The following is a 140476-nucleotide window of genomic DNA, read 5'->3' on the forward strand; positions in this document are numbered from 1 at the left end:
TTCTTGTATTTTGTGGATTACCTGGGGTATCATCTATTCATTAGTAAGAAATAAAGTCAGAAAATTGAGAATTTGTCACTGCCCAAGTAATAATCTAATAATACTAAACAATACAGCTACAATATTATTTGTGTTTGAAATAGGGTATCATTTAATAGGAAAATCAAAAGAGCTGTTAACAACTGAACAATAATTTCCAATTTGAAAAAAAAAAAAGGTCATTGTAATGTTCAAGGACAAGTTTAATGCTGCTAAATTAGTTGAATAACAAAAGATTAAAAGAACCACACCTTAATACAAACATTTAATAACTTGTTAAAAAAAAAAGTACCAGTTCTTAACACTTAGTTTAAGGAGTTTATTTTATTGTAGCCATTAGACTTGAGATTTTACACATCAACCAATCAGTTAACTTGTGAATTAAAACTACAGAACAATCATAAACTACCACATTTTTTTACATTTGTAAATAATGCAATTAATACATATAAAATGCTTAAGAAATATCTACTTATCTGCAAGCTTTTTAAATTATTTGTTTCCTATAATAAACACATTATCTATTGTGGTCACTTTCTTTTTATCACAATTATTTTTTCCTGTTGCAAACATAATTAGACTATTTTCTTCCAGCTTCTACTTGTGAAAATATCTTCATTTCACTCTTCATCATTTACCTCTTTCTTCAAACTTCAATATTTTCTTGCTTTACACACAAAATCACATGAAACAGTAAACTAAATATCATTCATTTTAATTAATTATATCTACAGTTTTAAGATTTTTCCTTTGGAACCTGTTTTTCTTTCCATAAATTAAAGCTATGAAAATAATTTCAAATGGAAAATTTTCTATTTTACTCTTACTTTACCAAATGTAAATTCAACTGAAAATTAGTTAAGTACAAGGGTTTCACTGGTATTATTTTATATATTTATAGTAACAATAAGTATATTCATACAAACATGGCAGACATAAGTCAATACTCCAAATAGAGAGAAATGGATGACAGTTACAAACGTTGTAATTATGGGCTCTTCCAATAATAAACTGGAAATGTGAATATTTTTCTTTCTACACAGAAAACACTTCTTGTAGACAAAACTATCTTTATCTCTATGTATACATGTAACTGTGTGTATATAAACCCCCTATAATTGTAATTTTATGTCCAGCTTTTTTTTTGTTAAGCTCTACTTTTCTTTTTATCTACTTGACCAACCACAAATGAAAAAGGCTAATTAAAAGTGTCTTTCTATGTAACTGAACAGATAAAGTGGGTGCAAATATTTTTTTTTTTTTGCAAAGAATGATTTTTTTTTCAATTAGACATTAAAATGTTAGATTTAAAAGAAAGACAAAGATTCATCCTTATTATTAAAACCTTACCCATTATATTTTTTTAAATGCAATTCACAATGTGACCATAAAAATGAAATGCAAGTTTAATACCTACTACCCAACAAATTTTTTTTGTCTTTTACATTTTGCCAATAAATAAAAAAAGCTTAAAACTGTGATGAATGAAATTATAACACTACACCCTAAACACCCAAAAACAATTTTACAACCATTATTGTATAAAAAGCTTATTAAAGTAGACAAATTACTCTGACCTTTGGAAATGCGATGTAGTTTGTTGACTTTGCTTAAAGAAAGCAGTGTATATTCTTGTTTCTCCCTCCCTCTTATGATTCAGTTTTAGCAGCCTGAAGAATTTTCCTCAAACTTACTGTCATGAAAAAATCTTATAACAGTTTTAATATCACCAAAAATGGCTGATTTGTGTACAGAAAGTTTACTATTATCATTTTTTTGACATTACAATTCCTGTAAAAATAAACAACAGCTTCATAGTAAGCAGTTATCATAGAAAAGAATATCAAATAAATCAAATAACACAAAAAGTTAATGTGACAGTAATTGATACAGATTATGTCTAAAAAGGAAAATATATCTATTCAATGTTAATTGCTAAACCATCTGTCAATGTCTTAAATTCAGCTTTATTACATACAATTCTTGAAACTAATTTGAACGAAAAATAAACTGTCCTTGGATATATCATCTTGCACATTATTACATTAAGCTGCATGTTTATTTAAAAAGTGTAATCTTTACTACCTTTGTTTTTGACCAAGAGCACCTTTCATCACAGATAAGTATGTTTAAGAAACAAATTTTGTAATTTCTTTCTTCTCTGAACCAAGTTCTTTTGCTAATTATTTTTCTGTAATAAAATGTTTACAGTAGCCTCACACCAATATTTTTCAATCATCACAGTACAAAGCATATTTACCAATTCTCCCTTTGGAAATTGCATTTCTAAGACCTTAAATTTCATACAGATAAATTAGTAATTTTCTAATGTTTAGAACTTATCTTGTACTTTGTTTCAGACTTTGATGCTAGTCTTGAGTAAACGAACATTGGGTTAATGGTTGAAATAATTTTAATATTAATAAAAACACTGAAAACACTTCATGTTATTAACAGTAGCAACATATTACAATTCACATTTTATATTTTATCAACAGATTCCTATTAATGTTCATAAAGCTACTGAGAAAGTAACGTTCAAAGTTTTTTTTTGTTTTTTTTTAAATCAGACATTTAAACAACCATTTCTTCCATGTGGTTAACACAATCATAGCTGCATTTATGAAATAAGAGAAAAAAAAATATCACAATTTTCTGTATGTTAATTCTTGACAAAATGAAAATGTACCTCTCGTTTGTAATTTTAAAAATCATGCCTTACAAAATAAATCATCTTGCATCAGAACGAAGTGTCGTTAACAAACTAACATTTTACACTGTAAAGATATTTCTCACACTGTTATAATACTCCTTATACAAACCAATACTACAAAAACACACACACACACACATTTATAAGTTTAATTCTGATAATTGAGAGAAATGACATCTCAGTTTATTTATACTTTGTCAATCTTCTTAAAAGTTTAAGAAGATAATTACTGCACTATCTAATCTACCTTCTTTCTACTGTATGACCTAGTGTTGCCTAAGATGTTACAAATTACTCTATCTCCACTTTTCAGAAGTGATGAAAACATACCTCCAGTTTTCTCCATACGGCTTTGTATTAAAAGTTCATATCTTTAAATCATGAGACTTTCAGATAAAAAAATAGAAATATAAAACCTATAAAGAGATAAATATATTATTGGGTTGAGTAAAAATTCGTGAGCGTTTTTTCAAGTTAAAAAAATATATTCATAAATGAAACGCTTTTGCAAAATATTTCATGTCATTTGGTAGATAATTTTTTGCTCTAATAGATGGTGTGTTTGATTTTCATATGTCTTTAATTTTTGCTTTCATTTTCAGCTCATTAAATGGAATGTCAAGTGGACAAAATCGAGCATTTTCGACACCATCTGCTTTTCGCATTTAATTTCTTGCAATTTTGTTTACAACAATGCATACTATGTACCTAGGTATTACATGAAATAAAGTATCATAATAAATGTTTTGGGTGTAATGTGTTCATGCATTGAAGTATTGTATAGTCTTGCACGTAATGCTTGAATGAAATTATTTAAAAATGCTCATGAATTATTCCTCAACCTAATACTTTACACTTACCTCATTGAAAAAAAAAAAATGCTGTATTTAACATCTTTCTTACATACTTCAATAAGACTGTTAATGAACAGTTCATGTAACATAGCACTTGAAAGTAGTGGTTTTCATAGAAAAACATTGAAATGACTTATCAAAACTTCTTACAAAAACACCAACCTTGGAACTTTCTGTGTACTTTTATCGTCACAAACATCCAAGAAAATGAGTACCCATATCTTAAGTAACTTGGTTGGTTCTAAAAAATAATCTGAAAACTTTCTTCAAATAATAATTTTTTTCTTTTTACAGAAACTTAAGATTCTTTTCATTGTTATGGCATAGGTTTTTGTCAATATATCCGATACAACTGCATGTATATATGAGTACAAATAAAAAAGACAAACACGAAAACTTTCTCCAAATCATGGTTGCTAAATGATAGCTTATTATGGAGTTTATATAATGACTAAAGAATTTTTTTTTTAACTTTTTGATATACTGTTTAATCATATCTACTTGATGTTTGTTAATGAACTGTATCACATTAAAAACCAGTAAAATAATAATTTTTTATACCTGCTTCCAATTTTATAAGAACTTGAAATGAGCATTTACTGAAAAAGTTGTATACAAAACCCTTTTACACAGCTAGATTGCTTCAGAAATTAGAAACTGAAATCTTTGTATATTCTAAGTTTTTTAATAGGAAAAAAAAATTGAGAACATTTCTTTTTGTTATTTTAAATCATACTGTACAAACTACTGAAGTTTAACCACATTTTTACTTGTATATTCCATCATGATTTTTTCAAAACACTCATTCAAAAATTAAGTTTAAGAATTTTCTTCAACTTTACAAAGAGCTCTGTAAAATTAGATAAGAAAAAAAAGAAGAGATCACATGCTTTAGAAATTCAGGTAGTTATATTCTAATGTAATATACAGAAACAAATTTGATTAATTAACCTTTTCCAACAATCAAAACTAAATATTATGGTAATGAACAAATTTGACAAAATTTAAACATCTATTATTTCTTACTTCAGAAATGGACTTAACTGTATATTTGAGTTTGTTTTTTTTATGTTAACCATTTGAATGTGGCCACATCTAATATATGGTAATATTCCCTTTCTTTACACAAGTGAATTCTCTTATTTTCAAACCTACAAAATGTACCATGTTTTTACTTAATTGAACCTTTGTAAATGCTCTGCAACATAATAAGAAACTAATAATTGATTTGAAGAAGAACACGAGTTAGATAAAATAATTACACATCTCAGTAAAAACTATCTGGAAAGTAATTAAAGTAAGACACAAGAGTAACAGAGCTACATTAATATGTAAATGGTGGCAAATACTACAAAACATGGTAGTAAGTTTTAGTGTGATTATTCTTAACTGTGGTAAACACTATTACAAAGACAATAAAGGTTAGCTCTGACACTCTGCACAGCTTTACATCTGTGATGTCTTTAGTCAAAACTATAAAAAGAAACAAAGTGATCTTTATTAGTAACCACTGCCAGTACATAAACCACTCACACAATTTTTTATTCAAAACTGTACCCAGTAATTCATACATGTGTAATGACTTCTGTTCCCATAAACGCAAATATTGAATTTAGCCAAATATTTTTATCCTCTTTTGTGCGTACACATTGAATACATAAACACAATTCAGAAAATGCTTATGAGTTTTACTACCATATAACGTATAAGAATCAATTCCATGTTTGGAACATTTGCATGATATGTTGCTGAATTTTTAAAACTATTTATAATCATATGAAATGTGTATATAACAAGCTAAATACAAGTAAAAGAACTAGTATTAAACCAAATATACATGACGTAATTTGCAGTAAATCACATACATAGTGATATCAGGTGGACATCATTAATACTTGATATGATGTATTATTAAGTCACATAAAAGAAAGTAATCCTGTTTTTATCATAAGAAATTCTTAACTATACCACAAGCTGATAGAAACTAAAGTTACCTATGTGTGTTACTAAATAAATAAAAGTAGAAATTAATACTACAAACCTGGAATGTTCGATAACATGAAGAATATGCTAAAATAGTTCTACAAATAGATAAAAAAACTTCAAGATGAAATGTTACACATTAATATGAAGTTAACTGAAATTATTTATTAACTGGTAGAAAATGAAATAAAAATAAGTTTAAAGAAACAGGTACAAGTTAAATGATTTAGAAATAATTGCTCTTGGTGTTACTTCTGCAAGTGGTTTCATTGTTATATACTACACAAGAGAAAAATGTGAATAAAACAGTACAAACTTTAAATAGTTTTCATTCAGCGATCAAAATTAGTTCACTACAATGATACTTTCAACAGTAATAAATGTTTGTTATACAGTCTCGTTCATAAATACCATTCTTTTTATGCATGCAAAACAAATACTTTGAAAAATACTGATAAATAAGGTATATCAGGAAAAGCTTACATGAAAAGTTAAAGAATGGCTCTGAAAACAAAAATATAACAATCGTAACTAACATTCTATGTCAATCTTAACACTAGATACTGCAAATTTCATTCATTCACATACAAGAAGCATTTTATGCAAAATGAAAAACTGAAAGCAAAATAGACTCGACTTTTTAGTTTTGTACGAATAAGAATATATCAGAAAGAAGGAAAAACTACAATATTTAAGACCCTTTTGTTGTGGGCAGTCATTATGCCTGAATTAGTATTAGATTTTAACACCAAAATGTACAAAATATTACACAGATTTTAAGTAATATGAACTTCTTTCATCATTTAGTACAAAACAGGCTTCCAGCGCCACTTTTAAGCATTCATTCATCATATTTCTAACACACAAGGTATGATTAAAGTAGGATCTAGGGCTTCTGTTTCTCAGTATCTTAAGTTAACCTCTTTCAAATGAGAATATAATACATTCTCATATGAGTAACTCACATTCCTTACTGTTGGATCAAGAAAACAAACTATGTTAAAAGCTAAACTACAAGCTACCTACTAAGCTCAAACAGTATTTAAAATATTCACAAAGAAACCTAATTTAACACTACCAAAAGGAACTTGAACTGAAAGTTTTGAGAATTAAAAGTTTTTATTTTATTTTCTTTTTTTCTTCTTTTTTTTAAATTATAAAGCTCTAAAATCCTATAGCATTTGAATTGATTTAAAACAAAACTGGGAGCATACATTCTGTTGCTCACTGAAGTATATGGTAAACAGGCCAAGTAATCCTACAATCTACAATATTACATACTACTTTCTCAGCAGTGTTTCAGCCAAACCAAGCTGTCAACTACTAAGGTTATGTATACTAAACATCAATATCCTGCTCAGAAACAGTACAGGGAATCTTGTTTAGTTCTCTATAGTTACAGATCGCTGACTTGAAGGGAATGTTGTGCTGAAAGGGAAGAGCTGTGGCCCATAACATCCAATCTACGAAGGTGACAGTTATGACACAAAAGATGACCATCAAGTGGGTAGCATCTCTTGTCTGGCTCATCTGTCAGCTGCATGCAACAGTCCTGTGGACAGGAAAAAAAAAAAAAAATTACAATCATCAGTAGCTCAAATTTAAATAAGTAGTATGTAATATTTACACTAATGTATTTTAATGGAACAATAAAGACTTGGTTTCATTCTTAAATACTGTACAAGTATTTCACTTACCTGGATATTTGTCACAATGGATGTTCACATTTGAAATATTTTTCATTATGTTTACATTTTATTTATAATTGTTAATCCATATAATGAGCTACGAAACAGTATAAAATATAGAAAACTGTTTTCCTTCTATATGTACACAGCTAAGTAACAGCATTCTTCATACAGCAACAAAACTACCACCATTACCTGAGCAGTAGTTAACTAATTATTAAAAATTAGTATTTCCAATTATTAGTGGTTTCAATTATTTCAACTACCTAGCATCCAAGTAATTAAAATACTGCCATTATAATTTCATATTATTCTCTCTCTCTCTCTTTTTTTTATATATATATATATATATATATATAAAGTTTGTTTAGCTTTATGCTAGAATGGCAAAGAGATGAGGGAGGGTTGGCTCATGATTTCAAAGCCTCAGATTCAATACCAAACTCCACCAAACATGCCTACCTCTCCAATGATTTGGGGTTATAGCAAAATTCCCAGTTATTTGCCAAACTGTTGAGCAAGGGAAAGACAACTAGACAGCATCATCCTGACAACCTTAGTAGGTTTGCCATAACTAAAATCTTGCCAGTTCAGATATGTACTGACTGAACTCATACATGATCTGACAGACAATACTACTTTTCTTGGTACAATGTTAACATGCACTCTGCTTGTTTACAGCTTATGAATGTGAAGGGTGTAGCCAAATGGTTGCTGGTTAAATAATAAGTCACAATTATACCTGTTGTTTGTTTTTCATCTTCTCTGGGCTAAACAGTAACATAGCTATATTTTAATATAGTGGTTTTTATTACATGCAATAAATGCAACCAGTTTTATATTACTTAAAGTCATGCAGATTTGAGTCTTTCCTTTGGCCAGAAGCTTATAAAATTTGTACAAAACTATACAATAAGTCATATTCAGGTGGAAAAATACACATCTTTAACCTGAACAACCATAAATTAATGAGAAATGTTTTTTTTGTTGTTTGTCTAGTAACCATTGTAAATGTAAATGAAAACACTCACAGATCAGTTTCAATTTTTCAACTATTAGTACAGTTTATCTGGATTACAAAACAACCTACTAATATATTAAAAGCAATGACTGTTTTGCATATTGTTCCAGCTATAATGTAGAGCTCAATTATTTTTTACCCTCAATAAAATATTTTTCATAATAATGATCAAATCTTATTTAAAAGAAAATTTCTGTAGTTTACATGTCAAAAATGCAGTTTCTCCAAAAAATAAATTTTTTTTTGCTATTTTATATCCTTAATATTGATTTGGTAGAACACAACTCTTAGTATGGAACTTTTAATATTATTGCACATAATTTTTTTTCTTTGTGATATATATCACACACACACAAGCTGAAGTACCCATCTTTTGTCCAGGTTATCAACTTAAGAAAAATAAAAGTGGGGTTCAATATTATGACAAATAACACAAAAATCCTAAATTTCACACAACTTATTTATAACAGTATTCATTATTGCCTCACCAAACCTTTTGCACAAGCTTTAAAACCTCACTGTGTATATATTGAAAATATGATACACATTGTGTAATGGTCAAACTAGCTTTGTAGGAAGAAATATTAGCCACAGTAGTTCCATTACCCAATTTCAATACCCAACTCTTAATGAGTGTGTGTGGAAAGGATTGTGAACATCATTTAGTAAGACCCTTGTTCCAAACTATCATCCCACAAAGTTTGATTGAGATTGGACCAACAATTTAGTAGTAGTTAGGTAACAGAAAAGCAGACACTGAAAGACAAAATTTTGTGCTTTATATATACGTGTGTGCATGTGTGTGCGTGTGTTTATATCTAGGCTATATTTCATATAATAAAATTAACATTAATTTATACATAATGCACCACAAAGTGTTTGTTTATTTCATTACAACTAAGCACACTCAGCTGTCTGCTGTTCACACACCAGAGGATCAATGTTTTTATCAGATGCAATCTTATGGAAGTATAAATTATCACATACACATCTGATAAAATACACAATAATTTTACATGAAATATTTAAAAAAAAGAAAACCATTTTTTGTATATACTCTTATATGTAATTCAATTTTAGAAAATATGTCAATAAAATAATTATTCAGAACATGTTTTTCTGAAACAAAATAGATAAGAATTTACTGCCATATGAAATGATGAGCATTCAGCTTATTTATATGTAACATAAAATTAGATATTATTGACTTAAATTTATAACATTTTTTCACAGTTAGTAGTACTTTTGTAAGAGATGTGCATAATTTTGAAGATATCCATGAAGTTTTTCCATTTACACAATTTATATACATTCATGTCCAGTTTATAAGTAATTCTATATAAATGAAAAAATGTGAAATTAACATGCATAATTATAATATTAAGTAGACATTTGATCTAGAACAAATTATAAACTTACTTCAAATGTAAATAATTCTGCAAGAAAGGCACTTAAAAAAATCTTTCTCACAAAAACAAATTTTAGTACAACCCATTTAACACAAAAAGGCACAGAAAAGCTCACAAGAAAAAATCCAACAGTAAAATAGTAAATAAAGTAAACCCACCTCACAAACAAAACAATCTATATGGAAGTTTTTATCCATGGATACTACTCTGACTGTTTCGTCTGTGCCCTGTAAAATTGGCATGAATTACAAACTGAATGGTAATTTCTAAGAAATATTTTATATTTCTAGCAAACTCTGTATGCAATTAAACTTGGAAGTCATAAAACAAAATTTTATGCAATACAAACTACACAGAAAATAAATACACTTAATCTATACATTGATATAAGCTAATAGTGGTACTGCCCTTGTGAAGTTAGGTAGAACTATAAATTATGATGTAGGGTAAAAAAGAAAACTTCATTTTAAACTCACTCCCCCCACACCCCCAAATATTCATGAAAACCCACAAGCATCTGCAACAGTCAATCTTATTTTTGAGCACAGACAGACTAGAAGGAAGGCAACTACTTACAAGAGTCACCAACACCATCCACTCTAAGGCTAATTTAATCAAATAATGCAATTTTACCTTCACTCTTACCATGCATCCACAGCCCAAAGTGCAGAGTATGTGTGTATTTGCTATTTACCAAATTCTAAATTTTAGCAGGAAAACTGTCACATATATAGCTGCCAAAATCAATGTGCATCTTTGTAAGTAAACTTAATATTTTACTCTTATTTCTAATAATAACAAAATTAAACTTTAATGTTAGTTTACATATATGCAGATTTGGGCTTTAATAAAATAGCAGCAAATAGCAGGTTATAGATATACTGTGCCCTCTTAAACTTAACATACATATACTTTGTTAGCAAGCTTAAAAGGTGTATATATAGATTTTGGTGTTTGTGTAAAATCAAGTTAATTGTAAGCCTAGCATAAAAGAAGTTTATAATTAAGTAAATATGATTTAATATAAACAGCAATTAATCTTCAGAGCAGTGTATTTAAGCAGTTTTAAACTGAAAAAACAATTGCTGAAACACGTTTTTAAGATTATTTTCTTAGCTTAATATTTTGTAAGTGTTACTGTCTGTCATTTTTTTTCCTGATCTTTGGTTTGGTAAGTAAAATTTTGAGATGGGTAAAATTCAGTAAATAAACATGATTAACACCACGAATAATTTGGACAGATTTTATACGCTTTTGAATGAAATATTTCTCTGTCAGTGTTGGTTCTATTTTCTTTCTCTTCAAATACTAAAAGCCAGTATTACATCTTCTAAATAAAATGTAAAATCTTTTGAAAAGTGTTTCTGATTGATGCAATTAACATTCTTGTTTACATTGCTAAAAAAAACCTTCAAAAATAAATTAGATTACAGATCAGTTTTCAGATGTAATTGGTTGGTTGGTTTGGTGTTTTATGGTACAAAGCAACTAGGCTATCTGTGCCAAACATCTGGTAAAAAGTTAAAATTAAAGTTATTAAAATTCCTAAAAGGAAATACGGTAAAACAAAACAAAGTTTAATTTTTTAATTAAAAACATAAATAGTATTAACTCCAATTTCCACATTTAGTCTACAGCAGTAAGAAAAAAACTACAGCAATACAAGTTGTAAAGAACTTCCTGTAACATAAGTTTATTTATCATAACTCATCAGGATGGCTAACGTGCAAGTTCAATAACCACTGTTAGTCACCTGAAGTTGGCTTTTCCAGTCCTGGTTTCAAGTTATTTGATGTTATGGCCAATTACAGAAAGTAAAGTAATACAAGTTTTCAAAGACTTGCACCAAAATTTTAATAATTGTAACTTGCCAGGATGACTAATGGGTAGTTCAAACAGCAGTGTTAGTTAAAAAATTGTGACCAATGCATAGTCCAGTTAGAACAACTTCCTCTTTCTGATCCTTATAGAAGCAAGACGGCCAAAGTCCAATAGAGAGTTTTATTTGGAAAATTTTGTTTTCATGTTGCTCGCTCCAAGTCGACTGCCAACTGGCAAGGAGCCAAACCTTGAATACAGGACTGTAGTCCATGGTATGGAACAGACACAGCAGTGATAATGCCAGAGAAGATAGATTTAGCTGCAGTGTCGGTAAGCTTGTTCCCGCAAATACCAACATGGCCTGGTATCCAAAAAAACTGGATAGAAGTAGATGTTAAAGAAAAATGGACCAGTTGCCTTTGAATATCGGCAAGAACAAAGTGTGAACTAACGTGAAGCAATTACAAGGCCAGTAGAGAACAAAGCAAGTCAGTATAAATAGTGCAATTTGAGTATTGCTTAGCTTCTATGTGATCCAGGGCAAGAAAAATGGTGTAGTAGGGATTCTGTGTGGAACCAACCACTGAACCATACGAAACTATGGCAAAGCCCACACAGTTACCTAATTTTGAACTATCTGTATAAACAAAAATGAAATGATGGTTTGAAAAATGTTCAGCAAATAACAAACAGTATTTCAAATTGAGAGTGTCTGCTTTTCTCAGATGAATTAAAAATAGGTCACATTTGGAGACTGTAATAAACCATGTTCTGAAAATGCATGGCCCACCAAAAAAAACACAACCCCTGGTGGGATGCTTTGGTAAGGAAAGAAGTTTTGAAGCATATAGTAAAAACAGTTGCAAACAGCAAAAGTGCAAAGAAGGTTCATGAGACTGTGTATAAGCTCTGAACTGGAGAAGTGTGGATAGCCCTGGTGCAAAGATGAAGTAACTGTTGAAGAACGGGGTCCAGCATCTTTAAGGCAAAGGTACTGGCAAAGCCATAGACCAGTGATCCATAGTCTAGTTTTGATCAAATAAGAGCACGATATACTTTTAGCACAGAACATCGATCTGCTCCCCAAGTGGTGGAAGAGAGGACACAAAAGATGTTCAGTGCTCTTGTACATTTGACCTGTAGCTGCTTGATGTGTGGTATAAAGGTCAGCTTATGATCAAAGATAAGCCCCAAGAGATTTGTCTCAGGAACCACAGGCAGCACAACTTCTATACAGAGTTCAGGATCATGATGAATACCCCATTGGTGGCAAAAGTGCATGCAAACGGTTTTAAAGAGATAACCTAAAGCTGTTTGCTGTGGTTCATTTCAGTAAATGATTGAGGGCAGTCTGTAGCTGCTGCTCAAATATATCTCATGTTCGACGACTGACATGAGACGTGAAAGTCGTCAACATAGAGTTCATTTGCAACAGTAAAAGAGAGTTGTTCAATGATGGCATTAATCTTTATACTGAAAAGTGTGACACTCAAAACACAGCCATGAGGAACTCCAAGTTCCTGTAGAAAAGAATGGGAATGTTTCAAACTCATATTAACTTGGAATTGCCTGTCCATTAAAAAATTAATAAAAATGGGCAAATGGCCACATAGCCCATATAAATGGAGGTCTCGCAAAATGCCATACCTCCATGTTGTATCATAAGCCTTTTCAATGTCAAAGAATATTGATACAAGATGTTGTCGGTTGAGAAAGACTTCTCTGATTGATGTTTCAAGTTGAATAAGGTGGTTCATGGTGGAGCACTGTTGTTGGAACCCACACTGGATGGGCAAAAGAAGATTTTTTTGACTTGAGGAACCAAACAAGACAAGTATTTACCATCTTCTCCAAGATCTTACAGCTCGTCAAAGCAATTGGACGGTAGTTTGGAGGAATCTTGGGATCCTTCCCACACTTAGAGGAAGGTAGGACAATAGCCTGGTGCCAAGCATCAGGAAAAAAATTTTCCTGCCAGAACCGATTAAAAACAATCAGAAGAATAGCAAGAGAAGTAGGAGATAGATGGCACAGCATTTGATAGTGTATATCATCAGGCCCAACCTATAAAAGGTCAGTTTGAGTTCCACCAGTGCAAAAGGACAATTAAAGTCAGAGAGACAATCAGCTCAAAAGGAAAGAAGTGATCACTCTGCCCGAGTCTTGATGGATAAGAAGGTGGAGGAAGAAGCAGAAGTGCTAGATACCTGACAAAAGCTTTCACCTAATTTTGAATCAAATGATCCTTCCAGGTATCAGTTACTTCCTGACTATCTGAGAGCAAGATTGAGAGGGGGGACAGAATTATAGTGCCCGCTGAATCTTCGAATCTTGTCCCATATGACATTGTAACTGGTGGTAAAAGATATGCTGGTTGTGAACTTTATCCAAGAGTCCATCTGGCTTTGACGTCTTACCAACCGAGCATGTGTATGGGCCTGCTGGAAAGGAATACGTTATGAGGTTGGGATACCTATGAAAAGTATCCCAGGCCTGTTTTTGAGGCTTCCATGCCACGTGGCAGGCATGATTCCACCACAGACAAAAATATCATGGAAAACGTGGAGGTTTTAGGAATATACTGAGCAGCTACCTGTATAATAAAATCAGTTACTGCTGCCATGCAGTCGTCTATTGATGACTTACAGATGACTGCAGGATAAAATTCTGAGAGAGCAGTGAAAGAGGGCCAGTTGGCTTGATCCAGCTTCCACCAGGTCATGCGGCATTGACCACAACCAGTCTCTCTAAAAATTATACGAAAACGATCACTGCCTTGTGAATTATTGGTAACCCTCCATGAAAAGTGGGAGAATAGTGAAGGGGAACAAATTAAGAGATCAACAGCAATAAAGGACAAACTAGGTGCATGGAAATAAGTATAAGAACCAGTACTGAAAAGAGAAAGGTTGTGATCAGAGTGTATATGCTCTACAGAGCAACCCTTCCCATCAATATCAGCACTTTCCCAGAGGGGATGATGTCCATTAAAGTCCCTCAGGATTGAAAAGGGGGATGGCAACTGTTCATTAAGAGCATCAAAATCTGATTGATCACAGGTCTCTCCAGGCAACAGGCAGAGAAAACAAACAGCAATAATAAAACCCAAGGAAACATGGATGGCTACAACCTCCAAGGGTGTGCCAAATGGCAAAGACGAAGTGGGAACATATTGATCAACCAACAGTGCCATCCCTCCATGCTCTTGTCCATCACAGGTGACTGTATTAGCAGGTTTCAGAAATGTTTCCTCTAAGAAAAGATATACAGGATGGTAGGAAGCAATTAGTGCTTTGATGTCATCCAGATTAGAACGTAAACATCAACAGTTCTATTGTATCAAGGTGGCCATTTTTATTTATGTGTAAGTGAATTGGGTGGAGAGCCCTTCTGTTTAGGACCACGTCTTTTTTCTTTATTGTCTTTATTCAAGGGAGGTGTATTGACCTCAGTGGATCCTGCACGGGGACGACTGGACAGGTCTTTGCTGTTGGAAGAATATTCCAGTGACTGAGGACGTGAACAAATGATCGTTTTGCATCTTGGGATGGGGAAGATGTACCCAAGGAAATGCCTGTACCTGGAACCAAACAAAGTGGATCTTCGGGTTTGCTAGAATGTGTGTTAGGGACAAAGATGGATGTTTAAGTGATTCATCAACTTTTTTAACCTTGGAGGTCAAAAGATGTTTCATCAGGTTTGAGAACAATTCTTTTAGAGCCACAGAGATCCATCTGCACTCCAGCTATAGTAGTGGAACAAAGTGCAGCAGCATATATATGAGATGAAGTAGTGGACAGCAACTTTCAAGCCTCAGGGTAAGTAATGTTTTGAATCGTTTTCAAACAGTGCACCTCTTTTTCTTCCAACCATTTAAGGCAAGAACTAAAGTAGGATGGGTGAAGCCATTGCAATTGACGCAATGAGGGTCCATTTCACACTCACAGGTATCGCGGTCCTTGCCACCGCAACAAGCGCACATCAAGGAACCACGACATGAAGTCTTTGAGTAACTGAACTGCTGACACAGAAAACATCCGAAAGGGTTTGGAATGTATGGCCATACTCTGCAATTAAGATAACCTGCCTTGATGGTAGCAGGTGGACAAGGTGATGTAAATGTCAGAATTAGGACACTGGTTGGCATCATAATTCCATTTTTGCAATTGGAGATACGCCTCACTACAGAAACTCCTTGGGTGGAGAAACCAGCGACAATCTCTGACTCGGGGATGTTCTTCAAATCCCTCTCAACGATGACTCCTTGTGACGAATTTAAAGTAGCATGAGGTTTAACCTCAATAGGTATATCCCCAATCACCTTTGAATGCAAGAGGTGTTCACTGTGTTGAGATGTGGATGTTTCCACTAATATGTCACCAGAGAGAAGCTTATTTACTGACTTTGGAGATCCAGCAAGTCCCTCTCATCCCTTCTGAATGAAAAAGGGAGACATCTGCCCTAAAGGTTTGTCTGAAACAGGATGTAGTATAAGAAAATGAGGTACAGATTCTAAGCAACAATCTTCAACACGTGGTCAGTTACCTATGGACTGTTTTTTCACTATTTTATTTAAGTTTTTATTTGGGGATTCAAAATGAAAAAGAATACTTTGGTGCCCACTAGACCCACCCCACCATGGAGCCCTATGAGTGGACGTACTACAATGCCAAACAAGGACATTGTAGCAATGCCAGGGTTTCATGAGCATTGCATCCAAACACAACACCAGCATCAGATACAATGTCCACAATACCTGCTGAGAACATCCAATACTGGTACTTGGTTGACCCTAGCCCAAGTGGACCAGCCACCCAAAGTCACCCAAAGGCTGCCCATCTACAGGATTTCAAGGCCAAATTGGTGTGTTAGGGTTGGAGCCCTCAACCACCAGGATCCTCTCCTCCCCTTCACAAGTCACCCCACACAGCAAACACATGGGTGAATGTTTAGATCCCAGAGGAGGTAAACTGAAAGAACAGAACCTTCTGTGGGAGGTCCCATCACCACATACAGGAATCCACACTCAGAGGTTTTCAGATGTAAAGTAGCTATACCAATGCATAATCTTATCAACATACAAAGTAATTTCACATGAGCAGAAGATTTTGTAATAACTTTCTTATTAAGAAAGTCTTCATAATAATAATCTCTGATTAATTAATTAATTCAACATAGGTATACAAAATACAGAGTTATCTGTCTATCTCTCTCTGGTGTAATAAAATTGTTGCGAGAGATTGGCAGAGCTAATTTCAATAAAATTGGGTGTATCCCAAAAGACTCGAGTTTATATGCATAATGAAAAACAAATTGTTGGAGTTAATACCCATTTCCATTTTAATATTTCAATAATGCAAATGAAGGTTCAACCAAGAGAAAAGGTTGGTAGAAATATACAAGAAGCAAAATCCAGGTAAAAGTAGCATATAATCCTGCACTTAATCCAGGTATTCTAGAATTGGATGAACAGATAAGCTATTACTCAAAAATAATTGCAATTGTAATCATGTCCTTACTTATGGATTTACTTTTTAAAATCAAGTGTGTGTAGAAATGATAGAGAAAATGACCAATAAGTTTAGAGAAAGATACAGTTAAATCTCTTATCTTTTTGTTTAGTGAGATCTTTTTACTATAAGAACCATAACTTATCTCCATGGTGAAAATTTAATTATTTAAACAAACAAAAAGGATTTAAAAATGTGCATTCATGCTAAACAATGCAAGTTTAACTTTTAATATTTTTAACTGGGATATGAATATCTTAGTAATATGTAGAAAAATAACTTCAAACCACAAACTGAAGAAATGGAAATAAAATTAGTTTCAATGGAAAATTTACTTAATAAAAGTATACAAACAAATGTAAAAAAATAATAAAAAACCCAACATATATATGTACTATAATCATGTTAAAATTACTTACACAGAAATCAAGTGGTAGAAACATTATAGCACACAAACAAAATATAATGAAGGTTAATTAGAAACGAACAGACTAGAGAAAGATCTGTCAGTACCTCAACCGGGGTTATAGCCTTTCCACAGGCTGCACACTTTGGGGCAAAGATTCTGTAAAGGAAGAGAAAGCAAAAAAAGTGGGTTAGTCTAGAGCCTACAGAAGTTCCCTTGTTACAAATGTTAGAACATCACAAACTGATATGTTCATTAAAAATTTTGTTAAAATAAAAAAACATTTAAAACAGGACAGATTAGGAGTAGTTATAATTATATATCAAAAATATGTTTCTACTTTCACTTTGTTATTTAAGAATGTTACTAATATTCATGAATTGGAAAGCTGTGTTTAGTCTAGATTGTTGTTTGTACCTATTTTAATCAGTTTTAACCTGTTGCTCTTTATGTTCAGTTAACAGCTAATCAGAAAGAATATATTAAACAAATATTATTCACAATAAGTATGCTGGAATGGACTGCAGGTGTACAGCAGGTGGATATTCTGAAACATCAGCACCTACACTTTCTTTTTTAACAACAAGCAGCTGCAGTCTATTCCAGTATACTACACAACCTCATACTAGTCCAAAGAAACAGATGGACTAAAGTTGGAAGGTACATGATATTCATTTATTTTAGGTCTACTGTTATAAACAACCTCATGAGCAGATAAAAACACTCACATAATTCAAAATAAAAATGCCTAAACAGGAAAAAAAAAAAACAAAAAAAAAACACACCATTCCAACTTGGTCACTAGCTGCATCTGATGATGTTTAAGAAACTTCCTAAAATGTAATTTATTTTTATTTCTGCTCTGTGTCATTTAGCCATTTCTTATAAAAATGTTTTGCAAATAAAAAAAAGGATAAACATCTCATACAATCAGATTAAATACCTAAAAAGTATGTTCTGTTTGCACAAGAGCAATCTGATACAACATCATTTAGATTCTAAAAGAACAATGAATAACCATTACCAAAGACTGTCACAAGAATACTTGCACATAAATTTCAAACAAATTATTTAAATATTAAAAAAAACATTTATCATCTTGAACATGAACTCAGAACATACAGAAACTCTAAAGCTTCTCAAATATCACATCTTTGAAAGGAAGATAGCAGATAACATTTCTATAAAAATCATACCATTGATAAATTTCACATTATTCTAGTTAAAGAACAAGTTATCTAAATAATTACAATAGTTTTCTTTCATGTGTTGCAAAGTCACGTCACTTCAAGAGTGATCCATTCAATGAAGAATTTTTCACTGGATTTATGATTTTACTTACATAGATGAAAAGTAAAGCTTATATAACGTCTAAAACAGCTGTTAGTACAAATGTACTGAAACCAATTATTTTGGAGCAGGTATTGTTTATAGTGGAAAAGGAAGCTAAACAAATTACACATTAAAATTTACCAAAATACTTTATGAAAGAAAATTAGAGCAAACCTTGGGGATGTTTTCAAACATACTACACCTGTTAACCTTGTGAAACAAACTATTTACTCCATTTTAACTAATTTACAGAATTTTGAAAACTAACCAACTATAAATGATTAGAGAATACTAGAAAAAGAAGAGTAGATTCAAACTAAAACTTAACTTAAAAGAATGCTATCTGTGATAAATTAAGATCAGTTTTTAGTGTATTGTTCAGGATTATATAAACAACCAAAGTTAATGGAGCAAAAAAATTAATAGGAATCTACTAATAGTTGGTATTTTTGCTTTTGATCAAGTGTTTGAATAGTAATAAGAATACAAGACTATTGAATTTCTATATAACATTTATTAGTAACAACATGGTTGTCCTGTCATGTCAGGCCCTTTGGTTTTTATGAGCCTAGGCATTATTAGCCCTCAAAAGCAGAAAATCTAGGGCAGAACTCTAGAATCAGACTTAGAATAGTAATTTAAACTGAGTCTTGAAAGTGAAAAAAATCTTTTATTTTTTTTAAGTTCAGTACAAAGCTGTTCCTTTGGTGTTAACAGTAGTTCAAAATTACTTATAATGTATCAACAAACCCTGACCTCATACGTGTTTAGCAAAAAAATGGACCTTTTTACTGCTTCTATCATTCCCAAATTTTAATAAATTAACTGCTTGAGAGAAAAAAAATAATAAAAAGTTGAATAAATTAAAGTTTAACTTATCAATTCTTCTGATGTACATAATTTTTTATATATACAAAAACCTGATATTATTAAGGTCTAATAATCAAATTCTTGAGTACAAAAAAATTATGAAACAAACTTCAATCACTCATAAAATTCAAATGCTATATATCTAACTTTACTGCACTGGCTAAATTAGTAAAATATTTTTAGTACTTTAATCTAACTGGATGTTACTTCTCAGCATTTCCATTTTCAACACCTATAATCATTGGTTTATACCTCTAACTGCAAAAAAAAAAAAAAAAAAAAATGACTGTAACTTACCCTCTAGTCAATAGCAAAAATAAAAGACTTATCCACACAAAAAACAAATGCAAAATAAGAGTAGCATTTTTAGAGACAAAGCAAGTGCATACTTTTCTTACAACTTTTATTATGTTATGGTTTTTGTTTGTTTTCCTACAGAATATCATACAACACATACAATCCAGTTTACTGACTGATGTCCACACATTTATAATTACTTTCTTTAAAATCATCTTAATTCTTACTTTATCAATCGAGTTGACCAAACACAAAAAATAGCATCTCAAAATCCTACATAAATCAATGAAGTTAAACAATAATATCATTATTGATGCTTTCATGGTAGGCCAAAGTAGAAAAAAATGCAGCAGCACTGACACCAAATAGGTACAATGCTGCTAAGAAACTGAATCTTGGCCATTCATTGCTCAAGTACCGGCCCTTACATAGAACCTAGTTTTTATGAACTTCTTAAGTAAGGGATACTATATTTGTTGTTACTTTCCTCAATATCATTGTTTATACTGTTTAGAATAATTATTATTATTTTTTGTTTATTATCAAACAAACTGTCTTACAGTTAGTTTAATATATATTATTTAGGACTAACCGAAGCAAGCCAAACCCTTTGAAATTATTGAAATTACAGCCAAAAATACTGCTAAGTGTAATATTACCAAACTCAAACAATGCTTTTTAATCTTTATTACTATAAATATAATAAAAGTAGATTTACTTATCTTTACTCTTTGACAGCTTGATTGTTAATTGCACTCTAAGTACACAGTATGCTCTGAATAGGAGCTAATGTTAATTTTAAGATAAACATAATTAAGCACAGAAAACAAGGATTGCACACATATACATCTCTGCTGAATAATAAAAGGCTATTCCAAGGTATATGCAATAACCTTTTGTTATATGTTGTCTGTAGATGGTGGAAACATGCCAAGATTTCAGTAATCAGGATACACAGTAATACAAGGTAAATATATCTATAGAAGAGTACACACAAAAAAATGTACTCTAAAAATTACATGGTTACAAAACCATGAGAGAAAAGCAAATCAAGAAAGAAACAAGTCTTTATACTCACTTGTGATAGTCATTAACACAGTAAATTTTGTTATTAGGATCAATGGTGAATGGAACACCATCCAGACATTCATTGCAGACGCAACAACGAAAACAACCAGGATGGTACGACTTCCCCATAGCTTGTAGAATCTATGAAAAAAGTTTTATTTAAAACAATTTCTAATAATAACAAACATATTATGTCCATGTACATACAAATACTTTAAATACATTTTTGATTTAATTATTTTATCTGTTTGAAGTGCACAGTTTATAATAAATATTTTTAATGTTACCAAAACCAGAATGAGCTATATATTAAGTACTAACCTTTACTTCTAACAAAGCTATTTTTTCTTTAGAAAATTGCTACAATTAAAAGCAAGTAATATGGCTCAGAGTTCCATTGGATAGAAATTACATTATTTTATTGGATTATTTAACAACATAAAAGTTTACAAACCTTGTGTGAATTAAAGTTAGTGGAAATGATGCATTAGTTTCACACCAAAATGATCAAAAACACATTATATATATATCTTTAAAACAAAAACATGTTTTGATAGATTTCAAACTAAGCAACTATTTTTGAATAGCTAAATACTAATATATGACTCACCAGTTCCATTATAAGGTGATCACAAACTGCACATTTTTCAGCTGTCTGTTGAAAGCCTGAATACTACAAGTCAAAATGAAACTTGATTAGACTCATTTTTACCCAAACATCTACTATTCCTATAATTTTAACTTGTTAAATTATACACCTACTAATGTAAGATGTGATTCAGCAGATATACCAAAATTGCTCTGTATTAAGAATAAATAAGATAAAAATTAGGAGTAACAAATACTTTTTATTTCTTGCTTTTGAAGTCTGTATGTAATGCTGTGTTATAGTCTACAGAATGAACAATGTTTCTCATGATTTGAAGCATGCACACATTTTATTGCTGTCATGATAGAATAAACTGTTAGATTAAGCATCACTTATATGACAATATTTTAGCATCTACCTACTAGCTGATAGACAACACACCACTGTATAATGGTGCAAGTGGTTTAAAACAGCTAACCCCTTTAAGCAGCCTTCAGCTTTCTTTTTGGTTATAAATATATTCCTTCTGTTTTCTATTACTTATAAAATATAATCTACAGATAGTGTTTGTAATACTAACACTCACAGCCTGAAAAATAACTTTTGAAATGTATACGTAATAGGTATAGTACACACATTTTAAAGGATATGCAATTCTTTGCTAATTAGTGTGATATACTTATTATAAATATTTGTGGCTATCAACTAGTATCCATTAGATATCTCAACATTACAAGTAATATTGTTTTTTTTTAATTAAATATTTATGTGTACAATCAAGCTATATTCACAACACACAGGTTTTACTGTCAATATGCAAATGTTGTGCACTTACCAAGTAGTCCTCCTCACAGTAAACCTTGCCATGAACATTATAGAAAGCTTTGCCTCTTAAAGCTCGGCCTAGAAAATAAGATGCATTAACAATGACAAATTAATAAGAAATACATGTAGCTCAGTGTGTGTTACTACACAAGTGTTCAGAAACTGCAATACATTCTGGGAAGTGAATATCAGCAAAAATATGTACATGGCATGAATTTTAGCATTCTCTGGTTTTTAACATTTTTTACACTTTACATGTATTATGTTACTCAAATTTCAAATGTTCATACAAATTTAATATCCACTCTGTAAAACCAGAATAAAATAAAATCTCTAAATCTGTTTTAGCTGTTTATAAACAAATGTATTATAAAACTACAATTTGTTTATTTTATATCAAATTATATCACTAATTTTATTAGTATGCATGTGTCTTTTTCTTACTGATTAAAATTTTTCTTGATAACATTTTCCTTCAGACATTATTTAAAGTAATGGTAGGCTCAATACAAACTTCTTTATATTAGGTTTCATTACTTACTGAATCTTGCTACTTTAATATTTTAAAAGTCTTGTTTAACACAGAGAACAGCCACAACAAAAAGTGGCAGTGTGGTCAGGACCTCGTCTCTGTAATGCACACAACACAGAGCACAGCCACAACAAAAATTGGCAGTGTGGTCAGGGCCTTGTCTCTGTAATACACACAACACAGAGTACATCCACTATGAATGTCAAAATGGAGCATGGACACTAAACGTGTAGTTAGATGTGTTTCACTATAAAAAAAGGGATGTATACTGTACATTTGACATAGTTACCTAACCATAAAGAAAGCAGAACTGATCTACTAAAACAGAAAGTGAGAGTGAATAGGGGTGAAAACAGGTATGTATAAATGCACCTGTACAACACCTTTGACATACTTATCTAGCCACTAATTCTAGAAAATGAAATGCAGAGAAAAATAATATTACCACATAAACTTAAGTCATCTGACACAGTTATCTAATCACAAAACATGTAGGTTATAAAATTGCTGAACTACTTTTGAGAAACAAGCTTATTTAAACAGATTTGTTACACTACATGAGGGGAATAGTAAGCAAAAAGGTCATGATAATGAAGATTTTCTTGAAGATAATGCATTTTCACATAAAGTTAATTGTTCATAGCAATTACTTCAAGGTAAAATGTGAATGCAATTTTTATTTGAACCAGAAAAAAAATGTTCCTTCTATGTGAAAAGAAAATTTCAAATTAAGAATTTTTAGTTGTATTTTCTAATCTAAATAAGAAATAAAATTAGTAAATAAAAAAACAACAAAACATACTCTAATCAAATTTATGGGACAAGCCTAATACAGACATGTTTGTAAAGTACAAATAGCCAAATCCATATCTAGCTCATATTTCACACTGGAATTAAGGGACAATTGATAGGACTTACCACAAGAACAACATATGAAACAATTGGTGTGATATAAATTTCCCATTGCTTGACATGCCTGGCCAGCTCCTGTCACTTTCTCCCCACACGTGTGGCAATATCCTGCAAGCATAATAACACAATTATGTATACATGCACACCATGTTATTTACCAGCAGAAATACTAAAATTAATACATACATCAATGTTTCAGATTTGAAAATTACAATGCAGCAATGGCATACTCTCCTAAGTCTTGCCAAGAGATGTAATGGATATCATTCCAATGAAGTGTGTACAGGATGACATCAGAAGTCATACCTGATCACCAAATTACAGACTACAGTTTCATAACATGCCTATGAATCATTTATGTTGATGCTGAACAGAAAAATGATTATACAATAATAATTAAGTGGAAAATTTTGAATTCCTCCTTAGAACAAAGGTATTATAGAGGAATATAAATGTATACTTTATCTTTAGCAGCATCTTCAAAAAGGTGCATAATACTTCTAAACATATGCAAAATTGAAAACCATTCCCTTTTTGTCATCAACCAAGGTCAGTCTACCATCCAACTACAAAGTCCTTCCCAAAATAATTCTTAGGTACTAAGCCTCATGACTTAATCATTGTTAAAATGTTCACTTGAAACTTTTAATACACAAATATTTCTTTCCTTGTCAGATTGATATATGTTCATTATATGAACATGTTAAGTCTATTTTTTTCACAAAAAAGTGAAATTAGCAAATTCATTGTTTTGAAAAATGTAGTTAATCATACAGCACAAGACTCAAAATAAAAAAGTCTGATTTAGATATTATTAAAGTTGATACAGGTCAATAACATTACATTTTAAACACAACACTACAAAACATGGATCCTGAGGTCTTGTTTTAGTGGAGTTTCAAGCAGACTAAACAGTACTGAATTCCATTTTTCTGGACTGCAACTGCCTGAAGTGTAAGAATAGTGTTTCATTTTCTTTACTGAAATCATCTATTCCACATATGTTAAATAAAATTTTGAAATCCAGAACCGCTTAGAGTAAAATAATTTTTCCAGAGAAAAAGGCCAAAAAAAAAAGTTGTTTCACATAAAAAAGATTAAGTTAAATTAAACTAAGGAAGAAATTAGACTGGAAAGGTTAAATACATCTAACCTCAAATTAAAACTTCATATACAAAGATATATAACCCTTTATTATACAAACACTCAATCACACACAAGCATATTTAAACTAATAGAACAATATTATTACATTATGTTTAGTTTACGTGATTCATACTGTAGACAAAGTAAAATATTTTAAACACCATTCTACTCCATGCAGGATTCTTAGACAGTCAAGATGATAAAATTCAAGGACTTAAGACATACAGTGCTGTTTACCAAGAGCTCCTGATAACAAACATTCATGAAACTTAAAAACTTCCTACTATCTGAAGAGAAAAAAACTTTTCTCAACTAAGTCAAGATTTGTTCTCAAAATCATTCAAACTTGCACCATGTTTTTCGCTTCCCATACACAATCATAGTGAACTCTACATTGCACAGATCAATTACTTTGTTGTAAGTGATATAAAATGCCATACAATGAAATCTTTTGTTTACTCTGATACAATGTTTAAATTTATTTTGGTCTAAACATTTCCTAATCCTATTGAATACACATTTATTCATGATGAAATATAATATAGCTTTCAATTCATGAATATGAACATACAATAATTTAAATAATATACATTATAATATATATTACACACACACACACACACACATATATATATATATATATAACATAATAAATATACATTTATTGTTATTTACCCTTACTCACTGCTTTGCTTACAAATGACACTTGTTGCATTACTCTGATGCTGGAAAAAATATCAATGAAATGGTTGAGAAAATATTACAAAAACAAACCTTTTTTTGGAAACCACATAAGAGTTGAATAAATAGCTGCTCTGGCAAAGAAAACTAATGACAGAAAACAACTTAGCAATTTATTAGATTCATAAAGTTTCTTAAGTAGCTCAATTATAGCAAATCTAAAAGCCACATTATGACAGATGTGTTACAGAATCGCCTGATTTACAAATTTTGTTTATATACTTACATTTTAAATACATAAATAAAGTTAGTTTTTTTTCTTTTTTAGATTTTCATAAGGCATTTTTTAAGAGTTTTATTTAACAAGTATTTCACTTCTGATGTCATAGCATTTTATTTCTGTTAAAAATACAGAGGGAAAAACTGAGGTTATCAAAATGAACAAAAAGTATATACATTTGTTCATACCTGCACACTTCATGTTTGTTTATTACTCAAATACAAACATCCAAGTTCATCTACTTTGTATTGTAAAAAGATCTAACAGCTGGCAACAGTCAGAGAACTAGCAAAAATAAATCAACATTTCATAAATCATTTAGAAAAAAAACTATCTGGATGCAGTACAACTTTGATGTGTGTGCACACACAAAATAATGACAAATACAGATATTACAATAATCACTACAACTTTAAACTTATATGCATTATGCAAACAACTGAGTCTTTTTTTTTTTTTATTACACATTTTCTGTGTGGGAATCCCCAATGTTTTTTATACTTTCCACAGCTAAATAAAAGCAAAAATCCTGTGAAAGATATATTCTACTTCTTTATGCATTTTATGGGACAAAGATGGGGCAAGTAGATTTTAAAAACAAAAAAGTAAATTTCTCTTTTAAAACCAGCATTAACACTCAAGTATCAGAACTGTTACAAAGCTTTATTGAGGCTCAAAGTTAACATTTTCCTGAACTGAAAATGTAAATATTATTGAAAGTACATTTTCAGTTTAAGAAAATGTTAACTTTCAAAACATACTTACCACCCACTGACACTTATAGGTAGAATCCCACACTGATAAGGTGGAGGGGCTGGTGCAGGCATGATTCATACAGAAAGTATCTGCATAGAACAGGGGTGTACCAGGATGATAGTGGTACAAAAGTGAAAAACCACACTTCATCCAGAACAGGTATGCTCTTGTAACAAGTTTAATATTATTTTAATATCCGTGTTTGTTTCAGTTTAATATATATTTAGAAATGTATTTAACTCATATTGTCAATTGTGTATCATACACGTCCTACCTGTACTCTAAATTTGTAGGTAAATTGAGCAGAAGAATCAACAACAGATAAATTCCAGTACTATTGCCAGTTGAATTTCAGAACCTCTTCCAATGAGTATAAAAGACAGCCATCACAATACTCAGGGAGACAATATAATATTTTTGGATCTCTGCAGTCAGTACACTATAAATATCTGAAGCAATGTGATAAATGCTTATTAATTAGAAAAAACTACAGATATTTGGCCAGGTAGATTTAGAACATTATAAAGCATTTAACTTCAGATGTTAGTATTTTCACAAAGACGTGGTAAACTTCAGCTGTAAGAAACCTACGTGAGACTAGACAAGAAGAGAACTAGCTACCATTCCTGGCAATGAAGTGTACCTGTGTATCAGCACTGAATTACTTTGCTCTCCATGAATCATCAATAAGTGATTCAGTTCCAGACTAGATACAAGACTCAGTATTGTTTGTAAGTTGTAAAACTGTATGTGAATCATTATTTGTAATAACCATTATTATAAATGTTATTGTTGTTTGTATATTAAAATATATTTCTGTTAAGAGAGAAAATAGTGTATATCAATCTTGCTGGCAAACACCAAATTTGATACATATTAACATTCATTAACTTCTACTTTCAAATTAAAATTTCCAGATATTTGAAACTGTAAGACATGATGTAAGTAACATAAACTAACAACTTGTCAGAGATAAATTATAATATGTAACATAATAAATTGAGGACTCATCTGGGATAAATAATACATAACAATCTTCATCTGGAACCTTGTTCCTGTTTCAAGGGTGGAATAGTACAAGTAATCGTTATAAACCAATCCCAACCAAACAGCCAAGGCTCCACAACTTGGTGTTGGAATTAAGCAGTCTTGGTCCCTATATCCCACATTGGTGGCTAGGACTATAGGACTACACTGTTATATATAGGCATACTTTTGACTGGATCCCCATCTGTAGCCATATAGTGATGCATTTGAAATTCACGAGAATCATGATGGGAAAGTAGGCAATGACAAAGTGGACAAATTTTCCCCTCTACCTGAAGAACTCCAAAAAGCAATGCTCAGAATGATGGGATCATGTATGCCTTACTCAACCAAAGGAACAGAACTCACCTGTTCTGGAATTATTAACATTTATCCTCACTCCCCAACTAAGTGGACAAGGAGCATTCCACTTGTTTCTGGAATTATGGAAAGGATGTGAAACAGTATGCTCAAACAAGGACCTATGATGGGATCACTCTGCATTTGGAATTAATTATGAGGAGATATAGAACCTCTTTCCATGAACATTATATAAAACTGATATTGATTAAAAAGAAGAGGAATGCATACCCTAACCATATAGCATAGTATCAAAGCTGACCTGGTATTATGAGTAAACTGAAGGCTAGTGCCATTCCTACTGACATCTGGGTAGAATATCCAAGAATCCAGGAGGACCCCCCAACTTTGCCTTATCCATTAGTGGATAACACTGGAGCTAAAGCTTCTGTCCACCACCCTAGTGACTGGAAATTGGGCACGGTAAAGACCCCCTAGCTACAGTAGTAGAATCTGGGAGTAATGCAAATAGTAAAAAAAACAAAACAAAAACCAATCAGATATATACAGGAATACAGATAGTTCTACAATAAAATTAGCACTATCTGGAACTGTGCATCAGGTCCATGGTAAGAAATGCAATATACCTGCAGATTGCAACTTTCCTACTCTCAGCTAAGTGGTATTTATCACAAAGAGGACAGGCCTCACCTCCACAGCCCACAACTTCAGTGGGCAGCAACTGGTAAGTTGTAAGAACTCCTATACTCCACTAGAAAAAACAAGGAACAAAATCAAGTTGGAGAGTCTGGAGGACTACATTACCAGAAACATTGCAAAAGGTAGTCACAATACTCAACTTTTAAAAGCAGAGCTACCACACTGACAAAGTTGCATCTAGAAATTGTACACCAGGTCATTGTTAGGAAGAGTCAACACAACACACAGGCAGCAATCTCCATCTACTTTATTCACTCTAATCCATGAGTATACATCCCATTATTAACATTTTCTTTTTATTAGTTAAGAATGCTTGTTGTTATGCAGATGAGATTAAGAAAAGTTATAAAATATAAGTATGGGTTTTGTTGTTTGCAACAAAAATATCTACAAACATTTTTTAAAATTTATTTATAAAATGTATTATACTTTACAATAACATTTTTTTGAAATGTTTAAGCTAATTAACTGAGGAAGAAATAATTGTACATCATCAAGAAGTCACGAGCAAAAGTTCATTACATCATTATAACAAGCATGTGTACTTAAGTTCTATAGAAAAAAAAAATAGACATGGTCATTAAATTTATCCAAGTAAGATAAATGTCATATATATGCTACTTAAATATCTCAATAAAATGTGTTTCAAAGCTGAGTTAAAATCTATAATGTAGAATTCATAACATAAAAGCTAAATACTTGAAAGTGAAAATATAAACCTAAACAACTATATTTCCATTGAATAATAATAATAATTAAACTAATATTTTGCCAATTAGAAATGCATATTTTCATACTGATACCTACAAGTGACACAAAAAACAAATATTAGAAATAAATATCCAATTAAATGTGTCTTTGTACTCTTTAAACAACAACAAAAAATCCACTAGTACCCATTCTAGAAACAAATAATATCTAGTTAACTTCATGCAATAAACACTGCAGGTGTACACCCCTATATAAACAAAGAACATCATTTAAGTACCATACAAACTACTTGGGTCACACCTATTATTATCCTGAATACCAACTATGTTACTGGGATTTAGGTTTAACAAGCAATTTCACACTTACATTGACAAGTGTGGGTCAGTTTTTGAGTCGTATTTTTATTTTTTACATACCTCTACTTAAACTAGTTTTATATATGTTGTCTCATTGTTATCTAACTTTAAACAAAAATATAGGTATGAAGCAATTGTAGACCATAAAAACCCTTAAAAATATTAAATGATGTAAAAAACACAGAAATTGTGCATCAGAGAACATAATGATAATGCTGGAAAACCATTTATTTCTTAATAATAAGATGTTGAAACTGAATTAAGTGTATATAATTTCAATATATCATGTATGTACTTTTACCTGTTCTTAAATTGTAATGTGCTAATAAACATCCTTCTAAAGAAATGTATACTTTTTTATACACATATCCTGGTGCATTAGTAATTCCTTTTCAGTTGATCTCTAGTTGCCTTTCTTGCAATTATATTTTAACACTAATTGCATTATTTTGTTCAACCTGATCTAGTTAAAAGCTGTATTTGTATACAGCTGCATTTATACATTGATCTATACCTTGCTATTCACATGCCTTTGTAGCCATGAACTTTATTGTCTTATTCACATGTTCACCCCCTCTTGCACTATCTTGGGATTGACAACTAGATATCCAGTCTTATCTAACTAATAAATTATATTCTTTTGTATACATCTTCATTCTTACATGCTGCTACATGCACATTGTTCTCTGGAACATATGTATTTACTATTACAAATTTGTTATATCTTCAAGTTTTATACTTTGCATGTGTACATATAATACACATCATACTTACCTGTTTCATTCATATCTCATATACAACTCAATACTTATAAGCTAAGACTTGTACCTGGAAGCATATTTTCATTTTCTGTCTAATTATGAAATGCAAAAATAAAATAGTAATAAAATGGTTTCAGAGTTCAGCATGTTTAATAAAACTACAGCTGAGTGAAAACTGCAAGTGTTGAAACATTATCAATATATAATTAACAGAGCTTTCTACTCTATAAAAAAAAAAAAGTAACATGGAGTATAGTTTTATTACATCTGTATAATAAGCTAATTAACATAATAGTGAGATGTACCAAGCCTTCAACTTTATAATAACATTTCATCAATGTTAAAATTAATATTCAAAAATTCTCATGCTGACCCCATTCCTGTAGAACCTACATCATTTGTACATTGACCTTTTCAAATTCCCAAACATTCATTATCAGACTTTGGAATTGCACTCTGATATTTAGTTCAAGGTATAATGCTCCAGCATTACCATATGAACTTGACAATGAAAGCTGATCAATAATTTTTAAAGGACTGAAAAACTATAATGCTTATTTCAAGGAACTTTTGATGTCATAGTAAAACTCACTGTCAAAGTTATTTTAGTACTGCTCTGAATAAACTAAAATAATTATCTGTTGCATGTTACTTGAATTATATGTGAATAACATAAATGCTATTAACTGCAATAACCATAATTAATATCAATAAGTTAACCCTAATTCTGTAAAGTACATGCTACAAAACTGAAGTCATACACACATGTATATGCAACATACATGTAAAGTATGCATGTGCAAAAACTTGTTTTAGGTATATAAAGAACAATAGCATGTGCAGTCATGATTACTTGACACATAAAATCGTCAAAGAATTCAAAAGTGTTTACACGTGTACTGTACATTGAAATATTTATAAATTACAAGGTCTTGCAAACTCGCACCATTAGGAACTTAAACAAAATAATCACATTTTTATCACAAACTTCTGTTCCAACTAGCTTACAGGATATAAACACAATTTTTCAAAATTTTTTATAATAAGTGCTTTGAAAATTATATTGAAGAAAAATTAAGTCTTGTACACTTATAAAATAAGTGTATTTTAGAATATAGCCAAAATAATTAACCTGTTCAGTGCCATAGACGAGATAACTCATCCAAGCCGATCGATAAAACAGAAGAGATGTTTCATGTTTTGTACATATTTCTTCATTTTGTGTACTATTACAAGTTTGGCTTAGAGAAAAAAAAATAGTATTTGTTGCTTATTTCCTTTGTTTTAAAAAGTACTAAATTTTGCTGAAAAAAAAACCAGCATAGGAGCTGCCATAGCAGCTGAAATACTTGGTAGTTAACAGGTTAACAAATAATCTTTGTATACACAATTGTCAGATTTTTACAAATTTAAATAGCAAACACCTGGAACTGTACAATTATTATAGAATTTTATAAGCTTGTATATCTTTTAACATAACATGCAAGCAATAAGGAACAACTTTGCCTATGTATCCAACTTCATGCATCTTAAGAATGTACACAATTATTGTAAAGTTATGTAATTTTGAGTTTTATTTAACAAATTAATTGATAAATCCTTTTATAAGCCTACATTCCTCTATAATTAAAAATATGATTCTACACCACCAATACATTTGCAAGTGTCTCACCACCATTTGGCACTATTTAGTTATAAGGGCTTTCTATAGCTTTTATAAGTTAGCTAGAACAAGTGCCCTCGACAAAATGCACCAAACATATTAAAATAGGGTGTTTTTTTTTAAAGCAAAAACAGATCTTAATGGGACTCAAATTCATGACTACTCTAGCCAACTCGTCTAATACAAGTCTTGAGTGTTGCAAAACTCAATTTTGACTTCATTTATTATTAAAGATAGAATCTAAAATTCTTAGATAGTACAAGTATTTTTCTCTTAAGTATTATAGTTTGGTACACAAGAATACAATGTTTTTCACTCCCTTAGCTAATATGCACATTATTCAAAATCCCTTTATTTTCTTCTAGTTTAGTTTGGACATGAAGCCACTTAAGTAAACATATCTAACTTCTTTATTCTAGTACTTCCCCCCAATCCCTTGCACTTGAGTCATAGTAGAAAAATGTCACATGGTGGACAAGTGACAAATGCAACATAGCTTTGAGTAATATTATTGTATTTTTAGAACTAAAATAAAGTTTTCCTATGCTTAGCATGTTTTTCTTTATCAAACTCTTGGCAAGTTTAAGTATTTAAATGAGCATTAGTACTTTTTGTTTATTTTACTAACTTTTAGCTAGCTATTTGAACTTCATACATAATAATATCTAACCTGGATTGAAGTTTAAGAGCTCTTGTAAGCATTTCATTTTAATCTACACTACGAGATTCCATTTTAGTTATTTCAACTTTGAGTTTGTTTTTAGTTTAGATTTTTATAGTTTATTTTATTAGTAGATGAGAAGGGCACACACCCTGGACTGTTGAGAGATAGTTCACAAAAGGTTTCCTTTCTCCCTCTCTTGCTAGCCCTTCCCACCACAGACCCACTTGCCCTTGTTTACTTTTAGTCTTGTGTTAGTAACTATATTTCTGTGTAAATAAAGATGACTGTGTACCTTCTATGTTCTGACTCTCTTCACAACAACTCAGCCAGAGTTCGAAAAGATAATCAGTAACACACTTCATAACTTAGTATCCTTTTAACTTTCAGTTAGTGAGCTTCAACTAAATATTTGAAATCTGTATACTGGCGACTAATGACACAGTAAAACTAACACAATAAAGTAGTTTGAGTCTTAATTATTCACCACAGTCCATAAAGTAAATACATACATGCTCACTTGACAGTCTATACCATGAAATTTTAAGTAGGTCAACCTATTTAATCAAGCACAAAATGCAAGTCAGTATTTATTTACTACACAGAAGATACTTGCACATATCTGATTAACTGTAAATATTATGACATAAAAGAAAATGATAAATGAACTGGTTCCCATGCTTTTGATTTACATTCTTAATATATTAAAAAAATATGAGAATGGCTTAAAGAAAAACAATAAACATTTTTTGTAGTCCTGTAAGGTTGAGTCTTGTGTCTTCAAGAAGCCACAGGTCCACAGCTATAGTAACTATGATGTGGTTTGGGCTATTTTCTTTAAAGTGCCATTTTAATAATTTTCTATCAAGAAACGGTTAAGGCAATTCAAAAAATAAACAAGTAAAAGCAGAGGAGAATGTGTTATAATAGGTCAACACACTACATCTGCCATATACTCAGTGTTTGCAAAACCTTTCATCCAATACCAGGTCTGAACAGGCTAGCTGGGATACAACAAGTGCAATAGTGGTCTAGGTCATCAATTTCACTGTAATTAACAATTCTAAGTAATTTACAATTCAGACTCTTATAATAAGTAATAACAAAACATTATTTTAATGCAAATTATTTACAGTTTCATTAAAATATACTATTAGGTACATTTACCTAATTGAATAACATTCAAACAGATGTAAAAATCTCCCACCATAATCTATTAGGTACATTTACTTATAATAAGTAATAAAACATTATTTTAATGCAAATTATTTACAGTTTCATTAAAATATACTATTAGGTACATTTACCTAATTGAATTACATTCAAACAGATGTAAAAATCTCCCACCATAATCTGTAATTCTAATATTTTATTTTAAAACTTCAAACAGCAGGTTTTGCTCATGAATTCCCAACCCTCAGTGAAAGGTTTTTGTGTGTTAACTGTAGTAGACAAAAACTAATATATATGGAACTAGAAAATGTTTTGCTACATTATGTAGTTAAAGATTTGCCATTCTTTTAAGGACATGTTGAGACTGATATTCACATTTGGTATCTCTCAGAGGCCTTTACATATTAAATGAACAAGTATTTTTAAATAAAATAAAATAATACATTTCTATTATTTAAAAACATTAAATTTTCTAATTACAACTACTGTACAGAAAGCTTTCAGCAGGTTAATGTAATTTTTCTAATTTATTTTTATGTAAAGTTTCATTACAGAAAATAGCACTGAATTAAATAGAAAAAAAAAAGTTTTGTTAATTTATCTGAGAATTCTTGAGAAAGATATTCCTAAATGGTATATAAGAGTGCATAGTCTATTAGGTAACCAAGGCTAAAAAATAGGTATGCTACAAAAACAAAGCCTTAGATGCTTCATTTAAATGAGGCCAAACAAGATGGCTGCATTAATTCTAAACTGTTTAAGAAATTTAAAGAACAATAAGGCTCCTGGGCCAAATAATATTTCCACAAGGGTTTTGAAGGAGGTTAAAGATCAGATATGTAAGCCACTCACTACTATTTTTCATCAGTTCTTTAACAATGGGCAGATACCAGAAGATTGGAAGTTAGTTAATGTAACTTTTGAAGGGAGATGATAAAAACTATCCCTCTAATTATAGATTCATTACAGCAAATCAGTTTAGGAAATGTTTTGGAAAGTCTGACAAAACATGCTTTGCAAAATCATTTAACAAAGTTTAGAATTTTATTGGCTAGTCAGCATGGTTTCACTTACGAAAAATCTTGCCTTACAAATTGTTTAACAATCTTTGAAAAGGGTAGTGCTTATGTAGATGAGGATGAAAATGTAGAATTGTGTAGCTAGGTTTTCAGAAAGCATCTGACAAAGTACCACATAAAAGGCTTGTGGGAGATAAGTGAACAAATTGGACAGAATAATGGCTGGATGGAAGAAAGCAGAGGGTTGTTACAAATAGGATACCTCAGGACTCAGTCATAGAACCTCTGCTCTTTTTTTTTTTTTTTATTTACATCAATAGGATAGAAAAAGGAATAGTCAGTGAATTACTTAAATTAAGGTCTTGGATGTTGCTGATTGTGAAGAGAATACTGCTGATTTGCAAAAGGATTTACATCATTTAGCAAGTTGAGCAAATAAATGGTAGATGGGTTTTAATTATAATAAATGCAATTTAAAGTATGCATATAATTTAGATGGGAATAATCTTAACAGTGTTATGAAGGAACAGGGTCTTGTTGTAATAGCTGACCAGTCTAAAGCTATCTAAACTGTGTTGCTAGTGGTTTGGAAAATAGGATTTTAGTTTGTTATCTACAGAAATACTGAATACAAATTTAAAGAGGTTATAACTTCATTGTACAGGTCACTGGTTAGGATACATTTGGAATATTGTGTTCAGTTTCAGGCTTCTTACCATAGGAAAAACCTTGAAATGTTGGAAATGGTTCAGAGAAAAGTTACAAGAATAGTGCCTGGGATGGAGGGGTTGTGGTAGGAAAAGAGGCTGAAATTTCTGAAATTGTTTTCTCTAGTAAAAAGTAAAATAGGGGGGAATTTGATTGAAAATGTTTAAAATTCTAAAGGGAATTGATAGCATTCATGCATTATTATTATTTTCATATTTAACAGTGACAATAATAAGGACTAGGAGACAAATATACATTTTGGTATTGAAGAAGTCATCTCCAACTAAGACAGTTTCATTTTTCTAACAGGGTGACTGGCCTTTACAATGGATTGCATTTGGATGTTATATAAGCGGCAAATTTAAGTGAATTTAAGAAAAAACGTGATAAGCACATGAATGATAAGGACAGACTGGCATTATTTATTATTATTTCAATTTAGTTTAAAGATGGAGAACTCAAGATGGACCAATAAGTCCAATGTTGTCTCAAAATGTTATTTTATAAAAAAACATTATGTTCATTGATTGTCAGACACAACAAAGCAGTCAAAATGACAAAGTAAAAGCAATTTCGTTACATTTAATCTATGGTCATTCAAACTTAAAGTACACTTACAGTAGTATATAAACTATCTACCAAACACAAATATTACATTGAATGTAATGGTGAATTTCTATTGCACTGAAAAAAAATCATATGCTAAAAAACATAAATCACAAGTTAAACCCAGCTGACAAATAGTTTTGTACATAGTACTGTGCAAAAGTGTTAGGACAAGAGAATATTTTGGCATTCTTTCTATTTTAAATGGTGCTAATTCTTACATGCCACTACAGCATGTAAATTTCAACAGCATGGTAATATAATGTTTCACTGATCCCTGCTAACAAATGAATGAACCAGGATGAGAATACTTAGAATTCCCATATACTTGTACCAAGAGCATGTCATAATGGTTCTGCTTCAGTGAATATACTCATCCAATTTAAGGTTTGAAATAATTGTTCTGGTACCGTATGCAGTGTCTTAACTATACAGAAAGAAGCTAGCATATGGTACCAGTATATACTACAAGAAATCAATTTAACAGCACTGCAAATAAACCTTGTTAAAAAAGTGTTTAGCACTATATGTTACGTTTCATTGTCATACAACAGTCCAAAATGCATAAAGAATTGTCAGTAGAGCAGAAAGTTCACATAAAAGCTTTACAAGATGATGGCTGTACTCTGACAAATTACTGCAGACAAACATTACTCAAGCACTGTCAAGTACATCCTAAATCATGAGACAGAGACAGATGAATTTGAAAATAGGAAAAGAAAAAGCAGAATACTTAACAATACTGATGATAAGTATTTTCATTTATGCAACCTTTGGGATATAAGGAACACTGTCATTGATCTCAAGCATGAGATAAACAAACATGTACCAAATAACAAAAGCATCCAGATATACAGTATCAAAAAGATTCAATGAGAAGGGAATATCTGGTCATGTAGCAGTTAAAAACACCTTTATTTTCTATCTTCAAATATTGTCAAGAGACTGACATTTGCTTAAAAAGTATACAAGATGAACTATTGATGATTGAAAAGGGGCATTATCAATGGATGGGTCCAAATTCAGAATATTTGGTTCAAAGCACAGGTTGTACATCCAGTGGCAGAAGAAAGATGAAAGGTACTTACCTCAATGCATAGCACCTACCATGAAGCATGGGAGTGGTAGTGTGACGTTTTTTGCTGTTTTCTTTGGGGAGGGGATCTGCTGAGATGACAATTATTGCAAAATAGCTGGAATAATGAACCACTTCAAGTACCATCAGACAATGATCTGTCATGGTATAATCAGTGGTTTGCATATTGTTAGTAAAGGATTCTACTACAAAGAATAAAATGATCCTAAACATTTATCTAACCTATGAAAAAATTACTTAGCTAAGAAAGAAGATGCTGAAGTCATTGATACAATGCAATGGCCTCTGCACAGTCCCAGTCTCAACCCAATTAAGGTCTGGGTTTTGATACATAAAAAAACTTGACAAATCAAAAGTTACTTTAAAAAAAAACTTTGAGGGTATTAGAAACATTTGTAATAAAATCCTAAAAACACTGATTTAATATGTTGCAACAATGCCTGAAAGACTGTTTACAGTTATTAAAGCAAAAGGGGGACATAACGTATATTAAGTATTTGCTGATGTCAAGCGCTTCCACCGAGCTTCTGTTGTACTAAATATAAAAATCAATAAAATTTTGATGTTTTGCTTGTGACTCACCTTTCAAAAACTAGATTTCAGGTTACTTTCGAATGAATGACCTAACACTTTTGCACAGTGCTGTATTTTACTCAGCATTAAAATTTTATTATCATTATTACTAAAATGACACTACTTAAATACATACTCCCATTCTATTTTTTTTATTTACCTCATGCTAACACAAAACCAATTTACTTTTAAGTAATTCTAACATTATTATTTATGTCCACATAACAAATAACTTAGTTTTGTAGCTCTGCTTATGGTAATTTAATATCCCAACTTTTTAACTAAAACTTTATCACAGAAAATTCAAACTAAATGAAATATTCCATGCCCAAAAACAGCTTTCCACAAAAAAACTTACACAAATATTTTAATTTCACAAGCACACGAGGACAGTCCTTTCCCTTCACAAAAACATTGTTACACTTCTCTTGTATTGTAGTTTCTTTGGGATTAAGAGGTTTTACCTATTTGTATATAGTAATATAATCAGTAAATTCTATGCATTTTACAATACTTGTAACATGGACGAAAGAAAATGAGTAGTTGAAACCTGTCTTGTTTTTTTTTTTTTTTGCTGTCTTTATATACATTGACAAACCCTGTCAATACACACATGTATATTGAATAACTAACCTTAACACTTGTGATTACATATTTTATTGTTCAAGTCAAAATGTTTTTAGTCACTATTACATTAATCGTTCAGAATATTATTTCAACAACCAATCACAGGCTGTCTTTCTACTTGATTGCTGCCTGTTTGCTCTTTCAGATCCCAAGAAAACAACGAAAGTCGGAAACCGTCAAGCACAGATGTATTTTTTTTCCAGCCTGGTAACTGAATGCTTTGTGGGCCCGAGAAGTCAACAGGTGTTGGTTGGCAAACTATATTTGACACTTGGACGAACAAGTAGGATAGAACAGTCAAGTTCGTGAAAGCGGTAAACGTCTGGTTGAACAGGGACACCCTTCATGACCTTGGCAGTCTGATGCCGGAACATCCCCCCCCTCCCAAATCCTAAACAGTCGAGAGTGGACGGTACCTTTCACGTGCAAATACCATACAAAGCCACTAAACTACTAACACACACCTATACACTGACGGTGATTCACGCCACTATGCGTAGGAAGAAACGAAACCATCAGAGAATTACACCCTCCCACTTTCCTTCATCACGCTTTTCATTTTCTTTTTTAAGTCCATTTTCATGTCGAATCTGCATATATGGATATCATACATAAACCATGACGTGATTTTTAAACTGCAACAATACACATTCCAGGCAAGTTCATAAATGCAAAGTTTCTGGAATATCTCGAAAAATAAATCACACAAAACATTCTTAATATTTTTCCTCTACTCTCCACAAAGACACAAAGTATTTCCTGCTAGACAGTTTAAGTTGTCCATGACTAATGAAACAGGCATCAATAACTACTTGGTCATGAGATGATGACTCAATGTTTTATTTACTGACTTGAAAAGTACCACTAATAATAATCCGTGAATTACGGGTAAATTACCGAAACTTAAATTAAAACAAATGTGTTCACACAAACTAGTTTTATATACATGACAAACTAATATAAACGAAGTTTGTATGACATCATACATAAACTTCACGATTTTACACTCGTTACAACAATGAAACTCAATAATTAATAAATAAATTTAGTATTCCGAAACATATTTAATTTCGAAGCCTAAGTTCAAGAGAGATAAAGTTCAATCTACACTTAGATCAACGGGTGTTATTAGGTTATACTAGTTTCTGAGAATTCCACTCCTCATCAGTAATCCTAAGCACGGGTTAACAAAAGAGAGAGAAGGTGAACCTACATCACATTGAAAAATAAAAACAAGGAGACTCGATTTTTAAAGGTTTGTTTTGTTTTTTAATTTCGCGCAAAGCTTCACGAAGGCTATCTGCGCTAACCATTCCTAATTTTGCAGTGTAAGACTAGTGTGTTTTCTTATAGCAAAGCCACATCGGGCTAGCTGCTGAGCTCATCGAGGGAAATCGAACCCCTGATTTTAGCATTGTAAATCCGTAGACATACCGCTGTACTAGCGAGCGGGCGTCAATGTAAGACTAGAGGGAAGGCAGCTAGTCATCACCACCCACTGCCAACTCTCGAACTCTCGGGCTACACTTACCAATGAATAGTGGGTATGGCCGTCACTTTATAAACGTTCACCCGGCTGAAAGGGTGAGCATTTTGGGGTGACGGGGATTCGAACCCGCGACCCTCAGATTATGAGTCGAGTGCCTTAACCACCTGGCCATGCCAGTACGCCATTTTTAAAGGAGTAATTTTGTTTTTTCACTTTGATATCTGCTAATAATAGTATCACTAAATAAGGCAAAGTTCATAAACTTATTTTAACGAGACACTAATCTCTGCAGGTTATCAATGCCTTAGTACATTGACCCGAAATACCTGATAAGTATACGACTTGTACTTTTCTCAGTTAATATTATATTTGAAAAAAAAGTGATAGTATAATTTTCTATCTTAAAATATGACTTTCCACCCTTAAATGAAATAAATCTAAGCCTATGGGGTGGGTGATACCATCTAGCTGAATAACGAAGTTAAAGTTAACTTATTTTAACTAAACAAACAATACTTTTTAAATGCGAAGTTTCCTCTATAAACAACATACAAAAGTCTATTGTTAACTATATAATAACCTATTTTCATTCATCGTAAATTCAGTATTATTGAATTGTATTATCTTCATTTACAAGATTCTTGTAAAATTTTTTCTCAGCTAATTAGTTTCAAATAAATGAGCAAATTACAATCTTAAATTGGCGTCTAAACGATTAAGCCTTCACTTACAAAATCGTTGCTTGAAAAACTTCAAATTTGTAACCTTTTAACACAAAATTAAACATTCAGAATTTTAAAACCTGCAAATAGGAATCGTAAAAAAAAGGTATGAAAAAAAAAAACAGGCTGGAGATACTGTAGAGTTAATTTACTCTTAACTACAAATCCCTATTTTGGCTCCATGCTGTTACCTTGAATTATACTTGGCAGAGTCATGATAGGGATTTCTAGCTTAAGTAAGTGATGTCTACAGTATTTTCAGTCTTGTTTCATTACTTTTTAAATTCTCACTATTTTATTTATCTTGTCTGCTAGCTTTGTGTTCAGCTACGAGCAAAGAATTACTTGATATGATAGTTTACTTAATACATTGTAAAGATAATAAACATTGTTAGTAGTTAGCTTATACAGTTCATGATTTGCTGTAGCCATTGGCTATTTGATCGCATTTGTTCGAGATGTTACGCTGCATCTGGAGATTGTCATGGCGATTCGTCTGCAAATATGGCGAGCATTTACTTTTTTTTCTCTTTCAAATACGACGTATAGCAATAGGAAAACATGCCTAAACTGAAACACAATCTCCACTAAACACATACTAAAATTAACGGTGAAAAAGAGCCTTTTCAAATAAAACGTACGTCTAAAACATCGCTTTAAATGAGCCTTCGTGTATTTAACTATTCTACTAATGTGCGTAATTAAATTCAATATTACGTGCATTGATTGTTCACTCAATTCATACATAATATAGGGGCTCGCTCCCTACAGATACTAAGTCACTGCTTTGTAAGCTATACAGTATCTCCACATTGCAGTCTTCTAGTGTTCATATATTATTGGCTGATAATTCCCGTTTCACCTGTACTTATGTTCTTAAGTGTTTTTTTAAAGGAACCTCAGATATTTACAAGAAAGCCAACTTCAAGAGGTAATGATAACACAGTTTACTTTAGAATTATGATCATTTTTAGCTTTGTAAAATAGAGAAAAAAATATTCCTACAACTTTTGCAGTATCTTGTTCAGTGCTTTACAAAAGGCTTGGATGCAATACACCAATCCGTTTATGTTGCAGGTTGGTAAGTTAAAATGACTACAAATGGGCCCTTTTAAACGGATTTTTGTTTTCTTTGTAAGTCCAACATACGCTTTTTTTTTTTCATTGTGCACTTTTATACGTCAGCTTTGCAAATATAAAAAACAACAACAAATTTACGGAGAAAGGTTTCCAAAGATGACGGTTACGTTTTACTTACACTTAGAAGTATAGGTTTACGAAAGATTTAGAAAAGCTTCGATTCGTCATCAAGTAATTATACTGCACTAGGAATTATAGAAATTTGTTTTAGCTCTTTAGCCATATCGGGATATCGCATAGTGATCGGCCTATAACGCATGAAAGTTGGTTGGATTATAATGGAGTGATGGAGAAGGGTAGGTTAACATACTTACGGACCAGAGATAATTGTCAATAATCCTTATATTTGACATTTCAGACCGCCCCAACGAAAATTTCCCGGTAATCCTTTATATTAGGGTCCCTCTCAAGTGTGACGAATTATACGCAATTCATAGTTTTCGTCGCTGCTTTAATGATTCTCATTGATTTTTTTTTTTTTTTTTTTATAATACATAGAGCAAAAGTGGCCAAGTTTATGTACCTAGATTTGTATCCTGGTCCACAATGAAATACACAGGATACTAACAAGATATGGCCGGTATGGCCAGGTGGTTAAGGCACTCGACTCGTAATCTGAGGGTCGCGGGTTTGAATCCCCTTCACACCAAACATGCTCGCCCATTCAGCCGTAGGGCGTTATAAAGTGACGGTCATACCCTCTATTCGTTAGTAAAAGAGTAGCCCAAGAGCTGGCAGTGGGTGGTGATGACTAGTTGCCTTCCCTCTAGTTTTACATCGCTAAATTGGGAACAGTTAGCTAGAATAGCTTCGAGCGAAACTCAAAACAAACGAAACCAAGAGAAAGACCACCGCCTTATAAATGTTACCTTTGTAATTATGAAAATATTTAAATCAGTAATATCCATGATTAGTTACCTCACTATTTACAATATTTTTTTTTTATAACTAATGTAACAGAAAACTGAATCAACCTCGTTGAAATACGTTATTTTTTTATTTTTGTGGTACCGGACAAAAGTAAAAAACGCATTCAACAAATGATAATATATTCTTCCTAGTTGCACAGTTCAAAAACATTAGCTTATCTCAAAACGCGCAACCGTAAATATGGAATTTCACACTTGAATGTTACATATGAAAGAGAATGAGGTCAAACGCATGCGAATGAAAGAACACGCCTCATATCCTACCCACTGTCTGCACAAAAGCACTGGAAGCACATATGTATTTATAAAGCGTGTACACAAACACACACACAACAAACACTTATACACGTGTAGAAAATAACACTTTGCCTTCCACCATTTTTTTCTTTACAGAACTACTTTAATTCCTGAATATATATACACACACACACACTTCTTTGTATGTTTGAGCTCACTACAAAGTAACACGATCGTCAGAATGAACCTTAAAAACGCAAATACTTTACCCGAGAATGAATAACTATAGTTATATAATCTTACGTAAACATCTCATAACGTTAGAGCACGTATCACGTAACCCTACAGTTAACCCTACGGAGGAATATCCGGGAAATAACGAAATATGTTTGCTATAGTTCTTTCAGTATCGAATATTACAAGTTAAACGTACGTGCGTCAAGTGGATTGTCACTTGAATGAACATAATAACTTTACTTGTGGTTTTTAATTTAATCTTACTTGCTCAAGAAAATGACCTCAACATAGAAGACGAAACGTCTTTTATTTCTCTCAAAAGCAGTGGTAGCCCGTTAAAATCCTCAAACTTACTACTAGCATGTCTACCTGAAGTTCGTCTAACATAATACTCACTCAATGTTTATACCAATCCACTAGTAACACCAATTACCTTATTTATACATAAATATCAAGCAATAAGAATCATATATTAAACGAAAAAACGGAAGGCAGCATATATAAAAGGGCTAGTTTTGGTAAGTAGTTTAGTTTATAGTATTGTATTTTTGGGCAAAGCCTAAACCATTACGTGAATTATCCAACTATATTACGAAACAAAATACTGATAATATTCTTACGCTTTTACGTTACTAGACATTAATCAGTACCTCAGTCATTAAATAAAAACCGTTATAATCTACAGGCTATGTTTTATGGTTACGAAAAAGAAATTGTTAGAACTGTAGCCGGAAAATATGTATTAAACGAGTTTTAGTTTAGTGATAACAACACACATTGCAATATGTAATGCATTTTTTTGATACATTATTATGAGCTTCTTGTAAGTTAGTTATGTAAAAATACTCAATACTGGAAGCACAGAGTATGCACTGGTGTAGTACATATACCAAGATAAAATTATTCAAATACTGCAGCAGATCTGAGAAATCTCCCTCAAGCTACTTGGAATGCCACTAAAGCATGAATGAACACATCACAAAAAGTCTACACTACTTACTATTTGTTTGAACCTATAATGCAAAAATAACATTACAGTAGGACTGTGAACAAACGAAACAATGTTTCACATAGATACTAAACACTTCCACTCCTGCGAAGAAGTTAGACATCCACAAGCACAGTGTTTGCTTATTACAAAACTCCTAAGGCTATTTGTGGCCATCCCTAATTCTGAGCTGTCCACCAAGAAAAAGACAAACAGCCATAAATACTCATTACCAACTCTCTGTTACTCTCTACCAATGAATAGTGGAATAGACCATCATCACAGTACAATGTCCATATAGGTAAAAAGGCAAGCAAGTTGAGGGTTAGTACAGGTTTCAATCCTGCCACCTCAAGATTGTAAGTCAAATAACTAAACTACCATACCTAAACACAGTGATAAACACCCACACGTCTGTTCTTTCTGATCACCTGACATTAAAAATATCACATTATTCTCAACATTTTCAGATTGATGAGTAATTCATTCCAAGCCTCTAGTCTGAATGTTGTTGTTTAAATAACTGGATAAAATAAAAAAAACAACTTTGTAAGCAATAAAATATTAGCAACCAAAATCTGAAGATATTTTTTATAACTTTACAAACCTTCTGTCTGGAAGTTTGTTGTGCACTGATCACTTTTTGCAATTGTTTCACTAGTGCTGTTTCTTCTGGGCTGATATTTCTTGTACTACTAGCCCCAATAAATCCACAGTGGAAAAAGATTAGCAAAAATGTTTCTTTGGCTAATGTACCAAGTTAACGCTTCAAGCCTTTAAGAACTTCTAATAACAGGTTTTACTAGTGCAAACATTACACATTACTGAACCTAATATTAAAATTCACAAAATATTAATTATGCATGCAACAAATGTGACATATGCTGTGCATGATTATATACTCTTTCTTACAAAGAACATATTAAAATAAATAGGCTCAATAAATTCTGGTACTTATTTGTTATCTATTGAAATGTAAATTTCAATGCCGTTTACTTTTATATTTATTTAACCTAACAACACAGTCAAATATAGGTTATGTAATGCATATATATCTGTGCTTTAAACAGGTTTACCTACACACTGTGTAGTAGTGACATCAAGATGTTTAGTCAAATTTCAATCAGCCCACTTCATGTTGCTGGGAGATTTAAATACTCTTTTACAATTCAAGTCTTTGTAACTTGCACAAATATACCAGAACTTCTACAAATATTCCTTATATTAAGAAGTGTTTTAAGGTTAATATTTTGATGGCACTAAATATTTCAAAATGACAAATGAGAACTATGCTAATTTACAAGATACACAAGTTGTATGGAGATAGAATAGCTTCATATAATTTTATAAATATAAAATGCATTTTTTGATAAAATTAAAGATCATACTTGTGCATAAATGTTCTGATAAGATAACAACAGATCTACATTGTAAGTTAACCTTATATTGTAAAGTTTATATATATAAATACCATACTATGCAATACAAATTATTCATATTTGACTAATATCAGCACTATAAAACAATAACAAATTTAAATATAAACCAAAAATCATTTTATCTAGTTGGTGTAATTCTACTTTAATGTTATTTCCAAGTAATAAGGGTTACTGCCTTCCCACAATTGGCTGCAGACAACAAAATACAATTGGAGTAGAGGCATTATGGGTTCAAGAACCAACTCTTAACCTTTAAATGATTCTCCTTAGTTGCTGGCATGTTTTTCATTAGTGTTTGGATTTTGCCTGATAGATGGAGTATCCACAATGAATTTGGGTACTATTACCACAGGCATTATCCTTTAAGCCTTAAAAAAAAAGTAAGTAAGTAATGGTAGCATAGCCATGTTTTTTAATTTTAATTATATTGTGTTGCTTTTGGTTTATATGTACACACACACATTATATACATAAAAAAAAAATTACTAAAAACCATGGTCATGCAATGCTAACAGTAAAAATAAGAGGACTTCAGTAGTAATAAGGTAAAATTCATAATTAATTTTCATATGTACAGCAACATCAAAACATATTCAATAACCAAAAAGCACCGTTAAGCCAGCATAAAACAACTGAGATTATTAAAAAAACTTTTGTAGGGAAAGGAGAAGCTGAGAGAGGGATCAAAATTTTAAGTGCAAAAAAGGTCATATGTCAAGTGATCTTCTGTAACACTAACTGACATTAGATATACTATACTACATAAAAACTCAGGAGTACACATGCACAAAGAGAGAAAGATTAGAAAAAAAGGTTTTTTGTTCAACATACCAATTTCAAAAAAGAAAAGTACCATGACAGCAATGTTTGTTGGCTTGAATTAGAATGGTAATAAATAGTTGTAGTATTGTACTCGGTCATCTAAGCTATGATCTTTTTACAAAATAGCTATTAAAATACCTCTAAAATATTTATGTATAACTTGGTGTTATTTCTGTATAATTTAATTACTTCATTCTAACAGTGTTATATACAAGTAGTAAAAAAAAATAACTGTCACATCTTGCATCTGTGAAATGAAACAGGTATGTTAAGTTTTAAAACATTAACTGATCAACTAACCAGTTTCATGCCTTGAATAGAATTAGGAGCACTAGAGAATACACACAATTAAAATTGAACTACAAATTTTGTTTTTATTTAAAACTCAATATCTACTATATTTTGAGAACACTATATATTAGTATCTGAAGCCTATTGAAACATTTATGATAGAACTGATTCAACATTTGACATAAAAACAAAGGTTTCAGGATATTCCACCTACCATTAGTAACCCCAAACAATGGGGAATTAAAGAACAAAACTAGACTTCTTAAGTAGAGAAGTTTATATTAAATTATATTATATGGTATTTTTGGTTGTGAACCTTCATTTATACAGAATTTTTAAAATATGTAATATTGAAATTTTATTCTTTTGTATTAATTAGCAGACATTTGTCTGAAGCTATTGTTATAGTATAAAACAAATAGTAAATAGTAGTCTTAAGCATGTTCTATAGTATTAAGCAGTTACACAAGATAATCAATTAGTAACTAAATTATTAGTTACTAAATCATTAATGTCTGGGAAGAGAGTAAAATGGAGCATCGTTAGGCCCAATAAGAACAAAGCAAAATGCTCAAGTTCACTGTCTTTAAAAATTACTTTATAATAATAAGGTATGAAGTACTTGGCTTATATAATTAAGCCTTTATAAATTTTGTTCTGAATGGCCAAGTTGAAAACATCAGTTTTCTTCTTAATTTCTTATAAATCCTTTAATTAATTAAGTTTATAGGTTGTTGATTCTGAATTTGCACTTGTTTACTTCGTTATTGGAGTATCAAGCTGTAACCCAGTCTTAGTCTCCACTGCCTTAATTTATGTTTAACATCTGCCACATGAGCCAGCCAGCTCAGCATCTTGATGTGGGTCTAAAAGTACAAGTCATTCCAGAAAGATCTTGGTTGTTTTGATTAAAAAGAGAAAAAAAAAGTTGCCACTATTTTCAAGGTCTAGGTCACTGGAACAGGCTCAAAACCATGATGGCTAGCACAGAGTAGTTAACTTGTAAAATGACAATAATGAAACATGTTTGAAATGTTGATGTAGTTGTGAATGTGATGCTTAAGTGTAGCAATTAGCTAAATCATGAGTCCAAGTCAGGTGAGGGAAGAATGTATTCAATAATATCCCAATTGATTTCATATACCAGCTAAACTGGAAATTTATAATTTAATTACTGCATGGACAGCAAAACCTACAAAAATTAGACACCACAGTACTATTAACTTCAAAAAGGGAATCATTGGAATCATATAAAAATCATTAGTTTCAATATTTTGTAAAATAAAAAACAAGAGTAAAGCCAAAAGATGCAATGTTGAAATTGAAGAGAATGCATGATGAATTACTGGATTATTTCCCACAGCAGCTGTCAAATTAAAAATGCCATTTCTGCAATGAAGAGTAAACAAAGAGGATGGCATAATGTCCAGTATGATACTACCATAGTATAACCCATAAATTCATCACATCATATGTTGATTACAATTTTGTTTTTCATTTTTGAAGTTGTACCAAGCTTCATTTATTGAAATCTCTAAGAATAACCCTAAATAATTTTACTGCAGTTTACAGTGGTCTAGACATGCAATTATTAGTTTTAAAACTTCAATCCACAGGCTTCAAACTTTAAATGAAATTACCTTAAAAATAAAAAGTGCATTAGACAACTAGAGCCAACATCTTGTACATAAAACTCCAGTTATCTACATCCAGCTGAAGAGACATTGGGGCTCCTATTGAAGTTATCAATAAATGAATAATAAAAAAGTTACAAAACATCATTAGGGTGATAAACAGAACTTATCAAGTTGGAATTATAGGCCCCCTACAATAGTCACACACTAATATGAATATAAGCAGTTTAAAGACACCCAAGGTTTCTTGATAGTATATGAGCTTTGCAACAGATGTTCAGTAACCACATTATTCATCCACATTGAGATATTTGGTAGAACTTGATACTAATATTCAATAATCAAATAGTTGAAATTTTCATACTGTTTCCAAGAACCAGAAAGTTATAAATAAAGTAACACAAAAAAGAATTATTTAATAACTTTGTGAATCTGAAAAAGCTTCAACACTAAGGCAATTGTTGTTTTGTAAACATTATAAAAAGTAACAAATTCCATTGTAAATAGCATATTTTGTGCACATTTAAGTTATATTTTCCAAAGCACATAATCCTACTTTATGTCACATAAGTTTAATATGGTAACTAAATATGATTTTCTAAGCAATCCATAATTTTTTTTTATCAGTTAAGTCATCTATTTTGACCACTCTTAGTAATATTTTAGCCACCAGCAACCACAATTTCTTAAAGAAATTTAAATTATCTTTAGTTCTTATAAAATACATATTTATCAAGTGGCTAGCAAAAAGCAACTTTATACAAGTTTGTTTCTTTTCAGCATATTTAAGTCAATTTACAAATTAGAACCTTTCACAATAATCACTTCATTATTCCTATTAGATTTGTTTGTTATTAGGCACAAAGCTACACAAAGGGCTGTCTGTGCTCTGCCCAACACTGGTATCAAAGTCCCATTTCTAGCAGTAGAAGTCCACAGACATACCACTGTACCACTGAGGACTTCCTATTAGCAAGTAAATAGTTTTATTTCTAGTTTTCAATATATTCACTACACCTTCAAATATTGTCACTCTTGCATCAACTTTATGACTTCCAGGAAAATATTTAACATACATTAAAAGCAGCTGATTATAAACTCGTATGTTTTGTAATCTACTGTCCTGTAAAATTAATGAAACTTGTTTGCCGTTGAGTATGATATTTCTTGTTAGACAAATGGCACTAACATTCAAAGACAAGTGACAATGTATTTAAGTGTAAGGTGCAATCCACAGAAAGACTAGGATTACAATATTAAACAAATGGTTTCTACACAAGCCAGCCTAAGCGAGATTATAGAAGATCAACTGTGTCATGTAATGACTGCTACAAAAACTGGCTATCAGGAATCACCAGTCAACTAACAACTTATGGATTAAGTACAAAATCCAGAACAGTAAATGGATCAATTATCAGTAACTGAAATAGCAAGGAACAGACTTCATGAGTTAAGCTTAAGATAATGAAATATGATCCAGTTCCACATCTGATTCCACAACTCATTATGACCTTTCTCCCAGTCTTCAGAGTTGGTTATGGGCACTTCAACTATTCATAACTAAGTCAAAATTTTTTATTTTTAATCATTAATAATTGGTTTGTGTCCAGAAAAAAAAAAGACAAAAACTATTGTACAAGGATTATATATTCAGATGTACTCCATTATGTTTTATAGAGACATCAGTACAACTACACACAGATTCTATTGTACTTAACAGATGAATTTTACTGAAGTAAAAATAGTAATAATAGATATGTTAAAATAAATAAACAATATTGTGTTAATAATCCTTACCTTAATTCTGACTTGAGAATGATTCCATATAGAGTGACTGAAGTTTAACTTTCAATTTTATTTCATACCATAACTGTTGTTTGTGCACTTCAATAACCACAAATGTATTTGTTGTATCCCAGCAGTAAATATAGCACTGGTTTACCTATTATTATTCCTTTATTTTCACTCAAATTCTTAGAATTATTTTTCAGCAACATTCTTCCCTGTTACTTGATTAAGTTGCATTAATTTGAATAACAATCAAACACCAGCTGAATAAAATTACTCAAACTGTGCTTCTAAAATATACTTTATTATCAAGTCTATTATCAATGTAGTTAAAAAATAATAAAATCTTGCTCTCATAACTTTCAATTCACATAGCAATTACTTTTTGTATTTCTTAGAGAAAGGCTAGAAGGAAATACTTTTAAAGGAAAAACAAGTAAAGTTAATTACGACTCCGACTACTTTTCACAATGGTTAAAATGTCAATTAGGCTAGCAAGGTTAACTATGAGAAGAAAAATTATAGAAGCAGTTTCCATTTCTTGGAAAATCTTATCCTAAATATTAAAAGTTTTAAAGAGCTAGCTTTAGACACCATTCTAAACTTCCTCAGAATAAAGTGCTTCTCTTACTTTTTTCTTTGGTCATTACTGTGGTTGTGAAAAGGTTCGAACATGATTAAAAACCTGTTTAAGACTTTCAGATGAAATAAAATGTTTCTAAAACACTTTAAATACATAAAAACTGAATGAATATGAAAACACAGTTACAGCTTTCTGATATTGCCTTATTTATTTATTACCCAGTGCACATGTAATACTTAATGACCAAATTCTCTATTCTTTCAAACTCCCTTCTTATCCTAAATAAAACTTTAAAACTTTCTGTAGAGTACAATTAACTCACATGGGTGTCTGCAGAAATTTTAACAGGGGAAGGGGGCAAAGAAGTATGAAAGTGTGAATTGAAGGAAAAAATTCATATGCATATGGTGAATGAATAAAGAAAGAATTAAGTTTTTTCATTTTCTGGGGTAAGGGTAAGTGCTCCCTCCTACCCACATGAAGACACTCGTGCCAACTCATCTAATTTTTTTTTGAGCCTTACTCACAGTTTGACAGTTTTAGTGAGTGCATGTGTAACATGAAAGAAAATTAAATAAATGGATACATAATTAAGTATAAAAAACTAATAAAATTCCTTAGGCGATACAAACCAAGAGAGAAGTACACAGAAACAACACAAGACCACTTTATTTTCTGTAAAATGTCTGTAACAATGGACATTTAACTAATCTATTTAAATACCATGCTAAAATGCAAAGAAGCTAAAAGTTAGTAACTGCCAATCAAAACAAGATTTTCTGCCAGTGACAGCTCACCCTTCCAGGATTAATACAGTCTGAACGTGATATTTAGAATGCCTACTATAATGCAACACAGAAGAGAATCAATGACAAAAATTTGTTTCTGAATAATTAACTCTTGTATCCTCTGGTTAAGAGTTATTGTCTTGAAATTCATATGACTAAAATTCAACAAAGGGCAACTTTAAAACTTCAAACTACATTATTTTATTAAAATTAACTGAAAACTGAATATTATTATGCAACTTCAGAGCTTTCTAACCTGCCTAGCATATATTTCATATTCAGTATCAAATGCAATTTGTAAGTAAAATTGAATCTATTTTTTCTAAATACAAATGACTGAAAAAGTACAAAAAAATAAGAATTTCAGATTTTTCCCATGTCTACCGTGTGCAATGTTTATGTTTCTTTATATCAAGAATTAGTGTTGACACAGTCTTATTTTAATACTTTTATTGTTTAAATTATCTACAATATCAGCATTGTTACAAGTTAGAATGTATATACAATACATTTTGCAATAGTTTAAGCTGCTTCACAGGTACCACTTGGGAGGAAGCCAACAGGTTGGAGGGTCCTAAAAGACATTTCTGTGGAGTGTTTTTAATTATGTTGGATTAACACACATACACAAATAAAACCACAGTATTGGACCACCCAGATGAACTGAAAAACCCATGAAAAGTCAGATCCATTTAAGGTTGGCCTATATGCCATACGATTGGCCAGCATAAACACCACCATATGGTTGGGTAGTTGTTCACCATCTTTGTGAGGAATCTGATGGCCTTCAATATTTCAGGCTTGTTTACAGATCTTGACTCATCACTTAGTGATCAAGTCTATCTTTTTATTCCTCTTTCTTTCTGTAACATTTCATTTTCAAAGTTTCAGACTTTCTCCATGATAAATAATTTTTCTGTTTGGCAATTTTTGGCAATGACTGACAGTTTTGATCACTTCACACTCATACTTAAGTTTGAAACATTAATTGTGTAACTTACAATGATTGAATTACCACAAACTTCCTAGAAATGTGCATGCAAACTCTGTACGAAGGACTTACAATTCCTTCGGTCATAAAAATAATTCAATTCATAGTATATGCTTAGATTCACCAGCAGGAAAGGTCACTTTAAAATATCAATGATTTTCCAGAAGGAAGACCCACTTTTAAATTCTGCATTAAAATCACTTAATCACAATTATAAGTTTTATTAAAAATAAATAACTACAAATTTAATATACATTATTAAAAAAAAGAAAAGAAACACCATTTCTCCACTAAAGAAGCAATTTAGGAATGTTAAAAAATAAGGCCATGTTATTATTCAGTTTAAGCAAAGGTCTTAATTATAGGAATGTTTTGAAAAACTATGAGGCTGTATAAGAGACTAATGTCCATCTGTTTGAAAACATCTTCCACATTTTAAATCTGATTCGGATGAAACTTTGCACAATTTTTCAACGTCGTAAGGAGAAGTCCCTAACAAAGTTTCATAACAGTTGGGTCTCTTATAAAAAAGTTTATTTAATGCATATGTCCACTTTTATTAAGAAATAAATTAATAAGAGTTATATTGCATCAGTATGAAAAATGTTATAAGGCTTGTTTCTGACTTGAAAAAGAGTGTTTGCTCAAAATGATGTGAAGTACAGTACTATAATAGTCTTTAAAGGGGATTTTTCTCTAAAAATCACACACACACACAGTTGAATTTCTTTAACTCACTGCTACAAAACAGTCTATCTTCTTTAGGTCAAAAACATGTGGGCAGATACATTGTTTGCATACAAATCACTCTTTAGTGTAGTCAGGTGTGAAAAGTGAAGAATTCAGGGACTTGTTGGGATCAAATCAACTCCAATTCTATGGAGGGAAAACATGATCTAGAAAGGATAAGTACTGATGGCCAGCTGATCTTTAAATATCATACTTGACACAGTGAATGTTACATATGACAGGAACAGTCTTACCACATGAATATACGTGTCATTGGTAAGGGTTATTTTCTAATGTAAGATAAGGCACACACCACCACCATGCTTGCTTGGTTTATGACTTCCTGTAATGGTATGAGTCAATTGGTAAAATGTACAAATAGTTAATTAAAATTTAATTACAGTAATTTCATGATAATAAATTAGCCAAGAAAGCTCAACAGTTGGTTGAATTTGATTAATTAATCAGGTTCATTACTCAACTGCATTCATGTCAGATTAATCTACCCATTTTAAACTTATTGTTTATAGGCATTTCTAAACTACTTTCCATTCAATATAATGGATATCTTTTGGTCATCATCATTTGTGCATTTTGTGAAAAAATTATTTTGGTGAAAACTTTTAATACAAGTTTTTCAGTTATAATCTGAACACTTTCTCCTTGTTGAATTGCTAATGTCAAAAATGACTTTGAAGCCACTATTTTATTTTAAGCATATCCAGTAATCTCTCATTGATCTTGTGAAAATAAAATTTAAGTAAATAACATTTTAGTGATAGTGATAATAATTTACATCTAAAACATACCACAATTACAATTAAAAATAATATACTAGTTATCCCACTCATTTAGGTATACTGAATAAAATAAATATAATAGTATTCATTCAATTAAGATCCGAGTCATTTTAATATTTGAACATTGCATATCACTCACTAAACCTAACTAAGCTTCTGACAGCTTCTTACAGAAAAATTCTGTAGCTTTCTAGATTTTGCAACAGAAAGACTTTCAGAAATTAAAAGAATGTTTAAAGAAAATGTGAAAAACTTACAACCTTTGTAATTTGTTCTAAAGTATTCTAAAACTTCCAACTGAGTGTCTTTGGCTGATTCAACAAGAGCATCCACCAACAAGAAACCTTCCCAAGAAACCATAAACTACTTTTCAGATCACTTTATCTACACTACGAGTGCATGTGGTCTAATTTCTGCTCTATCTAATATTTAAGCTTTCTTTATAGTTGTTTCCTAGTAAATGATCAAACTATTTGATGCAACATCATAAAAGTGTAGCAACTAAACCCTGTACAAAAACTAAGTAGAAAATAACAAGGGAAATGCTTTAAAAATCTAGAAATGAATATTATACCCTTAAGGGGTGACAGTTTCTTAGCAAAACTGGATATTCATGAGGCTGAGGGAAAAACAAGTTCTTCATTTGCAAGCAATGAAGATGTGAAAATGTTTTAATTTTCCCCAAAACTTATACAAAATAAATGTCAGAAAATTAAAAAAATTGATACTAAAATATTTTTACTTAAAACTATTAAAAATAAAAATAAAGCATAAAACTGACTTAATTTGCTATTAAAAAAAAAAAAGCCAGATGAAATACAGATACAGTAACTCAGGGTTCCATTATTTTTAATTCTAAACTGTTGTAATGGAAATGTCATGTAGCCAACCTGAAACAAGTTTAAAATATGATAAATAGCATTAAGTAGGTTTCACCCTACAAATTTCTAAGACTTCTTGAGAATAATTATAAATCATAAAAATAACAAATATCATAATGACCACTAAGATTACTACAAGATACTGAATAATGAGTTACATATACTTAGAATTTTTAGCAACAAGTCTATAATTTAACATGAATACAGATATAAAGACAATTTTGTGATGATCAATAGAACAAACATTTATATGACTATGTACATGGATACATTAGGTGTGTTACCACTGTATGAAAGAACAAAAACTTAACATTGCATGCCACATTACTTGTTGAAGAAGAACAAGATTACCATTGGTATAAAATTAAACATTTTGTATATTATTATTTTATGGCAAAGTGAGCCAATAATATAATATTTAAAATATCAGTAAAAAGCAGATTCCTCATTATTTGTCATTGCACTTCAGGCAAACAAAAATAATTGTAGTAACAGTGTCAGGAAAAGTGGAGTAGGATTTCTCTTCAAAAAAAAAAAAAAAAAAATAGATATTACTCTGCATTTTATAACAGTTCTCAATTTATAGAATGTTTTAATACATTCTTTCAAATCAAGAATTATGTTACCATTAGTTTTTACTTTTTTGTTATTTTTTAGTTTCACAGCCGTTCTTTGAGCAAATGTTTTTCTTCCCCTGTCTTATAACAAACTTACTTCCCAACAGGTCTACAGGTTATAAACTAAAATCCTTGTTTCTAATGCACAGTGGCCAAATACACCAAGGAATAATTTTAGTTGGTTCATATGTAGCACATTAAATCCTTTTCTTAATAACATTTAATAGTTCTTTATAGAATAATCAGTGATGACGAGAAACCCACTTGTTGAGAAATTTATATGCAAAAACGGCTCGTTTGGGCTGAGAAAACACTTTACATAGAAGAGCGTACAAGGAACCGAAGAAGGTCGAACGTTGTTCGCTCTTCTATGTAAGTGTTTCTCAAAACTTTTCATATAAAATCTTTATAGAATAATCTCTCACTGACATATACCACATATTACATACATCAAAAATGTTTTTATAATACAAACTAACAAAATCCAAATTAACTCATAGAAATGGTGTAATGTTTGTTTTCTAATTTTGTGCAAAGCTACACGAGGGCTATCTGTGCTAGCTGTCCCTTATTTAGCAGTGTAAGACAAGAAAGAAGGCAGCTGGTCATCACAACCCACCAACTCTTGGACTACCTATTTACCAATGAATATTCAGTGGAATTGACCATAACATTATAATATCCCCATGGCTGAAAGGATAAGCACGTTTGGTGTGATGGGGATTCAAACCCGCAACCACTGAATGGTGTAATGAATTCCTTTTCCATTTCACAGTAATGCATATGCATTACTGAAATTCTACAGTTTCACATTGTAGCAGTAAAAGAAAACTATCAATTTTTCAGTTGTACAATTCAATATACAATTATATACTTTTAATGTATTCATGGTATCTGGAAGGTGGAAGAAACTTCAATTTTCCAGACTTTCCACAGATAGCCAGCTTTTTCTGGTTTCTCCACTATCTGCACAGCATCATGTACATTTCAAAAGTTTGTGTTTTAAGAAATATTATTGAGCATTTCCACAGAGCAAATTAATAATTATGTGCATTTAAAAAAAAAAATATGGCGATTTGCTCAAATTTTAAAATTAATTAACACCTGCAAATTAAGCTGTTTCTTTGAACAATGTAGCTTATAAGCTGGTAATGATGCCAAGTCTAAGCATTGCTAAACATAAGCTAAATGATAATACACTTAGTGGTAGTATGTACAAAATTGGACAGCCTAGTTACAGATTGTTACTTTGAGGTACTATTATTCCCCCCTTCCCTTTATTAAAAGATACTTATATAACTGAGAAGCTTTGGAATGTACTAATTCCTTCAGTAAAAGGAAGAATCATTTGAAAAACATTCATCTCAGGTACTGAAAGTAAACCGTATGGACAGTGACTACATCAATTAGTGTCAGATAGAGAGATTAATTAAAATTGGGGTTTTAAATTATTCCAACAATCATTCAATCAAAATTAAGTATAAACCAAATTAATAAAAATAACAACCACCTGAAACTAGTATTTCCAGTTATTACAACTTTCCATCATTTGAACTTTCCAAGTAATTGAAATATTTATGTTTGTTTTGGAGGCACAAAATTACATTATAGGCTGTCTGTATGCAGTCCAATTTTAACTTCATACCTTTGTTTTCTTTTTTACACTATCTGTTCAGCTTTGGTTAGTGATTCAGAGGGCTATAATTCAATTCCCACTACCATCAAACTTGTACTCCCTGTCTTCAGAGAGACAAAATTAAAGTTACCTAACACTGTCATTAACTTTTAAATCTTGACTACAGAAAAAGCAACTTCTGGCAGTACTCCTACCAACTTTTATTTGTATAGTTTGAGAAAATCTGTACTAATGGAAACCATTCATTAATCTACCAGCAAATACCACTAACTGTTTAACTATATTTATTTATAATATTCCAAACAAACATACAAACTTCATTTGCTGTTAAAACTGTGTATGTCTGAAAAGAATTGATATTTTTAGTACATTTTTTTCCTTTCAAACTACAGCAGCAGTTTATTTTATTTTATATAATTTCAAGTTAGTTCCACTCAGTTACATTTTAAGAATAGGTCATTACAAATGCTGTTCAAGTGACAAATGAGTGAAAGTTATGTCGTCTGAGCATTTGTGACAGCAAGAGTATAAAATTGTGGGGTCAAAGACATTTTACAAGAGTCAAACACTTTACTACAAATACCATTTTGTTCTGCACTTAATGAAAGCTATATTGCAGTCACAACCTATTTACATATAACACTATGTAACAAAATTGTTACTTTTTCTTCATGGGCAGAAAGTGTTATTTCCCAATTGCTTATGCCTAAAGTAAATGGGAAAGACCTACTTTTCTCCTCAAACTTTGCTTTTGTGACCTGGGTAATGAAATTTTCAACTTCACTCATTTTCCAGAATATTCCAAGTAGATTCAGTGCTGAGTAGCTAATAGAGAATTTTCTCGAAATTACAAGAATTTAAGAACTTTCTAGAATGTTGTAAAACTTACGAGAATTTTCTAGAACTTTCCATAGTAATATGTATACAGGGGCTCACCACTTCAGTTTAGTTCCAGCTGTCTCAGTGAACACATAGACCTATCCAAGGAGGCTTTACCAACCCTGTTATCTTTGCCTTTGGGACAACAGGGACACTGCAGCACACTACAACAGGAAGCACTGGCCACAATGGACCAAGTTCTCTGTGGAGAGGCACAATGTCAAGTGTGAGCCACTTGTGGACCTCCAGAAGGTCTTGTTCCCACCATTACACATAAAACTGGGTTTTATGAAACAGTTTGTCACATCTTTTGATAAGGGAGTCTGCAGCCTTCAAGTACCTTTGAAACTTCTTCCCTGAGCTGTCTGAGGCAAAGGTCAAAACTGGTGTCTTCATTGGACCCCAAATAAAGATCCTGTAGTGCACATAATTCCCCAAGAAACTGAGTAGGAAGGAAAAAAAAGCTTTGGGCAGCTTTGTTGCAGTGGTTTGGGGCTTTTTGGACAATCACAAGGCCAAAAATTATGTGGAACTGGTTGAGGCTCTGGTGAGGAACTATGGCAAAATGGACTGCATGATGTTCCTGAAAGTCCATATCCTTAATGCTCATCTTGATACATTTAAGGAGAACATGGGAGCATACTTAGAGGAGCAAGGCGAGTGCTTCCACCAAGAAATACTGGACTTTGAACACTGCTACCAAGGAGCATATAATGAAAATATGATGAGAAACCATATGTGCGGGCTGATACTTGAAAGTGACTTACATCACAGTTGCAAATCTTGAAAACTACTCACTTCTAAACATTTTTATTCATGCTTGTGTAACTTCAGTATAAATACATGCAAATCTTCATGTTGGTTTATTCAGACCTTATGTAAATGAAAATGTGCAAATTTGCCAGTTTTTATATAGAAAATAGGTTAAATTCTAAATTTCATTATCCAGGTCACAAAAGCAAAGTTTGAAGGGAATAATGGCCATTTTCTGTACTTTTACAACACAAGGAATTAAAAAATAACATACTATCCAGGAACAAAATTTGTGTTTCATAGTGTTATGGATTACAAAATATGTTTTTATACTATTCTGTATTATATAAAGTACAGTGTAGAAGACAATGTACAAGTTTGGGTATTGTTATCTTAATAAAATTATTAATATTTGTAAATTTGAAAACATGTGAAGGTGACTGTGTTCTTTGAATCTGGTTTCCGTTTTCTACTTGTTTCTCCAATATAGAAGTCGTGGCAGTTATCACATTGTATTTTATAAATAATGTTGGTGTGGTGTTTCTCAGTGTAGTTTTTACATAGTATAGACATCAGTTTTGTGTCTGGTTTTTGAATAAATTTGGTATTAACTGGAATGTCATATTTTGTTACTAGTTTTTGCCAAATGTTAGTTATTTTTCTGCTGATGTCAGGAATATATGGTATGCAGCAATATATGGCTTCGTGATTTTTTGATTTGTGAGATATATTTACTTTTGTTGGTTGATTTTGCTTTCTGTCTAGGTATGTGCATATAATGTTTTCCCAATATCCTGTCTTTATTGCAAATAATATAGTTATATTTAACAAATTCATTATGTTTTTTTTTTTTCTATTCATAACATATGTTGTGAAAACTGGTCATGATTTGTAGTCTTAGTGGAAATTTTATGCTCATTTGCATGCATAGTGCATTGTCTTGCATCTTTACATACTGAGCAGTGACAGAATCTCTTGATATCTTGCACATACCTACTGAAATCACAAGCTGAACACTTTGTCAAACTTTTATCTGCTTTTTCAATTTCTAGATTTTTCAGCTTTTCATTTACACTATAATTTGATTCAATACACTAGACATTCTGAGCAAATGAAAAACAGTGAACAGCAACAGCCAAGTTTGATTTGAATGTAGGCTTAAAATGTAATTATACCTGTTAAGTAAACACTAAATGCAAGTTAAAATAACACTGCTTCATGGTACATACCCTGAGTGAATAGCAATTGCATACTGTGATAATGACAAACAACCCAATAAAAATATATGGTAATTCATGTACCTGAAATAAACATTTTTCCTAATCACCATCAAACTTTCATAATTCAATGATAATACTTTATCTAACTATGTCTATTAAACAACATACAGTAAACATTTTTTTCCTCTCTCTATTATGACAAAAATTTTTATTAACAACTGATTTATGTGATTAGTGACGATATATTCCAGGTGGGGAGAGAAGAATGAGTGTTTGGATATCCCACAAGCCCAGTCTGGAGAATATGGTTAAGCAAACAGTGTCTCAGTAATATGATTAGTATATGGCACAAGTTTGGAAATCAAATGCATGATGATACCTGCTTGTCAGCTTCACTACTGATGACCTACTGAACTGAAAAAAAGTGACTAAAATTTTGCTGCAGAGAAAAATTACAGAAATATAACTTTCACTGCAAAGTTTAAAACCACTTTGCCAGGTCACATGACCTCTAGCTATGTATTATCAGGTGCTTTTTTTTTTTTTTTTTGCACAGGTTTAGTGGACAGAAATGGTTAAAAAGTAATAAAACAAAATTAAATGAAAATAGATGTAAAGTGCAGCAAATCTGAAGTTATTTAGTATAAATAATTTCTATTTTCTCTTACTGTTTGCAATTATTCTCAAAAGAAAAAAGGATTTATTTGTTAATTTGTTTCGTGATGGTTAAAATGTTGGTCAAATGGATCAAGACTGTACAGTGTAACAAGGTAGAAAAAAAAACAAATACAAACAATTTTATTGAAAACATCTCTTGATATTCATTTAAGAAGTTCTAAAAGGATATTCAAACAAAACTTGAAAGCTGATAAAGTTTTTAATCTTCACAGACAACTGTTTATCAAAAATAACTAAAATTTGACTTAACATTTATCACATTAAAAGTTAATAGTGTGTGTGTGTGTGTGTGTGTGTGTGTGTGTAATTTCATGGTTACATAGTTGGTCAAAATGAATTGCCTAACTCTTATTGACAACACATCAAATGTGTCTGATGCATATATGGAATGCTCTGAAAAAAAGCTACACAGAAACCAATCCACCTCTAAACAGTTACTTCAAGTTAAAAATCAGGCTTGTTTTTAACTCAAGTTTGATGGAATGCCTCATAAGGTACCTGCTTTAAGAAATTTTTAGCAAGTTTGATTTTGTGTTTGTGTTAGCAGATTTAAATGTTTTGTTCCATTTTCAATCCTTCCATTTCAGACTAGAATTGGCAGACATTTTCCCTGTGTTAGAGAAGACAGTGTGAGAAATCCAGATAAAAGTTGTACATATATCTCATGCTCAGTAGGAACGAAGATAAATTAAACCATGACAGACTGTAAATCTCTGAAGTTGTAAAGATGCAACAAGACATTTGGTCTATTTTACGACATGTGTAACAACTGTTGCAGAATGTAATGGCAATAAACAGAAAATGTGCACAAACCATTTACTTGAATATGACAAAGGGAATGTTTGGGAAGATATATATAGCAACTTAATGAAAGATATTTTTCCAAAAAATACAGTATCACAGTGACTATGGCAGCTAAATTAAATAATTAATTTTATGTAACCCTCAATTCTTACAAACTATTACAAAGATACTAAAAACCTTTGACATGTTCCTTAGACATAACCTGCCATGTGCAATGTGGTACAAACATCAGGTAGAAATCCGAATCAGTCAATGAGAAAAGATGAGCATCTGATGTTATGATAGCAGCATTAATGGCTAAATATGCAATACATTTGAAAAGAGAAAAATTCTGAAAGGTTTATGGATGAGATCAGAATTAATAAAACTATTTTTCTTTTTATTGCTTTGGACAATATTTCACATCAGAATTACAAATCTTTAATGCAAAATTGGACTTTAATGACCATTTTAAAATGAAGTATGCACACCCATATAAAACAAGATTTCAAAGAATAAGTTACTTCCACATACACACATCTGGAGTGAAGCATATTAGTTTGACATGTCATTTTTATATTCCTGCCATTACATGTGACATGATTATGCAGTTGTTGAGGATTAAATACAAATCCCTACCAATTTAGTACCTATCCAGATTTGAAAATACAGGTTGGAAGAGGATAACAAATGTACTTTCAAATATGGTCTTGATTACCTCGAAGCATGACTGATGGAGCAGTTGGTAATATTATCTAGCAGCCCACTTGTTCACCCATTTTATAGATGCTACTTCAAGGTATGGCTTACATTAATATAACGAGGTGTAACATGCCTTCGTAACCCATTTTTTTCGTCACTTACTAAAATAAATGGTCTGTTGAACCACATGAGTATCTTTGGATATCAGGGAATCCAAAAGCATAAATATGCATGTTAAATTACAACTGTCATTGCAAAGCTACAAAATAAACAGTCACAATGCAGTTCTTAAAAACAAAATTTCATGTTACAATAAAAGTAAATTAATTTTTATGTGATTCAAACAAGCGATCATCAAACTTTACAAATATCCAAAGAATGCACATACAACTATCACAAATTGGCACTAACAATGAGATAAAAACATGGTGAGATAAAACAACAAAATTTATAATTATTAAATCCATTAGAGCTGGTGCATTATTTCAACTTGTTAAAGCTATGTGGATGCTGCCAACATCTAGCAAAAAATTAATTTACCCATTGAACAGTGATAGCATCTGATTACATTTGTTGCTTTGAATGAAAACTAATCCAAACAATATATTATCCATCTTTTATAAACAGATTGGAAATTTTATAAAGGTTTGGTGATAATTATTTGCACATCATGAAAATAATTCTGGCAGAACATACACAAAAGTATGGGTTTAAGAGAGTTATTTGAGAAAAAATAGTTAATTTACTTTAAAATAATTGAATGTGTTGTTATTTAAACAACGTGGTAGTAAATTCATTACCTGTAAATTAAAACACAGAATAATGCAATGCTTATTCAGAATTTAAATCATTTCATTCACTAAAAACTTGATAAAGAAACATGCAAAACTTGAATACATGTCAAAACTGTCTTTTTATTCTGTCTGGTGGTGCATGTCTGTATAGAAATATTGACAAGACACTTAAGCAGTGTTTATTAGTACTGAAATATCTAGAGATAGAAAGATCAAGGTTTGTATTGTCTTTAATCAATCTATATGTGGAATTTATCTCAGGTACAGTTACTTATATTTGGAGTAAATTATGAATTAAATAATGCAGGTCATTTTGTATCCAAAAGTTATGACTTGAGCCAGGCCCAGTTCTAGAATAAATATGGCTGCAGTTAAACAGTCACACCATTTACTGCCTACAGAATGTGGCAAGTAAATTTACCTTTTTCTGATCCAGAAAAAGTAACACATCTTTGAAATTTTATTACAAAGCAAGGGTATGTGAGAAATACAGATATATATGAGAATGTCAAAATTCTTGCAAATTGTGTTAGACCACACAAAACTAATTCCTTCTAAACTGTTTTGAGTAATAAATGAAACATGTACAATATAGTGTCATTATCTCAGCAAATTACTTAGATAATATTAAATATTTTAATTTAAAAAGTGAAATTAATAATATTGTGCTATTAATCACTACCCTAATTCTGATTTGTGATATTCCAGTTGGTCTGATACTGGGAAAGTCCTAATTAAACTGGTATGGCAAATTTAGTGCGTTTGACATATTACTTATTAATCATCGTTTTCACTGGTAAATGTTAAGACATTTTTACATGACATATTTAAGTAAATAACAACATAGAATTATAGATGTTTTTACTTGCAACAGTTTACTAACATGTATACACATAAAATAATTTTCCATGATATAAAAAATATTTGGAATTGAATTTTAATTAATGTGAATGGAGGTTTTATTGTAATTTCTCACCAACAAATACTCTCCTATACAGAAACCTACAGTATTCTGTTATCAGGACATAACTTATCTGTAGATTCTATTTAATCTAAATTCTATACTAGATCTTAATCCTTGATTAATAAACAAGATAGGTTATAATGTACCTATAGTTTCTGCCTTAGAAGAATTTTTAAAGTGACAGTTATCATGGATATATCCTGGTCTAGTGATATATAACAATTAAATATTACTTATTACATTGGTATTACAACACAATGCAGTTACACTACTTAAAACTGCCACTAGAGTATGACTTTTTTGGAAAAGGATCAGAGTAGGACTACTAGGATGATAACACCACTTTAAGTGTTACTTTTGAAAACAGCTTAAAAACTGACAGGATAAAGGACTGATATTTATTTGTGTATTATGAAGACAATAAAATGAGATGACAAAAATTTAAAATTTGGACTAAGACTATAATCAAGTTAAGAGCCCTCTGAATATAGTAATGAACTTAAAGAACAAGCTAATAGTTAACAGGAACTTGAGAAAAGAATCAGTTATTTCTTGAAAAATGGAGAACACTTAAATTTACTTTTTTCTTATGGTTAAATTTGCATGGACAACCTTGAAAAAACAAATGGGTCCTTGCAATTCATCTGTTTTGTTAAATCTTTATTAGACAGGCTTGAACTATGTAGAGGTCTTTGACAGCACAAAAGGTCATAACCAAACATTAATTACTTTTGCTAAACTGGCATAATATTCAGATATGTACTCACCACCAGAACATCACACTGCATCCATGGTTCTTCTCTGTCATTAATTATACATATATGTATCTGTTTGATATCTCGGTAAATTAATGGGAAAGTGTTGCATCCTAATAGCTAGATATCCTAAGACTTGACATACTTTGAAAAAATACTTTTTTGTTCTTGTGATGAATGTACAAAATACCCAATCAATAAATTTCTTGCTGTGACAGGTCATTTTGGAATGTTAGAAAATGTACAAAAAAAAAAAACATTATTAAATGCCTTAAGATAATTATAAGCAAGAATTATTTCCTTAAAAGTTTCAGACTACTAACAAGATTCTAAAAATTAGCATACATGTCAAGCCAACGATGTATTAAAACATTAAAATTTTCAACCATTCTCATATCTTTAATAGATTGTCATCTAGAAATGAAAGCAACTTCAAAAGATCTAAACATTGCATAAGTACATAATACACACAAAGTTTATGCACATGTACATCTTTCAAAGCAAAATGAATTATTAAATGAACTTCTGAATTCACTACTGTCAAATAACAACAAAAATTCAATAAACTTGATAAGTTGACCACATTTTATATTTTCTGTCCATTATATTTGATATATATGAAATGAAAAACAATTACTAATGTACAATTGGCATGATCTAATATGTTCATATTGTCATTCCTGTTTATTATAAACAATGAACACCCTCAGGGACTTAAAGGATTTAGTAAAGAGTTAATTATTCTGAAATTTATCAGCAGTTCTACTAAACTATACACAAGGATTTTCAATATAACACTTACTTAGTACTCATTTTCTGAAATCTATCTATAGTGACATGTGCCTTGACTAAAAGATTACTGTCAAATTGTTCTTTCAACTATAATCTTACCAGTAAAAGAGGAAACTTACCAAAGAATTCTCCTTCTGGGTTATTTTCCATTTCATCTTCAAGTTGTTTTGTCAAGGCTTCAAGTTTCTTTTCTGCTTCAGTGGGGCCTTTTGGTCGTGGTGGAGTCACATTGTATGGCAAAAATGTTTTTGCGTTAAGTGTGTTAGGCCTATGTCCTATTCCAGGATAAGGAGGGGGTGGAGGAAGCTCATTACGACTATTTGTGTGATGTGCCATTGGGATAACCTGAGGAGGTTGCTGTACCATTCTAGATGATTCTGATTGACAGTTCAGTCCTAGGCTCTGTGTTGACCGTCCAGGAGGTGGAGCAGGAGGAGGGGGTGAAAGGTCATGCTGCAAAGGAAGAGGAGCTGGTTCTGGTGGGGTATTCAGGTAAGGAGAAGGATAGTTCAAAGATACTCTAGGATTTCTAGAATAATCCGATACTACTGTTGCAATGCCAGGGCCAGAACCACACAAGATTGACTTTGGTGGAATAGAACTTTGTGTATCCAATGGAGGTCCAGCAGAACTGACATAAGGTGGTGGAGCTCTTTCTAAGTTTCTCAACACTTGAGAACTCATTGGTAAGTGTGAGGTATTCAGACTTGTTGACTGAGACACAGATGGTGCAGAGATGTGACTGGTACTTGTGCCCAACAAGACACTCTTGACATTAGAATAACTCTCAGGCACACCAGCAGGAAACTGAGAAAGGGCAGTCCCATATTCAGGAGGTGGAAAATTATGGTTTGTTGCAAAGGAGGAAGCCAAAGTATAAGATGCTGCTTTAGGTGCCATAACTGAATGAATTTGGTTCAGATTAAATGAATCTGATTTTGCTTCAACTTTATGGGAGTCCAAAGCTTCAATGTCTCTCAACAGCTTTTCAGACTTCAATATATTGGAACCATTATTTCTGTTAATTCCACTACCAGGGAAATGACCTTCATCTCTAATTTTCTGTAAATTAGCATATATTGGATACTCTCCAGCACTGGAATGTGTATATCCACCTAACAATGGTGTTTCCACTGAAGCTGGCTTTGAGTGCAATACACTTGTTAAAGAGGTGGAATTCTTGGGTGACAACTGAGTGACCAGACTTCTAGATGTCTGCATATTTTGATGCGATATTTCACCTCCTCCAGTTGATAAGGAATCGCCATATGAAGAAATCACAGATTGGTTCACATGCAAATTTTGCACATTTTCATAAATGGGGCTTGCAAAACTTGCACGTGGAGAATTGGAATGTTGTGACTCTCTACTAGAAGAACTAAGGCTACTACATGGACTTGAATGTGTCGAGTCTGGTCCTCTAACAGCTGGTGTTATTTGTGAGTGTACCTTCGCAGAAGGAAGATCACCAGCAACCCCAAGAGATCCTGGAATTGCAGGTAATGCCCGAGAACCCTGGGAATATCCACTTGAAATAACAATGCCAGAAGTTCCATTTTCAGTTGTTTGGCCACCCATTACAGTTGTTGGTATAGGTTGTTTGGGTGTAGCTGTTCTGGATGCTGCTATTACACTAGCACGATCAATTTTGGTATATACAGGAGGTTCTTTTACCTTTGTGCTTGATCCAACAGCAAAACTTTCTATAGCACCCAAACAACGTGCCCCTCCTGACTTGTTACTGGTGGTTCCTTGCCCCTGAGGAGACACAAACCTTTTTGAAGGACTTCCTAGCGTCTCTGTGGCTCCCGCGCCATAAACAGGCTTTTCAACGGCAGATGTGCAGGAGGTTGCCCCCGACTTTACGGGTCCAAGGCCACGGTACAGTGATCCTCCTGTCCCGTTCTGGGATCCAACCTGAGGTTTTGCGTCAACTGCTTGTGATAGTATTTTCCCGTAAGTAGATTCGACAAGTTTTTCGCCTGTCGCAGTCTGGCACGACAGGTGGGGTCGACTAAAAACGTCCAGGTTTGCGTATATTTCCCTTTTTTTTTCAAACTCTTCATTCGCCGATGTATCCGACTTCTTCGGCACGGTGGAAGAAAAATCAAAATAATCATTGGAAGGCACTTCAAATAAACTCAAATCTTTCATGAAACGAGTGGCGTCGTTTTCCAGTTCATCATCGTGTGGCTCCATATTATTTGTTCTACTCTCACTTTTTACATTTCATATCTAAAAGAAATTATACTAAACCTATATAATTATTAATCTCGCGCATACCAATATTAACACTACCAACAGTAAACATCTATTACCCTTACAATAACAACAGCCACCGTTGTTGCTTCGTGAAGTTGTACTATTCATACTTTTAGATTACGTCATGTATCACTGCGCTGTATTATTTGAGAGAAGGAAAGGTTTCCTCACTACAATAAAAGTGTGATTCAAGTACATAGGCTTGAATTATGTATTTATTTCGTTAGTATTTCAAAAAACCCTTTTGGACAATATCATGAAGCATAATTAGTGCAACTATTAAGGAACTATTTGTAATTTAAAGTGAAGGTGAAGTGTAAGTTCATTAGTAAAATATGTTGATACTAGAGGTCAGCACGATATTATATTATTTTACATAATTGTTTGAGGGCAGCAGAAAAAAACTTTAACGTGATATTCGTGATTAATAAAATAAACAGAATAGGCGTAGAATTACAGAAAACACGGTGTTTATTGCTGAATATCGTATATAAATAGAATTGATTTTACATCGTATTTGTTTAGCTCTTTTTATACTACAAACCAGAATTTTGGACAATTTGCTTTTGTCGATTAACAAATCTGAAGAGTTGCATTATTCTATCTCCATAATAGTAAAAAATAATTTTCTGATGAATTATTAACATTAATTTCTAGTCAGTGCCAGCTACCTACTTGAAACGAAACTAAAAATTGAAGTGGTGTGTTATTTTGAATCCCGACAAAATCATCATGGTGAAATATCGGATATAGAAACATTGTTTCTTAAGTCCACCAGGTATAAAAATGATTATTTCTTTGATTATTCCATACTGATGCTTTGAAAATGATATATAGGGTTCCCGCTAGTACAGCGGTTTGTCTAGGGATTTACAACGCTAAAATCAGGGGTTAGATTCCCCTCGGTAGGCTCAGTATATAGCCCGATGTGTTTTTGCTATAAGAAAAACATACTTCTTTGATTATTGGGCTTTTGTTTTTGTTATTTTTACTTCAATAATAGAAATTTATATAGTCCTTTATTTTTAACTTATTTGCTTTATGAAGCAACGAACTTCTAATGTTGTAATAAAGAATATGTTGTTTCACTCTTTATAGGTATATTTTTCCATACTCTGCGAAGGAAAATGGAGCAAAATATCGAGCAAAGTACAATATATGTTTCATTTTGTTTCAAATATAAACAGCTTTAAAACAAATAACAACAATAGCATATACTAAAAATATGTGTAGAAACAGTATTTATATTCTGTATTTCTAAACAAAACCTACTACAGCTATTTCTCACAGTTACTAATTTTGGATTACTGATGAGCAGGAAGGCATCAGGATCAGTAACATCCAACCACCATCTTTAAAGATCGACTGTCGCTCTTTAAACACATCCACAGCTTAAAGTTTGTTTGTTTCTTTTTTGAATTTCGCACAAAACTACTCGAGGGCTATCTGTACTACCCGTCCCTGATTTAGTAGTGTAAGACTATAGAGAAGACAGCTAGTCATCACCATCCACCGCCAACTCCTGGGCTACTCTTTTACCAATGAATAGTGCGATTGATCGTCACATTATAACACCCCCAAGGCAGAAAGAGCGAGCATGTTTTGTGCGACCGGGATTCGAACCCGCAACCCTCAGATTACGAGTCGAACGCCTTAACCCACCTGGTCATGCCGGGCCTCAGCTTAAAGTGCAAGGAACATTTGGCGGAATTGTAAGGATTCAAATGTAACTTCTAAGCTCCAAGATCTATGACTCTATCACAAGGCCAATTCGTGCTCATAGAGAAGAAATAAAATATAACATGTTGATACTTCAGAAAAAACTTCATTCTTATAACTAAATCTAAATAATAATTTCAGTACGAGCAAAAACAAATCGTTGTGTTGACATGAAAACAAAAATATCAAGAACTCGATGACGTCATTTCCATTAAGATGTATTTTTTAAAAGACTATATGATCTTTTAAATTTAAATATTAAATATTAAACAAAATCAAAGGACTCTATCACTTTAGCACTTCAAATGGTTTTGACGCTTTTATAATTTATTGATTCTTTACAAATATTAATCGCATATTACTAATTGAATACATTATGGTAACTAGTTTAAAATGTCCAAGTTTAAGAAAATATCATTAGACATTCTCCAGTCATGTAGAGCTTTTCAAAATTAACAAAAGAGTTCAATTTTTAATTCACGTTAATAGCTCTGACTAATGATACTATGAAGTAGAGAGCTGGCAGTGCTGAAAACAGCTAGGAGAAATTGTATTTTAAATCTATAAATTGGAAAAAATAGTGAAAATACAAGAACAAATAACCATAACAATCAGTTTTCATTATGAAATAATTCTGTAGATGGCACTACTATATAAGTTGGAAAATAATATTTGAAATTAAGTGTTGTAACTCTGCAGAAATACCGATGTACCTCTGGAGGGGACTTGAAAATAATAGTGCTCAACATTAACCCTGAATTCTTGCTAAAATAAACATAGAATTTAAGAATCTAATTTTTCCAAACAGTTTTATGGATTTACAAATCAAATACTTTTTTCTTGTCGTTATTTCACCATCTTTTACACAGATAATAATAAAAATAGAAATAAATTTAAACAGGTGAAAAGTGAGTGATCACAAGAAAGTGATGTATCAAACTCTTACAACAAACAACAATATTTAAACAAAATTTTTGTTCTAATATAACATTAATTTTTAGGCAATTTTATTACATTTATTTCATGAAACAAGAAATTATTTATTTATAATGAAATCAAAGATACCTTTCACTTAACAATACAAATTCTAAAAATCCCTTGTAGGTGAAGTCTTAGTATGAAATTAGTCGTTAAGAAGTCGGAAGGGAATAATTGCAAGAGATACAATCTAGCACATTTATATTTTAGTCAGGATCTCATTTATCTATTGATATAACTTATATTCTTTTACGTATGTTCATATAATTTTCTCTGTTTAGAATTCTGGCTTTCGAAAAATCAAATAAACGACTATGTCTAAACATGTGTTAAAATATATGAAAAATAATTTTTAAATGTTCTTGCACACAAGTAAAAAACTCTGAGTTTGTTTCTCCAGTACATGAGCTTTAACAATCTGCATATCCAATTCCATATACACTTTTATATTGGGTGATCAAAGGTTTAACATAATATTTTGATTTACTCTGAAAACTTTCTTCTTTTCCTATAAAGTTGTTGTTTATTAGTAAAGGACGTAATTACTTGATTAATAAAATAACAAGGAAAAATACGTTTTGTACTGAATCCTAAGTTTGTCGTTTTCAAAGTTAAAACGTACGAGGCTACAGTGTAAGTTCTTGTTTGCACAGATCATTTTATTTAATAATCTCAATCTTTAGCTTTGGTCATAAAAGAAATTCTTAGGAATATAAATACCTGTGAGTGTTTTTATTAAATACAAAAATTTGGAAAACAATATTTTCTTTATTATTGTTTTCCAATAAGAACGTTTTAAAATGGCAATTTATCGTTAATTTATTTTATGTAGTGATTTTTATATTTGGAGAAATTTGCTTCAGACTGAAAAAACTTCATTAATATCATCAATGTCACTGCAGGCTACTAAAATGTCAACTACATTTTTGAACTAAAATACCGGTTAGTAAAGAAAATTTGAAGTGGTTGCATCTTCAGTAGTGATTGTAAATATAATCAGTAAGCTTCGGAACATCAGAACTTCTAATATTTATGCATTCAACTTTGTCATAATTTATCCCAACAAACTGGAAACTAAAATATTTAGCTGTAAAACTGAAAGCTTTTGTAGTTTTAAAGTTTAAGTTAAACCGAAGTTTGTTATAGTTTTGGTAACAATGAAGAACAGAATTAATTGTGTCAGTAACAGAAACTTGAGTTATCTTTTTTTCCATTAATGGTCTCTAGATGATAGAAAGGGTTGGAATGTCAAAGTTTTTGACGAACATCTCAGAATGTTTATAAGGGAGGTAACACGAGAAGCATGATCAGAAAACATCGGAACAAATAAAGTTCTCAGATTATAGTTGTAGGACTGCAACAACGGATTGTAAAGAAATGGCGTGTTTGTGAATATTTGGGAGTCCACAAATTTGAGGAGCACATTAATCGAAGGAGCAAATAATATTACATAAATTATTCAAAAGGTGTGAAGTTGTACATAACCGTAAAAGAAAGTCTTTTAATTTCATTTTATTAGAAGCTTATGTTAACTACACATTGAAAAACAAACAAACGAATAGAACCATTTACAGATACGTTCGCTGTTTTGTTGACACTCCAAACAACCAACAATAAATATAACAGCTACACTGATCAAGTAACATTTTATAAAATTATACCGCTGTTGTTTTTGTTGTTGTTTTCAAGAGTTTCAGTACTTTTTTTGTTCTCATTGATTAGGGTTTAACTTCAGCGTTTTAGATTTGTCAAGATGGCAGAAACTCATGAGTAAAAAGTGGGAACTGGTAAACAGTCAAATATTACTTTATTTACCTATATGGTCATGGTCTTGAAAGGGGTCAGAACAAGTGAGCGTTATTAGCTCTGACCCTCTTGTTGTAAATTAAATAATATTACTCTGTAAATCACAACACGTGCAGGAGGGACTAAAAGGTCAAATGTATGTAATCCTTCTATGTCTTCAACCAAGAGAAAGAGCGAAACATGGGGATAAGAGATTAGGTAAGTGTAGATTTTGGGGAAGCTTGTACTGAGTTTTGAAGAAAGGATCTTGATTATTAATACTTTCAGAAATAATCTCAACAGAATTTTCAGCATTTTTTCAAAGTAAAAATGACAGAAGCAGATGTAATGTTATTTGATGATTTAGGGTGTTCTTTAAATGCTTTTTTTTCTCTCTCTCTTGAAAACTTTCTTATTCTATTTGCAGTTCAAGTTACCAAATAATATTATGTGCAACAGCAAACTTTAAACCTTTTTTTTAAAAACAATTATATTACGTCAGAAAATAATTGACGGTTTGAGAGTAAAACTTTTTTTTTTTTTTTTTGGTTTTATGAATGTAGTAGTATTAACTTGATAATAGGTTTCCAAATTGTGAATGGATTGAATGTTAAGACTGTAAAATATTATATGTTGGAGAAACAAATGGTAGGTTTTCATTCATTTGCAAAACCACATAAAACCTTTGCATATACATGAACACATGTATAATAAATTGTTTTTTTCATTTCCCCTAAGTCAAAAATGCTAAACAGAGAGAATAAATACAAGCGTCGGTAAAATAAAAGAAGCTGTAATGAAAGCTATAACAAAAACGAAGACAAAGCTACTGTTGTTCAGCGGAAGGTCTGAAGGTTTCTAACATTAAACCACAAGTTCAATATCCTTGGTGAGTACCCTACAGATAGGTTGTTGTTTACTTTTATGCTTAATAACAAACAAATTAATTAATTGTATCAATTTTAATTACTTTCTTCTGACTTATTGACAAGTAATTCCTTACTTGGTATTAATGTATATAATATTTTTTGGATTTTATATAATTGATTGTTAAGTGATAAGTATCTCGAATTTCATTATATTTTATGAAAATTGTTATTTCTCCATATTGAGACATTGAAAGCAAACGTTTCCTTGAAATATTGCTCTTTCTTATAATTTAGTCCTGCCCTGGCCAGGTGGGTTAAGTCGTTCGACTCGTAATCTGAGGGTCTCAGGTTCCAATCCCCATCGCACCAAACACGCTCGTCCTTTCAGTCGTACGAATGTTATAATGTTTCGGGCATTCCCATTATTTGTTGGTAAAAGAGTAGCCCAAGAGTTGGCGGTGAGTGGTGATGACTAGCTGCCTTTCCTCTAGTCTTACACTGCTTAATTAGGGACGGCTAACGCAGGTAGCCCTCGAATACCTTTGCGCAAAATTCAAAAAACAAACAATCAAACAAACTTATAACTGTTAGATTGGAGGAAGAGGTCAAATGTACCTGACCCTCCTGGGTATTTAACATCAATACCCAAATACCGACACAGTGAAACTTGGAACTTATAACTGTTAAAATATATTTCTGTTGTAACCAATTCACGTAAATCACGTTGATGATCCAAGAGCAAGCTGGTAAAACATCGTGAAATGCGGGGAAAATTTTTCATTTGCAAACCTGTAAAAACAGTGTTTAAAATATTCGAAACAGAATTTTTTTTAAATTTCAATCTATCTTTCCTATTGTATTGTTTTTGTTAGCTTTTGTCGTTATTATATTACTGAACTAGCCGGAATACTCGTTCCCTGGACAGAAGCTATAATAAAATTATATAATTAATAAAAGGATATTTTAGGAAGTATAAAGTTGAGTACTCTATATGTAATTGAAAAAAAATCAAAAAATGCCCGTAAAAATATCAACGGTAGGTTTATATGTATCTCCTCATGGGCCCAAGAAATTTCCATGCCAAATTTGATGAAATCCATCAACAGGGGGCGAAATAGTGGTAAAATATGCGCAAAAACCTCAAAATGTTAAACTGAAAATTTGTATGTACACCCACATGGACTCAGTAAACCTCTGTACTCTTTTTGGTGAAGATGTATTCAACCCTGCGAATTAGTTATGTGGACATACAACAGTTGTTTGTTTTTGAATTTCGTGCAAAGCTACACTAGGCCTATTTGCGCCAGCCGTTCTTAATTGAGCAGTATAAGACTAGAGGGAATGGAGCAAGTTATCACCGCCAACTCTTGAGCTACTTTTTTACTAACGAATAGTGAGATAGACCCTCACATTATAACGTCTTCACGGCTGAAAAGACAAGCATGTTTGGTGTGACAGGGATTCAAATCCGCTACCCTCGAACGCCTTAACACACCTGGCCATGCCATCCACTAGGGGCAATGACATTCATTGTTTGTTTAATCACTGACATTCACCAACCTATTTACTGTTTTCGTTTTTGGTTAGAAGATAACAATTGGTAGTAACCGAGTGGTTGTATTTATCCAAAGAAAACTCTAGTCAGAGATCGGATTAAATTAATCTCCGTCCCTATTACTCTTTTTATCACCGACTCATCTTTATGGAATTTTACCTGCTTAAGTCACTCAACTAATGAAATCCATTAGTGAGGGGTGTGTGTACTAAGCCTATTTCATGTATGACTTCAATTACTTTTTTTGTAACTTGTCCTGTGAATCCTCGGTAGACACGGGATTAACGTTAATCTATATTAACATGTTCAATATCGGCATACATTTTAAGGGATTTCCAATACTAGTTTTACTCGCCCAAAGAGAATCTTTGCTATGGATAATATTAAACTTAATTCATATAAAGCTATGTAATAGCAACTCATCGTTAAAAGATTTAAATTCTGTTCTTGTTCCAGAAAACTCGCTGGTTTAGAGAGTTCCCCGATAGTACAGCGGTAAGTCTACGGATTTACAACGCTAAAAAATCAGGCTTTCGATTTCTCTCGGTGGACTCAGCAGATAGCCCGATGTGGCTTTGCTATAAGAAAACAAACACAACCTGGTATAGAGAATATTAAATTTATCCTATACGAATCTCACTTAACTAATCTTGCTCGCTGAGAGTCGCAGTCGTGATTCTTAATTTAAGGAAATTTTATCATATCATTAATTGGATGAAGAGGCTTAGCGTGATGGCTAATTTCATTCTATTCACATTTTCCCTATTAAATACAAAAGAAGATTTTTATTTTTATTTTCCCTTTTCTTATTTTCAACTTTCGAAGCTCTACTCAAATAAAAGGTTGAGTTTAACAACGCAAAATGTATATTTTTTCTTTATGTTCATTGGTCTTAAGATTTTGGCCAGCAGTGTATTACAAAATTCAAGAAAAATTGAAAATTTCAGATGACATGAATCGCTTTATCATATTAAGTATAAATAATTTTAAATACTACGTGTAGTAAATCGACAAATAATAAACTAAGTGTAGTTTATGATGCTAACATTTGTATCATTACATTTCTGTTATTTATCTATGGAAAAACATTACTTTTTACTTTATTTTCTTTGCATGACTTAAGTTACTTGTAATTTCATATTCTCATATATGTGATAGTAAAATATAATCAGGTTGAAATAGCTTGGACAATAGCATTCTTTATTGGCCTGTTGGAAAACATCATTCTTTAGTAGCCCAATAATTTCTAATTTGAATAGCATCATCATTTACTGACCCAATATTTCTATTCCTAATTTGGATAACACCATTATTTACTGGCCCAATATTACTAATCTTAAAAACATCATTCTTTACTAGCCCAATAGTTTCTAATTTGGATAACAATATTATTTACTGGCTCTGTATTCCTATTCTTAACAGAGCCCATCTTACGCAAGTAAGCGATAATGTTACTGATGATACTGTAATAACTACTATTATAAATGTAATATAAGAGATAGTAATGCATTGCATTACATTTGAACTAGAGATTTGTATTTAACGGTTTTTCAGTCAGTTAGGATTCAATATTATCTGTTTATCCGTATTGGTTAAACATTACTAAATATATCTGTTCAGTGGGCATATATAGGCCACGGACATATATAGTTCTCTATACAGATTCTGAAAAATTATCAAGCATAAAAAAATAATAATTCTGGTCCAGAATCTTTTCGTTCTCACACAAAAACTAAAATCGTACACCATGAAGTACTCAGTGATATTTGTGGGTCTAAATTACTTTTGTCTAAAGTGAATTACTGTCGCGCAATCACGCATGCGCTCATTGTTAATTTGATTTTGTCTCGACTTGCCTTTCATGGTTGGTTTGTTCCACTTTTTTAGCGTAAAATTACAGTTTCTCTCATACACAAATGTGAGTGCAACACGTATCAGACAATGGAAATGCAGTAATAAGCTCTCTTATCTCTCGTCTCACGAATTCGAATCTTTTGTCTCTTCAGTTCAAATGACCAGTTAAGGAAATCGACTATTTGTATTTTGATTAAATTACAGAGTTTGCGATTCCATTGACACTAAAAATAAATTTTATTTTGTATTGTAACATATTTTTAAAACTGAGGAGTTCGCTGATAGCTTCAGTTTAATGTTTCAAACCCATTTGAAGTCCATCTAATATAACTTAAACCAGTGCTTCCCAAACTTTTTCAACTCGCAGCATACATTTAATATCCCAAACTTCTTGCGGTGCATGTTAAGTAAGTCTGTATGGTAGGCCTGGAGGCTGATATCCATCTGACGAAGACGAGCAAAAAATTACTGTTTTAACATTTAAAAAAGTATAAACTTCATAATATATTTACACTAACAAATAAAAAGTACTTAATAATTGCCGTGGCACACTCCTTGGGTTTGGTTATTATTATTCGAAATTTCGCACAACGATGAACAATAGGCTATCTGTCCTCTACCTTCCACGGGTATCGAAACTTGGTTTCTAGCGGTGTGAGTCTACAAACAATACCGCTGTGCCACTGGGGGCACTGCTTGTAATTACCGACTTAAGCCACTATCGAGTATAGTCTAGTGACAATCACAGAGCAGATTTTAAAAAAAGTTTAATGTACACTGTTTTTGGTAGCCACCAACTTTATTTCTTTTAGGTGTCATCCAAGTTAGATCACCGCAATACATTACCACGAAATATTACTTTTATATTGATTGAAGTTTACGTTTGGGCTATTTTTCAGCCACATGAAAGAATAATTATGGCTTTAAAATATCTTGTCATAAACGACACTATGTACGCATTAAAGCAGAAATAACCACAGAAAGCATAAAACATGTAAAACTAGTGTTAAAAACGTATTACAAAATACAGCAATGAATTGCATTACATTTCATCTAGAGGTTTATTTTTAGTCGTTTTTCTCAATTACGATTTAACATTATGTGTCTATATTTGTTGGTCAAACATTACTAAATACAGTGCTGGCCAAAATCTTAAGGCCAATGAACATAAAGAAAAAAATATGCATTTTGCGTTGTTAGACTCAACCACTTATTTGAGTAGAGCCTCGAAAGGAAAAATGAAAATAAAAACCTTTTTCAGGATTTAATAAGGAAAATGTGAATACTATGAAATTAGCCTAAATACTAGCTGGTCAAAAGTATAAGACCATACTGAAACAAAGCGTTATTCGGTAAACACGTAACGAAATTTAGTCATTTGTGTTCAAGCATTACCGTTGTCAACATCTCCCACTGACATCTCCTATGTTACATTGGCAAAGGCTAAAATGTTGACAGAGTTTGAACGTGGCAAAATTGTCGAGCTGTGAAAGCAAGGTCTCTCTCAACGTGCCATCGCTGGTAAGTTTGGGCCTAATAAAATTGCTGTTGCAAATTTCTTAAAAGACCCTGAAGGATACGGAACGAGAATTTCAAGTGGCCGGCCCAAGAAAATTTCGCCGGCGTTGAGCAGGAGGATTCGACGGGTTATCCGGCAAAATACCAGCCGTTCATCGAAACCAGATTAAGACCCTTACGGACACAGAATGCAGCTCAAGAACAATAAGACGGCATCTAAGAGAGAAAGGCTTTAAAAACGTAAACGTCTTCAAAGGCCACGCCTCCTTCCACACCACGAAACAACTCGGTTAAACTTTGCTGAGAAACACCAAACATGAGACGTAGAAAAGTGGACGAAGGTTTTGTTCTCTGATGAGAAAAAAAAATAACCTGGATGTTCCAGATGGCTTCCAACGTTACTGGTACGATAAGGATATCCCACCGGAGACATTTTCTACACGACACAGTGGAGGAGGTTCCATCATGATCTGGGGTGCTTTCTCCTTCCATGGAACAATGGAGCTACAGGTTATACAGGGGCGTCAAACAGCAGCTGGCTACATTGGCATGTTGGAGAGAGCATTCTTATTGATTGAAGGCCCTTGCTTGTGTGGAAATGACTGATCTTTCAGCGGGATAACGCTGCAATCCACAATGCCCGCAGGATAAAGGACTTTTTCATGGCGAACAACGTGATTCTTTTGGACCATCCAGGGTGTTCGCCCGAACTGAGCCCCATTGAAAATGTTTGGGGATGGATGGCAAGGGAAGTCTATAGAAATTGACATCAATTCCAAACAGTGCATGAAGCATCTTTACCACTTGGAATAACATTCCAGCTAGCCTTCTGCAAACACTTATATTGACCATGCCAAAGCAAATGTTTGCAGTTATTCGCAATGACGGCCGTGCAACTCACTACTGAGACCTCTTGTTGGGCATTTCCTACTCTGCTTAGGACTTCTTTTTGGTATTGTCTTAAACTTTTGACCAGCTAGTATTTAGGCTAATTTCATAGTGTTTACATTTTCCCTATTAAATGCTAAAAATGTTTTTTATTTTTATTTTCCCTTTTCTTATTTTCATCTTTCGAAGCTCTACTCAAATAAGTGGTTGAGTTTAACAATGCAAAATGCATATTTTTTCTTTATGTTCATTGGCCTTAAGATTCTGGCCAGCAGTGTATATGCATTTTAAAATGATACAAGTATAAGCTTCGTTATTTGATTATTATTACACTTTCTTTCGGGATAGCATAAATAAAATATGTATCTCCTAGTGGCTCAGCAATAAGTTTGAAACCTTTTCACGTTAAAAACCAGGTTCCGATTCTCGAGGTAGCACAACACAGATATTCCATTGCATAACTTAAATGAAGCGTACTTTTAAAGTTAAGAAAAGTACAAAATGCAGGAATAGATATTTAAATTGAATTAACGATGCGAAGTTAGAGTAAATTTCACATGGTTATGCTATTTTATGTTTTTGAAATGTTTGTTTCTGGAAATTAAACTCTACTACAACTTATAATTGTTGTTGTTTTAATTTTAATTAGCAGCAATTCCAGTCTTATATAACATCTGATCGATTTATTCAATGAATAATAATATCTGTGACCCTTTTCTTTGTAGTGGATGTTAATTAGTACAATGCATAATGTGAAACTCGAGAAGAACCTCGGTTACGTTATAAGGTGTGAAAAAAGGGAAAACAAGCTTTTTACAACACCAATCATGACTGAAAACATGGGTTTCGGCGAGTAAGCATTTCGCTCTTCACCAAATTATAGCCCCCAGTGACTCAGCGGTATGCCTGCGGACTTAATACGCTAAAAACTGGGTTTCGACACCCGTGGTGGGCAGAGCACAGATAGCCCATTGTGTTGCTCAATTCAAAACAACAACACCTAATTATTTTATATTATTAAAAGAGAAGACTGGGTGATTATAGCAATGAGAGAAGTGAGGACTGTACAGTTAGGTAACCTTGTTTGTTTTATAATTAAGCACAAAGTTACACAATGTGCTATCTGTGCTTTACCCACCACGGGTAACGAAATCCGCTTTTTAATGGTATGAATCCGCAGATTGAACCGCTGGAGGGAGGTTACCTTAGAGAAAAACATCGTGTCGAGTGTGTGTGTTTTCTTATGGCAAAGCCACATCGGGCTATCTGCTTAGCCCATCGAGAATAATCGAACTCCTCATTTTAGCGTTGTAAATCCTGAGACATACCACTGTACTAGCGGGGACTACATCGTGTTGCATTTGACATATTCATAGCTCAAACAAGAACTTTTTTATTCTGGAACACTGTGAGTTAGTGGTAAGGCTCATAAAGCTAAAATTCGGGTTTTCATACCCATTTTATGGCACTGTACTAAATAAAAAAAATACATCAAAACTGTATTCTGGTGTATAACGTCTAAGCTGGCGAAGCATAATCAGTTGTGTTATTCTATTACAGAATCATTAATAATAGTATTCTTTATCTTGAGAAGAGGTTTCATTATTTGTTTGTTTTCGGAATTTCGCACAAAGCTACTGGAGGGCTATCTGTGCTAGCCGTCCCTAATTTAGCAGTGTACGACTAGAGGGAAGGCAGCTAGTCATCACCACCCACCGCCAACTCTTGGGCTACTCTTTTACCAACTAATAGTGGGATTAATCGTAACATTATAACGCCCCCACGGCTGAAAGGGGAGCATGTTTGGCGCGATGGGGGATGCGAACCCGCGACCCTCGGATTACGAGTCGCACGCCTTACGCGCTTGGCCATGCCAGGCCGGGTTTCAGTATTAAACCGTAAAGACTATTTGTAGTCTTATTATGACATAACATCGCATCTATTGTTTTCTTTAAAAATATTTTTCCTGTAAAATAACCACTGCTTTATATTCATTTTTTAGGACTTTAAAATTACAAATGTTTTAAATTACGTACAGAAAATATAGTATAAATTTAATGTTTATGTATTTCTTGAATAAGAGAATGTTCAAGATAAAAAAAAGCAACACACACACACAGACTCCTTTTCCTTAAAATTACAAACATAACTTCTATTGTACAGGCCAGGCATGACCAGGTGGGTTAAGGCGTTCGATTCGTACTTAGAGGGTCGTAGGTTCGAATCTCCGTCACGCCTACCATATTCGCCTTTTCAATTGTGGGGGGGTTTAGTGACGTTGGTAAAAGAGTAACCCAAGAGTTGGCGATGAGTGGTAATGACTAGCTCCCGTTTCTCTAGTTTTACATTACTAAATTAGGAACAGCTAGCGCACATAACTTTCATATAGCTTTTCGCGAAATTCCAAAAACAACCAATCCATTGTACTATTAATTTTTAACTCGAATTCTTACTATTAGATGACGCTACAGACCAAAATTCACTACCAGCATTTATTTGGCTTTATTTTACATTACGTTTCTATACGAGAGCTACTTTATCTGATTGCTTCCCTCTTGTTTTGTTTGTTTGTTGTTAAAAGTTATACAATGAGCTATCGGTGCTAACCAAGAGTCTCGGAAATCGATTTTTTTAGCATTATAACCCACACACATACCGTTAAGCTACCGTGTGGCTACCGTTTTGACATCTGTAAAGAGAATACTTGTAGAAATAAACATCGAATGTTTAGATACGGAAGTTAAGAATTTTATCATACAAAACAGTTTTTCGGATTTACAGCAAGATCGTAAATTCAAATGATCAGAGTAGTTATTGATTTAAACTAAAGAAAAGTACTTGATAATTAAAAGTGATGTATCAAATAACAATAACGTTTAAACAAGTACCGCTGATGAGTTGCTGATTCAACGAAACTAGTCTACTGCAGCGGAAATAGCTAGTTAAAGTATAGATTAGGCCCCTCCCCAGTCACACTGAACATGCTCGCCCTTTGAGCCGTGAGGTAGTTATAATGGAGTCGTGGGGTTATTATAACGTGACGGGCAATCCCACTATTCGTTGGTAAAAGAGTAGCCCAAGAGTTAGCGATGGGTGGTGGTGACTAGCTGCTGTCCGTCTGGTCTTACGCTGCTAAATCAGGAACGGCTAGCGCAGATAGTTCTCGCGTAGCTTTGCGCGAAATAAAAAAAACAACAAATAAACAAGATTAGGCCCCTAGAGTACCTTTTCTTAACTGAAAGTCACCACGTTCTATCTGCAAACGTTCAATAACATAATTCATTTATTTTAGTAAATATTGTCTCGTTATCAGACTTTATAACTACATTTACAACAATTCCTTGTTACTTATATTTCTGTATCATTAATCTAGTGTTCTGACAAAATCTTGTTGTAGATATTTTATCGTTGATTTCGCATGACAATTCTAAGATAGCAAAAGGTTATTTTGTTATTGCAAATAAAACAGCAGTAAACTTGTAGAAACTATGAAGTAAAATACCGGTTAGAGATTTACTTTTGCTGGTGAAGCTACCATTTTAAAAAATGTAATATCGTAGAGTAGAAAATAAAAGAAAAAACTACTATTTTTGAAAAAGGCGCGAATTAGCTTTGGGGTATAGTTTGAGATTTTGAAACAGGGCAGCTGGCTTCGAATGAATGCGATGCCATGAAGTGTGTTATGAGAGTAGCAGTAAATCTCTTAGCGTAGGAGGTACTTCCCTTTGATAACAGATGAAAATGAGGAACGGCGGCAGGTAACCTTGGTAGTTAAGTTAAAATACGGATGCAAATTAAATGTAGTATATAAGATATGTTTGTTTAATCGTTTTTGCGAGTCTCGCGTTATTTGGACATTTGTAACTAAAAATGTTATGACCCCAAAAGCAATTTGGGGTAATTCGTCGTAGCAAAGCTAATTTATCGCTGGTAATGAATGTTTGTATTTAATGTTCCTGTCGTTTTTTGTTTGTCTGTTTTATGTAGACAAACTAAAATACATGATAATTTCAGTAAATATTATTGTCATAACTTCAGAAACACATAGGATGAGTTCTTAAACCACGCAGTGTGCACTAATATCATTATGAAAGGTTCTGTAAAAACAAAGAAATAGTTACTTCTTGATAAAAAGAGAAGTAAGTCTAAAATAAGATTGGTTTGTTTTAGTTGAATGCTACACGTTATCTCTGCTCTGTTTACTGCAGGGAATCGAACTAGGAGTTTAGTATTCATTTTAGATTGTCCATTGTTTAGGTTTGGATTGAAACAAACAGTCCAAGATTATAAAGTTTCTACTGAGTCTTCGAATCTTAAAGACCTGTAAAGTAAAGGTTTTCATTGAATTTACAAAAATAAGTTACAATAACTTACTGACACGTTGTCAGTTGTCGTAAATACTTTTACATATAAAAAACTGTACAAAACATATAATAAAGTAAACAAATACCATTACAAAAATGTATGTAAACTGTCACGTTCCTCAAGTAGTTAAAGTCATAACACCCCATAATAATCACGTTTTTTTTTCTTTACCAGCCATGGCCATAACTATAACCAGGGTATTCATATCCACCATCATAAGCATAGAGTCCGTCATAGCCTCAGCCATGGCCATAACTATAACCAGGGTATTCATATCCACCATCATAAGCATAGAGTCCGTCATAGCCTCAGCCATGGCCATATCCTCTGTAGCCATAACCACGGTCATTTCCTCCGTAGCCGTAACCAAGGCTATATCTACTATGAGTATATCCATGGCCACCGTAGCCTTCTGGTCTATATCCATAACCATAGCTTTAAAAACCCAATAGGTAACTGCTCATAACTGACCTAAACCACGAAGTAAGCATAGAGACCAAGCTGTGAGGAAAAAGGAGGCATCTACTTATCGCAGCACGAATCAAACAACTGTCTGTGCACTGTAAAACGCTTTACTTCACAAAACAGAATCTAATTCTGATAAAATTAATGGCCATATTACGATATCAGTTTTAGCTCAGTATTTTTGCAGTCAGTAGTTGGCAGTATTATCATATCTATCTTATAGTTTTCAGTATAATGTAATATCTCCATTTACGTATACTATAAGAAAACTTACATACCGTTAAAAGTAAGAGTAACTCAAGATCAAAGCCAGTACTGCAAAGTTGGGGAAGAGATATTTATTTTAAACAAATGTGAATTATTTATTTTAGACAAATAAATTAAGTGGTTTATAATAATATTTATAACAAGTTATTTATATGAAAGTCAAATGTTTATTTTCAAAAATTAGAATAGCTTTGAATAATGGGTGGCTGTTCGATCCCACCACAAATTTCTCTGAAGATACATAAGTTTATCATAACGCACATACTTACAGTGATTTTCATGTCGCCCATACGTGAAGAACGCCCCAGCATGGCTAGATGTTTAAGGCACCTGGCTCGTAATCTCCATCACACTAAGCATGCTCACCCTTTCAGAAATAGGGGCGTTATAATGTGATAGTCAATCCCATTATTCGTTGGTAAAAGAGTAGTCTAAGAGTTGGTAGTGGGTGGTGATGACTAGCTACCTTCCTTCTAGTCTTACACTGCTAAATTAGGGACTGCTAGCGAAGGTAGTCCTTGTGTAACTTTGTGTGAAATTCTAAACAAACCACACGTGAAGAACACCAATCTTTAAGTTTCAACGAATTTCTTAACGATGAAAAAGATTCTGCAATCTTTTATAGTCGAATATTTTTATTATAACTATAGAACAATAGTTTTCACTATAATATTTATTCCAGACTTGGTATATGTCCTGTTTACTTGTTTGAAATTAAGCACAAAGCTACACAGTGGGCTATCTGTCCTCTGCCCACGTGTATCGAAACCAGGTTTCTAGCTTTGTAAATCCTCAGATATTCCTTTGTGCCACTGGAAGGGGGGGAATATGTCCTATCGGTAAAATGATATAGCTTGTTATCACTGTGACCTATTTTTTGTTAAGGTGTTGGTTTCAGTTCAAAGTTAGTATTGTCCAAACTTCAAAAGTATGTTAACGTTTTTTGTTTAATGCCAGTTATTGCTGGTAATATGAAATTCGTATACTGAATGTGAGAAAGAGAAATCAATGTTGAGTAACTCACGCTATTTTAAAATGAGACTATAAACTGAAACAAGCCAGTATAAAAACGCAACATTTCTAAAAGTCGTTCTAACATGATATTACTACAACGGATTGAATGATTGGCCACCATTTTTTTAGTTATTAATACTAATTTATGATTTCGGTGTTTTCTTTAGTTGTTGCCTTTGTTGGTTCATTTAGGCACACCTAATGTAAATGTGTTTTGTTTACAGATAGCTGGTTTGGGCGACTGTTTCGTATAGAAGCGACTCTTGAGGCCACGCCAATAATGTTCAGCTTTGTTATGCATTAAGTGAAAACCGTAATTTCACACTCTTCAGGCATGGTTGTGTGTCATTTGAATTATAATTCTTTTTCTTACGGCGGAACGCCGTGGCAACAGTCAAGCGTTCAATAGTTAGGATGACCATACACATTCAAACACCTAATGTACCAACCTCTACATTTATACACGAAGAATGCTAGAACTGATCTCTGTGACACTTCAGAACAACTTTGCAAATATCGTGTATCACTGAGGTATCATATGATCGTATTTGCGATGTTACGTGTTATAATTTATCTCGGACGAGTCTCCGATTTATTATGTTATGTACACTAGGTGTTAAAAGAGGCGACAATTTTAATTTAAAAGTTAATTGAATATTGATATGTATCAAATTTATGATATTTGTCAACAAGACTGATACATACAGTTTACTTTCTCAATAGAAATATGTTTTAAAATACAAACAAAAACAATTTATAAAAACGGTTATTATCAATAGTTATTACAAGTAATGATTTATATACAAGAATTTTACAAACTTATAAACAATACTGAACCTTCTATCTGATCTGGAACGGAATATTTTATTGACGAGTGAATTAATTCTACGTTGATACAAGGTGTACTTCACTTGACGGGAAGCCACCTAACCTCTTCACACATTAGTTTTTTACCCAACGAAAATAGCTAATGCTCCTGAAGAAATACTGATGTCGGAAGTTAATCCATTGATGTTAAACAGTTTGTAATGTTCGAAATCTATAAACGTTCCTGGTCAAATATCTGTAGTTTTCTGATTAATAATCGTTTATCACAGTTATAGATTCCGAGGTTTATAGTGTACTACTTGTAACAAACCAACAACATAAGCTGTCTCTCCACATTGCGTTGGTTACCTTTTATTATTATGAGAGGAGGTTCTCAAAATTTCAGTTGGCAATAATACTAGCAATCACTAGTATTTTACACACAAATATAACACATTGCTCATTCTAACGTTCGAAAATCTTCTACAAATTTAGAGAACAGGCGGGACTTTTGCAATGTACATTTAATAGTATAAGCTTCAAGCACTTCGATACATATATATCTAATTAAAACAAACACCAATATTAAAATAAATATACATGAGTAAATCCATTACATTACGTTACAACTTTTCCAGTACGGACTGGAAAAACCAAAATACACCGGCACTTGTCTCTGTTCGTCCAGGTTAGGTTATTCAAACAGTTGGTAACTCGATTATAAACCGACATGTAAGATTGTCACACAATTGTTTGTTTGTTTTTAGATTTCGCGCAAAGCTACACGAGAGCTATCTCTACTAGCCGTCCCTAATTTAGCAGTGTAAGTCTAGAGGGAAGGCTAGTCATTACCACCCATCGCCACTTCTTGGGCTACTCTTTTGCCAACGAATAGTGGGATTGAACGTCACATTATAAAGCCCCAACAAGTGAAAGGGCGAGCATGTTTGGTGTGACGGGAATTCGAACCCGCAACCCTCAGATTACGAGTTGAGTGCCTTAACTACCTGGTCATGTCGGGCCTTTAGCGTATTAAGTTCGTACATTTACGACTGACCTACCAGCGTACTGAAAAGTAAGGAGAAAAAACAGTTTATCTGCAATTATAATTACGACAGTCAACGTTACAAGGAATGTTTTTCCAAACAGATTTATAATAGGACTGTAGAAAAGAAACTTTAAGATTTGATAATAAATTACCTTAATGGAATATTTATGAATGAACTAGTACATATAAATAAAAAGAGATAGCACATGTTAAACGTGACGAAAAAGTCGCGCATTTACAACACAGAACACGCGAAACTTGTATACAACTAATTTTCAATGACCTCTAATCAAAGCAAGCTACCTACTTGTGTCAGTGCTAAAAATTAACACAGTAATTAATATACCTAATTTAATATACCGATTATAACTAGCAATATTTAGCTGCATAAATTAAAAAAAAACAACTAATTATTATTGAGATTACTGGCCGAAAATATTGATAACACCTAGGGTACTCAGCAATTTAATTAATTTGTCAATTTAGAACTAACCTGAAATTTCTAGGCGAATAATTCAAAATGTTTCTTATAATAAATATAACACGCCTAATAAGAAATATGTACATTGTCAATGAAAGCGATATTCAAGAAATAATGGAACATATATTTACTCACAGGATAAGTAAAAACAGTTTTTGCTCCACATAATATATTACATAATAGTCCATAGAAAAGTAGTTTTGTTTTGTTACATTCAGGTATAATATCCCAGCCTGTATTAAACATTTCTTCCTTTCTTATTGTATATGAAATATAAGAATGACTGCATACACGTTATTTATGGTTGACGTTCTCAATGATAAAAAAATTTTCTTTTTTACAATAAAGTCATTCAAGCACAACTGAAAAATTCGATATTTAGCTTAATTCAAGAGTTATAAATTAGTTTAATAAGTAAGGAAAACAGTTGTGATTTATACCTTCTGATTTGGGTTTCTAATATGTATTTCACAGCATTTGAAACTCAATTGAAGTAAGATGTAGAACGTAATGGAATGAAAGCACGTTTGTTTGTTTTTAAATCAATTGGTGAGTCGTACTCATGCTTAGATCCATTGTGTTTAACACTCCTACGAAAAGACGTTTCTAGTCCTGATTTCTCCAAGCCCGTTCCCCTGGCTGTGGTTTCGCTAGATAGTAGATAGGACAGTGGGAATCTCGTTAATCCATTCATTAATGGATTTAAATGGCAATTTCATTTAAATACAAAATTATTAGCCTAATATTAATAACCTTTCAAGTTGCTCTGGGGCCTATTAGGCCCCACTTTTCGTAGGAGTGTTAAACCATTTTCGAAACTGTGGTTATAACTGTATGACTAAAAAAAAAAAAAAACAACTCCACAAACGATTTGTCCGGATGTTTTTCACACGTGCATACTTCATTTACTTCTGTTCTGGATGATCACAGTGGTACTATGTTGTGTAATTTTCGACAATCAACAACAGAAAAAAAAAACAAAAAAAAAACGCCAAAATAATGGTCGTCAGCGTGAGTTTTGTGCCAGCATTTGTATAACTCTGAAATTAGGTTGTTTTGTTGCTTAGCTAATTCGCATCAGTTTGAATATAGTTATATGTAATTCTGTAAACTGAATTAAAGCTACATAACAAAAACATACAAGGTTTGAATTTGTTTTTTATCATTATTTATAACTATTAAAGTGGCACAGTCCATTTAGGCTAGAGCTCTGTTTCAAGTGTTTCATTAGATTATCACATAATGCATACGCGAGCTATTTTTTTGCACATATTTTCAACAATTCTGCAACTAGGTCTAACTTAAACATTATAAATACCTAAATTCATTATTACTGTATGAATAATTAAACTAAATTAAAATATCATTTTACTGTTACGTCACTTTAATCACTCATTACTATGTTGTCTATAGAAACGTATATCTGAGCCACAGTATTTTTATAATGAACAAACTGTGTCAGAATAAAATACAAACCTGCCTCAAATTTTCTTAGTTCTATAAAGAAAGATTGTACTCCATTAGACATAATTATGGTTAACAACGATTGTTGCAATTGTTTGGGGCAGTTCACTTTCACGAGAAGTAAACGTTTTCCGCTCAGCTACTGTTGACTCATTTTTATTCGCTCTTAACTTTTTTAATAGCCCCCAGTGGCTCAGCGGTATGTCTGCGGATTTACACGCTAAAGTCCGTGTTTCGATACCCGTGGTGGGCAGAGCACAGATAGCCCATTGTGCAGCTCTGTGCTTAATTCAAAAAACAACAACAACTTTTTTATATTCTGACTTAAAGGTAACACTAAAGAGAAATATTAAAATAGCTAGATCAGCAACCTATAATATCAAAATATATCTTTTATTTCTTAATATTTCGCTTTATAGTTTTTTCTGGGATAATTCATGATCTACAATAATACAGTGCCCAAGCTAGAGTAACCTAGAACGTTGCTATTAACTTGTCGAATACTAACCATTCCTCGAATTCTACAGGTACGTAACGTCATTAAAATCCTTCTCTATACAATAATAAATCTAAATAAAAATAGGGGGAGTAAAGAGTCATAAAATTTATATCACAAAAATATTGTAAATATAAACAGATGAATTCTAATGTTCACATTGTTTTGGGTCAGTAAGCCTTTCCTCTGGTGATGTTACAGAACGTAAAATCATATAATAACTTAGACCTTTTGTTGAAACTTATAAACTTATTGTATTATGTCATCATGATTTTTTTTGTATTAAACAGTTAAAATAGATGACTAATGTCATTTCAAACTGGGTTTATATCTAAACCAAGGTCTCTGTTAAGACCTTTTTCAGGACCACACTGGGGGTTCCTTATATGATGGAATATTTTCATTTGTATTTTTATTGGTTTATTCTTTTCTTGAGTTTTTGGCAGCGAGGCATGAGCAAGTGATTAAGATGCTTGAGTCGCAATCTTAGGGTCGCGGGTTCGATTCCCCGTTCTACCAAACATGTTCGTCTTTCAGCCGTGGGGGAATTATAACGTGACTGTCATTCCAATTATTCGTTGGTAAAAGAGTAACTAAAGAATGATGATTAGTAGTTGCTTTCTCTGTAGTCTTACACTACTAAATTAAGGACGGCTAGCGCAGATGGCCCTCGGATAGCTTTGCACGAAATTCAAAACAAACAGTTTTTGGTAGCCCATAATATTTCAGATACATAGTTTCCTATAGAAGATGTTAAAACATAAAATGAATAGATGGTATGGTTATGCATATACAACCGAAACATATATGTATATTTACACTAATAGGTACACAAATATATAATCATATATTCACACATGTCAGTGCCTACATATATTAAAAATAATGTTTATCATAACACTCTTAACCAGATATAAAGGGATTGTTCAATTTTTAGTATAGATAACTATGTCCTTTGGCCAAGTCTTAGTGACAGATAAGATATTATTAGAGTAGATATGGCGTATTCTTCGACATAATGTTCATTAACAGTTTATTTTTAGGAAAACTTTAGATGTCCCGCAAGTGCTTCAACGTCCATTCGTGCAGCAGCCTGCATATCTTTCCTATTTACATATCCAGGTATATCCCACAAATATATTCTACTGTGTTTTCAGTGACTTCTATAGATTTAGTATTTTACAAAAAGTGTAGAACAAACAGAAATATGTTACACCATACTTTACTGTGAGCTGTTGCTGCTTTCTTCCGTTTTGAACAGTTCTTAACTGTTGTTTTAAGTCCTAATGTTTTTTCTTCATATGCCTCTGCGTTTTAGTTGTCTTGTGTTCTGACTAAAGAACTATTTTTAACTTTGTATGAAAGCAGATTACACACGAGAAAAGCACAAAGTAATTTTCTATCCATTCAAGCTTTACAGATTCAACAAGTTTATCCCTTTTTTCACTCACAATGTAAATTAATTTATTGGTGATTTTGTTTTATTGTTTGCTGAATTTCTTGTAAAATTAGTCGAGGCTGTTTGCATTAGCTGTTTATAATATAGGAGTGACAGACTAAAGAAAATAAAAAGTTACCGATACTCCCCATCCTCAACTTTTAGGATACTTTTCAGCAACGAAAAGTAAGATTAACTGTTACATTATAATGGCCCATATTTATTAGTGACGTAAGAAATAATTCGAACATTACTTTGAAAATTAGAAATGCCTACTTCAATTCGAGGTTCCATTATTTTCGGAAACTGATTCTGAGAGTTACTTGGAAGGTTTCTAGGTAATAGTCATACTGTTCACTTGATTACTGACAGTGTAATATAGAAAAAAGGAATCTACTTGAGAAAAATTGTTTCAAATATTTGCCAAGCTGTACCATGGGTAAATGTCAGTTCATTTAACTCTAAATCTTGGCATTGCTTCTTATCACTACAACATCATAAAATTGTTAAAAGCTTTACGTTATAGTGTTAAATACCTTAACAGGTGAACCATTACTGCTCATTAATCCTAAGAAACGCGATGAAACATCACGTTAACTGCAAAAACGTTTTTTCAACAGCTTGTGAAATTTTGGTCATAAACCAAAGAACTTCTGGGCAAGGAACTGTATCAGACATAAAATATTTTTAAAATATTTAATTTACATGTATTTGAAATTCTTAATGAGCATGTGTTTAAAGAATTTCAGAAGAAATCAAACTCAATACTAAATAAAGTCTTAGGAAATGATTTGTTACATTTCTTTGATATCTTTACATTTTGTTCTTACAAAGGGAATATCAGTTCAGAATGTTTAAAGAAGCTACTTTAATAAAACACCAAAAATAAAAAATACAAGACTCTGTGTGAACATGAATAAAAAGTAGATTTACTAACGTTAACATAAGAATGGTATACTGGCTGATCGTAAGAGTTGGAAGGACTGTTGTGATGGATTAAGTTAGAAAATCAGAGAAACTCTGTTAAAATTAACTTTGAATTAAAGAAAAAAACGAAATAATCTTTACTTTGATAAATCCAAACAGAGCAACTGATTAGTTAAAAGAAAAACACACGCACGTGATTAGAAGAATAAACATCATGTCGATCAAAACGAGGACAAAACTTGATCAGCAAGTATTTAATTTTTCAAGTGGGAAAGGAGTTTGTCTAAAACACCAATATTGTTTTCCGTTGTACATTCTTTCTTTTTTGACCAATCAAGAAATGCATTACAAATAGCCAGAGGTATCTTTGCCCTATGTAACAATCGTAAAGCAGTTTCACATGAGCAGGGTAATGTAATACAACTATTCCATAAAATATTAAATATATTTTACCACTGAATCCAACTACAGAAACTAACAGCTGAGTTTGAAATGGCGCACAACGTCGACTGAATTTACGATGTTCCGAATTATAAGTTTTAGAAATAACGTTAAAATGTTGTAAGCAAGATATGTATATACTATAAGTGAGTGAGGTGTACATGATATACAAAAGTAACATATGTTTATATAGATATAGATATTTATATAAACAAGAGCACAGAATTCAATGTGAAAACAAACAGCTTTAACAAATGAAATACAATCTATTTAGTTCACTATGCGTTTAATTATGATGTAAAAATGGATATTAGGCCCGGCATGGCCAAGTGTGTTAAGGCGTTTCACTCGTAACCCGGGGATCGCGGGTTCAAATCCAGGTCGCACCAACATGTTCACCCTCCCAGCCGTAAAGGCGTTATAATGTGACGATCAATCCCACTGTTCGTTGCTAAAAGAGTAACCCAAGAGTTGGCGGTGGGTGGTGATGACTAGCTGCCTTCCCTCTAGTCTTACATTGTTAAATTAGGGACGGCTAGCGCAGACAGCCCTCGAGTAGCTTTGCGCAAAATTAAAAAAAAACAAACGAAATGGATATTATGTTCGTTGAGATATTATTGTAATTAGAATACCTATGCCTGTTCAACCATTTACTATAATATAAAAATCAGATTGAAACGTCGTACAGGAATTTATAGAATAACTTTGTAGTAGATGATAGATGTTGAAAGTGACCATTTTTACTGGTTCTGGAAAATACTTGTATTTTCATTACACCTTTTCCTTTGTTTACAGGTAACCTTATTTCTTCTGCAGGAAATAAAGCACACATACATGTTAGCTTAGGACCTTAATAACAAGAAGTCTAAAAGATGTGGTTGGTGGAATGTAATAAGGTTAGAAGAACACAGAGAAAGAGATGCAGGTTATAGGAGTCAACACAACTTAAATTTTGTTCCTTCACTAAATAAAGGTGTGAATGCAAGTTTGAAAAACAAAATAGAAATTACACAAAGTTGTTTGTTTTATTGTTTAGATTTTTTGTAGCGCATGACACCAGATCCATCTGCAACAAACAAATGTTTTCTTTTGAATTTAGTAACCATAAAATAAAATAAAACAGATCAGTCTATATATTTCAAAAATCAACAATGCATATATATATATACACAGTAACGTGTTTATATACCATATTACCCCTGATTAAATCCTCCTCCTCGGTATTTTTATGAAATTCGCCTTCTGTATTGTTTGTTTTTAGAATTTCGCGCAAAACTACATGAGGGCTATCTGCGCTAGTCGTCCCTAATTTAACAGTGTAAGACTAGGGGAAGCCAGCTAGTACTCACCACTTGCCGCCAGTTCTTGGGCTACTCTCTTACCAACAACAACCGTCACCCTTACAGTTGAAAGGGCGAACACATTTGGTGTGACGGAGATTCGAACACGCGACCATCAAATTACGAGTTGAGCCCCCTAGCCACCTCGCCTCACCTAGTGTGACACCGACAATAATGGAACATATAATCCTATACTGTAATACACTTTATTATTGTACTTTTGACCAACAGTAATACAACATATAATCAATTCACTTTTATTACCGTAATCTGGATATTGGTTTGTTTGTTTTTTTGGAATTTCACACAAAGCTACTCGAGGGCTATCTGTGCAAGGCGTCCCTAATTTAGCAGTGTAAGACTAGAGGGAAGGCAGCTAGTCATCATCACCCACCGCCAACTCTTGGGCTACTCTTTTACCAACGAATAGTGGGATTGACGGCTGGGAGGGCGAGCATGTTTGGCGCGACCCTTGGATTACAAGTCGCACGCCTTACACGCTTGGCCATGCCAGGCCGTAAATCTGGATATAAAAATAGAAGAAAAACAAGAATACGCACACTTATTAGCATTGGAACCAACACATCAGTTCCGAAAAAATTATCACCTTATTTTAGACCAGGGGCGTTAAATAGGGACAATGAGATATATACATATATTTAAAGGTACCACAACACCATAGTACTCTAACACTTCGGTTTTTTTCTTCTTTTATGTCCACGGATTTACAATGAATTTTATTGTCCTTTCTGTTTTACCATTGCACAATTCCAACTAATTTTGCTCATCTGTTGTTACTTCTGCTTTATGTACCGGTAGAAAACAAGAGAGAAAAACGAAAAATTCAGATATTTTACTCTTTCTACTATTTGTATCTATTTTGCTTAAAATTAAAGTCTTAAAAAGTCCTACGGCCTGTAAGAAAAAAAAAGACATAAAATTACAAACATAGTCAATCTGAACAATGATCATGGTCAATGACCCTGTCCTATGTTGAAAGTACACCACAATTAAAAATATGTATGTATAAAACGATGTCACCGTTTAGGGTGGCATGAAATCAAATCAAATAAAATAACCATATTGTACACAACGTTACACACACAGTTTGTCAAACCAATATTTCTGTAATTAGAAGGAATCTTTTGATACTTCTGAAGCTTTTACTGTGCAATTCCTGGTGCCATAAGCCTGGGAAGTCTTACTCTTCCCAAATCTGGTTTAACAAATAACCAGAAGTAGAAGAGAAAGAAAAACAGGAGGGAGATGGTGTGGTATTTGGTTTTGAGTATCATTTAGTTAATAAATAATTGGGCTGGAAAGAAGGTGGATCCCTTTCATCATGATTCTTGATGACCAAAAATGCACTTGAATAGGTGGAAATGATGAAATGGTAATAAAAAAATACTTCTCACGGATGTTGGCAAAGCCTTGTAAATTAGCAACCTTTTGATCACTGGGTTGCAATAAGGAAAGTGTGTGAAACGTATACCTCTCACCCATCTGTTGAATATTATCTCAAGCAAAGTTGAAACCGATAATGTAAATGAAGTTAATACAGGATTCCTTCTGATTTCGAAGTCTTATGTGCTGGCATGGACACGGGTTTTCTAAAAGGTTACGTGGTTCTTAAGAATGGGATATTTGAGAAAGGTATCTCAGGTTAATTTGTGAGACATTCAAGTGCTTTGGCGATTAAGATCTACCATGAAAGAAGATATCATAGACAATATGTTGAAGTTTTAGGGATTGTTAGGATAGTTGCCTGGACAATATGTCATTAACAGATGGTAGACTAATGATGGCAAGATCAAGCTCGAAAAAATTGTGAAGAAAAACCAGTTGACCTTCTCTACTTTATGCCATGACACAATATTAGAGTGACATCAGTTGTAGCCAGTCTTCCTTGATATGATGGGAAAATGATTAATATCTCTCGAATCATTGTCTACCTTCTAATAAAAAGAAATAAAGGAAAGGTGAATAAATGAATGGATAAAATGCAGTAAATTTCAGACTAGAAGATCGTAGTTAACTATATTGTCCTGTATTTAAGATTGGAGGCTTGTAAGTTGAAAGTATATACTCCACAGATTGACCCATTTCATCAATATCGCCATTACTCCAGAGTGAATTTTGTCCATTTAAGCTTCTCAGACTCATGAAGAGAATTTGTAGTTACTTAGATTAAGTTCCTCTCCTGAAGACAGGTAACGTGAGTAAAGCGTGATAGAATAAGTAATAAGTAATGGCTGACAAAAGCCTCCAAAGATGTAAACAGACCTAACTATGCAAGTTACAATTTGTTAGGTCAAAACTAAAAACAGTATCATAGATTTGCTATATACGTGGTTTATGTGTATTTATAACTATTATTTTATTTAAAAAAAATATTTTCACTATGCAATTAAAAAAATGTCGTGTTTATTTAACATAATACTTGAAATAACTTTTAAAAAAATTAAAAAACCGTATATCTTCCAATATAAGTTTTATGCCACATATTACAATACGCCCACAAACATCGAAATCGATTGCAATATGAATTTTGCCAATGCCAACTCCTGGAAGACAAACACCTAAACCAATAGAATATAGTTACCTCCTATAAGAGTTTAATCATTAACCACAGATTTTCCTTCACAACTAAAGATGTATTAATATCCCACAATATTTTCAAGGTGGAATTATGCTGTTTAACTAGCAACATTACTCCTCTAAGCGTCCATACATCACGCAATTAATTTTCTCTACACGAAATAGCACTGGATGGTGAGAATATCGTCAGTTTTAAGAAAGTCGTCCAAAAGGAGAATGCATACGTCGTCCAAAAAGAGAATACATACGTCGTGGTAAAAGTAAATCAAGAACTTGGTGTAATCTAAATTAGCATGCAAATTTCAACAATTCCATTGTATCATTGTTACCATTTTTACCCCGAACATGGAATATCTCTAGAAAAAGAACCTTTAGGCAGTTTTTTCTTTGTTTTCCCTTTTTCAGTTTAGTCTATTTTCAGTTTAACCGACCTAGATTTTAGTTACTTCCTAAATCCATGATGCGTTTTGAAGTTATCGAGTAAAACATGATGAAGTTGGAGGTATCTTAAAGTAATAAACAAAGTTTCTATGTTTCTTCAAACACCAGCATCAAATATAATATCCACAACTCCGAATGAGACCTCCAATACTGGTACACGGTTTACCTTAGTTATAAATGATCGGTCAAATATCTCGCATAAATCACCCGGGTCTTTCCGTTTACAGGAATTTAAGGCCAAAGTGGTGTCTTGCAATAAACAGGCATCACTCGATAATCGGGATCCATTCCACCCATTCACGTGGTGCTATGCACGTCCAAGATGTAGGTGGATGTTTGGATCCAGTAGAAGGTAAAATGTAGAGGGAGAAACTTTCCTCAAAAGTCTCTTCACCACATACAGGAAACCACAACAAAATTAACTCACAAAGATGAGCGTAACAAAAGAAGAATGAAAATTGAGTAGAAAATGTGTATCTTAAAGCAAGAACAAAGGAAATAGGAACTACTTCAGTTGAACATTAAAATATTTGTTAAGTTTACTAAAGTCAAAGTTTCAATTGTTCTGGAAAACAGCATCACCTCTGCTAACTGAGCAAGTCAGATTTATCTTCCAACATGACTATTTCTCAGTATTTACCAGAGGCCAACAGGCAAATGATAAGAAAATGGCCTAGATTGGCAACAATTAAAGAGGTGACAAGTTTCTGGTGGTCAATAGCTGATCACCTTTTAAAAATCAAAACCAGATAAATACATACAATTTTGATATACAGCCATACTAAAAAAGTAAAAAGCAATAGTTGACCATATTGACATATTTCTACATGTTTTTGTGTAAACGTACCTTTAACGAGGATATACAATACCTTTTCATTCAAATATAGAGGGAAACATTAAATCTAACACAAGCACCCAAAAATATTTATTTAAATCTGGATGAAATATTTATATATAAATTTAATGAGTTAATTTGAAAGTATTGGTTCTTATTTACCCTATGTTCTGACAAGAAGATATTAAAGAATGTTAAGAAATCTGGGATTGAAGTCAGTATTTTTTTCTTTTGATAATTTCTTCTCGAATTGTTCCAGAATTCAATAACTTTCGGAAATGTTATTCTGCTACGTAATTAACTATACGTAAGTAGAACAAACATTGTAAACTCTCGTAAGCCTCCAAGAGATAAAATTTCACTGTTAGCTTGAAGCAATAAAGTAGCAGAAACTGTACACGAAACGTTGAATGAAATCTTGCACAACACAAAAGTCGAAAGACCTTTAGATGGCTTTTTTATGAACATGGCTGAAAAACATATTTTTCCGGGTTCAAAAGTGATTTTCTGTTTCGTGATTCAGCCCCTTTTGGTTGTTACAAAAAATTATGAATGTGTGAACTATATGCATTTGAAATATATAAATGTGTATGTTTCATTGCGTGCACCGAAATAGTTATACGCCAGTAACTGGAATATAAGGTTTATTTTACAAAAACACCTCGTCTAAAATAGATTCTGTTAGAAAAATCTACTAAAGTATTGGTACACTCTTGTACGAGATACGTGATGTTGATTCCGTGACATCGCGAGGTAAAAACACGATAATTTAAAAACAAATTAGAACGAGATATAAAAGTATATAGTTATATATATTACATCAGTAATAACTTAAAATACAGGGATACAAAAAATACTGCACCCACTGATTTGAAACTTCATGTTACAACACTGTGTGACAAACATAATTAAATTTAAAAATGGCTGCGCTTGAATAGTGGGAATATGTTGTTGTTGTTTTACCACAAGTATGAGCTAGAAAACATATAGATGTCTTTTTAATTACTCAAAGATGAAATAAATGATCAAACAAAGTATATTTCAACTATAAATTAAGCTAAAATACTAAATTTGCTTACTCAAAATGCAGCAGTTAGGCCAAGGTAAATGCTAACATTCCTATCACTAAGATTATTTTGGTTGATAGGCAGACATAAAAATACACTGTTTCAATCACATAACTAGATTGAAACAATCGAAACAGATGATTCACTAAATGTTTTTCAACAGGAAAATAGTAAACAATAAGAAGTTATTTTGTCTGGCTTGTCTTTGTAAGTAAAGCTGGGAGTTTTCAAGTTTATATTTGCAGTTGTAGTTGTATATTGAGAGCTTTAGTAAATCGGAAAATTACTGCTAAACCTATGCAAAAATAGCCGTTAGTCAACGAAATTATTCTTATTTATTGAAAATCGTGTGCCTGTTCTCTTCGTTTCAGGAATATATTCTTTTTCCTGTTAAAATCTAGACAATAATTTTCAAGTACTTCAAATTGCATCATTTTTCTTTGAAAATTATAATTACTTTTCAGCCGCGGCATATCGGCTCATGAAATGTCATTATGTTTTTCTGTTTGGTTTATTTTAAATACAAAACTTTTAGCTCATAGCTTCAACACTTTAACGATTTGAGATTTAATTATAGCCGCAGCTAATAAGAATTCCAGATAAAATATTAGCTTAAACCAAAACTTATCAACTGTGTATATATGTAAGATGTTTAAAATCTGACTTGCGACTTTTAAATTCAAACAGCTATTTTGCATAATATGAGTATAAATAAATAATGTGGGTCTGAATAAAGTAAAATATTTGTAAAAGTTTACTTAATATGCATGTTTTAATTGAGGCTATTTCATTTGTACTTACTGCTGGGTTTATACAAGACAGTTCAGTTTTCAACCTCCGGGTTACGTAACTCAATACAGATATCACAGGCCTACTATGATTTCATTGTCTTCAGATTTTTTCATGTTCTAAAATAATTCCTATACATTGAATCTAAATATTATATCCATTTTTCTCCATCACGTACAAATCTTTCACAAAACGTCATATGTGCCTTTATATAAATGAATCATTTACATTGAAATCAGGCCACATTTTGTCACTGGCTACAGGCTGTAGATTTCTCTATACCAATCGCGACGTGAGAGTCTTATCGATCGTTCTAGAACCAACAAGAAACACATACAATAATAATGAAATTGTTCATTATGATAAACGAGGTTGTAATTTGATTTCAGTAAGTTCTTTTTCTTCCTGTTTTGTGAACAGTCCTTACGTGATAGAAAGAAAAAAACATTATTTTCGAATCTACGTAGCTGAATTACGGGAAAAAAATATGTTATTAAAATCAAATCAACTTTTATGAAGTTTAAATTCACATGCCTGTGTATTTAACTGGAATCCATTTGTTAACTCTGTCTGGACTCAGACAAGATATGTACTTTATTCAATGAAATTATCGCAATGAAAAATTTACTGAACATTAGTGTTGAAAAATAAAGGCGAAATTAATAAACTACATAAATCATAATTTAATTTTTTGTATTGGTCTATATTAGCATATACAAGTTATCGCTGAGTATTGTTGTAACAAAATGGGAATTTAAAGAAATGTATAAAACTATAGCAAGAAAAGCTTCATCAGCGAATTTTTTCTTATTAGTTCGGTGAGTTCACCCTCGAAAAGTTAATATCTTGGTAAGAAGAAAAACAATATAAATTAAGTTCATGTCGAGTACGGATCAACCTCTGTGGATTGTAATTTTCTTGCCTGAGCCGAGCGCGTCCGGCTGATCAGTGGAAAGGACTCTAGAGTTAAGGTTCTATGCTGCGCGTTCTGTTACCGTGAAAACTTGGCACTACGCACCGTTGCGTTACACGAGTGACGGTAGAAACTCTTTATTTGAACTGTAAAGAGTTGACAGAGAGTGTTGTTGAGTAGCTATTTTCCCTCTAATGTAGTTTTTTTTTTTTTTTCAAATTAAGAAAGGCTAGTGCAAATAACCCTTGTGAAGTTTGCACGAAATTCAACAAAGAACCAAAGAACCTACGGGGAGATTCGGACTGAAGGACAAAGTTTGATCGGTTGTTTGGAATTACGCACAAAGTTACACAATGGGCTATCTATGCTCTACCCACCAGGAATATCGAAACCCAGTTTATAGCGGTTTGAGTTCGCGTACATACCGTTGTGCCACTTGGGGGCTGAATGTTTGTTTGTTTTTGTTTTTTTAATTTCGCATAAAGCTACTCGAAGGCTATCTAGCCATCCCTAATTTAGCAGTGTAAGACTAGAGGGAAGGCAGCTAGTCATCACCACCCACCGCCAACTCTTGGGCTACTCTTTTACCAACGAATAGTGGGATTGACCGTAACTTTATAACGCCCCCACGGCTGAAAGGGGCTGAAGGACAAATATAAAACTTTGTCATACATAACTTTAATTCTTCAATGGTTGAAATGTACTGACGTTTTTGTTTAGTTACTTATTTCTGTTGCCTACAACAGAAGCGCTTTTGTTACATAATCAGGCGTGAATATTGTAAAATATTTTTTAAATAATTAACTAAACTTTATATGAAATAATTTTTGTATTTTATCGCATGTATACATTGTCTGCGCCAATGGGATGATCATGCTATTGTGTTTCTTATTCAACTTTTGCGTACGAAGTACCAAGAAATTTCTTCATTTTGTATGTTTCTTAACGCCTTTCTTCTGATGTGTATTTATGAATTTAAATTGTTTCTGTTTATTTAACAACACAGACTGTATAATTCAAGCATTGTATTTGGCATCTCAAATACTCATCTTTTAATTATTTATATCAGTAATATCGGTTAATAAAACAAAAAATATTTTTGTTCTTATTGTTTGTTTGTTTTGAATTTCACGCAAAGCTGCTCGAGGTCTATCTGCGCTAGCCGTCCCTTATTTAGTAATGTAAGACTAGATGGAAGGCAGCTAGTCATCACCATCCACCGCCAACTCTTCGGTTAGTCTTTTACCAATGTTTAATGGGATTGACCGTCAAATTATAACGTTTCTACGGCTAAAAGGGTGAGCATGTTTGTTGCGAAAGGGATTCGGACCCGCGATCCTCAGGTTACGAGTCGAGCGCCCTAAACACTTGGCCATGCGGTGCCAGAGCTGAAACAAAGTTTTCATGACTCGATAATACCGAATTTAAAGATATGAATAAATACGTTAACCACACCTATACAAGAGAGAGAAGGAACTTTAACAATTGATCTCAATGAAAACTAAAAAAAAAATTATATGTGCGTGTTTTCTGACAGCAAATCCAAAGTGGGCTATCTGCTGTGTCCACTGAAGTAAATGGCTCCCTCGATGCTAGCGTTGTAAATCGAAAGACTTACCGCTGTCCCATATGGAAAAGGAAGGAAACTGTATTCCATTACGTTTTCATTTCGAGCCTAAATATGTTTGATCACACACAATAAAGACGAGATATTTAGTACAAATAAGAACCATAGAAGCACGACAGCAATTGACAACAAAACGTTTCACAGTCGCAATATTGTAAAGTATGGGGAAGGTAAATATTTAAACGTAAGGTGAAAACGTAATTTCAGTTATTTCCAGTGCTCGAAACATAATGTTTATTGAAAAATAACTTTACGATATTCTATCCGATGTTACTGACGCAAAACTAACAAGAACCTCATGTACTTCCGATAAAGAAAAGAAAAAAAAAGTGTGCGTATATATACACACACATTTATATACACATATACACACCCATATTTATACACACAAACACAGATATACATACACACATATCCATACCCACACGCATATATATGCACAAATATATATACACACACAAACACACATATATATACACAGACAAACACACACACACATATATATATATATATACACACACACACACACACATATATATATACATACACAAACACACACACACGTATATATATAGTAGGAATTTACTCTTTCCTTCACCAACGGTATTAGTTTATTTTAAAGAATGGGTTTGTTTATTCACATGTTTGCCCCTTTTTCATTCAATGTTTATCGAGCCTAAATGGAAATGTGAGTTGTACCAGATTTATGGAAAAAAAATTATACACAAACAATGAATCAACAAAAATAATGCCTAATGTTTCATTCTGCGTCATGTTCAGCAGTGTGAGTTTGCTGTTGTAACATCCTAGAATGTGTGTATGTGTGTGCGGTCAAACTCGAAGTTAGTTTGCCATATAGGGATATTTTTATTTATTATCCGAAAGCACCGGAACAAGTTTTGAATACGTAACGCCATTTCGTTGACTTCGCTACCTCTCCAGCACTGTTTCTTTAAAATTGCAAAGAAATGTTTCTGGTATTTTGTGCTGTGCCAGCAAGAAAACAAACTAAACAAACTAAAAACATCCTGATCGTCGTTTTGGCCGAATTTTATACATTTTACAATCTGGGAGAAAAAATAAGAAATAAATTACTTCTCTATGTGTTTGAGAACAATGTTAAAAGTTAATTGTTTTAAGTACTGCATTCATAATGCCTAACTATAGGACTTTACGAAACATCTGAAAATATTCTATATACTGTAATTGTATTTTGTGAAGCAGAAAGCTGCAAAAATGGATGTTAACATCATAAGCTATCAGGAACAAAATGTCTGTCGTCCCTCATGCAAAAATATTTGTCGGTTGGTTCACCAAGTCATCTTGATGGAGATAGAAGTGTGGTGCAGAAATGATTCATTCCAGCTCCAAATGGAATTAATTTAATGGTATTTAATTACCACAGAAAAAAGGGGATATATTTAAATGATTAGAATATAGTTTCGATTTAGTACTTGTTTCCCACAAAAACAAGACTATTGCTGAATCACCATGGGACTACATTCTAATGTTGTTTAATTTAGGTAACTCTGAAAGTATAAAATTGTGCTGTGAAATTTTTAAAAGTCTAACATAAAAATTAAATGTAAGAAATAGAGGGTTCAGTACGTTGTATTAAACCGGTTTTGAATATCTAAGTCAAGTCACGATGGAAGCATGTATCAGAACTACACTTTGTTTGGCATTTTGTGGGTATTGTGATGTAATCCAAGGATTTATCCTTTTGCAAAGAGTATGTAAAACCCTTACGGGGAGGAATGGTATGCTTTGGACGTGACAGCCTTACGACAGAATCTCTTGGAATGAACACTACGTTGTACAGCTATTGCAGAAATGCATGGTAGTCAGATATAGCACGGCCATACGATGTGACATGGAATGTAACGACGTGGGGAGACTCACAGATCATTTTGATATAACGCATTTAGCTCTTTCTATAATATACGTTAAAAAGATATCAAATCAATCTATAATTGAAAAACAGCAAAATAATTTCCACTACAAAGTCTGTACTAGATTTCAGTTCGCTAAACATTTGTTAATATTTCAACATTTGGAAGTTTTAACCAGTAACGTCAACCTATGAAAAGGATTAGCGTTCCAACCCACAACTGACAGAAACATAATTTGGTGATGGGCACTGCACGCCATCATACCATAACTATACAATATTATTGTAAAAAAACAAGATTAAATGAAACGTTTGTGTTCGTGAGGATCATTTTACCTTATATTCGTGATAACTATTACTTCAATTAATGTGATGTGATGCACTAATTTTCAGAATACCTCGATAAAAATCATTCTGATGTCATGTTTTATTTTTGTTTTTGAATTTCGCGCAAAACTACACGAGGGCTATTTGCGTTAGCTGTCCCTAATTTAGAAGTGTAAGACAAGAGAGAAGGCAGCTAGTCATCACCACCCACTGCCACCTCTTGGACTACTCTTTTACCAACGAATAGTGGAATTGACCGTTACTTTATAACGTCCACACGGCTGGAAAGGCGGGCAAGTTTGGTGTGACGGGGATTCGAACACGCGTCCCTATGATTACGAGTCGTTTGCCTTAACCACCTAGGCTATACTAGTTGCGGAGACCCTGAACACAAGTCAATTAGAGATAAGCTGGACCTATATCATCATGAAAAGTATCAGATATTTTGCGGTGATAATCCGAAGAGATGGCAGTGCTGTCAACGTCACCAAAGAAAACTCTTGGGCTACTAGTTTGCCAATAAATAGTGGGATTGACCGTTACTTTATAACACTCCCACGGCTAAAAGGTCGAGAATTTTTGGTGAAAGGGATCCTAATCAGCGACCATCAGATTGCTAGTTATAGCTCAATAAATTAAGTGACTTTCATTATCTAAATTATCACTGTTGAAACGTCGAAATATATAATAAGAGTCTACTAGAATCCCGTATACGTTTTGTCCATACGTTTAATAAAGAACACATTCGAAAATTATTAATAATATATAATAAGTTCATTGTCATTTTTTTTTCTTTTCTTAGGCCCTTCAGTGGCTCATCGCTACGTCTGTGGACTTACTCCTCTAGAAATCGGGTTTCGATACCCGTGGTGGACAGACCACAAATAGCCCTTTGTATATCTTTGTGCTCACCGTCAAGTAAACAAGCTTTTTTTTTTTTATAAAAACGTAATATTAACTTCAAAGTTTAGTATTCGAAGCTCTTTAATTTGTCACGAATAATGAATGTATTTAGGATATGATTCATTCCTGACTAGCCGTTTACAGTAACTCACGAAAAGCAAACAGGAAGAAGTATACTTGCTGTCCAGCCGATAAAAAGTACTGACACGATTTCGCGTGTATAGTGGCGCATGCGTAAAATAATAAACTATATATCCTCAAAACTTTTACCCCACCTTGTAACTGACCTGTTTTTGCTGTTTCTTTTTAATAAAGCATGAAGTAATGAACATAGTCGTTTCTACTTCATGGTCTGTGTTTTTCTTCTCAACAGTTTAATGATCTCATATAGAAGAAGTGGAAGCACCAACGCCCGGGGTACTTGTAAAATCAGTTCAACGCCCTAAAACATTAATATTTTAACTCGAAAATAATTGAAATGAATAAAATGTTGACGTTTCTTGGGAGTTTTTCAAACTAAATCTCTCGGTTTTATTTTATTTGTTTACAATACAAAAATGCTGAATTATTTGTGTTTTATATAAAGTTTGGAACAAAATGTTTCTTGTCAAAATCAAAACTAAAATCAGTAAATAAATTATCAAACACACAAAAAAACTTTTTAATGATTTTAGCAGTGCTTCTTTGCTTTTAAAGTTAAGGATTTGAATTGCTTAGGATTTTAATTGCAATAACAAAGAGAAACTAAGTGAGGTTTGCAGAAAACGCCCTTGAGCTGTATATTTTGTTCTTTTTTAAAAAAAAAACTGGTCTCGTTATAGCGTTCGTGTATTTAGAGTTAAACGAAAAGAATGGTAAAAATATTTTAAATTTCCATAGAAATGATTACAATAAAAACACACAATAATCAAAATACGTCATATCACGTACACACAAAATAACCCTTTAAATCTACCGACAGTTATTTTAACTCGTATAACTGAAACACGAATAACAACTATAATACTTTTCTCAGATTTTCAGAATATAAAGTATGATTTTAAAAAAGGTTAATGTGTTTGTAATTAATAACAAAGTTACACAATGGGTTATCATTTCTCTTCCTATTACAAGTATCAAAACCCGATTTCTAGCGTTGTAAGTCCGCAGAAATACCACTGTGCCAATAGGGGAGCTTTTCAAAAGGAGACCTGTTTCTAAACTTAGAAAAAAAAGAAAGAAATATTTCTTATTCTTTTATAAAGTTAATAAATAATCAATCTTCGTCAATACGTGAATCTTTTCCTTGAGGAGACTTTTTTTTTATTATAACATTTTTACTGTTATTTATCACATAGAATATTATGATCTAATATATTGCTAATGTAAACAAAGTGTATGGTGAATATTTTTATATAGTAATGCAATCCCAGAAGATCTTGCTGGATTTCGGATCAAATTAGAAGTTACAGAAATGTTCTCGCTATTTTTCCTTTTTGTCCCATTATTAAGTAGTTTTTTTTGTAACTGTAAATTTGATGTAATATAATCTTTTTTAGACAATTTCTGTTTTCGTTTCTAAAGAATTAGACTTAGAGAATCAGATTGTTATTGCCTTGCACGGTTTTCAATCTTTGTAATGTTAATATAAAATATATAAAGTTGTCGTATTGAGCTTAGATGCACATTAAAATGTTAGACAGTGGCGATCGACTTTTCGGTCCCTGACTAAGGTCTGCTAATCTGATGACGTCCAGGAAACAGAGACTGAAACGCTGTTCCGTTAGTACTTTCTAAATCATAGTAAAAATAATGAGTTTAATGTGATGATTACATTGTTCTTATAAGTAACAAAAACTGTTACAAATTTGTAGTATCGATTTAAAAAAACGCAGATTTACAGTATTCAGTACGCTGAGATGAACAAAACAACCGTTTTAAATATTAAAAGAACTGATGTTTGTTTTTAGCATATTTAATTGTAAATACTGTAATCCTTGTTAAGCATAATTATCAGTGTAGTCATCGTTTGAGAGCTCAGCTCCAACTGTCTCTCAGTTTGTTTGTAAAGACCAGGTAAAGAACTATTACAAAAGAAAGTGTTCTCTTTTGTTCAGGTCCACTTTGTGACGATGACCGAAAAAGGTTGAAATGTTGTTCGCTCCTCAACATAAAAAAGTTCTGAACTCAAAACCAGCCGCTTTTACATGTATATTTTTTTCTACAAGTGGGTTTTCTTTTCATCACTGAAAATATATTATTTAGAACAGTAGACGGTGATTTTATCACAACTCTTTTATCAGTGTGATGACACCCGGAGAAATGTTTACTCAAGGATTGGTGAGTCGGATAATTAAGTCACAACGCCACCTGAATTAACAATATTTTATTGCCTGACATTTTCTGTTGGTTAGATGCTCTATTTGTTTGTTTTTGGAATTTCTCGCAAAGCTATACGAGGGCTATCTGCGTTAGCCGTCCCTAATTTAGCAGTGTGAGACTAGAGGGAGGAACAGGTAGTCATCACCATCCACCTCCAACTCTTGAACTACTCGTTTTATACCAACGAATAGTGAGACTGATCGTCACATTATAAAATCCCGATGGCTGAAAAGGAGAGCATGTTTGGTATGATCGGAATTCGAACCTGCGACCCTCAGGTTACGAGGCGAACACCCTAATCACCTGGCCATGTCAGGCCTTTAGAGTATTCTACTCATAATATGCTGGTCTCTAAACATATTCGCCTTTTCAGTCATCGGGACGATTAATCCCGCTATATTTTGTTTTGTTTGTTTGCCTATAATTAAGCACAAAGCTACATCCGGGCTACCTGTGCTCTGCCCACCACGGGTATCGAAAACCGGTTTTTAGCAATGTGAGTCCGCAGACATACTGCTGTGCCAATGAAGGGGGCCTATTTTTAATAAAGATTAGCTTAAGAGCTGGTTGTGAGTAGTGTTGACTCAGAGATACGTCTGAGGGCTTATAACACTAAAACTACGTTTTCGACGTCCAAGGTGGGCACAGTAGAGATATTTCATGGCGCAGTTTGCATCTAATGATAAACCATCTAGTCTATCGCCTGAAAATTAGAAACGAATATCGCAGATAGCTCACGAATGACTTAATACAAAATTCAACAACAACAACAACAAAAAACAAGTTTTTATTTTATTTCATTAGCTCTGATATTTATTACGTTGAAGTCTGCACCAGCTATGTGCGTAAGTATGAGGTTAGAAGTTCTAGTAATTTGCATGCTATTTGCCCAAAACCTCACTTTCGAGTTATCTTAATAACAAAATAGGTTAACATACTTGAATAACATTCAATTTAACACAAAATCATTACTTCTTAAATTGTCATACCATATAAAGGTTATTTAATACTCGGTATTTTAATGGTTGCTACGCCAGCTCGTGGTTACTTTTAGTTAAATGTGTAGATGTTCCTCGAGTTACTGTATCTTGAACTGATTTCAGATGGTATGAGTAATGTCAAACTACAAATTTATATATTTAATTTGATTTTGAAGGGATGTTGTATGGTGGTACAATGTTCAAGCGATTATATAGAGCTCTGTTTACTCACGTGAAAATAGCCTAGATACAAAAAATTTAGTTACAGCAATGCTATTTTATTCATTTACAATTTGCATACAAAATTAGGCCTACATCCCTTTTTAACGCTAGCCTATTCACATACTTATTTGCCAACAACTTACGTAAAGGTAACTGGAAAAGAAACCGTTGTGCCAATATGTTATAAATGCAATAAAGTAGTATATCCTGGTAACTGGTAATAGAAATACTTGTATACTTGTGAATAATAATACATAAAGTGCTTTGATTAATGGAATAAGATATTGTTTAAACGACAAAGGAAATTTTGAAGGGATGCAACAAGAATTATCTGGTGTTAATTGGACAAATTAATTAACTGAAGATAGCGAACATGTGTGAAAAAGTTTGAAAATAAGTTTTTAGATATTCAAAAGATGAATATTTCTTGTTAAAAATGATAGCTGCAAGTAAAAATCCAGGTTTGTTTGCAAAAGGTATAATGGATAAAATTAAAGAAAAACACAAATTCAGAAGTTTAAAACGACTGTTAAAAGAGGAAATTTAAAAGGTTATAGAAGATCAAGAACGTTTATCAAACAGGAAATTGATACATAGAAAATAGTATATGAAAAATGTTAAATGTAAATGAAAATATTTATAAGAAGAATTTATTTAAATACAATAAAAGTAAGCAAAGTGTTAAGATAGGAGACGATGCAAAAAAGCTTACATCTGATTATTATTATAAAGTGACTGAATTATTAACTCCTAATTGTTCTCAGATTTTTGATGATGAGGATTTAAAAATATATCTCACCCTGAACATTTGCTTGAAGGAAACAAGATGGTTACATTAATTGCTATTTTTGTTTATTTGCCGTCAAGCAAAAAAAAAAAAAAAATCTATCTGTAAGGTGCTTACCACGGGTATCGAAACCTGGTTTTTAGTTATAGAAGTCTTCAAACGTACCACCGAGACACTGAGAGTAAGGTTGTAAATGAAATATTAAAAGGTTTAAATAATATCTAAGCTCGTAGAAAAGATAATATTTCTTCAAGGGTTTTGAAGGAGGTTAAGGATCGGATATGTTATCCACTTGCTACTGTGTTTTGTATGTTCTTAAATAGTAGGCTGGTACAAGAACATTAAACGGTATTTAATATCACTTATAACTTCAAGAAAAATTATCATAATCGTCCAGGTAACTTTATGCCTATTAGTTTTATCTCAGCTGTGGGAAAAGCTCTTGAACGTCTAACAGAGCATTATTTGTAAAATTATTTAACATAGTTTAAAATTTTATCGGATGGTCAACATGGTTTCATTTTGAGAAAATGTTTAGACATCCTTTGCTTAGGTAAAAAATGGTACAGCTGAAGATTGAATATATTTTGAATTTCAGAAAGCATTTGAAAAATATTGCATAAATAGTTTGTTAAAGAAAAAAATGTCCGTAGGTGTGGGGAATACGTTGTCTTATTAAATAGAAAAGTGGCTAGATAAAAGAAAGCAGAGGATTATTATAAATGAAAGCCACTCACATTTGATTTAAGTCACAAGTAGAATACCTCAGGGCTCAGTCATAGGACCTTTGCTGTTTCCGATTCATGTCAGTGACATAGATGTAGGAATAGTCAATGAATTACTTAAGTTTTCAAATGCAAAAGTAACGCTATTGTTTTATAAAAGGACCAAAATGATTTGGCGAATTGGGCATATAAACGGTAGCTGGGTTATAATTGGAAGGTAATGAATGTGAAATATCATAATTTGAATTATAATTATAATTTTCATAAGAATACTTTTAACAACGTTATAGAAGAAAAGGATTTTGATGTCCTATTAGATCAAGCTCTTAAGCCATCCAAACAGTGTACTGCTGCTAACAACAATACAAATATAATTTTAAGTTGTATCTACAAAAATATTTAAAACAAGCCTAAAGAGGTCATAACGGCATTGGTTAGGACGTTAGGCCACATTTGAAAAACTTTGTTCAGTTGTGGACTTACTACCCTAAAAAGAACATTGAATTCTTAGAAAGGGGTTAAGAGGAGAACTACTAGGATGATACCTAGAAGAGAAAGGTACGAGAATAGATTAAGAAAACTGACAACAAAAGAATTAGAGAGTATGTGATTCAGGGTCTTAAGAATGTTAAGGATATTAATGGTGTTGATGCATAAACTTTTTTCTTACTTAATGGTGAGAATGGTCGGACTAGAGAATACTAACATGAATTCGGACAGGGTTTTAATCATCTTCAGCTGAGATACATTTATTTTTCTAACAGACCAATAGGCCTTTGGAATAAGTTATCTTCAGATGTGGTCGATCCAAAAATACAAGTTTAAGGGAAAACTTGATAATTATTTGAATGCTAGAAGCTAGCTTTGAGAGTTTGATTTTGACATTGAAGTTTAGTTTAGTGGAAGGTACGGTCTAGATGGAGCAAGAGGTTTCTTGCTGTCTTTAACTTATATGTTAATATATGTATGTTAAACACGTCTTTTGTCTTTATTCTGTATCGACACGAACTAAAATGTTATCAACGCTTTGTGTCCAAGAAAACGTTTTTCTCCGATTGTTCTTGTCTTTATCATTGTATTTATATTTATAGAACTTCAAGCTCTAAAAGAAAAAAACAACAACTCATCACGCAAATCATTAGTGATGGAATGTTTGGTTTTACACGTATACATTTTTATATTTTTTCACCTAAGCAAAAGATTAAGATTTGGCAATGGCTAATGTTGACTCGATATCTATCACTTCTAAATTAGAGGTGACTAGCGTGAACAGACAGCAAAATAAACAAACATGTTGTTTTTGTTTTTGTTTTGTGTGTTTTGAAGCAACATTTATATAAACCGGACTATTTAAATGCGCTCTTTTTTATGTTACAATGTAGGTGAGAGGTTAAATAGTGCTCTTCAATTACAATAACCTGATTGTTCATAATTTGTGCGAAAACCAACAGTGTTGCTTCTCTCTCTCTCTCACGTGTAAATAAACAAACTATTGTCAATGGAAAAACTAAAAGTTTCTTATTTTGATATATTCAAAATCTCACCATCCATAGGAATCATTCAAGAAGAAAATATTAACCTCAGTCATGAGGTACTCTAGCTCCTTACGCTTCATTACTTTTTTAGTTTCATAGCTATTTATAGTTGATTGGTTGTCTGGAAGTACGGTAATTTCTTATGTTTTATCCACTTGTTAAATTCAACATTACCCTCGTGACTGGGATTTAAGAAATTAAGGAGTACAAAGCAGTTACTGAGTTAAAGTAAATATATATATATATATAGTGAAGTTAAATAATTTATATCTAAATGAAGTTAAATGAATAAACAAAATCATGAGGAAGGACTGCGTTCAAAACAGCAAATCTCAACCTCTCATTAATTATATTATAATCATAAAAATTCAAACCATAAACCAAAAATATTAACATGATTTTTTTAAATACCCTGCACATCTAAAAAAGGAGAAGGAAGGATCCTAGCGTACAAGTAATAACATGTGATATTTTATTTCTTTTTAATATGCAGCGTATTTAAAAACAAAATTAAAAATTTCATGTTAATGTGTTTTGGTTTATGGATTGAATATTTTATGGTTATTATATATATATATTAGCTACATAATTAAAATAAATTATACTTTCTATTACATGTTCAAGATCCAATATAATTTTTGCTGTGTAAGAATCATTTACAATCATCGGTATAGCAGATTAGTGACACAAACTTATAATTACTGCAGTTGTGGAAAAGTAGTGATGCAAAATGTTATTTAAACGAAATATAAGCATCTTCGAGCGCAGTAGCTGCGAGGACTGATTATATGTGTCGTCTATAGTGATTGGTGCGGCGAAGGCAGTTCAGCCTATCACCGTGCACTAAACACCTTGGAAGTTTTTCGCTCATGACTGCGTGGCATGACTACCCTGTAGTAAGTGCCTAATGGTACTAATTTATTATTAGTTATTATGCTAAATGGTAATTTAGTTTTTAGTTACGCATTCTTCATGATGATTTGAATAGTTTTATATGTTTTCATTACTATTATATAAGTGTATATATATATGTGTGTGTGTACAATATATTTGAAAGTGCGATACACGAAAGCCACCGTCCAAGATAGGCCACTGAGTGTAGGCATGATGTCCCCACGGTTGTACAGCAGTAAGTCTTCGGACTTATAACGCCTAAATTAGGGTTTCGATTCCTCTCGTTGGACACGGCAGATAGTCCGATGTGGTTTTGTTATAAGAAAACACCCACACACACATAAGTTGTTGTAGGCATGATTTGAAAGTTCCATGGCGATTGTCTGTTAGTTTGTTTGCAAATAAAGAACGATTGCCAAAGCAAACTTATATGAACACGACGAGTTTTATTAGTGTGACAACACGTGGAGTAATGTTGACTCATGGGATCGAAGAGTCAGATAATTAGATCATAATGCCAACTGAAGTGCGTTTTTAATGCTCGGCAATAAACAAACATAAGGAAACACTATAGTGAAAATATAACCACTTCTTTAATACATGCAAAATTACTAATCTTCAAGCCAAACTTCAGAGAAAATATTTGCATAATAGTTTTCACTTTGTCAATTTGCACGAGCATCTGAAACATATGTATATGGATTTTTTTTGTTCAATTCACAATTTCACACCACTTTGCCCTTCCCTTGAAAAAAATTCTGTGAACGTCTGTGTCAGTTCGTTTGTTGTTATTGTTTTCTTTTTTTCTGAGCTGTGAATAAAAAGCGCCAAGGTTGGGTTTGTTTGTTTGAAATTAAGCACAAAGCTACACAATGGGCTGTTTGTGCTCTGCTTACCACGAGTATTATTGAATCCAGACTTCTAGCGTTCTTAGTCTGCAGACATACTGCTCTACCACTGAGGATCATCCAATGTTCGGCAATATATCTGTACTTTCAGGTACGGAAGAGCTTAAAAACGTGACAGTTATTCCTGCTACTTGATATAGAATAGGGTGTTTATGTAGCAGGTGCTACTTTCTCGTGTTCTTTCTCTCGGCAAGGGCCTGGCATGGTCAAGTTGTTAAGGCGGTCGATTCATAATGTGAGAGTCATTGGTTCGAATACCCGTCACACCAATCGTGTAAGTGTTATAATGTTACGGTCAAACCCACCTGTCATTGGTAAAAAAAAAAGCCTAAAAGTTGGCGGAGGGTGGTGATAACTACTTATCTTTCCTTTAGTCTTACACTACTAAATTAGGGACTGCTAGCGGAGATAGCCCTCGCGAAGCTTTGCGTGAAATTCAGAAAACCTGCCAAAAAATAAATAAAAATTATTGTTGAAAATACGAAATGTTAGGTCACTAAGCGATATTTAATATCGTAATTCTTAGTTGTGCATTTTCTGAATTACCGCCTGAAATGTGATGTGAAGCTGTGTGACAGTCAAACTACTAGAATCCGTCATGTTTTATTATTTCCAACACATTTACAGTTACGTTTGTTTTACCAACGAGTTAACATATAAGGAAATACGAATACTAGATCTACTTCCGTAGGATCCCTTAAAGTGTTCTCTTTCAAGAGTAAATATAATCAAATTTTATTTCTTACATTTGATGTTCATATATCATGTTATGTTGTAGCCTGCAGAATACATAATTCTTCTCGTTATTGATGTCATTCGCACGTTTTACTGATGTCAGGACAGTGCAAATTGCAAGGTTAAACGCCCCTTTTGTGACGTTCTTTTAATGTCTATTGACTGACTGCCAAACACCACACTACTGTGTAGTGGTGGAACAAGTTAAAGCAGGTGACTCCTGCAGGCGGATTTCGGCTCCCTTTCGGGGAAATTAAACTTGCTCGAAGAAGTTGATCCCTAAAACTCAAACACTGTTGACAAAACTGAATATTGACTTGGTCCAAACAGTTAAAAAAGAAATATTCATTAGAGTAGAATTTTGACAGTAGATATATATCGAATAACACTTTTTCACTTATTTTATCAATGAAATGTACAAGAACGAATACTAATCAAATAAAAATAGTATATGTGATCTTAAAAGCTTAAGTAACATAAAAACTATTTTTACTACTAGTGACACCTGTCGTTATCCCCGCCAATCTCTAAAAGCGGTAACTCTCTTCTTCCTGGTAACCCTAAATAATGAAACCATTAAATCACTTTAAGCAATTATATTTTTTTCTGTGTTCTTAGATAAGCTTTAGACACCTTGCCATCAGAACAAAATCACGGCATCAAAACACACACACCCACAAAAAGTTATGCTATGATACTAACGAACGAGTAAGAAATTCAAGGTTGGAGGAAAACAACTCAGGCAGCAAAACCTAACTTGCGTATGGAGCATCTTATGAAAATATGTTCATGTCTAAACCTGCCGATGGAGGAAGCTGGAATAATTATGTATTTATAAGAAAATATACACCTGTTGACTCTGGAATTTTATGAAACATTCACGCTAAATAAGTATAATAGTTTCAGTCACTAACGCTACTTTAAAAACAGCTGTACAATGGCGTAAAATATATGAATTTACCAATAATATGAAACGCTATGGATCTCTTTCTAAAGCAAAAACGATTTTTTTTTAGTAAGTCTTCTGACCTAATTGCAAGTAAATAAATAAATTTGCGTGACATTCAAAACAAACCAAACTTATCTTTAATTGGTTGTAAGCAAACCAATCACATATTCTGACTTTGACGGCGTTGCTAGATTTATGAATTTGTAACAACTTCTCAAGGAATATCAATAAAAAGCAAACGACAAGACATCTAGATTTGATACTGAACTATTAATTTATTCTCATCATTTTTTATTGTGAAAGTTTCGCTAAAAACCAAATTACGTTAACTTCAGAGAAAACTGGTGTTTTCTCTTAAAACTAAATAAAATGAACAAACTAAATTAAAGATATTTCTGGATACCTGAATAATTGTTTACGAACTGGTAAACAAAATGTTATAGCTTTTCAAAGCCAACATTTTTTAAAAATTAACCCTAATTCTGTAAATAAAGAGATCAAAATCAGCGTTGTGTAAGATATGACAAAAAAGGCCTAAAAAGTTGTGAATCCAAAGCTATTCGTTGAGTGTATGGGGTGGGTTATAAGATTCGCCACTGGGTCAGCGGTAAGGTTTTAGAGTTATAACTCTAAATTCCAGGATTCGATTCAGCAGCGTGAACAGAGAGCAGATAGCTAATTCTGTATATTTACGCACAAAACAACATAAGCTGACGCACTACTTTATTTGTATTTTTAAATCAAATCATAAATTTAAAAGAAAAAAGACTATATTACGAACTAAAATTATTTTATTTTTGACTATTACACTTGGAAAGTTTGATAACTACTACCCGATGAATTGATTTAGAGTATAACCACACTGGTGGGGAATCAAACTCTTGATTTTAGTGTTGTATGTCTATAGACTTACCACTGTCTCATTGAGAGGCCTCAACCGGAGTTGTGGAAAATTATTAGATAATTACATTTTCATGCTCTTGATGTTTTTCCAACTAAACTTAAATTTGTTCTTATACTGAATGATAAGAATACGTCACAAAAAAAACGACTATTGACTTATCTAAGATACAGTTTCTACGTAACAATAAAAGGCATAAACACGGCTTTGTCCATGTGTTTTTCAAGCAGTAATTTCCCTTTCTGCTATTTTACTTTTTCAAGAAATTCTGTGAGCTGGCAAAGTTTATTACCAGAAACGTTACGTATTTTGTACGCTTAAAAATACATCTTTACAAATCACAAAGAATGAACTTTGTAATCAAGAAATTTCTTCACATTTCTGAAAGAGTTTGTCAAAAATGTTCCATACGTTGACATGCGAATATTAGAGATTTTTATTTGTTTTTTAAAATATTTTACAAATTTATTGTGACTTTAAAAAAGCGAAAATTGTACAAAACAGCAAGCTTCAGCTTATATGTTAGTAAAATTACACTCTTTTTTTTTTACGTGGCATAAGTAAATTATAGTATTACACGTAAGTGCTCAATTTTCCAACGGCACTAAGCCCTGTTGCTATTCAAATCATGTCATTGAGCTTCTAATGCTAAAAATCAAGTTTCGATACCTTATTTGGTCAGAGAGCAGATAGCCTATGTTGTAGCTTTGTGCTTTACATGTTTATATGTTTTCTTATAGCAAAGCCACATCGGGCTATCAACTGTGCCCACCGAGGCAAATCAAACCCTTGATTTTAGGGTTGTAAATCCGTAGACTTACTGGCCTAGCGCGTTAAGGCGTGCGCTTCGTAATCTGAGGGTCGCAGGTTCGCGCCCGAATCGCGCCAAACATGCTCGCCCTCCTAGCCGTGGGGGCATTATAATGTGACGGTCAATCCCACTATTCGTTGATAAAAGAGTAACCCAAGAGTTGGCGGTGGGTGGTGATGACTAGCTGCCTTCCCTCTAGTCTTACACTGCTAAATTAGGGACAGATAGCCCTCGAGTAGCTTTGTGCGAAATTCCAAAACAAACAAATCCGTAGGTTTACCGCTGTACCAGCAAGTGACTTGTGCTTTACAACGAAAAAATACATAGTAACTCTAAGAATATGTAATTTTCGACTTAATATTCTGTACGATGTTTAGCGTAATAAACCCTCTGACTTGATTTAAGCAAGTTGAACGCTGTGGTATAAATAATTTATTTATGCCAAGTAAAAAAAAAAAAGGAAAAATTATCAGATTGGAAAAAAAAAGAAACTCATCAGGTAATCAGACTATTTTTGTGTCTCTATTTTGTTTTTCATTTTTTGCCAGGTCGCTTGAAAAAGCAATACTCAATCATAAGGTCACTGAATGAAGTCAAACGTTTGTTGCATCGTTTAACTTTTTGTTATTGACTTTAGAGGAATAACTAACACAGTTTTCTATAGCAGGTCACAAAAACCACCGTCAAGAATATCCACCGATAGCTCAGCGGTAAGCCTCAGAGAGTATAAGCTCGTTCCCCACTAGGACAGCGGTAAGTCTACGGACTTACAAATAAAATCTGGGATTCGTTTCCCTCGGTGGACACAGCAAATATCCCGATGTGGCTTTGCTATGAGAAAAACACTATTCACATTTTTAACGCTAAAGTCCGAGGTTCGATCCTCTCGTAGTAAACACAGCACAGATAGATCCTATTACTTCGCTTTATGCTTCAAAACAAAAATATTTTAAGTATCTGTGAACTAATTAAATTTACATGTCAGTCACGATGATGTTAGAAAAACTCGTACAAATCCTAGAAATCAAGTTAACACAAAGATGCAATATTCTACAACCCAAGGACTTTTGAAAGATGGGCCTTTTTTCTACACGGACGAACTGATGTTGTTGTTGGTGTTTTTTGAATTTCGCGCAAAGCTAATCGAGGGCTATCTGCGCTAGCCGTTCCTAATTTAGCAGTGTAAAACTAGAGGGATAGCAGCTAGTCATCACCACCCACCGCCAACCCTTGGGCTACTCTTTTACCAACGAATAGTGGGATTGACCGTCACATTATAACACCCCTACGGCTGAAAGGGCGAGCATGTTTGGTGCGACCGGGATTCGAACCCGCGACCCTGGGATTACGAGTCGAACGCCTTAACACGCTTGGCCATGCCGGGCCCCGGACGAACTGAATAAGAGAGTTCCACGTTTCGAAAGCGCCAGGGTTTTAGAGTTTGAGTTGGTTTAGAATTTCTTGCATAGCTAAAAACAAGGGCTAACTTCCCTAACCATCCCTAGTTTAGCAGTGAAAGACTAGAGGAAAGGAAAATAGTCACCACCACCCACTGCTAACTTTTGGGCTACTTTTTATCAACGAACAGTGGGATTGAGTGTAACATTATAATGTCCTCACGACTGAAATGGCGAACGTATTTATTGAAAAGTGTCGAAACATGTCGAGTATATCAGAACCGCCTGAAATAATAATTATCATATGTATTTATTTATTTATGATTTTATACCAAGAAAAATTTTATATGTTATCACAGTTGAGCATAGCAACTGATAATAGAAAAATGTACGAGTCAGAGGAGGACAGGGTAGGAAGGAAAAATGTAACTTTACTAAAACTAACATGAAAAAAACAGACCAATGTTCCATCAAAACAATATGTTCCACCATCAATAAAACTCTTCCTTATGTTCATAAATCATTGTTTGAATTCTTGTTAGTACATTAGAATAATGTACTTCTTTAATCGACTACTAAAACTCCGTTTTCACTCTGTTCCAGCATGACCACGTGGTTAGGGCGATCGATTCCTAATCTGAGGATCGAAGGTTCGAATATCCGTAACACCAAACATGCTCGCCGTTTAAGCTGTAAAGGCGTTACAATATGACGATTAATCACACTATTTGTTAGAAAAAACAGTATCCCAAGAGCGGGTGGTGATGACTAGTTTCCTTCCATCTAGTCGTGTATCTCTGTGCAAAATTCGAAAAGAAACAAACAATAACAGAAAACTACAAGAGTTGAACACTCTACTTTCTTAACGGAAATCTATTTTTAGATATGATCATCGTTTCCATAATGGAAAATAGTGTTTAAAGTTTGTCACCGTATTTTCCTAACAGGATAAGAATTGTTTTAGAGAAGAGCATGTGTCAAACGACTAATAAAGTACGTCTCTGAACAACCATTCTTAATTATTTTGGATTTCGTTTTTGTCGATTGAAAGGTTTTTCTTCTTTTTAAAAAAATGACCTGTTGCAATTTCTCCAATCGATTAAAAATTTTGATCAGCCTCCTCCTTATTACCCTAAATTATTAAGTTAGAATAAATATAGGTTTAGCCACAGGTAAAGTTGCTTTAACTAATCAAAATGTCAGTTAATTACACACGGTCACATCTGAAAAATCTGTTGTACATGTCCGCCTGACAGCGATTATTATTTTATCAATGTTCATGTTCCTCGCTCCTTAACAATTAATTGTGTTACATCTGTTTTATCAATGTTCATGTTCCTTGTTCCTTAACAATTAATTGTGTTACATGTGTTTTCGCTTTTTCCTCTCCCTGGGGCTTAGCACCTAACCTGAGGAGTTATAATGCTAAAATTCGGGATTTGATCTTTGCTGTTGGCACAGCAAGTACAACCCAATGCGTATTTTTTTCCCATAAATATACCAAATAATATATTTTGATGTGTATTCCTCATACCGTTAGATTCTTTCCTGCCTTGTATGTAACCATTTAGGCTTACCAAGTTTCAAATTCAATAAGTTCTTCAAAAACTGAGTCATTCAATATTTTTACCTTAAATTCACGAAGTTCTAGCTCTAAAGTTATTGCGAGAATGGAAAGAAAATATTCGGAAAATAATTCTGGGTATTATATCCATTATATTATATTTCGTCATCAATATTTATGTGACTTTTATACGTTTCAAATTGATAGCGAAAAAAGATTCATCATCAATATAAAAACTTACCTTCGAGAGAATCTAATAAGTGAGATGTATCTATAAATGTATTTCATCATTAGAAAATTTTAATTATTTTCACTGGTTTTATTTTTGTGGGCTAACGTTTTCATATTACATGTTTTTAGCCGAAAAAATGTACATCGTGCTATCTGCACTTTGCCTTTTGCACTTTGTGGGAGATTGAACCATGGATTTTAATATTATGAGCTCTGAAGCTTACATGCTAAGTTAATATTACTAGGGGATAACGAAGCGTGCGAAAATGTTAAAGACCTAACTGTTAAACTGTATATATATATCTATCGGGTCTAAAATATTGAGGGTTTAAGAAACTACATATCAGTATTTGTCCTGAATAATTTGTTATGGTCCACTGCGTTTAATTATTATGTAGTGCTTAAGTTTTACTTCCCCCAAACTTTGAATATATCATTATATTGTACTTACCACGTCCATCAAGTTCTTTGCAAACAGTCACAACATTCAAATTCAGAAAAACGTCAGTATTTTTCAAAAATACGGCTTTGAGCGGTAATGCGGACAAAATTATTAAATCTCTATACATATCAAATTGTCTCTTGAAGTATAACTCATCAGTTACTTTCTGTGAAAGCAAATATCGTAGCAAAGTATTGTCCAATTTGAATAAATGTGTTAAACGTAACCATACACATCATTCGTACAGAAAGGCCAGAAGTGTAAATTGTTAGAAACAAATTACTGTCACGAACACAAAAATATTCATACTGATTTAAGTATACAAAAATTTCCATGAAAGATATATCCTCTTTGAAGCATGCAGTCTCCTAGAAACAGCACTTTCCTTGAAGCAATATTATTCTATAATTAACATTCTTCTAAAATCAGCATACTCCCAAAAACAACATTCTTCTATAATCAACATTCTTCTAAAATCAACATACTTCTAGAAACAACATTCTTCTATAATCAACATACTCCTAAAAACAACATTTTTCTAGAATCAACATTTTTCTAAAATCAACATACTCCTAAAAACAATATTGTTCTATAATCAACATTCTTCTAGAATCAACATTTTTCTAAAATTAACATACTCCTAGAAACAATATTCTTCTATAATCAACATTCTTCTAAAATCATTATACTCCTAGAAACAATATTTTTCTAGAATCAACATTCTTCTAAAATCATCATACTCCTAGAAACAATATTCTTCTAGAATCAATATTCTTATAGAATCAACATTCTTCTAAAATCAAGATACTCCTAGAAACAATATTCTTCTAGAATCAACATTCTTCTAAAATAATCATTCTTCTAGAAACAATATTCTTCTAAAATCAACATAATTCTAAAATCATCATACTCCTAAAACAATATTCTTCTAGAATCAACATTCTTCTAAAATCAACGTACTCCTAGAAACAATATTCTTCTAGAATCAACATTCTTCTAAAATCAACGTACTCTTAGAATCAATATTCTTCTAGAATCAATATTCTTATAGAATCAACATTCTTCTAAAATCAAGATACTTCTAGAAACAATATTCTTCTAGAATCAACATTCTTCTGAAATCATCATGCTCCTAAAACAATATTTTTCTAGAATCAACATTCTTCTAAAATCAACATACCCCTAAAGACAATATTCTTTTAGAATCAACATTCTTCTAAAATCAACATACTTCTAGAAACAATATTCTTCTAAAATCAACATACTCCTAGAAAAAAATATTCTTCTAGAAACAACATTCTTCTAAAATAATCATACTCCAAGAAACAATATTCTTCTAGAATCAACATTCTTCTAAAATCAAGATACTCCTAGAAACAATATTCTTCTAAAATCAACGTACTCCTAGAAACAATATTCTTCAAGAATCAACATTCTTCTAAAATCAACGTACTCCTAGAAACAATATTCTTCTAGAATCAACATTCTTCTAAAATCAAGATACTTCTAGAAACAATATTCTTTTAGAATCAACATTCTTCTAAAATCAACATACTCCTAGAAACAATATTCTTCTGGAATCAACATTCTTCTAAAATCAACATACTCCTAGAAAAAAATATTCTTCTAGAAACAACATTCTTCTAAAATCAACATACTCCTAGAAACAATATTCTTCTACAATCAACATTTTTCTAAAATCAAGGTACTCCTAGAAACAATATTCTTCTATAATCAACATTTTTCTAAAATCAAGATACTCCTAGAAACAACATTTTTCTAGAATCAACATTCTTCTAAAATCATCATACTCCTATAAACAATATTCTTCTAGAATCAATATTCTTATAGAATCAACATTCTTCTAAAATCAAGATACTCCTAGAAACAATATTCTTCTAGAATCAACATTCTTCTAAAATCAACGTACTCCTAGAAACAATATTCTTCTAGAATCAACATTCTTCTAAAATCAAGATACTTCTAGAAACAATATTCTTTTAGAATCAACATTCTTCTAAAATCAAGATACTCCTAGAAACAATATTCTTCTAAAATCAACGTACTCCTAGAAACAATATTCTTCAAGAATCAACATTCTTCTAAAATCAACGTACTCCTAGAAACAATATTCTTCTAGAATCAACATTCTTCTAAAATCAAGATACTTCTAGAAACAATATTCTTTTAGAATCAACATTCTTCTAAAATCAACATACTCCTAGAAACAATATTCTTCTGGAATCAACATTCTTCTAAAATCAACATACTCCTAGAAAAAAATATTCTTCTAGAAACAACATTCTTCTAAAATCAACATACTCCTAGAAACAATATTCTTCTACAATCAACATTTTTCTAAAATCAAGGTACTCCTGGAAACAATATTCTTCTATAATCAACATTTTTCTAAAATCAAGATACTCCTAGAAACAATATTTTTCTAGAATCAACATTCTTCTAAAATCATCATACTCCTATAAACAATATTCTTCTAGAATCAATATTCTTATAGAATCAACATTCTTCTAAAATCAAGATACTCCTAGAAACAATATTCTTCTAGAATCAACATTCTTCTAAAATCATCATACTTTTAGAAACAATATTCTTCTAGAAGCAACATTCTTCTAAAATCAAGATACTCCTAGAAACAATATTTTTCTAAAATCAACATTCTTCTAAAATCATCATACTTCTAAAACAATATTCTTCGAGAATCAATATTCTTATAGAATCAACATTCTTCTAAAATCAAGATACTCCTAGAAACAATATTCTTCTAGAATTAACATTCTTCTAAAATCAACGTACTCTTAGAAACAATATCATTCTGGAATCAACATTCTCCTTCAAACTGCCCTATATTTGAAGCAACACTTTCCTGAAACCGCTTTGATAGCTCTACTGCAGTAACAATGGGAGACGGCAACACATTTATTAATATTACCATGTGTAGTATGCAAGGTATATTTAATGTTTTCTATCTTCTTACCAGATAGAATGGGTATACTTTTAAAACTCTGTCTAATTTTTCTAGCAGTTCAGCACTAAACTTCTAGGCTCATAACGTTCATATTCCGCATTCATTCCCCGCAGTGAACACTGTAAACGTAACCAACTGTGTAGTCATGCACCTTAAGATACAAACAAGACAATTCTGTCTGCACACTATCAAGTTTCCAGACAACAAACGTGATTAACACCAAATTCATGGCAAAGGTAGCAACTAGTATAATTTCTAAATTTGTTGGTTTGCTTTTTAATTTCGCGCAAAGCTACACGAGGGCAATCTGCGCTAGCCGTTCTTGTTTTGGCAGCGTAAGACTAGAAGGAAGGCAGCTAATCATCACCACTCACCGCCAACTCCTGCGCTACTCTTTTAACAACGAATAATGGGATTGACCGTCACACTATAATGCCCACACGGCTGAAAGGGCAAACATGTTTGGTGTGACAGGGATTCGAACTTGCGACCCTTAGATTATGAGTGGAACGCCTTAACCACCTGGCCATGCCGGGCCTATAATTGGTAAACTTATGGAAATTAAAAAAAAAAAAAGCCTTGGAGACTTTTACTCACTAACTTAAAGGTTATAAACAAATATTGAGAAAAAAATTTAGTATTCTTCGGAAATACTCGATAAATATTTCTGTGTCACCTTATTACTGTTAAAAATTGTATTAAAGTTTCAGTTAAAAGAGAATCTCAAAGAAAACTACCCTAAGACATTATGGTAAACGAAACGGACAACTGATTCTTAACAATTACTCCATAATGTAGAAAAGTATTTAGATTTTAACAAGATCCCAAAATCTTCATTCGACTTGTTGAAACATAAGCTGAAAGTAACATAAATCTTATCAAATTATCTGAACAAAATAAATTAACTAATGAAAAACAAAACAAAAATTACAACAAACACAGCGAACTCATGTATCAAAGGATTTAGTGAACAAATTAAAAGACATTTACACAAAATTGACATTAAACAGTATATTACCTTTCACATAAACTTCAACAATTTTTAATTCACACAGAAGACCATAGGTGAGAGGGGGAATTCGAACTCCCGCCCTTCAAATTACGAGCGCCCTAACCATCGAGCCAGTGCAGGAATGGAGTTGTAGTAGTATATTAAGGAAGCACATTATTCTACTAAACGAACAAGAACTCAAACAACGATTTATGAACATAAGGAAGAGTTTTATTGACAGTGGAACATGTTACCTGTTTTGATAGAATATTGTTGTCTTTTTCAGGTTAGTTCAAGTAAAATTACACATACTTCCCTAACCAGTCCTCCTCCATCTTGCACACTTTCAATTATCAGTTGCTATGCTCAACTGTGATAATATATAAGATTCTTCTTGGTGTAAAATCATAAATAAATAAATACATATAATATGGTTTTTATGTTAGACAGTTTTTATAAACTCGACGTGCTTCAACGCTTTTCTGGGATAAATCATGAATATAATTCTCTATTTGCACATCTTATGACATCTTAATTTAGATTTTTTTAAGGATAATTCTAACTATATGTCGATGTATCATGTACGTTGGACCAAGTCCAGCAGCAACCGGACTAAATTTATATCAAAGTAAATGTAGAGCTTTTTCAAACTTTAACTTGAACCTCAAAAATTATTTCCAGACACATAGATATATTTGTAACAGTATGTATGAATCAGTATAACAATGTATAATAAATTACATATGTTATCTGCACGTATACATGCTTGTCCTTGCTTATAGCCATGGTGAGTACAAGTGCCAGTGAGTACCTAGTTTTGCGAACCCTAAAGAAGCACTTGCTAATAATTAATACTTTCACTAAATTATAGTAAAAGTAACACCAAATTAGATCTCAGGGAACTTATTTTTCACACTATTCTAAGTTGCCTGACTAACATCAAATTACTTCCTCCACCCTTGCGTATCTGAATTAGACACTAATACATAACTGTCATTTATTTAATGAACCTTAGGAAGTGCGTTAAACCTTGAAGCTATGTTGACTCGAGGACATTAACTCTTTCTTTTCTTGTGGTATTAGAGACTTACAGTTCTTTATTTTATGTCTTTATTTTTTTAATCAACTCGTGAAACTTACTAATAGGATTATGCGTTATTATTTCTTGTAATAATTATTTAATTTTCTTATCATTATTAGTTTTATTTATCACTGCAGTTATTTCACCTTTATCTGCATGATACCTTTATTTTTATGTTTATTCTACTGTATCAAGTGTTTCGGACATCCAGTTTAGAGAGGTTTATGGAATTGTTTTTTTCCTTTCATCTTCTTGGCTTCTCTGGTATCACAATTATTATTTATTCTTGAAACTGAACAGTCTACGAAGCTCGGCTTTATATTATTGGAATGGTGCAATTTATAGTTGAAGTATTTAAACGTATCTATGGGTTTCTAAGGGCCGTGGAATCGTTATAAAGTGATGGTCAATCCCACTATTTGTTGGTAAAACAGTAGCCTTCCCTCTAGTCTCACAGTGATAAATTAGGGACGGCTAGCGCAGATAGCCCTTGTGTAGCTATGCGCGAAATTCAAAAACAAACAAACCTATAGGTTTCCTGTAAACCCCTATAATACACGTGTTGTGTCTTGGTAGCAATCACGGCAAGGAAATGACAGTTTATCTTTTATATTTCCATTGTGAATTGTATTCCAGGATATTGTGTGATGAGGCGGTTCACGAAGTTTTGAACCTTGTCCGTTGTTTGTGACCGTATTACGAACGTATTGTCAATATATCTATTTCAAATACTGGGGCGTAGAGCGGTTGCTTTGAGGGCGTTAATATAATACTTTTTCATGTAGAAGTTACTGAATTCTGATAATACGAATGAATTCGTTGGTAAGCCTTCTTACTGTTGGACGTACTTAGTTGAAAGTTGTAAATAACTTGTGTTAACATAAAAGGCTGTGAGATCTGTTATTGTGGAGATTGTTAGTTTGGCGGTTTCCTTCAGAGTTAGATTATTTCCAAGGTGTTGACGAATGGTTTGTTGTGTGTCAAGGGCTGTTTGTATGATAGAGAAGAGGTTGAATACATTAAGGCTGAAAATTGCGTCTTGTATAGCTATTTTGATTTGTTTTATAATATCTGCAAAGTGGACTGAATATGTGAGAATAGTTAACTTGTTAAAAGTTATATCTACCACGTATCTAACTAATAAGTTAAACTCTGCAGTTAACTACACGCCGAAGAAAAGTGGCTTTGTTAGTGAACTTTAGGTGGATCATAGACTTTTGAGAGTTTTTTTTAATACTATTAGTTGTTTCACTGTTTCTATTCAAATTTTAAAATAAATACTTCCAACAACAAGCCTGACCTATGAACTCACTTAAGTTACCACTACTCAATCAACTCTAATTAGGACACTTCGATTTTGTGTGTTTTTTTAAATTTCGCCCAAAGCTACACGAGGGCTATCTGCGTTAGTCATCCCTAATCAAGCAGTGTAAGACTAGAGGGAAGGCAGCTATTCATCACTACCCACCGCCAACTCTACCAACGAATAGTGCGATTGACCATCACATTATAACATCCCCACAGCTGAAAGGGCGAGCATGTTTGGTGCGACGGGAATTCGAACCCGCGACCCTCAGATTGCTAGTCGAACGCCCTAACCATTTAACCATGCCGGGCCGCAATACTTCGAAGTTACATTCCTCAGAACAGCTGCTCTACTCTCAAAGATTAGACTCATATATGTTGGCGATAGATTCGTAATATGACCCCGTACAGTACAGATAAAATTCAAGAATTTATGAACCAGGAAACCTTCTGTCATTTCTTGACGTAATGGATACCAAAACACATAATTCATATCCCGCATGATTTTGCAGGAAGCTCGTAGTCACGGACAATAAATCAAACCACTCTAACAATATAAAGACAGTCGTTATAGATATTTAGTATTCAGAATAAACAAGATTTGTTAGAGGTTTCTCTGAAACCAAACAAAGGAAATGCATGAATCCAGAATAATATTTGTAAATCACATCTCAGTACGAAGAGAACAAAACTCATTAAGATCCAAAGGATAGAAGAAACCTGAAGATGCCCTGAGAAGGCCGAAACTTTGTTCTCTGCTTTATTAGTAAAAGTATTACCAGCCGTCCTGAAATACATTTTTATTTCAAGCGGGTTTCTCATCGTCACGAGGAACTACATCTGTAGTATTCATTGTGCATGTGAAATCCAGTGTCCCGAGAAACAAAATAAACAATAAAAGTTAGAATTGTAAACAAAATAGACACATAGAACTCGGTAAAAAGATCAGTTTATAACAGTCGAAACATAAAATAAAGGCAGTTAGTAAGTCATGCTTGAGTGAAAAAAAATCAAAATTCTGCTTTATTTCAAGCACTAAATGATATCTTATAAACACAGCAAAATAAAAGAAGTAGATATTACTCACATTACGTTATTTTATTTAAAAATGTGCTGTAAAACTAATTTTACGTTCAGCTTAATACCTAATTCATCATATTACATTTTTGTTTAGTGAAACTTAATGATGATTCTTATGTGAATTAGGAACTAAACTGAATGATATAACGGGTAACGACAACTAGGTTTATTTTGATGTATTTATGGAATGTCACCGACTTAAGGAAAAGTTTAGTTGTCTGTTTTATTATTACTGCTACTTGCTAAAGTGTTTTTGGATGCACTTCACTTTTATGTATTATATCAACTTTATGCATTAATCATTATTGTTTAACTAAACTTTTAATGGAAGGAAACTCCTACAAGGAAGTAATATGCAAGTCGGTATGTTATTATACACATTACACTTTGGATTGGGAAATCTATTAACTTTAAGGATGGAAAAGTGTGAGAACCGGAAACAGCAGTGACACTGGATGGCATTCTCTTTCTGAGTTGAATAGTGAGAAATAAACTCTAGGAGCAATAATACTGAATTCAGATGACAAGAGTATTTATTGTCTTTTATTAGTTGATGTTATTTCTCAATCATTGCTGATGTGGTGTGCTTTCAGGGTTAAATATTTATTTATAACTTAAAAAGAATGGTAACGACCTCAGCTACATAGACGCAAATTGAGTTCACTGCTTTATGCCGCTAACACTAGAATTAGTATACATCGTAGAAATTACGAAAGAAAAATGAAAGTCCTGGCTGTGATCGCTAGGTGATCATGTTGCAAGCGCTCAGTCCAGCTTTTGTTACTCTACTTTGTATGCTTGCTTTTTGAAGCTGCTTCCTTCAGCAACAAAATACGGGATAAATTGAAAGCCGTTTTAAACAAATTTTACAATCTTGTTAATTAAGCTTTGCAAAAATATGCACCATGAATTTATGAAGTTTCTGGAAAACGTCGTGTGACTGTAAAATCAAAAGTAGGCAAAACTGGTGAATCAAAATGATATAGGGGTGTATAATATTTAATATTAAACAAAAACTTGTCTTTTTTAATTTTGGAGTAAAATAATAAGCATGCATGCATATTTTGTGCATAATAAGAAACTGTTCAAACAGAAAATACTATTGTAATTCTTTTTTTCCTTTTGGGCCCCAGTGGCACAATGGTATATCTATAGTCTTATACTGCTAGAAACCGGACTGAGATACCTCTGGTGAACAAAGAACAGATAAACCTTTGTGTAGATTTGTGTTTATTAACAAACAACAACAAAACCTCTTCATTTTTGTTTTGGCTAAAAAATATAGTTATCAAAAATACAAATTAATAGACTACTAACAATGAAAACCATTTTATTACAATGTATGTTAATTTATGATAGTACAACAGGGTTGGTAAGGAATATTCGTAAAAACCAAACGTTTTCTCCAAATTCTCAAGTCAGATAACTAGCTAAATTGTAATAAATAAATATGTGATATGTTAATCAAGTATTCTTCCTTCTTATAAGTAATTATTATTTGGCTTAAATAAAGATTCAAAGAATTACAAACATTAAGAAACATTAGAAAAGAAAACCTAAATGAAACAACTCTCATTATTAAATGAGATAATAAATGGTATAAAATTGAATTATAAACATCAAACGCTTCCGTTTCTTAGAATTTTAAGCAACAAACCTTTAGCTTTTTGTTTGTAAACTTTTAAATGGAAATACAAAAATATTACGGCGTTTTAACATTCGGAACTGGTTTTAGTGTTTTTTTGTGATCTGGGTCATTGTTAAAGTATCTAAGTGGTTGCAATGAACAAAGACCATGACGAAGGTTATTTTTTTATCCATTTGAACATTTCTGGTCTCTATGAGTGTATATTTGTTAGACTAATAAAGACAATAAACAATAAACATTACACAGTTCAATTTTATAGTTTTTAATATTTTTTATCTAAATTATACGTATAAGGTAAGTAATCTCAACAGCCCTTAGAAATAACTACGGTAATTCTATTTTTCTTTCAAAACTTGTGTTGGCGTTTTCCAATGATATACGGAAAATAGTTTGTGACTGTTTGTTTGTTTTTGAATTTTGCACAAACCTACTCGAGGGCTAACATAATAAATACACATAATTAGATTTTTATCTAAGTGTGGTTCTTTCATTTGTTTAATTTATCAGTTCACGTTGTTGATACAACTCTGCCCCCTACCAGCGGCACAGTCTAAAGACTTACAATACTAGAAACCGGATTTCAACACCCGCGGGGAGTGGGTAGAGGCACAGATATGCTTAAGTTCAAGCAGACAAAAACTATTCTAAAAATAATGTGTAAAAAAGTAACATACAAAATTATCCATATATTTTAAGAATGATGATATGCCTAACTTCCAACAACAAAAAGACTACTATATAAATAAATAATTTCTAAAAAAAGTAACATACAAAAATATCAATGTATTTTAAGCAATCATTTACTTCTTAACCTTATACTTTTCTACAAGACTGCATGTGTGAAGAAATTATTTTTTTGTTATTACAACAATTAAGAAAAATTAGCCAAAGCTTTGTTCAAAATTGATTTTCTCTGACAAAATTTATTTTTGAGAGCTCACGAAGCTATCGGCTGTTGTTTCTGTTTATGTTTTTGCTCAGTTTTGTCATTGTGTATAATTACCTCTTTTTTGTTTGTTTTTTCGTATGTAGCGCAGAATAATCTTTAAATACAATACATTTCTGCACTTAAAAAGGCAAAATTAAATATTTTGTTCTTACCTATTATTGCTTTAAAACGAGCCGAATTTTTTGTAATGAATAATAAGCAACTGTTACAATGAAATTATAAAATACGCTTTTCTATACAGGTACTGCTTAAAAAGTTTGGGAGAGTTACAAGAGTTTAATTATACTCACAAAAATAAGTTAAATATGAAACAGAAAACAGTAAATAATATTTACATAGACGAACGTAAAATGTACCATGCAGATAAACTATTCATATTCTGCTTCCTTTATTCAGTAAAGTGAACTCTAATTTTTCAGAACTTTCGAACATACAAGTATTGTAAGTTTAGCTTAGAAATTTGATCCAAAATGTGTTTGTTTGTAATTAAGAACAAAACTATACAATGGGCGATCTGTGCTCTGCCCATCGCAGTTGTCGAAAGCTGATTTCTAACGTTGTAGGTCCATAGACATTTCGCTGTGCCACGGGTGGGGGGCTTGGTCAAGGAAGTAATAAATTCCTTTCCCCTTAGTTACCCATTGTTTTAGGCCATTCACTTACGGTTTCACGTGGGATCTCTCGTGAGAAAGATTTTTTAAAGCTATTCACATTCTCTAGAAACAGACATTGATCTTTCTATTCGCCCCTCAGTAGCACAGAAGTATGTCTCCGAACTCGCACCGCTAGAAACCGGGTATTGATACATGTGGTAGCACAGGTAGCCCATTTTGTAGCTTTCTGCTTAATTTCAAACAAACGTTTCTATTGAGGTTAAGGTGATACTTTGAACGTATAAATTCCCTCATTTTCAACAAAATAATTAACGGTGACATAGGCAAGCTGCATACCCTGGGAAATAATAGCATTGTTGTTTCACGTTTATAATACTGTTTTCTCAGCTAATAAATCTTCTTCACAGAGTTATTCAAACAGAGTTTCACTTATTTCCAAGAAATAGTTATGAGGGCTTCAGTTTTCAGAAAAACACTACATTTCGGAAACACGCTCACATTTTATTTCTCTGTGAAATAAATAAATGTTGTTTTCGCTGAAGTTTTGGTTATGTCTATCATCTTTCCTCTTAACAACTCAGTTACAGTGAGATAATTCAGTATTACTTCTGAAAAACAAATCTTCAATCCTTCTGTTATTTTGAAGAGCCTACCTAAACAACAACAAAGATAAAAAAATCAATAAGATTATATGAATGTGAAACATAAAATTATGTGAACCTTAAATATAAATAGATGAATGGAATAGTAATGATAACAAATGATAGGTGCCCGGCATGGCCAGGTGGTTATGGCGCTCGACTTGTAATCTGAGTGTTGCAGGTTTGAATCCCCTTCACTCCAAACATGCTCGCCCTTTCAGTCTTGGGACATTATAATGTGACGGTCAATCCCACTATTCGTTGGTAAAAGAGTAGCCCAAGAGTTGGCGGTGGGTGGTGATGACTAGATGCATTCCCTCTAGTCTTACACTGCAAAATGAGGGACGGCTAACGCAGATAGCCCTCGTGTAGCTTTGTGCGAAATTCAAAACAAAACAAACCATGCCCATATAGTGTCACGCGCACTTTTTTAAGGGAAATGCTACTTTAAATAGAACACACAAAATAAAAGTGGCAACTGACCCTTTCCAGTGGCGAGTAAGATGATACTTTGAGGTTTTAATCTCCATTGTTTTGCTTCTGGGATGGCCATCAGTGATGTGAATGGTGCATTATACGATCTTATATACAGGTCTACGCTCTTTTGGCGTGAGACAGCTCATTTCAAAAAGTTTTTTAGTTGAGTAAATCATGAACTCGACCCAAATCGTGTTATCAATAGACAAGGGCCATCACTTATTTTTCATTGATTTTGTTGATACACATTATTTTCACTTTGCTTTTCAAATGCTTCGTTCACTTTCTTCAAACTCAATTAGAATCCAGAATTCTACTATCTGATACATTTCCTGCTATTAATTGCGATTACCAAGCGAAAACTAAGTCATTGCACCTGTGAATACCACAGAGTAAGGTAGTAATAGAAATCTGATGTTGTAATTATGGTCTGTGTTTAACCTGATAGTTTAGTTTTTTTAATCAGTCTGTTTCGCCATACTTACCACAACTCTTCTATTCTTTAAGTTACAAAAACCGCAAATCAGGAAATGGCATTTTCCACGAATATAAAAAGTACTATTGTTAGCAGGATGCAAGTGTAACTATCGGTCATGACGTACAGAGTTTGTGGATGCATTTCTTATAATGTGAGTAATATTCAACTGGAGAATGGTTGATAACGCTACTACAGGTACCTATGAGTGAGGCTTAGGAGATTTCCAACATTTAAGGGTACAAGTAAAAATACTGTACCATTTCCTAAAGTGTTTTAAGCAAATAATTGTTTTCAGTTTGTACACGGAAACATTTGGTAAATGGTAGATTGTTAGTGAAGAGACAATATTAACAAATAAGTTCACACCACATTTGAGAAAAAAACAGTTTTACCTGATATTTTATATAACGGTAATAAAGAAGATATTGCATTAGATTAAAATGAAATACATATGATTGGATAAGATTATCTGTAACAAGTAAAATCCACAAACAATAACTTATGCGTCATCACAAATTTGGACTTAGGATGTGCAGTGTTTTATTTCGTTATTGCTTAATATTTTTAATAATACTGAAATGCTTTATAGTCACGCAATAACACCTAAATGATATAGCTGTAAGTCTATCATAACCTATACTGAATGTATATCTAAAAATAAGTCTGGAGGTGGTGATATATCTGTTTTATTGGATTTCTATAGCTAGCCTATTTCAGATAATCGTATAGAAACAGATGCTTATAGAGTCATCCACCTTTTACTTACCCAGCGGACTCAGGCTATGTTTACATAACAACCAGTCAGTGGTTATCATTTACCAGATGAGTAATGGTGTTTCAGTATTGGTTAAATAGTTTAACAAAGAGCACGCAAAACGCAAAAAAAAACAACAGATAAAAATGATTGAGTAACATATTAAGAGACGACCATCGTTCTAAAATTGGTTATAGATGTTTGGGGGTCGTTTTCTGTTCTGATATTATTGCTTTCTTTTAACTATGTTATCTAACTCATTACTGTGTTAGTGTTTAAAGCGCATTTCAAATATGTAGCGTTTTCTTCAAGCGTATAATTCAATTAAATATTTAACATCTGAATTTGGGAAACTAGTCTTTTACTAATAGCAAAAGTTTCAAAGCAAGGTTAATTACATGCATTATGATGAGGGTCAAGTTTTGAGTTTCGTTCCATTGAAAAAACTACTGTTTATAAATCACTAACTTTGGTTAAATCTCAATTCATGCCAGTTCTCATAGAATAGAACATCATGATTCTGCTGCTACTTAATAAATTTAAACTGTACACTGATTCGAATAACTCGTGGTAACACTGTAAGATATTGTATTAAGCTGATATTTCTATCAAAGTAATTATTTATTTAGAATAAAATAATTATTTTCAAGCGTATCAAAACTACAAAATCATTTGTAATTAGATATTTGAAATACGATTATAATTATATTTAGATCTTATAGCCAGAGGTGTGGACTCAATAGCGTACCGCTTGTTGGAGATTCAATCCAAGTTTAAAGTCATTTTCGTCTGATAGGTTGGCACGACGATCGCTGATTGAAGCAAAACTCCAAGAATCACGCGTGACGACCTCATTACAGCTCTGCTGAAACGTGTGTCTTTTCGCTTTCGTTCATTTTTCTTGGTACCATGCACCAAAAAACGCCTGCAGTCGGTGTCACTCATAAAGTTAGGATACTGTGTCTCGATTATACTGTTTATTTTTAATTCATTTGCTGATGCGTGTAATACACTGTTTAGACGAATCAACCACACCTTTCTGTCGAGTATATAAAGACGTGCCTATCACTGGTTTAAACATCACACTACTGCTGAAAATATTTTGTTGCAAACGTTCCCCAGGTTTCATCTGTAGCACAAATATGAAGGCTATGGTAAGTTCTTTATCACCGTCTTCAAACATTGGCCATACTTGAATATGTTCTTTAGTCTGTAATGTACAAAAAAGTATCGAGTGATTCTTTCATGCAATCAATCTGTTGTTCATGGAAAGAAAATCTGATGAATATTATGTTTCGAAACTTCAAGTTGATAATCCAAGTTACCAAAGTTCTCAAAAAAACCTTTCATATACGTATAACATTTAAGATAAAATTATATTCAAAATGTGGTTCATTTTTAAAGCTATTCTAGATAATTACCAATAATACAATTATATTGTTTGTAGTTCGCCGGTATGCTGCTTCTGGTTGCTGTTGCCAATGTCATGGCTGGCTACCTTGGTTATGGAGGATACGGTGGTGGGTATGGAGGCTACGGAGGCGGACTAGGTGGTTACGGCGGATACGGAGGCTATGGCGGATATGGCGGCTACGGGGGTGGACATGGTGGCTATGGGGGATACGGTGGATATGGTGGATACGGAGGTGGACTTGGTGGCTACGGTGGATATGGCGGATACGGAGGTGGACTTGGTGGCTACGGTGGATATGGCGGATACGGAGGTGGACTTGGTGGCTATGGTGGGTATGGCGGATACGGTGGTGGACTTGGTGGCTACGGTGGATACGGAGGTGGATATGGAGGTTATGGTGGCGGCTATGGCTGGCACTAAAACCAACATGTACATTATTTAAAAAGGAATGTGAATTAGGTGAGACATGACGCAAGCATCCCATGAAAAATATTGTAATATAAATAATTTCTTTTAAAACAATTTTGTCCCCCAGTGAGTCAGCGGTAAGTTAACAACACTAAAATCCTAACTTGTTTTACAAGTAGCGGATACAGCAGATAGGCCAATGTGTTTTTTCTTTAAGCTAGAGATGTAAAATGTTCAAAACATATTGATTCATTATTTTCTCAGATTCACGTTGCTTTACTTTTCACTTATATATAATATAATCATTTCTTACGGAGATAGTAAAAATCTTAAATATTTTTCGCATAGAAAAACTAGAAAATATTTGATAGATACTGTTGAAAAGTAGTAAGACAACCACTGATAAGATGGCAAATATGTGATTAAAATTGCATATATGTTTAACATATAAATAAATTGATTGAATGTGAATAAATGGAACTACTCATTTACTGCAGAAAAACTATGTTTACAAAATATCTTTTTAACTAGGTCTCTTCACGAAATTAACACAAGCGGAAGAATCACCTGCAGATTTTGTAAATAAGACTGACGTCATGAAATATTGCTAAAAATGCGTCAGCCACACATTTCATTCCATAATATTGCTGGTATACAATAAATAATTTGTTCTAATTATGTAGTGTGTCTGCTTATAATTTCTTTCATTGATGTGGCGTTCATGTGAAATTATTATTGTGTTCTTTCTACTGCGTTTCATATTTACGTTGTTGCAACATATTGGTTCCTTTTCTATAAAAACATCACATTAAATAAACATGAAGTAAGTATAAAGGACCACCTGCTGCCTTTTTTATTTAGGAGGATAGTTTTAGTTTGATTTATTGCAAAGATACCAATACACTATCTACGCTTTGTCCATCATGGATATTCCTCGTACTTAAGTTTACGTCTTACTGACCAGGGAACTATTTAGAAAAATGGACTTTCCTTTTTAAGAAACAGTTTACGACACAAAATAAAAAATAAATGCCCCCAAGTAGCTCAGCGGTATGTCTGCAGACTTACAACGCTAAAAACCGAGTTCCGATACCCGTGGTGGGCAGAGCACAGATAACCTATTGTGTAGCTTTGTGCTTAATTCAAAACAACAACAATAAATAAATAAGTGAGTAAGAATTATATTTTAAGCTATTTTGCAGCGTGAGCAACAGTTAAAAAATATCAGCAGCTGGTCGTGTTTTACTGTTGCTCGTTGAATCAGTGAAAAAGATAGATAAATTAATCCTTTGTTACGTAACCATAGACTGAAAAAAGGATGAAGTAACATACTGATGCAACGCTAGCTGCTCACCGACAACAAAGTTGCTGCTATTTAAAATCAGGTAATTTCAGTAATGAAATTTGTAAATAATAAAACATGAATAATGCGAATACTGAAATATATATCTGTAAAAAACAACTACTGTGACAAATGCAAAAGTCAAATTAAGTTTAAAATGAGACTAAGTTAAAAGTCAGACTCGTGTTTTGATGCTCAGAAATGTCTCTTTTATAAAGAATCTGTCAATTTGAAATGATATTGCACATTAATGTCTTGTTTTATTGCTTTATTTATTTTTCCTTGAATTAGGAACATAAATTTAAAAAAAAAAAGATAAATGCACTCTATTTTCGTTACACGTATTCCAGTCGTTCTAACTTTTCTCTATCCACAAAATAATTCACTGAAACACAAACGAGAACATGTAATTTTATCAAAAGTTATTACATGATAGTTTATTGCACACAAAACCTACAAGCGCTCAACAGGAGTTTATCAAAGATAAAAAGGATAGCAAATAAAATAAAAAACGATGACAATAACAGGTGCACATGAACTAATAATGAAAGTGACTTAAATCAATTACATTCCACAAAAGAAATGTTAAGAGACATTTCGAACAACAACAGCTAACTGTTAATACAGATATTTAATGGAGTTTGGGTGCATGGTGATAAAATAACATTTATTAACAAGTTACTGATAAAGCTGCAAATTGAAATAAAAAAATGACAACTAAGAAAAACGATCGTGTAACTGACGTCATTACGAGGAAAGATTAAACCTGACCGTGTATATCGTCCAATACGTCTCTGATTACATTACATAGACAGTAATCCTGACCGTATATATCGTCCAATACGTCTCTGATTACATTACACAGACAGTATTTGTTTGTTTGTTTTTGGAATTTCGCACAAAGCTACTCGAGGGCTATCTGTGCTAGCCGTCCCTAATTTAGCAGTGTAAGACTAGAGGGAAGGCAGCTAGTCATCACCACCCACCGTCAACTCTTGGGCTACTCTTTTACCAACGAATAGTGGGATTGACCGTCACATTATACACTCCCACAGCTGGGAGGGCGAGCATGTTTAGCGCGACGCGGGCGCAAACCCGCGACCCTCGGATTACGAGTCGCACGCCTTACGCGCTTGGCCATGCCAGGCCTACATAGACAGTAATCCTGACCGTATATATTGTCCAATACATCTCTGATTACATTACATAGACAGTAATCCTGACCGTATATATCGTTAAATACGTCTCTGATTACATTACATAGACAGTAATCCTGACCGTATGTATCGTCCAATATATTTCTGATTACATTACATAGACAATAATCCTGACCGTATATATCGTCCAATATATCACTGATTACATTACATGGAGAGTAATCCTGACCGTATATATCGTCCAATATATCTCTGATTACATTACATGGAGAGTAATCCTGACCATATATATCGTCCAATATATCTCTGATTATATTACATAGTAAGTAATCCTGACCATATATATCGTCCAATATATCTCTGATTATATTACATAGTAAGTAATCCTGACCATATATATCGTCCAATATATCTCTGATTATATTACATAGTAAGTAATCCTGACCATATATATCGTCCAATATATCTGTGATTGTATTACATAGAGATGAAAATAACGAAATTCATCAATGTGACAATTTCCGGGTATGAGTGAAAATTGATTAGTTCTTACGTTAGAGCCTAACAAACAGCGAACATTCTTTGCCATCATATTTTGTAGGAATATTTGTCGATTTGTTTTCTGTTTGCTTGTTTATTTATTACGAAGCACAAAACTACATAGCTGGCTGTGTTTTGCCTATCGCCTGTAGCGAAAACCAATTTTTAGTGTTATAAGTCCGAAGACTTACAACCGAGCCACTCAAGAGGGAGGTGGGGTGTGAATATTCTGATTAATGTTTTCTTTGATCACAGCTATACAGTGTGTTATCTTCACTACACCAACTTGGGAGAATCGAATCCCTTTTTAGTGACGTCATCGATTGGAACTGTTCTAATTTGGAAATTCATGGTAATAGTTTTGTCAAACTTACAAGTTACGTGTCACCTATCATTTACATCGCGCGAAATTCAAAACAAAGAAATTTTTTGCTTAACTTACACCAAATGTACTTCTACAGGGTCTCTGAAAGTGTTGACCAGGTGGTTAGATTTTTGGCTCGTAATCGGAAGGTCATTAGTTCGAATCTCCGTCACACCAAGCATGCTTGCCCTTTCAGCCGTGGGAGCTTTGTTATGTTATGGTCAATCCTACTATTCGTTGATAAAAGAATAGCCCAAGAATTGGCGGTGAGTGGTGGTGACTAGCTGCCTTCCCTCTGGTCTTACACTGCTAAATTAGGGACGGCTAGCGCAGAAACTTTGCAAACAAACCAAACCGAAAGTGTTCTGTTTCACGAGTAAATAAAGCCAAAATTAACAGCAACAGATAGTTCTTTTTTTTTAAATTTATGTGTCATGCTGTGTTATAGCCTACAGAGTACATAGTTATTCTCGTGATTCATGACATACGCAAGTTTTACTGACGTCTCAACGATACAAACTGCAAAATTATGCGTTCCTAATGTGACGTTTTTTAGTGTCTACTAACTGGCTGACAGACATCACTCTACTGTAGAGTAGCGAGAGTAGTTAAAACAGTTGTCCCATCTTTTGGCCTCTTTTCGAGAAAATACTCAACAAGTTGCTCGTTTCTGAATTTGTATTTTCCTCCAAGCTACACAAAGAGTTTTCCGTCCTTAAAAATGTATCTCAGAACGATTGGTGTGGGTATTAACACTTTTATTGATAAGCAGAGAACAACGTTTGTACCTTCCGGTTGTCATTATACATCTTGGTATGAATAAAAAGAGAGAGAAGTAACTGTAATAATTAAAATAAATATATTATTAGATTGAAACAAAATATGAATATTAAAGTGAACTTCAGAGAGTAACCCTATATCGTAATTTTTCAACGACGTTTCAAACACCTATTAATTTAAACCTACCACACTGAAACAAGAGTATTCTTGTCTCAATTGTAAATCACATCATTTCAGCCCACTCGCCCCTGAAACTTTATACAAATTGCTGAAATATCTCCACATCATGAAATTACATTTACTCTACCTGTCTGTTAGACTCTTCATTTGTTTATTTTGAAGGTGTCATTTCTCATAGTTTCGTACATAATTTTCTTTTAGTGTGAAGATGAAATGCCGGCTAATTTTATTATTCTTGTATTTAATTTCCTGTTCTTTAATTTTGAATTTCGAGCAAATTACACGAGGACTATCTGCACTACCCGTCCTGAATTTAGCAGTGTAAGATTAGAGGGAAGGCAGCTAGTCATCACCACCCACCGCCAACTCTTGGGCTACTCTTTTACCAATGAATAGTGAGATTGACCATAACATTATAACGTCCCCACGGCTGAAAGGGCGAGCATGTTTGGTGTAATGGGGATTCGAACACGTGATTTTCAAATTACGAGTCCAGCGCCTTAACCACCTCTCCATGCGGGGCCATCCGGCTTCCTTTCATTTCATACAGGGCCCGGCATGGCCAGGTGGGTTAAGGCGTTCGACTCGTAATCTGAGGGTCGTGGGTTTGAATCACCATCGCACCAAACATGCTCGTCCTTCAGCCGTGGGGGTGCTATAATGTGACGGTCAATCCCACT

The 140476-nt window shown here is 32.6% G+C and overlaps 2 protein-coding genes across 4 annotated transcripts; one reads left to right on the top strand and one right to left on the bottom strand.

The window, feature by feature from the left end:
• Nucleotides 1-344: 344 nt before the first annotated feature.
• Nucleotides 345-68192, bottom strand: LOC143256738 (uncharacterized). 2 transcript variants are annotated; one of them, XM_076514353.1, is made up of 8 exons: nucleotides 65913-68192; nucleotides 23876-23977; nucleotides 22436-22503; nucleotides 21622-21684; nucleotides 21022-21152; nucleotides 17552-17603; nucleotides 9866-9934; nucleotides 345-7141 (listed from the first exon to the last, which is right to left on the bottom strand). In XM_076514353.1, exons 1-8 carry the CDS (start codon nucleotides 67990-67992, stop codon nucleotides 6986-6988), a joined length of 2721 nt encoding a protein of 906 aa, XP_076370468.1. In that variant the 5' UTR covers nucleotides 67993-68192; the 3' UTR covers nucleotides 345-6985. The 2 variants fall into 2 exon arrangements, with proteins under 2 accessions (XP_076370468.1, XP_076370469.1); XM_076514354.1 differs by lacking the exon at nucleotides 17552-17603 and having other exon boundaries at nucleotides 65913-68181.
• Nucleotides 68193-134486: 66294 nt separating this feature from the next.
• On the top strand, nucleotides 134487-136113 carry LOC143256739 (uncharacterized). 2 transcript variants are annotated; one of them, XM_076514355.1, is made up of 3 exons: nucleotides 134489-134765; nucleotides 135059-135484; nucleotides 135965-136113. In XM_076514355.1, exons 1-2 carry the CDS (start codon nucleotides 134610-134612, stop codon nucleotides 135443-135445), a joined length of 543 nt encoding a protein of 180 aa, XP_076370470.1. In that variant the 5' UTR covers nucleotides 134489-134609; the 3' UTR covers nucleotides 135446-135484; nucleotides 135965-136113. The 2 variants fall into 2 exon arrangements, with proteins under 2 accessions (XP_076370471.1, XP_076370470.1); XM_076514356.1 differs by lacking the exon at nucleotides 135965-136113 and having other exon boundaries at nucleotides 134487-134765; nucleotides 135059-135949.
• Nucleotides 136114-140476: the final 4363 nt, after the last annotated feature.

The sequence above is a fragment of the Tachypleus tridentatus genome, chromosome 7, assembly GCF_004210375.1.
Source record: "Tachypleus tridentatus isolate NWPU-2018 chromosome 7, ASM421037v1, whole genome shotgun sequence".
Lineage (NCBI taxonomy): Eukaryota > Metazoa > Arthropoda > Merostomata > Xiphosura > Limulidae > Tachypleus > Tachypleus tridentatus.

What these genes read in the sequence shown, in the direction of transcription:
- LOC143256738 (XM_076514353.1), bottom strand. Translation starts at nt 67,992, where the DNA reads ATGGAGCCACACGATGATGAACTGGAAAACGACGCCACTCGTTTCATG. An exon ending in ACTGTGAGGAGGACTACTTG is followed by an intron (nt 21,685 to 22,435) that starts GTAAGTGCACAA and finishes TTTGACTTGTAG; the next exon opens with TATTCAGGCTTTCAACAGAC. An exon ending in TAGATTGTTTTGTTTGTGAG is followed by an intron (nt 7,142 to 9,865) that starts GTGGGTTTACTT and finishes TCCTGTCCACAG; the next exon opens with GACTGTTGCATGCAGCTGAC.
- LOC143256739 (XM_076514356.1), top strand. Translation starts at nt 134,610, where the DNA reads ATGCGTGTAATACACTGTTTAGACGAATCAACCACACCTTTCTGTCGA. An exon ending in GCACAAATATGAAGGCTATG is followed by an intron (nt 134,766 to 135,058) that starts GTAAGTTCTTTA and finishes TATTGTTTGTAG; the next exon opens with TTCGCCGGTATGCTGCTTCT.